Raw genomic sequence first — 144,179 nt, 5'->3', positions numbered from 1 at the left:
TTAAGTTTTTCTTCTTCAAATTCCCTGATTTTTCCCTGACAGGAAAAAAATAAAATAATTTTCCCCGATTTCCCTGATGGGCTGGAAACCCTGATTTTGTTATCCATAATGTATGATCTTCAAATAACATAGCTGAACTTTTTAACTTTCACATTTTTAATGCGAAATGTGCGAATATCGTGATGATGGGTCATATTTCGGGATGCCTCTATATACCCACCATCTTCTAAAGGGGGAGGGGGGGTAATATTCTTCCACCCCCTCCCTGCGCCTATGGATAGAGCCCATAGTAAAATGAACTGGGTGCATGGAATCCCTGAATTATACAGAAATCATAAAATGAACATTTATGAGCCTACATAGCGCAGGCCCTATCCAAAGAACTAAGATATGAATTCGAATTATGATATTTAAACTAAGACATTGTATATGGCCTTGTAACAATTATAGGCCGTGTAAATTTCGCATAACTTAAGGGTATATGGGCAGTCGTATACACAGCAAAAAATGTGGTGTTTACTGGTGTACACAGATAACCATACCAGTTATTTTACACCGGTGTCAAATTGAAAGTCAGTTTAACACCTATAGGTGTGATTACAACGCTCTTTGGTTGATTACATTTACGCTCTTTGGTGTAATATTCAATCTGGAATTAGTCCAAAACGAAACCGGTGTTGTTTCAACACTTCTCTGGTGTGTTCATTACCGGTTGCGGACTGGTGTTAAATTAACACCGCAGTTTTTGCAGTGTATCTGACTTTCTGCTGTACATGACAATCGATCGAGTCAAGGAAATAGGTCCATTGTTGAATAGATCGTGGGATGATCAAGCTGAAAAGATTATTCGTAGTCGAACTCAAGTCCACTTTCTCCAAGCCTCTCTTCCAATTCCTTGTCAAATTGTTCGTTTTGAGCTACCGTAAAATAATTCTTCCAATCACCGATTACACCTGGACGGAAGGGGGTGGGGGGCAAAAGTAATGATTAACAATAATAACAAGAAATTTAATTAGTTAGATGGTGTGGTGTCAACCCCCATCTTACATGCAATAATGTAATCAAATAATGATGTAAATATGCAATGAAGTATTGCGAAATGAGATATAATCATGATCACCAAATCTGCTCGTTCATCAATATAATAGCGCGAGTTAGAAAAAAATAATCTTCAATAATTTTATGAATTTAATGACAAAACATGGCCGAATACAAAACTCTCATATTATGTCCTGATAGAGTATATCCCATAGAGCAACTCTATACCATTTCTAAGTTGTATACTTATGTTTATAATTGGATAATTAGGATGCATTATTTGTTTGTAAAATTCAATTTGCGCCAATCAAATAATCCACATGTCCATGTAGTCATATTTCGAATAGAATTGCAGTAAATGTAAATTCCAAATAGCTTTTTTTCAATCATATTAACATTGGAATGAATACTAACAGGTTTTTATGAAACAATTATCATGTTAACTTTTCCAGGAAATTTTTTTTGGCAGTTTATTTTACCATGTAAACTGATACTCTTGTAGGATTATGACTTCAAGGATATGTGCGTTCACGTTTTACTTCAAGTTCATCAATCAAATCAACCACATGTAGTATATACATCATGCCCCAAACGTTTCTCGGTTCTACCAAGAAACAAAATCAAACTACCAAAAAAGTGAGGAGAGGGGAGAAAAGGAAAAGAAATCGGGTGACATAATGATATCTTTCCCTGGATGTTATGCCAAAATGTACATGTATCTCAAAATTCGTATTATTTTTTTTTATTAATAATGTCAACAAATTTGCCTTACCATCTCCCCCCTCAAATCTTTTGCCCTGATTGCCCGTGGAGCGTTGTGGCCCAGTGGATTAGTCTTCGGACTTTGAAACAGAGGGTCGTGGGTTCGAATCCCAGCCATGGCGTAATTTCCTTCAGCAAGAAACTGATCCACAATGTGCTGCACTCAACCCAGGTGAGGTAAATGGGTACCGGTAGGAAGTAATTCCTTTAAAAAGCTGTGTGCGCTATGAACGCCTAGCTTAGCCGGGTAATATAGGAGCGCCTTGAGCACCTAACAAGGTGGATATGTGCGCAATATAAATACCCTATATTATTATTATTATTACGCTGCTATATATTAATAGTTTGGAAAGTGAAAGGGGCACGAGTTCGTCACTCCTTCTCGAGCCCTTACCCCTTGAGAGGGTTTATTTTTTTATGGCACTGGCATGCCGAGGCGAACAGATTGGGAAACAGAGCCAACAACAACAACAACAACAAAGAGAAACATGAAATGAAATAAAAGGGAGAGGGTAAAATATGAAATTATTTCGGGAAATCATGTTGAATAATTATTATGTCATATTATTTTTTTTTGCCTACGATAACTTTACCGTATATAAATCCATACATGCCATGTCCACCTGCTCAATTTTCCCTCTTTTATTCATTTTTTTAAAATTTCGAATACCTTTCTGAAAATAGTTCAATGTCCCGTAGGCCTTGCTGAACATGTAACCATCTTCTAATGTTTCTTCCAGTCTCTTCATCTCTTTTTTAATCTGGTCCATGGTAGTTTTCTTGATAATCTCGTCTCGGACATCGTCTGAGATTGGGTGGTCGATGAACTCGGCAATTCGAGAGACAATCTTCGTGGGATTCTAATTGATCAAAGTTTGGCATATAAAATTAAACACCAAAATTATGCTTTGCAAACATTATTGTAATTTTCTTAAAATTTTGAAACGTACACCAAGTAACGTTTCATATTCATCTGTGGCAATGGGAAGTTAATTCGATTATTTCACTCAATTTATCTGACGCGCTTATTTAAAAAAGTCGTTATGCCCTTAATTACGCAGAACAGTGACGAAATGCATGATCATAAAGGTGTTTTTCATATCGCACAGACGCGTTACACAATATGTGTGGTAAACACAGAGGTATATAAGATATAAAAATGCATACATGGTCGTAAATGTAAGAGAGTGATGCTTGATGCATCCAAGTATTTTTTTTGCAAGTTCAAGTCAAGTCAATCCACCTCACAAATGCCGTACCAAGCCTCGAGAATAAAATTCCAAAAGATTAGGGATCATGCATTTTTCTCTTGTTCAATTTCGTAATGCATTCGTGGGTGTTTTATAAATATTCTTGTAAAATTATGGGATATGGAATGACAAATAAAGAGCACGATGTGTTTTCATGACACATCAAATTATTTCATTTTATTCGTATAATTTCGAATAAGATCCCTAATAAAAAAAGTCTTAACAAATCAAGTGAATAGATAAACAGAATAATGATGTCACCGTTGTTTTCATTGCAGTTAAAATAAACATGCTGTCATAAAACAAAAGTGTGAGGTAAATATAAGAAGCCTGATATTTATATTTCGTGGGTATTAGGGGCCCCATTAAAAAGGAAAAAAGGCGTACTTTGTCATGTTATGTTATGGGTTCTTATCGTCGACAAACTGAACTTATGTCATCATATCATTAAATTAATACGAAGGAAAAAAAATACTTTGCCCTTAGTTCCTTAGTAGAAACAAATATTATTGTTTACATTACATAGCTTACTCGATATCCACCTGCGCGCTCTTCCATTTTTTACGATTTTTTTTCTCTCTTGTAATGGCTTAAAATGCAAGTCATGCAATCTGGGTTTCTATTCAAGCGTGCTTTGTTGCTTAGATAAAAAAGATTCACTTTTGGACCCTGAAAATGGTCCACGGAACCGTGAAGGGGACGATTTAGTCATCTATTTTCTTTCAGTATCCTTGTACAAAAACATGAAAATGACCATCAAATCATCAAGCCAATCCCGTCACTGTTGGCTCAACCCCTCACCACCTTCATAATCACTCCATTAAAGTTGATTTGAATAAAAAGGAGAAAAGTCCAACAAGCTTAAACACTGAAAATTTCATCAAATTCGGCTGTAAAAATAAGAAAGTAATGATATTTAGAAGTTTCGCTTAATTTCGCAAAACAGTTGTATGCACATCCTGATGGAAATGAGGGGACTTACTCTTTCCTTGTAAATTTCTCCCAATTGTCGTGTAAAACAAAAATATATTCCTCATTGAACACGTGGAACTGCCATTTGGGGTTCAGTTAAGTTGGTCATTATTGTCAAATCTGTAAAAATTGTAAAGGTGAGTGAGGTGCTTTATCGACTCTCTCATTTGGCTATCAACCGAGTTGTTCATAACATTTGTGTGAAATATGAACTAAAGTTTAAAAATGTCATAACTTTTTTTAATGTTAAATCCACTTCGGATAACATTTTTCAACGTTATGCTTGTTCGCTTTTCCTCTGTTGATTTAAATCAACATTTTTTATGGGTTCGACTTGACCTTTAAATGTTAATAAAAAAATTCTTTGTGTGAAAAGTTGAACCCCAAATAGAGCTCCAAGGATTGCATTCGGAGGGTGCAAAATTGCACAACTTTTTCTCAGTGTACAGATGAACGAAAGTTCTGCAGAAGAATGAATCTCGATTTGTACTTACCCTTTTCATATCCTCATATTTCAAGAAGAGAACATTGTTGTCATTTCTCAGTTTCCAGTACGAGAGGACGTGCCGATCCCAAGCACCGTAAAAGACTGAAATGATATTGTACATAAGGAGAAATACAAAAGTGAATTATGATCAGGATTTGCCTGCGACAATCGATATTTTGAAGAAGAAATAAAAAAATAAAAAAAAATACTGAAAACATGCTTAGAATACAATGTAACGAGCTTGTATATCAAGAATGATTAACCGCCCTTTCACACGGTAACAAAAACGTAATTTGAATGATGATTCCAGTGAAAAATAACGCTAATGACGAATATTCAGCACGTGTGAAACCAAACTAGAACATGAATAGAATCACGACCGCTATAATCACACAATCGCAATCATTATTACAATGACGATTCAAGATTCACGTGTGAAAAGGCCCTTAGCCTTTCAGAATCAAGAAAATGTGTCATATCTAACAACTGTAAATCGAATGGGAGAAAAATGACGTCGCCTTGCCCCCCTATCAGAATATCCAAAATAATCCTGATGCCGTCCCTATAAAAATTTAAAGTTTCGCTTAATTCACAAAATAGTAATATTCACATCCTTGTCGGTATGCAAATGAGGATACTGATGACATCATTCACTCATTATTTCTTTTGTATTTTATTATGTAAAATATGAAATATTATTTTTTCCCTGTTGTCGTGTGAAACAACAGTTAATTCCTCCCTGAATATGTGCAATTAGCATTGATTGATACTATATGATTCAATCAAGTTGGTCCTTATTGTCAAATCTGTAAAAAATGAAATATTGTATAATTCAAACAATAAAAAACAAAAGAAATAGTTAGTGAGGGACATCATCGACTGTCTTATTTGCATGTCACTGAGTTGTGCATATCACTGTTTTGTGAAAAATAAGCGAAATTTAAACTGTCATAACTTTTTTTATTTTACATCCGACTTTGATGAAATTTTCAGCATAATGCTTGTTTGATTTTTCTCTTTTTATTCAAATCAAGCTTTTGTTGGGGTGGTTTGACCCTTAAGTGTGCTGCTTACATTGATCAGTGAAGATCGTAGAATACAGTGTTTCCCATGTAACAAACATGGCCTCTGGAGTCTTACCGATGAACCTATACAGAGATGCTAATACGTCCTTGGGGTTTCTAGCACTGTAGATAATCTAAAGTAGACATAATGATAATCACACTTTACAAAAGTCATTTTCGAACAACTTATAAGCCTTGACCAGAATTTTGTTCTTATTCAGGGCACGAAATTCGATTTGGAGCTATAAAAATCAATCGGTATCTTTTTTTTAGTTTAAGCATTCATTAATCTATTGATTGATTTATTTATAAATTTATTTTCATTTTTTTCATCAGATATTTTTAAATATTGATAATAATAATAATAACTGTAATAATACTACTACTAATCATAATATTGTTATATCAGAAGACAGAAATAGCTGAGAACAACTTCAAAAGTTATTTTTTGTGTAGATTATTTGCTTAATTTTGTTTTTGGAAAGTCACAATTAAAGTTAAGATTTTCTCCGGTTTATATCAGTTATCAATTCACATTTCCAAATGAATAATGCCGGGCTTACCGCCCTTGATTGTACGGCCTTGCCCTACTAATCTAAATGTCTGATATGGCATCAACCTTTCTATAATCATCGTCGCCAACACCAACACCACCAACATAATCATAAGCTTCCTCATTATCATAAGTAATCTTACTATATTAATCATTAAAATCATCGTCGTCGACATTATCATCGTTGTCGTCATTCATCATCACCATCATCATAATAATTATCACCACCATCTTCATCGTCGTTTTCATTATCGTGTTCTTCACCACAATCATGACCATCATGATCATCATTGTCATCATCATCGTCATCATATTCATCATCATCATCATCATCGTCATCATCGTCATCATCATCATCATCAACACCACCACCATCGTCACCATCATAATCATAATCATCATCATAATCATCACCATCATCATCATCATCACCACCATCATCATCATCATTATCATCATCATCATCGTTATCATCATCATCACCATCATAATCCTAATCATCATCATCACCATCATCAAGAATATTAAACCTAACCTTGGCATTGGCTTCAAAGACACCCGGTGGTAAGAGCTCAAGTGGAAGATGAGTAAACATGATCCTCGGGGAAGGCATCTTATCCAACTGCTTGTAGAACATGGTCATGGGTTTACTTTCATCAAACGCATCTTTGTTGAGGATAACAAACTCGAGATGATTCTTCAGCGTATCTCGTTTCACGTTCTCCCAAACTCCATCCGCCATGATGAGAGCTACGGTCTCAAAGACCCAATGTGTTCCTGGGTGCGTTTTTGGGGGTGTGAAATTAAATAGATGTTTTTTTTTTTTAATATAGTTTAGGATTCTTTCAAGGGGAAGCTCACCCTGACGAAAAGTATGTTGTAAAAATAGCAGTAAAATGGTAAAAATATATTGGTGGTAGTTTGGGGAAATTCCATTAAAGATTGAGAAAGGTATTGGAATTTTAGATTTAGCTGCCCCATATTTTATGTAATATTAAATGCATAAATATCAATTTTTACATGGTTCGTTATGACTTATTTTTGTTTTCGTTTTAGAAAAGGATGTGAACTGATTTCTCTATTGATATATACAGTCAAATCCATTTTCAATTTTCTGAGGAAATGACATTTCATTGATTTGTTTTACCATGTAGTAAATATGACGTCACAAATTAAATAATTAAAATTCTAAAACATTTTTTTTCTTTGATGGATTTTCCTTAAACCTTCGGCAATATTCATTTTATTATTTTTAGTGCAAATCTTACAATAAACTTTTCTGTCAGGGTGAACTTCCCTTTTTAATATATTAAGTATAGAAGCACAAACAACATTGCCACTTCCTCTCAAACCTATAAACAATTCAATTCATTGGAAACGGACGCGCTGCTCCTCCTTACGTTATAGATTTGAACAGTCGGTATCACCTGTGAGACCACAGGAGTTTTTGCACTGCGATGCAGAACGCATTCAACAACACATGAAATGTATTGAATATGCCCGTCATAATGACAATGAACATCTGGGAGGTCTTTGTCGAACGTAGGTGAACCGAGACATCGGTTTCGTCCCAAGTTTTCAGAGCTGTCGAAAATATGTCGTTTGTCTATAATCCAGGACGAAACTGCTGTTTTGATTCACAAATTTTCGACAAAGACTTCTTGTTTGCTCTTTGTCATGAAGGGCATTTAACAATACAACTGATACATTTTCTCTATTGTGCGTCGAGGTGCCATGGCTCCCTACTGTAAAAACTGTGGTGTTAAAACTGACACCAATTGGTGTTAATAGAGGACCACACCCTGAGGAGTTAAAATAACACCCTAAAGATTGAACATAACATCAAAGAGTGTAAATGTAACAACCATAGGTGTAAAACTAACACCACCAATTTAACACCGGTGTAAAATAACTGATGTGGTCCACTATGTACACCGGTTAACACCACAGTTTTTGCTGTGTAAGCATTTTGGGTTTTAGGATTACTCATACAGTGGTGATCAGAAGTTAGTGAACCCCACCAGAAAATGAACATATTTTTATTGAAGTTTTGTCATATTTTAGACATTTGATCAAGAAGTCAGGTGATAAAATATTATATTCAATAAAGTTTTGTTTCTCTTGGCTCGCCGAACATTGTAGTTCATTGTCTACATTCAACACCTGGCATAAAGAGGTGCATTTTGTGGTGGAGTTCAGGCGCGCCGGAACACTTTCATTTTTTTTGGGGGGGGGGCAAAATCCCGAAGGGGGCACAATATTTTTGACAGCGTGAGATACCGAAGCGATCGAGCGGGAGAGGGTGTGGGACCCCCACAAAAATTTGCGTTTCTAAGAGCATTCAAAAATAAATTTCTTGAGAATTAAACAGTCTTGGAATTCTTTTTGCTCCTTCTGGTTCCTCCCTTCTGACCCAGACTGGTGTTTCTTTATGATCAGGGTCAGAAATCCAGCAAATGACGAGTCTTATTGCAAACGAAATTGTTTCAAACCAATGTCATATAGGCCTTTTAAAGACTTTAAGATGACAAACATGACCGTACGCAGCAGGGGGCCGCCGATCGAGAGGGCAAAATTCACCAAAAGTGTGCACGAAATCCTTTTTTTATTCTAGAAAATGCAAAAGCCCCCCCCATCAGAAACCCCCTCGCTCTGAAGTTTCTTCGAAAATTTAGATCTTGCAGCCCCACCCCCGGATTTTTTTTTTTTTTTGCAAAGTCCATGAATAACAAAAGCTGGGATCAACCAGAGAACGTAGCTGCCATCTCGATATGATTAGTAACAGGTAATGGGAAGAAGTTTTGGAATCTAAAATACATAAGTGCTATATCATATGAGCTGAAATAGTATCAGACAAAACGCCTGCCAATGATGCCAATGAAAAGGAATAGAGGAAGATACGGGGCTGTGAAAATATCTTAAGATTTTTTTTATAGTAGAGCAATACTGTAACGCTTATTTTTCTTTTATATTCTTTATTTACATTTTTATTCATATCTCGGATAATATGAGTCGGGTCAGGGAGACACTTTCACAGATTATTTTATTTTTTTCATGTCATTGGTGGACCACTATCAATTTGACATTCGGTTTTAGTCTGAAATGTATTCATTAAACGCTTAAACGTTATCACACTGTAATAAGATAGAAAGGGGGCTTATCAAAGGTATGTTTCACAGAGGAACATGTTCGTCAAAAGACGCGAGGCTTACTATGATAAATGTAATTGCCCCTCAGGGGCGATTTTTTTTTTCATTTTTGACAATGGAAATGACAATTTTTAGGCAGAAAAGTGCCATCATCGTTTACTTTTGTCCTTCAATAATTTATAATTTTTCTACTTTCAGGGGGGCACATTGGGGGGGGGGGGCAAAATCTCGTTTTGCCCCCCCATTTTTTTTTTTTTGGGGGGGGGGCAAGTGCCCCCCCCCCCGCTTCCGGCGCCCGTGGTGGGATTTACTAACTTTTGAGTACATAGGTATACTCTTTTTTTAATATTGCATTCATCACTTCAAATGCAATGAAACCAGAATGAAACACAAAATTCACAATGATCGGTATTACGACGGTAACCCAAATAACAGTCTTTTTGTCAAAAATGATTCAACATTTTTTTCTATCTGATCACTGGCGTCGGCCTATTATGTAGTAAACTGCTTTTCGCCGAGTTTTTATTATTTCTTATAATCTGAATATCACAGAATAATTTGTCGGGAAAGCTCACGTAACATATTCATTTGAAAAATGTTAGTATTATCATAATCAAAATAGGGAAGTACTCATTTAGAGCTTAGTCGTTGGGTAACTCCGAACAGGCTCGTAAGGCCGAAATGAATTGAAATATACTTCAGCTGAGTGAATTCTTGGAGTGGCCTTGGTCACTTTGAATAGCCGTTTTGTATAAATTTTTTGTGAATGCAAGGCAGAAAATATTTGTTCCTTGCAGACCAGTTTCCATTCATCCACTTTACAAAAAAAAACATGGAAAAAATAAGGCTGTCTCTGATTTCTTCCAGCTTAATTCATTCAGTCTTGTTTGGTCTCAGTGGTGGGTACAAGTAATAAGGGTCAAGTGCAGTTACTCTTTCATATTCTGGATAATTCAAACTGTGATATTGAACAGTTTTTTTAAAATAAAAGCATGCATAATTTAGATGACCTTTTCGAATTCTCCTGTTCATATTAAAGGGGAATCTGAGAATATGCAATATAGAGTACAAGACTTAGAAACTTGTACGCTGTTATGAAACAAATATGATGATTACAATGAAGGGTTCTTGTAGAGCGCCGGTACTCCCCTCTGCTACACTCTTAAAACAAATCAGTCAAATTGACTAGGCTAGTAGTCAGCTGGGTGCAACTGATATGGCAATCACTTATATTCGAATTTCTGACATATATTCTAGTCAGAAATAATTCCGTATTAGTAAAATGTGACTAGAAAATAGTCAAATATGACTAGAATAACAGTTTCTCCAAGCTGACCCTATTAACTAGTCATTTTTGACTGATTTGTTTTTAGAGTGTAAGCGTTCATTAGTGTCTCACAAATTTCAATATCTTCAACAAGTGCTGAATCACTATTCAGTTGAAATACTGTCCTAGTATAGCTACAATTGTGTATTTCCCGCGATGATGTTGGACATGTTGGAGTGAATGTTAATGATTAATTCCACCTATAGAAAATTTAAGTTCAGTTCAGTTAATTTATTCATTTCTAAAAAAAAAACAATGAGTACATATATATTTATGCATAGTTGCATGCATATACACTTCGAATGTATGCATCAATAATTCAAAACGTAAACATGCAAAAAATCTAAATAAATACAAATGGTATTTGTGTATGATTAGGCCTGTGTACAGTAATATTATGAGAAATAGAAGGATTTAAAATCAAGCCAACAGTGGCACTGTGAAGTAAAGTCTCCTAAAATAATAAATGAAAATTTGGAGGCCACTTAGTATATAATCAAAGCAAATATTAGTCAACTCGTACCACATTAATATCATTTCCGGTATCATTTTATTACAAAATCGTAATGTTGATATTCCTCTCTATTATAAGTTGGGCCCTTTCGGCAATGTTGGGGGCAAACCCCATTCCCTGTTAAAATTGACCGGGGGTGTTTCATAAAGCTGTTCGTAAGTTAAGAGCGAATTTTAAGAACGACTGGTGATCCTTTCTTGTGGAAAATGGTATATTCATTGGCGCTCTTAACCTACGAACAGCTTTACGAAACGGCCCCAGGAACAAGGTCCGTTGTGACATGGAAAACTCAGATCTGGGCCCCCTTGCATAAAAGTAACAATTCAGGTAATTTTGGCATGCAATGGTAACTTGCATAGAGTCCAAAATTTTTTATTGGCCGTTGATCAGCGTTACCACGGTAGTTACCATTGGATGGCATGTACACTGTAAAAACTGCGGTGTTAAAACTGACACCAACTGGTGTTAATAGAGGACCACACCCTGAGGTGTTATAATTACACCCTATAGAGATTAAACATAACACCAAAGAGTGTAAATGTAACAACCATAGGTGTTGTAATAACACATATAGGTGTAAAAAAAAAAAAAACACCATTTAACACCGGTGTAAAATAACTGGTGTGGTCCTCTATGTACACCGGTTAACACCACAGTTTTTGCTGTGTACGATGATAATGAGTAACTTTTAAGCAACGGGGCCCAGACCCAGGGGGCCGTTTCATAAAGCTGTTCGTAAGTTAAGAGTGACTTTAAGAACGACTGGTGAACCTTTCTTACGCGCTAAACCATTTTGTCAATGAACATTTTGGTGCATAACACTTACCACAAGAACGGATCACCAGTCGTTCTTGAAGTCGCTCTTAACTTACGAACAGCTTTATGAAACACCCACCTGAAATATGGTCACATTTTATTCGAAACGGAGTGTGACAGCGACAGACCCGGTTTTCGGATTTTGATTCTGAACACAAATTGAGCATTAGCTATGATAAATCCCGGTGCACACTGTGCGATTTGTGGCGATCCGAAATTCAAAGAAATTGTAATAACATTTGACATCAACATTCTAACCAATACAATCTTAGCGTTCAGAGTTCAGGAATGGTGGTAAGACTACTAAAATCAAAATTCAACCTATCTTAGTTTCCCTGTGGAAATAAAACCAAATAAAAAATTAATCGTAATGACGTCATCACCGGCTGCGACTTCAAGCCGATTTGGACTTCACTCCGACCACAGGGCTTGCCGCAAAGCAAAATTATGCTTTTATTTTCCAAACATATTGGCGAGCTTCAAATGAAATAATTTTACTTCTTGGAACTTTCAAAATTCACTGCAAAATGCGATTTATAAAAAAAAGAAAGAAAAGAATCCCGTCTCATCGGACCGCATAGTGTGCGCTGGGTAAGGCCCCCTCACACCTAGCCGAATTGCCTGAAATATGCCTAGCGATGGCTGGCGAAAGGCTTAAAAATCGTTTTCAATGTTAACTGTTAGAGTATCCCCCTGTTTAGACGCAAATCACTTTATTCCAAAAACTCGATAAAGAAACGACGTATAAAGAATTATCGTATAACTGACTGACTGTTCAGACGTAAAATCTCGAACGTCTGCAAAACGTGGTATAGATGTGCAGTTTCCCACTGCGCATATTGTTATGGTCATGACGTCAGCGCTAGCCCCTGCCCTGCCTTCCTTTTCCACGGAGCGCGCGCAATTTGACATTCGACGAGCAATTGCAATTCAAGTAAAACGACAATCTTCGATCTAGTTACTAAATTTCCTCATTTTTCATCAATATCGTCTTCAAATTATTTTTAACAGTACTGTGTTTATCGTTTATCTTCCGTTATCACGCGCGCTCACGTTAAGCCCCGCCCAGTTATACCGTTTTATGGTCGCCATACGTTTTATGGTCGCCATACGTTCAGACGGACACATAATCATGATTCGTTATCGAGTTCTAGTTCGAAACGACGGTCTGACCCGTGTTTCGCTATACGACGTTTCGTTATACGTCGTATCGTTAGTCACTGTTCAGACGGACAAAAATGTCGTATAGCTATACCGTTCTAGTATAGCTATACCGTTCTAGTATAAATTTTTGTCGTCTGAACACCCTATAAATCACATTTACCCTTTGTGTTTGGGTTCGTACATCTCCTGAACTAACAGCTGCGATTATTCGAATTCGCGCGGAAATTTTGAACATGTTGAAAATTTCCCGACGAATTGAAAAATCGTTGGTCATCTGTTTGAATTCGCATCTCTTATTTAGTCTGCGGTACTCGTTGGTTTATCTTCCGTGTTTTTTTGTCGCGCAGTCCCTCTTCACACTTTTGCCAAAGTGGACCGATCTCGAAAGAACCCGCAACGAAGCAACACGATGACACAACGAACAAGATTGCCTGATCTATTCCCTCGTCCTCGTTTGTCATTGCACGCCGTATCAAACCATTGCTCATTGTTCGTTCGTCTTATTGGGTTACAAGGGCGCCGGAAGTGGAGGGGCAGGGGGGGGGCACTTGCCCCCCAAATACAATTTTGGGGGGGCAAAACGAGATTTTGCCCCCCCCCCAACATGCCCCCCTGAAAGATGAAAAATGATAAATTATTTTAGGACAAAAGTAAATGAAGGCACTTTTCTGCCTGAAAATTGTCATTTCCATTGTCAAAAATGAAAAAATTTTGCCCCTGACGGGGCAAATACATTATCATAGTAAGCCTCGCGTCTTTTGACGAACAGTTCCTCTGTGAAACATAGCTTTGATAAGCCCATTTTCCATCTTATTACAGTGTGATAACGTTTAACCTTTTAATGAATACATTTCAGACTAAAAGCGAATGGCAAAATTGATAGTGGTCCAACAATGATTAGGTTTATAATTCTATGATGCTGGCCAAGGGCGCCGGAAGCGGAGGGGGGGGGGGCAGGGGGCACTTGCCCCCCCAAAATAAAATTTTTTGGGGGCAAAACGAGATTTTGCCCCCCCCCAACATGCCCCCCTGAAAGATGAAAAATGATAAATTATTTTAGGACAAAAGTAAATGAAGGCACTTTTCTGCCTGAAAATTGTCATTTCCATTGTCAAAAATGAAAAAATTTTGCCCCTGACGGGGCAAATACATTATCATAGTAAGCCTCGCGTCTTTTGACGAACAGTTCCTCTGTGAAACATAGCTTTGATAAGCCCATTTTCCATCTTATTACAGTGTGATAACGTTTAACCTTTTAATGAATACATTTCAGACTAAAAGCGAATGGCAAATTGATAGTGGTCCACCAATGATTAGGTTTATAATTCTATGATGCTGGCTGTGTCGTCTAACAAACGCGCGGTCGCCCAGAAACGCTCAGACCGGACCCGATATAACTAACGCGCGTGAACACTAGTTACTCGAGTAAGATATGGAATCTATGTCATAGCTGTCAAGCCCAGAAACCATAACATCTCGAGAAACTTGTTTCAATTATTTCATTTTCAACTAAATATAAATTGAGTTAATACAGTGATAACAAGAGAGCGGTGTTGGCTCAGTCGGTAACGCGTCTGCCCGTCGAAGTCGAACCAAAGATCGTAGGTTCGAGTCCACCCTTGACGGATGACTGAAGTCAGTGCGTTGTGTGTAAACGTCTCTCCCATGTTTCATAGATGCAGGCTATGTTACAATGGAAAACACTCCGTCCCTCGGATAGGACGTTAAATGGAGGCCCCGTGTAGAGGAGAGTCACCACCTTGGCACGTTAAGAACCCACTGCACTATTCGTATAAGAGTAGGGGGAAACCCCGGTGTCGAGGTCCACCTGCATCCCCCCCCCCCATCAGTTATATCGGGAGGAGAGACCTGTGGATCATAGTGATTCAGTTCACTTTTCGCCTCCCAGGCACAGGTGACGCCAAACAAATAATAATAACAATTCAGTGCCCTAAAGAAAATACCAAGGTCATTTCAACTCAATATAGACATGTTATCAGAAAATTACACTCAGAATAATCATGTGTAGAGGATTATAATTTATAATTTGTAAAAATGGTGAATCCCACTCGAAAGCAACTTAGAGATAATGTTTAGACATGAAAAAAATAAAATCATCTGTGAAAGTGTCTTCTTGACCGGAAGATATTATCCGAGATATGAATAAAAATGTAAAGAATATAAAAGAAAAAAATAAGCGTTACAGTAGTGCTCTACTATAAAAAAAAAATCTTAAGATATTTTCACAGCCCCGTATTTCCTCTATTCCTTTTCATTGGCATGATTGGAAGGCGTTTTGTCTGATACTATTTCAGCTCATATATAGCACTTATGTATTTTAGATTCCAAAACTTCTTCCCATTACCTGTTACTAATCAGATCGAGATGGCAGCTATGTTCTCTGGTTCATCCAGCTTTTGTTATTCATGGACGTTTGCAAAAATAAAAAAACAACATCCCGGGAGTGGGTGGGGCTGCAAGACCTAAATTTTCGAAGAAACGTAAGAGCGAGGGGATTTGTGATGGGAGAGCTTTTGCATTTTCTAGAATGAAATTGAAGGATTTCGTGCACACTTTTGGTGAATTTTGCCCTCTCGATCGGCGGCTCCCGGCTGCGTACGGTCATCCTTACCGGGGGGGGGGGGTGCCATAGCCTCTCCCGCTCGATCGCTTCGGTATCTCACGCTGTCAAAAATATTGTGCCCCCTTCGGGATTTTGCCCCCCCAAAACTGAAAGTGTTCCGTCGCGCTTGTTGGGTTATACTAACCCTTCGCTCGCCTTTGGCCACAATTTTCTCAAGGAGGTGAACCGAAGACTCGATATCCTTCGCATGTCACATTTATCATTCGCTTACCGTTCGTTAGTAAAATTTGACAATAGTTACTGATCGCATAATTTGACGGAAATTTTATTTGAATTCGTTGAATTTGCGCGCATTTCGTGCATTTTCCCAATCGTCACCCTTCGTCCGCCTACATTCGGTCAGGTGTGAGGGGGCTTTAAACACGTCTTCACGAAACGATACCCTGGTACTTGAGATGGTGCCAAAATGAGACTCACCTGATTTTGGAGACGTCACGACCAAGATATCGTCTGGTCGAAACTTGAACGACTGGAGGTCTTCAATCGCCTCTGGTAGAGCATGAGCAGGCAAGGTAATGCCCTTGTGCTCATTAAACCTCGTTCTCGACTCTGACATAACTAAATCTTGACCTTTTTCTCTCGCCATTCCGTTTGTCTGTGCGTCTTCCATCGTATATAATTCTGATTCCAAAAACGAGCGACCGAGCTAGGTGTTGCTCTTTCTCCCTTTGCTGTATGGTATGACCTCGCTTGCAGTGAAAACACGAACCTCTAAACGTTGATTTTGGCGAAACATACGTGAGGTGATGCGTATATTTCAATGAAAGACGTATACTTTGTTTGAACTGTCGCATTCATTTGTTTGTAATTTGTTGTTTATTGTCATGTTTGTTCATCTAATCTTGAGCCCCTTTCACAATTGGTTTGTGAACATTTGCGACCTTTGGTCCCTCGACAGGCTCCAATAGGCATCAATCTCTGCCTCATGAGATCCTAAGGATGTATCGTTATCGGTAGAAATAACTACATAGGCTAGGTTAGGAACTAATATGGAAACTGATAAAGGGATTACAAAATAAGAATGGCCCTAGTCCAGGATTTTTTTTAGAAGGGGGAGGCACATTTTCCTAATGAAAATTTGACATGTAAAAAGAAAAAAGGTTTTCACCCAAACTTGAAGGTCAGTTTCTCTGCGGAAAATTTGAAAGCCCCCCTCCTTCAAAGAAAAAAGGTTTTCACCTAAAATTGAAGATCATTTTATTCGTTCAGAAGCCCACCCAAAAGGTCCTTACTTTCAAAGGAGGGGGGGGGGGCACATTTACATTACACATTTTCAGTGGCGGACCGTGACCCCGAGGAGACAAAGCATTGGGGGGGGCACGGCATTGTTCACAAACAATGCAGTGCCCCCCATGCTTTGTCTCCTCCGGGTCACGGTCCGCTACTGCACATTTTGATCATGGCTCTTAGGGGGGGGGGGGGGGGCACGAGCTGAATGTGCCCCCTAGATCCGCCAGTGGGTCTTACCTTAAATAAATGATAAAATTGCCTCCCGCTAGGACCGATGTGGAGAGCCCCGAGGTAATATATAGGCGTTACTACACCTGGTCGTACGTAGTAGAAGTCGATGGCTGGTAGCGACGCAAACCACGAATGGGAGCAATTTTGGGATTCACCTCGGGACCGTTTACTTTATATGATAATTTTTCTAACCATTACGTCATTTTAGTTGCGCTTAAAGGCAAGTCAAAAAATCAAGCGCAAGTCCCAAATGCGCGCTGTTGATTGGTTGAAAACCAAGTTGCGCATGATTTTTAGAGTTGCGATTGATTGCAACTCTTTCGTCTGCAACGGGACCCTTAACATATGGGCATATAGAGAGATTGCCACTGGATCTGTTTAGTCCCATGGGAGAGCATTAATTTGTCATTGCTCGATTTTGTGGGAACTTAATTAGTTGCCTGTAATACCCTGTGAGCCCCGTGACTGCAACCACGTTTGCCCGTAGTCTTGGTTCGAGCCCCTAGCTATAGCGCGGGAAAAATGTGAAAACCCCCTTTTCATAATTTTAGCGTTTGAAGGATTTTGGATGAATTACCGAATGATAAAGGTTTGTACGGTGTCATTATTGAGACTCATCTTTGGCGACGGTATGGGAAAATAGTTAGTGGTGTCTGGCCGTCGTAGGAAGGTACACCCTATCCTGAAGACGGGAGGTATCACAGGCCTACTTCATTCCCCATAGATTCGTGTGTTAAATTGGCACTTTAAAAAAAATCATAAAAAATAAGGATGAAATTCGGGGGTCGAATGTTTACTACCAGTGGATAGGATATATATCTGGCAATCCATATTTGACCAGAAAAGGGTCCCTCGACCGGCTCGTTTTAAAAATAAATTGGCGTGTTTGAAGACATCGTCGAGGGGAGCAGATTCATCACCTCAAACAGCAAAATAGCCCTAATCCTTCCGCCAGTCAAAATATAGTCCAAAACTGGTGATATTTCTTCCCAATTTTGGGAAAAGGAAGTTCAGTAATTTCCAAAAAATAGAATCAGTGTTCAGATGGACAATCACATGCATACACTTTGTCAATCAGCCATATCAAAATAAAAAAATAGCAATGGGTTGGCACGAATTAATATATCTGACTTTCCAAATGTTAATAGGCCCGTGCAGCCAGGAGACTGCTGGCTTGCTGGCAAGGGTCCCAGCAGGCAGGAATGTATTCTTTATACCGTTCCCGTTCGTTGCCACACATTTTCACTACGGCGGGCGTACGGCGAGTCGAAAACGGACGTTTTAACAAATGAATTCATATGAATAGAACGGCTGTTTTCGAATTTGTGAATTTCGGAATAACAAAATCTGAACCATCGTAACGCATACTGTATTTATATTAGGCCTACAGCGAAACTCTCTTCGCGTTTTACAACAACACGTCTCGTGGGCGCTAACCATGTTAGAGATCGTTTCATCATTTTCATCCTCATCATCCCCACTATCCAAACTATCAAAAATACCGTCGTCGTCATATCATCACCATCATCATCATCGTCGTCGTCATCATCAACAACATCATCGTCATATCATCACCACCATCATCATTATCACCGACACCATCCTCAACATCGCCCCAACATCATCGTCGTACTACCTTCCGAACCTCTGAATTGCCATCATCACACAGAGATACGATCTTACGTATACGTAAGCTCCCGAAGGGAGCTAGAGAGGCAACTCTTTTTGCGCGTTTTTGATTTTCCATAGGTTTTGTACATAACAAACATGGCTGCCATTTGTCCAATTTGAAGGTTGATTTTGGAAGGTCAATGTTTAATTCATGAGTAATGACGTCAAAATACGCACAATGCACTTGTATGATTGGATAAAACGCTAATGTTTTATTCATGTATCATGCATTAAACATTTTTTTTTTCCGTCCCACAACTCCCTACGATATCTGTGCGAAGTGTCGTTCTTTTTGATTCAGCGAAATTCAACTTTTTCAAATACAATAGCAAGTCTAATTATCTGTTTTTAGAATTGATGTTCGAAATCATGATTTCTGAGTGAACTTCAAAGGGGCAGAAAATCTTGGAGGAAACATTAATATCAATCTAATGACATTCCATAGGAATAAAAGTAAGTTAAGTTCAATTCCTTACTTTGATCCTAGTTGAAATTGTAGTGTGTTTGCTGGGGTTCGGCGTCGCATGCATGGCTTTACGTGCAGTTTACAACGCAAACCACAATTTCCATATTTCCATTTCTTTTTCCTGTCCTGATCCTAAATTAGTCTGAAATCTGACTGACATATTTTCTCAGAAAATAACATAGTTCTTCGTAGAACTAAGTTTGTTAATTGGGATGCTTCATGTCCGCCCTTATTAAATCTGTATTTCAGTTCTTATTGTCAAATATCAGGGGTAGATGTGGACTTGTTTAACGGCAAAGCTGCATCAAAATTAAGCCAAATACGGTACCGTACCATATAGCCAGAGCGGGATGCGGACTTTGATATCGCCGGTGCCAGCCGGCTGCGAAATTGCCGATGTAGGCTAGGTCATTAGGTGTTGGAAATTAATTGTCAAACAAGCTTGAGTTGAAATTTGAAGTTATAGGCCATGGGCCTAGTACTGATTTTTCGACACCGCTATTTCAATATAATTATCTGCATTTAAAATGAAATGAAATTAAATCTAAATAAACTGAATCTGTTTGGAATGATATTGGTAGATTTTGCCATGCCCATGCTCATGGAATGATTTGAGACAGATATTAACGTTTTTCTTTTTTTAAATAAAAGTAAGGCCCTAGGATAGGTCTAACTTGAACATAGATTTTAAAAAATAAAATTCTAGATCTGTCTGGTTTGACTTTTTTTCTACAAAGATTTAAGTTAACTTTATTTTAGTTCCTGGCTGGACCATTGGACTAAAATATAATTAGCCTAGCAACGGAGTTTAATGATTTTTTTTTTTGGGGGGGGGGGGGGCAACATTTATTTGTCAGGGTTCAAACTGCTCAATTGTTTTTTGGAAGGGTTGAGAAAATATATAGTGCCCTATTTTGAATTGTTTAAGTATAAGGCTAAGCAGAGAGAGCAGCTGATCCAATTGATTTATCTTTATTGTCCTCACTTGATATTTGTGGTGAAAGGCAAAGGGTCATTTAAACCTGCCAGCAAGTGAGCTAACCCTTTTTTAAAATAAAAATCAAACTTAAAGAGGAACTCACTTAATGTAGAGATTCAAATCAGACATGTTTATAGACGAGTGCAAAAAAATTAACGATTGTCTCGCACTGATGAATGAGCGAGAGCCATGTCATTACACAACCGATAATTATCCTACATCTGTCAAAGCTGGCTTGGTGTATATATATATTGAAGATTGACAAAAGACCTCACTATAGTAGGCCGCGTATGCTTGAACCATTTAGTTTTTGGTCAAGACCTGCTTTTTTGTGTTGGGAATTTTGAAAGCTGGAACTCTGAAAAAATTGTTTTAAGAGAGGAATTTTGTTTATCACTTTTGAAATGTTTAACTGTAAAGTATTGTATGTATATTGAATTGCAGATCCAATGGGTTCCAGTTCTTAGCAGTCCCAGCCTAGTCAGAAGTACAAAGTCAAATACCATTTGCACATCACCAAGAGGTACAATCTGATGAGTAACAGGATATCTGATCTAAAAACTTGCCAGGTATGCTTGTTTTCATAAAAATATAAAAAAACTATTTTTTTCTGAATCATGTTATCCCATAAAGTAAAGCTCCATGATGAGATAATGTTCTTTTGGATTCAAATTCACCAGTATTTCCATTATCATCAATGCATACTTCTTGTCCATGTCTCTTAGCTATATTAATCATACATAAATTCACTTTAAAACTCAGTTACTCTGAAGACAGAAATAAAAGGACAAAATATTGAGATTAATCTTTCGATATATATATTTGAATGGGTTTTCACACTTAATAAAAAAAAGTTATATGAATAATGATCTATAATAGTGATCTATGATTTTTATCTGGCAACATAAGTTACTACATGTGCATTTTCTAAATAATATTGCATGGAAGAGTAGGGGCTCATAAAAAGTTTAAAACTTCTAAATAAACTGGACTAGATGAGTAAGAATAATTTATATCAGCAGCTCATTTTGTTCCTTTCTCTTTTTGTTTACTATGCAGGTTTCACAAGCAGTTTGAGTATCACCAGGGCAGATCAAGAAGAAATATGAAGGCCAGGTTCATAACAAGCAGTTTCTTCATTGCAATTACAGATTTAAAAACTTGAATGAATTTAAATAAATGTGTCAATACATATTGAATGCTGCTTAAACTACACATCTGTTGAAAAAAAAATTAATTGGAGTATAGATATTTAGGTCCATAGGTTTCACACAAGATTAAAATATTTTTCCAAAGGGCACACTTATCCCCCCCCTTATCAATGTTCTAATCATCTACATGTAGTACTTATACTTGTAGTGAAAGCACTTTGAATAATATTAGTAGTTTGAAAGGGATAGGTTGTATTCTGGTTATCTAAACAATGCAGAATGGACCTTTACTGAGGTCTGGGCTATGTAACATACATGCCTACAGACATATAAAGGTGATAAGAAATAATGGATTTTCATTGAAAAAATGTGTGCATAATAAAACAATGTGACAGAACAAAGGGCGAAGAAATCACTCTCAGTCCAGGACCCAATTCATTAAAGGGGAAGTTCACCCTGAAGAAAACTTTGTTGTAAAAATAGCAGAAAAATTAGTAAAAAAAACATTGGTGAAGGTTTCAGGAAAATCCGTTAAAAAGTAAGAAAGTTATTAGAGTTCAAAGTTTTGGATTTGTGACGTCATAGTAGACGAGCAGCTGCCCCATGTGTTATGTAATATAAAATGTATGAATTTCAAATTTTGTATGGTTCCTGATGACCTAATTTTGTTTTCTATTCATGATCGGGTATGAAATGATTTGTCTATTGATACACAAAAGGTAGAGTGAAAACCATTTTCAATTTTCTGAGAAAATGACATTTATTGATTTTTTTACCATTCGCTATGTATGAATGCTGCTCGCATATGACGTCACAAATCAAATAATTGAAATTCTAATATCTTTTAATTATTTGATGAATTTTTCTCAAACCTTTGGCAATATTTTTTATTATTTTTTTCTACAGTTTTTACAATAAACTTTTTGTCAGGGTAAACCTCCCCTTTAAGACTAACTACTATTCTAACTTTGAAATTCTGGTAATTACTATGGAAACATTAAAGCAACAGATCAAAATTGGGGTTCCCATGCTAGTTGCTAGTTACATTTGGGGCCAATTTACCATAATTGAAGTCTTTATGAAACAAGAACCTCTATGTATTGCTGGACATTAAGCTTGAATTCATTTTCTGGGGAAGTGAAAAGTTGTACTATTTTTTTTTCGTTTTTAATCTCTTTGTTTTTGTAACACTGTATTGTCGATGTCCCATATAATGAACTAGATTAGCTCTGAAAATAAAATAATTTGTTGGAAATAGAACACAGCTCTAGCAGCACTTCCCAACAATAGACAATAGCAACTTTGTTACTGATTTTCTAATGTGCAGATTTGGGAAGGCACTCTTTAGAGAAATGTGGCAATGTGCTCCCCTTTTTTTATGAAGTGTCCCCGATTAGATTAGCAGGCTATTTCTTGTCAGCAAATGCTAAAATAATGATTTGATATTTGAGTAACTGACTTTGAGAGGTATATCGATAATCTTTTTATTAATGGCATCTTGATGCCCCCTTATATTGACTATGTAAGGCTTATCAATAACTATGTAAGTGAATATACATACTTATTTTTTTCAATTTTTTTTCTCTAGATTTACCAAAAAAATACATCCGTCTCTTGTAATATCCTTGCAATTTCTTTTGCACTCATTATAGGCATTTTGCTGATGTAATTTGATGCTTTGGTGAGAAAAATAAGAGAAAAAAATATTTTATCATGTATTCAAAAATTTATTAATTAATAAACATTTTAATTTGAAATATTACTTTCCAATCTTGATATTCGTGATTTAAATAATCCACCAGTTTATATTTCGTGAAAGATATGTGATGATGATGTTATTGCTACCAAACTGTGTTGTGATGAAATGGCACTGAAGATTACTTCTATATGACTGGAATATGATAGTGCTACTGATTGATTGATTGATTCTGTATGTCGGGTATCCATGGGTATAATACTAGTACAACAGGTATTTAGTATCAAAATAACATGCGTGGCAAGATAGCCCATAAAAGCCATTGCAACATGGCATACTGTGACATTCAGGTGCAGCCGAATTAAAGACATGAATGAGTTTGATTTAAAAGTGGGATAGGAATTAAAATGAAATGAGAATAATTGTTTGCTCACATGATTATGTGGAATGTGTGTGTGTGGAAGAGAGAGAGAGAGAGGGGGGGGGGGGGGTGGAATCGATAGAGAAATATAGGGGGTGGGCAGGTACAAAATTTTTATTTCATTTGGAAGTGACCTTTAAGATAGCCTTGATGAGAGCAAATACATTGGGGGGGGGGGTACTGGGCTCTCTTTTGCTCCCATCCCAAACTCAGACTTTAAAAAAAAAAATCTTCATAAGATTTGCACCAGATTGTTCATTTCAATTTCAAAATAAAGACAAAATGACCTGATTGCTCTCTTGCTCAGATTTTTCTCATCATTTTAAGTATTTACCCCACCCCCCCAAAAAAATAATAACCAAATATTTGTGGCTATTCATGATGTGTAATGAAAATAATGGGCAGTGATGAACACCAATAGAGCAAGCAGATCCCTAAGTTCAATCCTACTAATGAATCTCTTGTAAGCTTCCAAAATGTCTTCCAGGGAAATATCTAGCAAATAAATAAGGGAATTAATTGATGTAGTAATAATCGCGAAAGAATAAAAAATATGTAAACAAGAAAAGATGAATAAACAACTGAATACCTTGAGGGGGGGTGAACGGGGGAATGATCAATGACATGAATTTACCAAAGACGCAGCTCTATGAATACATTTCATATTCAATCACGTCGCGTATTATGCTAATTTGTGACAATTATTTCGCTGGTGTGCCATGAAGTTGCGGTGTCCATAGCCTTGTACGCGAAAAATGGGAGCAGTGTGCACTTTTGACCTTCCAAAATTTCCCCATGTCTGACCGGATGCAGAAGCGGAGTTTCCACCCCTGCATCATCATCATCATCAGGCGGTTTCAAACCGCCTCGATCACAAGAATCCCCGTTAAATTACGAGAACTTTTCAAGGCTAAAAAATACCCGTTAATTATTCCTGCATTCACACCGCCCCGAAACACATCCTTCGGGATAAGTTCCCGAAGTTACGAGCATGCGCAGTGTGGTCTGATAAGCAGGCAAGGCGGGAGATTCAAAATCTCTAGCCCAGCAGCCACCCACGCCGCCGCGCCCAACGACACGCTGGGATAAAAGTTCCCGTAATTTGCTTTCACATCGCCAAAATACCTGCGACCTTGGAAAAATCCCCACGAAAGTTCTCGTAATTTCGCCAAGTACCTACTATTTAGCGGGCATTTTCTTTCGGGGAGATTACGCGTAGTTTGCTTTCACATTACCAAAATACCTGGTATTTTCTGATCGGGGTAAATTTCCCGATCAGAGAATACCTGGAACTGGCGAACTTCGAGGCGGTCTGAAACCACCTAGTGCGACCTCTGCGACCGCTACAACTTCTTACACACTCTTAAAACAAATCAGTCAAATTGAATAGGCAGTCAGCTGGGAGCAACGGATACGGCAATCACTGAAAGTCACATTTCTGACATATATTCTAGTCAGAAATAACTCTGTTCTCGTAAAATATGACTAGAAAACAGTCAAATATGACTAGAATAACAGTTGCACCCAGCTGACCCTATTAACTAGTCATTTTTGACTGATTTGTTTTAGAGTGTACCTCTACCACCACCACCACCACAATCATCAGTATTCTTCACCATCTTCACCATCGTCATCATAACCAGCATTTGCAGCATATTTTACGTCATTGGTGCCGAAATTACTTTCACTCTATAAAATAAAACTTTCCAACCACAGACGTCACTGCCCAATGACAGAAAGTCAAGGTTTTATCTTTCGTCAGCGAAGTCAAATTTTTGTTCTGTTTTTAGATTATTGCATGTCAATTTATTTTTCATGTCATACTGAATTATCATAGGGAACGAGCACTGTTTGCTATAAAACGAACATGAAAATTAATCGACAAGTTCTAATTAACGTTGCAAGAAACACAAGCTTAACGGATTTCATCAAATTTATTATGCTAAAGAATTTCATAATAAAATGTGACAAATATAGAGTGGCGCTACAAAAATAGTGAACCCCACCCCAAAATGCACCCCTTCAAGCTGAGTGTTGAATATAGACAACGATGCTACAATGTCCATGATGTCCGGTGAGCCAAGAGAAGCAATCTATATTGAATGTAATATTTTATAACCTAATTTAATATCTAAAAGATGGCAGAATTTGAACACTTTTAGATATGTTCACTTTCTGATGGAGTACCACTGTATATATAATATCAATATATATATATTAGTTATATTTATATGAAAATATATAATCAACAAAAACAACAGCCAAACATAACCCCTGAGAAAAAGAAAAAAAGAAACTGGATATATATTAATGGCAACAGAAACACAAAGTCCGATTTAAATTCAATTTTCGGTAAGGTCCGGTTCCGCCCCTGTTATTGCTTTCAATTTCATGTCCCATTAGTAAATTCGATTCATGACAGCAGTGTCGATATATTTCATTTTCCTTCTCAATTCAATTCTTTTATTTGATACTTTCATTAAAAAACAAACATTTTGAAAAATATAATAACATAAACTTAAAAAAAGGAGTGCCAATTTAGCACTAAATGTCCTTACATAGTGACTGCACTTTGAGTGCTGATTTAGTCATTCAATTGTGATCTAGAAAATCAGCACTTAAAGTGCAGTCACTATACAAGGGCATTAAGTGATAAATTAGCACTTTAATTTTTTAAAGTGTAGACAATATATGATACAAATAATTATGACATTAGAAGTAAGCAAACCATAAAAATATAAGGAATGAAGAATTAGTTTACTCGGACAAAAATGAAAGTATGAGTGGCAGAAAGACTGAGCCTTATATATAAAAGCCAAGCTCCAATCATATAAACCAAATCATGTATCACCGATTTAAACAAAAGATACATGCATACATACACGCATCGACACCTATTAAAAAATTTGGACACACACACATCCCACATCTTATTTAGTAAGACTTATTGTACTTTGGAATAGTTTTGAAGTGAATAATATTTCATTTTCCTTTTTGGGGACTTTATTGTGTTCTCAAAATGAAATAAAGCACATTAGGACACTTACCTTTATTCTAGACTATGGCCCGTAACACAAAGGCGACTAATCGCTAATAGACCAGTTCGTAGTTACTTCATGGACAATTTTCGTCAAGTGACCTTTCATTTCTTTCATTATGATAGGCAGATTTCATAGCAAGATATTACGTAAGCTTGCCTTACATATCAGGATGAAGAAATTGAATAGATCAGGTGAGTAGAATAGCACACCAATGAACGCTTTTACGAAGGTATTTGTTGCGTTCCTACTTTGAATGCATATCGTAGCATGTTGCACAAAGCACTGTGAAATACCAGTCGTTCGCGGACGCATTGTTTTTTTTTATGTAAATGAAAAACACAGTTCAAAAGAATATATGAATAATCAAGACATCAAAGTTGGTGCCTATCTCATTAGTAGTCCAGGATAGAAGAGGCATGACCTTGTTTTTTTTTATATATACAATATTTTTTGATGGTTTCTTGTCAATTCGAGGGTGCTGATTACGAATCTGAATGATGCCACTCGTGTAACCTTGAGCATTTTCCGCAAATTGGCAAAATCCAATATGGCCGCCAAAATATGCAAATTGCCCATGAAAATCATTAAATTGTCCGCACATTGGCTGTGAAATGCATGAAATTGTGTGGAAGGAGTGAAATACAATCTGAAAAAAAATATTTTTTGACAAAAAAAATTATTTTCCTGATATTCAAAATGGCCGCCATAGGCCATTGTATACACTATCACGTACAATATGAATAGGGAAAACAAATTTTCACAAAAATGAGCACTAAACTGCAAAAAATCGCGATGTATGAACGAAGTAATATATGCAAATCACCATTACTAACGAGATATATCATTTGTAATGTCATATATGGGAAAATTGCAGTATTTTGATATCTAAAATAGCCGCCACTGGCCCAAACAGTATTGCGTACAATGGCAATGGGGGCCAAAAAATTCTCAAGAGTGATCACTAAAATGCTTATTATGAAGATTAAACAGTTGGAATACTGACTATAAACATAATTATTAACGAAATATATTATTAATATGCCATGTATGTGGTGAATGTTGTATTCTGATATTCAAAATGGCTGCCAAAGGCCCTGAAAGTATTATACACAATGAGAAATGGGAGAAAAGAAATCCGAAGAGTGAGCGCTAAAATGCATATATATGTGATAAATTAATTGGATAATGTCTAAAAACGTATTTTCTAACGAAATATATCATTCAGGTTTCAAGTTTGTGTTAAATACTGTATTTCGACTTTCAAAATGGCCGCCATCGACATTAACCGTATTATGTACAATGCAAAGTGGAAATCAATATTCACAGGAGTGAGCACCATAAATGCACGTAATAGTGATCTATGAGTAAAATATTGTCTGAAAGCATCATTTCTATTAAGATATATCATTTATTCTGCCAGTTAGGTGATAAATACGGCTATTTTTAAGTCAAAATGGCCGCTACAGTCCCTTACGGTATTATACACAATATGAATGGGAACAAATCATTTGAACAGAATTTGGCTTTGCTTGGTCAAATGGTGATGTATGAGTGGAATGTTGTCTGAAAACATGATTTATAACAAAATATATCATATCTTATGTAATTTAGGTGATAAATACTGTATTTCAACATTCAAAATGGCTGTCATATGCTCTTTTTGTGAACATCATTTGTCTCCACCCAAATTGTATATTATACGATAAGTGCCTATGGTGGCCATTTTCAATTTAAAAATGCAGCATTTATCACCTTAATTACACAACATTATGATATATCTAGTTAGAAACCATGGTTTTAGACAATAATTCACCTTTACATCACAATTCACAATTATATGCAATATTCAGAGTCAAGCAAAGCCAAATTCTGTCAAAATTATATGTCCCATGTTACAATGTACACAATACTTTTAGGACCTATGGCAGCCATTTTGGATTTCAAAGTACGGCATTTATTACCTCCACCATGTCCACGACCCATATGTGATGTATTTAGTTAGAAATAATGTTTAAGACAATATCTTTACCCGTACATCACAGTTATAGCCTATGCATTTTATGATTCTCACTCTTGTGAAAATTAGTTTCCCTGTTCGCATGTTACATAATTTAGTTAGGGCTTGTAGAGGTTATTTTTAATGTCAAAATACAGTATTTATCAGCTATTGAAAGAAGAAATGCGATGATTAAAAAACATGTTTTCAAACAACGTTTTACTCATACAACAGGATTATATGTATGTCATAGTCAAGCAAATCCAAATTCTTACAAATTATATGTCCCCATTCACATTGTAGATAATACTGTTAGGGCCTATAGGGGCCATTTTGAATTTCATAATACAGTATTTATCTCATGCATGACAAAAGAAATGATATGTCTTGCTATAAAACCTGTTGTCAGGCAATATTGTACTCATAGATCACAATTACATGCATTTTATGTTTCTTACTCGTGTGAAAATAAGTTTCTCTATTCGCACATATGGCGGCCATTTTGAATTTCAAAATACAGAATTTACCACATAAATGGCATATTTACAACTATGTTTTTAGTCAGTATTCCACTCGTTTATCTTAATAATATGCATTTTAATGCTCAATCTTCTCATTGTTTTGGCCCCGTCCATTGCCATTGTACGCAATACTGTTTGGGCCAGTGGCGGCTATTTTAGATATCAAAATACAGCAATGTTCCCATATTTGACATAATAAATAATATATTAGTAATGACGATTTGCATATATTACTTCGTTCATACATCGCGATTTTTGCAGTTTAGTGTTCATTTTTGTGAAAATTAGTTTCCCCTATTCATATTGTACATGATAGTGTATACAATGGCCTATGGCGGCCATTTTGAATATCAGGAAGATAAATATTTTGTCAAAAATTATTTTTTAAGATTGTATTTCACTCCTGCCACACAATTTCATGCATTTCACAGCCAATGTGCGGACAATTTTATGAGTTTCATGGGTAATTTGCATATTTTGGCGGCCATATTGGATTTTGCCAATTTGCGGAAAATGCTCAAGGTTACACGAGTGGCATCATTCAGATTCGTAATCAGCACCCTCGAATTGACAAGAAACCATCAAAAAATATTGTATATATAAAAAAACAAGGTTTGGTTAATTTTCTATGGGGCCTATCCTGGACTATCTCATTAGTGACAGGTTTGTCACTTTAGTACAAATGACCTTCCTCTGATCATGCGCAGAAAGGAACCATACGAACTGGCTTATTTGAAAGAGCAATTCTGATTGGTTCCTAGTCAGACTACTGAAAGAAAAGCGCGTACAACGATGATCTTGATAGGCCAATTCGTTAATCGATTGATCGCTAACCTTTGTGTTACGGGGCCCAGGTCGGCTATCGTGCACAAATGTATTGATAGACAGATATACATGTACATACTTCATTGTACTTATCATAAATTGAAACTAAAGGTGAAAATGTTTTGTGTCGTATACGGAAATCAAAAATGTCCCATACGATACATTTAATAGTATAATATTATGGGGCCATACAAAAAGTAAGAAAAATCAGGAGGAAAGTGTGGATCTTTGTGCATTTGACTTCTCGGAGAACTCTTAAGTGTTCCTGGTGGTGGCCTAAAAAGCTCTGCTCTATCCCTTAAAAAAATATCGATGAAAATTACTCGTAGTCGAACTCCAGCCCAGTTTCCCCTAGCCTCTCCTCAAGTTGTTTATCGAATTCTTCATTTTGGGCCACCGTGAAAAAGTTTTTCCAGTCTCCTATAACACCTGGAAGACAAGGTTAATAGAAGGGGAAAAGTATTTTGAACCAAAATATTAAGTATGGCGTACATTTCATTGGGTGTACCGGCCCTTTTTTTGGGGGGGAGATAAACGCTGTTTATTTCGAAGGTTAGGTTTCAAAGGTTCGTTTATAAACATGTCAATTAAATATTCCACGATGTTCGTTAGTCCGAAAACGAAAAAAATAATAATCCGGACATAAACCAGGGTCCCATCTTACAAAGAGTTACGATTGATCCAATCAAATCTCAAGTATATGGAAATCCATCGATGTCATAATTTTTGTCTTAGGAAATTTGCTCAATGTCCTTTGAAAACAAAGAGAAGCATACTAAATGGTCAAGAAAACAGTGAATGTATGAATATACATCATTTCCAGAAAAATATTTCAAACAAACATGTATTTTAGATGTTGACATTGCTGGCTTTCCATAGTTATTGATTGGATCTATCGTAACTCCTTGTAAGATGGGGCCCAGGACTTCTTAATCTGAAGGTAAATTATTGAGAAAAAAAATGAAGTAAGGTTCGTGACGTCATTAGGCCCCTCATTTGTATACAGACAAGGAAGTGTATATAAGTGTTTTGCGAATTTATGTGAAACTCTAACATTCATAACCTTTTAAAAGTTCGAAATACGATTTTGATGAAATTTTCAGTATTATCTTTGATTTTAACTGTCTATAAAAGAAACAACCTTCTTTTGTAGGAAAGGAGTTCCCATGCAAAGATTATATGTTGTTCATGTGTATTCCGTGTGTTTTGTTATCAGCTTATGGAATTTTCATGGAAGTATATAGTTCACCCTAACGATATGGGAGAGGTGCTTGTCTGTGACGTCACAAAACAAAACCGTTAAACATTTATAACTCCTTTATCGTTTAACGAATTTCAATCAAACCTTCTCCAATATATTTCTGTTTTGTCCTTTTTCAGAAAAAAATGTCGTCACAGCGAGTGTTTCCTTTTTATCATACTCTTAATATTATATTTGTACTTGGCTGGGAAATTACCTTTTTGGAAATAGCTGAGTTTGCCGAATGCCTTGCTGAAAATATAGCCATCTTCTAGTGTCTCTTCCAGTCTCTTCATCTCTTTCTTCATCTGGTCCATGGTAGTTTTCTTGACGATCTCATCGCGGACATCGTCTGAGATTGGGTGATCGATGAACTCGGCGATTTGAGTGACGATCTTAGAGGGATGCTGCAAGAGTAAAATTTGGTAATGAACTGATCAGTAAATAAAAGATAAGGAATATCGTTAAGCGTTCGTGCGGGGGGAATTTGTTAAATTTTTGGTCCCTCGGGGGGGGGGGGGCGTACAACCCTCTCCAATAGGCTGCTGCGGTGGTGGCACGTCGCTCCCCACCCCCGTCATCGCCGCACAGTATGGTGTAAAAAATAATATGAATGATGCTAATTTTGATGAAAAGAAGTAAAAGCAACTATAAAAGCACCTTCTGTGTTTATAATGTTAAAAAAATCGTTAAATATTAGTGCTTGAAATTAGGCCACAAACCCCCCTAAGACTGACAGTTCTGATATCATTTACTCGGACCTATGTTATAGGTGCAGCCTAGTTCGGTGTGCCAATTTCAAGTACGGTATATAAGCACTTAAAGCACGTGCGTGAATGTGGGCTTTGAAACTGTTGCTCAGGGGATAAACCTATTTGGTGACACGACATTTGCTCTTGCGACAATTGCTCGGGGTTTGATTTCGTCTAAGGTGTAGGGTTAGTGTTGCAATAGGGTTTTATGTTAGGTGTAGGGTAGGGTGTAGTGTTAAACTCAATGTTGAAGTTGGTAATTCTGTTAATGTGTGGAAATGTCGAGCGGAGCAATTGTCGCCGGAGCAAATGACATGGAACCCATTTATTGTTCACTCCCCTACTTGAATACCATGACGTCACGGATTAACGCCAATGGGTATAAGAATAGGAATCAAAACTCTCATTTCATATAATTTTTTACGAGCAGAATATGGAATAACTTATATATACATAAATATGTGAAAAAAAATCATATTACATGAACATCATAGTGATTAAAATATGTACATTTATTAGCTTAATCCGATGCTCGCAAAATGAAACATATAAGTCGCATATAAAATTTCAGCAATTGCTCCTGTTTCATAATCTGTTGCATCTAAGAAGTATTTGCTTTTAATGTTTATGGTAATACTTGAAATTTAGCACGAACATTTCAAATGCAGATATATACGAACAAGGCATTAATAAGCGAGCTGACATAAAGGTAACCATTCAAATAATGAAGACGAAATTACAAAGAGCCTGCACAGAGCAATTCTTGTTAAGTCTTAATTCCTTATTATTTCAGTTTAAAAATGATAAAAGATCTCAGAATACTGAATACTAGTAAGCTTTATAATATCAATTTAAAGTTTTACCTTTTTCATATCCTCGTATTTCAAGAAGAGAACATTTTTGTCATTCCGTAGTTTCCAGAACGACAGAACGTGCCGATGCCAGGGACCATACATGACTTCACAAGTTGGGGAAGTAAAAAAAAAAGAAAAGCAAAATCATTGATTTAGAAGTGGCATACAATATGACGTATTAGTTGTTTTCCTCGTATATGCAATATGTAAGGTGATGTCATTATAAATTTCATCATTATCATTGTCGTCGCAATCGTTGTCGTCGTCGTTGTCATCATTATTCTCATCATTATCACCGTCATTATTCTCACCACCATCATCATCATCGTCGTAATCAGTACCACATCATCATCAGTCCGACCTCTGCGACCGCTACGAAGTTATCATCATCATCATCATTATCATCATCGTAATCAACAACAACAACAACAACATCATCATCATCATCACCATCACCATCACCATCATCATCATCATCATCAACCTGTTCGTCCTTCTTACAATATTCAGTGAAGAATGAAGAATACAGCATTTCCCATGTAACAAACTTGGCATCAGGCGTCAGACCGATGAATTTATACAGCGATGCCAACACATCTTTTGGATTCCTTGCTGTGTAGATGATCTGCACAAACCAAAATCAAAACAATTTGTTCGGCCATCGGTAATTTAAGCAATCAATCTAAAGGTATTTGCAATAATTTCAACTTCAAAGCAATATGCTATTCTGGTATGTTTGGGACTAATGAAGGTCTAATTAGTTTGACCTTTGATCTTATTAGATAGTCCTCGTCCCCGCTTCGTCGTACTTCTCCAGCAACAACGCCAGTTACGACGAAGGTCTGACGAAGCTGGCAGCTTCGCGAGCGAAAGCTTACCAAACAACGAGTACATTTAAATGATTATGGATAAAAGAACGTCTTCTAATATGAAAAAAAAACACAATTTTATTATCATTTGACTGATGGTTCTGATCACTTGTACATTTTCATTTTTTGAAGCACTAAGTAGACTAATGAGTTCTAGTGCAACTTTTTAAGGTCTTCATTTTTTACAACATATCAAAGACAAAGATGGCCCTGTTGCAAACATCAGCAACAGCAGCATCATCACCACCACCATCATCATGACCACCATCACTATCGTCATCATCATCATCATCATCATCTTCTTCTTCACCATCGTCATCACCATCATCATCATCATCGTCATCATCGTCACCACCACCACCACCACCACCATCATCATCATCATCACCTTCATCACGTTAAATCTTACCTTAGCATTGACTTCAAAGACACCCGGCGGAAGAAGCTCGTGGGGAAGATGGGTGAACATGATCCTTGGGGAGGGCATTTTGTCCAGCTCTTTATAGAACATGATCAACGGCACACTCTTATCATACGACTCTTTGTTCAGGAGCGTGAACTCGAGATGATTCTTCAAGGTGTCCCGTTTCACATTTTCCCAAACTCCATCAGCCTTGATAAGTGCTGCAGTTTCAAACGCCCAGTGTGTCCCTGCATATTTTTTACATTATTTTTTAAAACGAAAATCGAAATATGAAAATCGGCAATAAAGTTTAGCTATTGTAAGTGCAATTTTCAGGGGCACGCGAGCAGTGAGCAAAGGATATATACGATTGCCGGAAAATGAAAGTCTAGCTGTCATAGTTGATGCGGTCAGAGATCGCCAAACCATCGCAGGAGTTCAGAAACCTTGTCAAGCGTTAATTTGCGCCGTTTTTAGTCCAATAAAATGACAGTCAAAAAGTCGTAGTTAATTCGGTCAGAGATCGCCAAACCATCGTAAAAGTTTAGAAGCCATCGTTAAGCGTTTGCGCGCTTCTTTTGTTTAAGTTCGGAGGGATTGAAAACGTTTCCTGCACCACGCTATATTTTTCATCTTGTTCTTGACTCAAATATATTCTAGAAGCTTCAATTAGACCAACTAAAAATATGCGCGGTGTTTGCAATTTCTTCACGAAATCTCCGTAAATCTCGAAACTTATCGCGACAGCTTGCCAAATGTCCTACGCGCAATCACGACTTTCTTGCAATTTCCACGCGGTTCTTGGAAACTCGCATTTTCAAAATTAAGTCACGTGTTCTTCATGTATGTTTTGTTGACTGGCCGTACACTAGTTCAACAATGGTAGATACGACATTCGCACAAGCGCGTATACCGTGACAATTTCGCACAATCACGCGTACGAATGGTTTTTCGCGAGTCATTTGGAGAAAAAAACTTCTCTCTGAATTTTTGAGAGAAAAAATTCTCTGTGAAATTTTGGACTTTGTAATTTTTCTATTTTGGCATCCTTCGCAAATCGTTCGACTGCCTCATGGCAGCATAGATGAATTCATTTTAGTGACAGTTAAGATCCCTGTACAATTTCTGGTGGGTGTTTCATAAAGCAGCTCGTAAGGTGACGCACAACTTTACGAACGACTGGAACTTGTTCTTATGTCCTAAATGAACGACATAGGGATGTATCATTTAGCATAAGACGGGGTCACCAGTCGTGCGTAAAGACATTCGTATATCTTTATGAAACACCCACCAGGTCAATTCTGAAGGCAAGTATGCATTTGTCTGTTAGTGTTGTTGTGTGTACATAATATGCATGTATTTCCTCCAACATGTTTAATGATACCTCAACTACAAAATATGATGCATGTACCTTGCTTCCTGGCCAATCAAGTTTTGAAATTAGGGGGGCAAAAAGTTCGGAGGGACCGGTGAATCAGCGCACTCTTTTAAGTAGTTGGGGTTTAAAAAATCGCATCAAATATTGATCCTAAATCCCGGGGGGGCCACTTCCATTCACGAGTGGATACCATGCGCGACCATGGGGTCTCGAAAAGCACCCTAAACACGTAATTTCCATATTCTGAAAATGCACCCCTTAACAAGTATTGGCGTGTGAAACCCTACCCTTAACAAGTATTGGAAACAAAACGATACTCTTGGCAAATATTCCCCGAAATGAACCCCTAAACAAGTACAGGAATGTTTTATTGTTACGGGTCCTTCGGTCGTCGGCTTAACCTTATACGACCCCAGCTTCTACACCTCGCGCAAATCGGACTCTAAACACGAAGTTTTGGGGCAAAAAGGACATCCTTTTTAAAACATTTTAATTTTGTTTTATCATCCCCGCAAATTCGACCCTAAACACGTAATTTTCCTAGCGAAATAGATACCCTTTTTTCATTATTTTCGTGTTTTAGACACCCTTATCACGTTACGTACGTAACGTGCCCTATCGTGAAAAAGACATCCTTTTTACGTGTTTTTTTGGTCGCGCATGGTATCCACTCGCCAATGTAAGTGGCCCCCCCGGGTCCTAAATGGGGCAAGTTGCAAAATAAACTAACAGCTTCCATCATTACACTCTAAAAAAATATTTGGTGCCACATCCGATACAGGGTCAAAATGACCCAGAATAAGACCCAAATGTTTTAAATTCTGTGTAAGATCTAACCCTTTCGTTATTATCAAGACCCTATTCAGGATAATTTTGACCCTGAATGGAGTGTAGTGCCCGGGTGTGGCATCAACTGACCCGGCTCCCGAGTCAATCTGACCCAAGGCATGATTAAGAGTCAGAGTAGACAACTCTAAATATTCAGCACGGGTTACCTGATTTCGGTGAGGTGACAATAAGGATATCATCTGGTCGAAACCTGAACGTTTGCAGGTCCTCCACCACTGCAGGTAATACATGGGGTGGGAGGTTAGGCGGCTTGTCAAAGGTGTGCGTGCGTCTTTACCTTTATATTCCACGGCGATCCCGCTCAACGTTCCATTGTCCATTTTTCTTTCCTACGGGTCAGTGCTCTTGCCATTCAAGACGCCACCGTTCCCTTTTGCAGCGAAAACGGAAGCGTGCGCTTTGATCTTTTCCTTTGACACCACCCGGTTGTCTCTCCGATAAGATGTTTCTGCATGAGCGCCCTCTATGTCCACGATATCGGCATTTTAGGCAAACTATTAAACGCCCGATCTCTAGTCACTGATCTGAATATTGTTGTGTCCTTGTATCGGTGTACGTAGTCCAGTGGGGTATATATTTTCAAAAGTTACGCTTTCACATTTTTTGGGGAGAATTTTTCGTTTCGGGTTTCAGTATATGACAAATTTCAATTAGATTTAGATTTCATTTCTTTAATAGAACAATTAAGCTTTAGCCCTTAATAGCACGAGCATGTTGTTTTATTTTGAAGAACATACCGTTAACATATTGAATTTCTGAAAGTAAGTGTTCAGGCGAGGGTAAGATTTTTTTTCATCACACTGAGCCCACACAGTCAGCATTGTCGGGTGAAGAGGAAAAATATGGAATTTTCCTTAACATCTTTGTAAACGAAATGCAAAAACCCACGCAAAAAATACAATATAAATCATACCTTGGTCCAAAAATAATGGCATTTAAAGATATACATTGAAACGCTACCGTGACAAAAATAACAATAAATACATAAAATGCAACCGGTTTTTTTTCTCGAAAAAAGGTTGAAAACTAAGGGCAGCGTTGAAATTCAAATTTGAGCTTAACATAGGCCTATGTTTAATTTAGCCCTCTTACATATATGTTCACTAGCGTACCTACAGGGGGCAGACTCCCCCCCCCCCCCTCCCGCTGACGAGTCACAACCCATGCAACGGACCTATCCCTGCCTCCCCCCCCCCCCCCGACGAGAAGTTGAAGACCTTTTTTTTTTTTTTGCTTGTCAATTTGTTTTAGCTGTGAAATGTCCTTTATATCCTGTTGAGGACTCTTTTAAGGCGATTTTGCCCCCCCCCCCCCCCATTGTGGAAAATCCGAGGTACGCCACTGCATTTGTTTAAACATTGGAATTCTAGAAACTTATATATTCGCACATAATACAGATGCCGTGCAAAACAAACGAATAAAATATCATTAATTTGAACTTTAAAAAATAAATTGGATGCTCAAGCTGTCATATCGGTAATTGTAGCTTAAATGCACAATTCTTGAATTTCATTACCCGAAATTCAGAACAAAAAGTACTTTCGTTACTTTTTAAGACCATTACAAAAATCTTTACCTTCGAACGAAATCAAAAGCACTTAAAAATAAATATTGAAATTATCAAAGTTGAGGTAGTCTTGACCATGAATAGAGTTGAGTGTTTATAAAGGAATTAAGCGTCTTCTATTAATCCCATTCTAAACTTTGAATGACCGATGAAAAATATCGCGTGAATTAAAATGAAACTTAACACATTGAAGTGACTCCGACATGAGACTGGACAGGAAAATCTATACTATATCTTTTTACCTGTGATCCGTCTTTATTCTCTTATATAAATTTCCCCTGTGATCTAGAGTGCTCTGTGACCTAGTGTTCTTGATTACCATCCAGGAGCCACAGAACCGAAGGGGATCTGGGGCTGAGGCCTCCACAAGTACCATCATTTTATGCATGGTGACCCAACCCTTCAAACCAGTCCGCTCGGGGGGAGGGGACTTAATTATTTCTTTCAATTTTCCTGTTCTACATACAATATTCAATTTTGTCAACTTAATTCTGATGGTTCCTTTTTTTTATCCAACTTCATTTCTTCCTTTGAATTTTTCTAAAACTTTTCTATACCTATTTTCTTTTAACCTTCACGTTTGACTTGAACAATACGTGTATATTGCCGTTGATTTCTTCTTCCTATCAAATATCTGAATTAATCTGCAATGTGTGTCTGTCAAATTATTGCAAATTAGATTCCCAGTGTCTAAGGTAAACATAATTTACCGACGTAACACGAAAGCCTCTTTGGCCTAGTTTCCCTTCCAACTTTGTACCTCACCTCTTAATTGTATAGCTGCATTCTGTATAGCTTGCATATTCAAATGCGCACCAAAAATAAATTAACGTACAGGAAATGGTAATACCTCGGTCATATTTGCTTTACGGCGGCCATACAGCGAGTCGAAAACAGCCGTTTTATTCATTTTATTCAAATTTCCTATATTTAGCTGGTACAAAAACTGTTAAAATGACTGTTTTCGACTTGCCTTAGAACAAATGTGACCGAGGTATTTAGCGTACTAGATCAACAAGGATGGAGTGCATGCTGGTGCAGATCCTGCCGGAGTAACACAATACAATCCAATAAGCGCCGTATTTATTTTGAACAATAGTTGGGCTCTCAAAAGTATTGTGGTCTATTTTGTGACCTCTACTAAAAGAAGTAGTGGGTCTATACGGGGGTCTATATTCTGCACATGGAGGGTACAGTTATGTAGTGAATCCAGGGGGGGGGATCCGGCCCGTGTGCCGGCCCCCCTTTGAGAGCCATTATCAATTTTGTTAATGTATATATGCCATTTTACACAAGTGTGCCCCCTTTGAAACTCACAACATGTATTTTAATGAGAATATGTCGTTCATACCCAAATGAGGACCTTCACTTTAGCCTGGTAAACACCCCTTTTCAAAATATATTTGGTTATTAAAATCCCGGGGGGGGGGGCACTTCCATTCACGAGTGGATACCATGCGCGACCATGGGGTCTCGAAAAGCACCCTAAACACGTAATTTCCATTTTCTGAAAATGCACCCCTTAACAAGTATTGGCGTTTGAAACCCTACCCTTTACAAGTATTGGAAACAAAACGATACTCTTGGAAAATGTTCCCTGAAATGAACCCCTAAACAAGTAAAGGAATGTTTTATTGTAACGGGTCCTTCGGTCGTCGGCTTGACCTTATTCGGTTTAGAACGACCCCACCTTCGATCTACACCTCGCGCAAATCGGACCCTAAACACGAAGTGTTGGGGCAAAAAAGACATCCTTTATAAAACATTCTATCTTTGTTTTATCATCCCCGCAAATTCGACCCTAAACACGTAATTTTCCTTGCGAAATAGATACCCTTTTTTCATTATTTTTGTGTTTTTGACACCCTTATCACGTTACGTACGTAAAGTGCCCTATCGTGAAAAAGACATCCTTTTTACGTGTTTTTTGGTCGCGCATGGTATCCACTCGTCAATGTAAGTGCCCCCCCCCCCCCCGGGATTAAAATGCACAGAGAGATGGTAGGCAATAAATATAACTCGAATGTTTACATTAAGAGTAGACCTATCATGCCTATAAAGAGGGAATTTACATGCTTAATTAAAAATGTGTTGATAAAATATCATTCGAACGTTATGTTATAATCTGCTTCGCCAAGCAGGTTTTATGTAATATTGCTCTTTATAAAGGCAAGCATTAAACTACATTAAATGTCGAAATGTTGAGAAATATATTGGAAACCATATCAAAATGCACATTACGAAAAGAAACAAAATCAAGGTTCTAGTATGGGGACAAAACGAGAACAAGAGAACTACCCATTTGATGCTAATTGTAATTCCCCGAAAGCCGGACGTTGAAAATGACATGGGCCAGTGCATTGCAAGCTGTATTTAACGGCTTACCCCATTGTCAAGGTAGATTTAAATTACCCCATTCTTGATTGCGGAGATTACCCTATATTCTTGAACATATAGAGGTGGTCTGCGTGGTGGCGGATTTCAATAGAAAGATGACCTCTTGATTGGTATATAGGGGTATGTCAAGGGGAGATTATCACTTTGTCAGCGCTGGTGACTGTCTTGTTACTTTGATGTTCCCCGATGTGCCTTCTATTCGAAAACCGTGTTTGCAACTAATCCCAATTATGAGACTATTTGGCATCAAAATGAAAGCCTAACTGCACCTTTTTCATAGACTTCGTTTGAAAATAAAATACTTACGTTTAAGGTAAAATTGGAATATAAGAAGGCGCTTTATAATATGTAAACCAAATATTGTCACTTTTAAGCTTTATTCTTTAAATCAAATGTAAAAATAAATGTAAAATAATCTCACAAGCCTAATCTAAATAGTGCGAGCGCGAAGCGTCCGCTTTTTTAAATTTTTTTATTTCATGTATTTTGTCCTAAAATAGCATTCTGGCAATGCTTCTGATCCTAAACGAGATGAATGAATTTAGTACGCATTGATCGTTCTGATAAAAAAAAAGGAATCTGTTAACGGCTGCTCGTAATTGTCCATTAATATCACTTCAAAGTTCTAATTATCACCATCATCATCACTGTTATCATCATTCATTCATTATCTATTTCCAATCGTTCTCCAGTATCAATTTTATAGTTTATACTCATTAAAAAATATGAAAGATAATAGTAATGATTATGGTGATGTTGGTAATCATGAACATTATATCCGTTCTGTGAGATAATTTATGCGATTTTACACGCTAATCGCTCCTCGATGATGGTGAAAGAAATCCTTTAAATAGCACAACAGAAGTCGGGATGGTAGTTACTGCATACACGTACTTTAATACACTACATTGTTACAAAAGATTCCCCATCGGGCGGGCCAACGGTCTTTTGAAGTAGGTTTATCTATTGAAATTACGACAATCACGACAGCGGATATGGGGAATTAAAGACTGTGAGCGTCTAGCTCTCTCATTGTTTTCTGTGGCGAACCCGTTGAGCATGCTATTGTCAATGATTCTCTACTATACGGGTGAGTGTGATCTTGCTCTTTCATGATCATAGGCCTGGGCAATGACTAAGAACAGTTCGATGAGTATCAATGCCAAGCAATCCTGAAAGGTCAATAATGTTCAATTCTCTTGATGGAGAAGTTTATATCATGGCCCTATTTGCTTTGGCTTTTAGGCCAGTAAGTGTACTAACTAATATTAGTTATAAATAAATAATCACGTTCCATCTATTTTAGAGTAATGATCTAATGCTAATATATCACTCTACATGTCTCCCTGCAGCTTACGGCCCCATATCTTCACCCGTAAGGTACAGAATTTTGAAGCTTAAATTATTGAACATAATGGCATCCTAGTATTGTAATGATGTAATCACTGCAATATAGATAAAAACATTAATTTAATTCTACTCACATTGATTTTACTTTAGAACAAACTCACCCCCCTCTTCTATTTCTTCTGTTTCTCCGTCGTTATTCTTCTTTTCCACCTTATTATTCTTCTTGTTCTCATCCTTCGCCCCCTTCTTCATCTACTCTTCTTACTCCTCCTTTTCTTTATCTTTTTTTCTTCTTCATATCCTTAGTCGTCTTTCATTATTCTTTTTTCTCCACCTCATTCTTTTCTGCTGCTTCTTTCTTTTCCCTCCTCCCCCTTTTCTACGTCTCCTCTCTTCTTGTTCTTCTGCCCACCTGCTCTTATACGTCTCCTACTGCTTTTCCTTCGTTCTTCTTCTTTTTCTTCTTGCATCTCCTTTTTTTCTCTATCTTTGTTTTTCCTCTCCGTATCCTTCCTCATCTCTCATTATTATTATCATCCCTTTTTACTGCTCCCCCATTCTACATGTACGTCTGCTTCTCCTTGGTAATTCTCAGTCTTCTCCTCCTTCTCCCACCCCATCGATTCATGAAGATGAAATTATAATGAAATAATAGAAATGTTAACGAAGATAATACTTATAATAGAGAAATGAAGATGATTGCGATAGTAACAGCGGTGATGACGATATCGATAACTATGGGAGGTTATAGACCATGAACAGCACAAGATATCAGGAGCAATTTTAAATATGATTACATGACGATTTCGATACGAAATATTTATCATAAATCTAGATCTAGTACATTAATGTGCACTTCAGGGGCGGATCCAGCTTTCGCCAATAGGGGGGCCGATAAATATTTTCAGCAAAATTTTTCTCTATTGGCCGCCATAATTCTATTTTTTGTTGGTTTTTCAGGGGGTAGTCCTAACTGAAGACTGAAGTTTTAAGTAAATGTTAGTTTTTATTGTTATAAACAAGATAAGGTATCTCATGTGGTCATAATATAAAATGCGAGCGCGAAGCGCGTGCAAAAAAATTCGAAGATTCTGAGCAGTTTTTATAATAATGAACAAAGATAAGTATCCAACTAAACAATGCGAGCGCGAAGCGCGAGCCGAAACGTGAAAATTAAGGGACTCAATTAGGACTGTTTTTAGTGATTAGTGAAGAGGATACAAGTATCACCAATTAAGTAATGAGTGATATTCCGACCTGAAAACTGGACGGTCTAAGTGCGTTTTTATTCAAAATTAAAGAACAAGCTTGTTTGCATGTCTCAAACAATTAAATGCAAGCGCGAAGCACGAGCTTAATTTTTTGATAAACTGACATGATACAGGAGCATTTTGACAAATTTTGGAAAGAATTTCCAAAGAGGATAGGTTACTCACAAATAAAACAATGCGAGCGCGCAGCGCGAGCTGAAAATTTTGATATAACAATTTGTGTAAATCAAACAAAAAAATGAAAGCTTGATGCGTGAGCTAAAATATTGTGTGCAAATTGATTTCAGAACTGGATATATAAAGTGCCATTTAATCCTCTTGAATGGGATTCATTACACAGTTAATGCGAGCGCGATGCGCGAGCGAATTTTTTTTATATAAAGTCTGTTTTCCAATTCTTCCCCTCATCTTTTTCTTGTTTCCTTTCGGGGTCGGGCCGGCCGTTACGAGGCTGTAAATTACACATCATGGGTATAATAGCTCTTTCTTACTTTTCTTCCTGCTTTTCGTAGTTTCTATCAAGAAACACTTTTTTCTGCAGGTTGTCAAAAAATAGGGGGGCCGGGGCCGGCTCGGCCCCCTCCTGGATCCGCGCCTGCACTTATCTTTGTAGAATAATGAAATCGCCGCTCAATATCGATAATTCTGATGATTGCTAAAACATGTGAGGGTGCCGTGGCCGAGTGGTCTAAGGCGCCTGGCTATACATGGAAAGTCCGGGGTTCGATCCCCGGCTACGACACCTGTGCTCTTTTATCCTGCATTCAAATAAATGGAAATGCTTCACGCATTATTTGTAACTAGGTGTGTACTTGTTTTTTTTTTTTTTTTTAAAAAAGCATACGTGGTACAGTGTGTTATAATATTGCCTCAAAAATACCTGACATTTGATGGAATTCTGTGCTTATATCGCTCATTTCTCAGCACTTTTACCATTTTCTTTCACAGGGCTATTTGGCAAATATTTTTCATTTATACAAACAAACACTTCGTTGGTAAAATTCATTGCATTCTGATCGAACTAATTTTCTGATCGTTACCACAATTGGTATTTATCTTTAATTCCGAACATTACGTTTAATACGTTAAACCAATTAAATGAAGTTATACTTTAGTCTGTTAAATGTTTTTATGTTGTACACTCATGCCCCGAGAGGGGATCGATAGTGTGAATAAAATGTGAATCTAAATCAGGGGTGGATCCAGCCTCCGCCAATAGGGGGAGGATGATTTCATTTTTCACCCATATTTTCCCAGATCGGCCGCCCAAGGTTGATATTTGTTTATTTCTTTGAATTGGTTGTCCCAGTAGCGTAATGATTATTAAAGTTATTTTCTAAGTCTTCGCCTCATCTTATTCACTCACCTTCCTCCTCTTATGTTTCCCCTTCTTTTTCTCCTCTTTTTTTCTTTCTTTCCCCCTTTTTTGCTCCGCCAATAGGGGGGGGGGGGCGGGCCCTATGTAAATGTAAATCCAACCAAGAATTGGGTCTATACAACATAATGTCTAAAGGTCGGGGGCGGATCCATGACAGGGGGGGAAATTAGGTTCGCTTTCAAGGGGGGGGGGCACTCTTCTGTTTTGGCTGCATTTTGCATTACAAAGTTTAATTGTGCCTCTCATAATGGGGGGGGGGGTAGAAAGGTAACGGAAATTTGAGGATGCTGATTCATTCATGGCATACAATATTCAAATAGACGACCACAATTTCGTAAATATCCAGTCCACGCGCATGCGTACTCTCATTCCGAAGACGCAAGTCATGAATTTTGGGGAAAATGTTTTTAACCCCCCCCCCCCCACCTGATCACGAATTCTGCGAGAACACAACTCTGCTTTCTCATGAATATTGATTTCGATGCAGAAGCAGCAATCGGGATGCGCACGCATTTGGTCAAACAACGAAAAAAAAAGATTAATATTAATCGATGACAGTCGTTTTTAACACAATCGGACATTGATGTCGAGGGACATGGAATCGCTTATCTGGAGAACCCCTCTCAAATTTCCGAGTTTTTTCCCACTCTTTCAACTGTATTTCCTCCATTTTTTTTTCTCACCCTTCCTCTTTTTCCATCCCAATATTATTTTCTTATTTCTCTCTATTTCCCCTTCCTTTCCTCTCCCTTTGACTTCTTAGTTTTCTTTTTCCTCTTTTCACAATCTCTTTTGGTCCCGCTTCTTTACAACATAGAGATAAAGAAAATTAAGAGACAATATGTTATCCTGGGGAAATTGTTGCCCGTCAAAAATTTTTTAGAAACTATTTAAAACAGTTTCTAATAAATCTTTGTAAATCTTTGATCTATCAATGCCTAATAGTTTCAAGCTGTTCCGGTCATATTTATTTTATCATTCTATTTCCTTCTGTTTTTTTTTGGAGGGGGGGGGGGGCTCTCGACACTTGTTTGAGATGCGAGTAATAATTAATATTCTAAGTCGACGTGAATTATACGAATGGCTTGGGCCTACGAAACGAAAATATGTGGAATCTTATTTTCCCACCTAAAACATCATGAATTGACTCTCTTCCAATTGCAAAAAAGAGGTTTTCATGTTTATTGCAGCAAATTCGTAAGATCAGTAACGATTTATGACATGTGCGTGATTTTTTTTATTAAGCTACCGTGGCTTTATGAATGCACCAGAACTTCCATTATAGATGCGAACCACCATGACCACAGTTCAGAACAGTGACGCGAAATCTCGATCCAACAGTCAATATGAACATGATGAAGGCACACATTTGTTTTGGTCGTAGAGGGAGCTATTTAGAATAAATTCTTCGGCCTTTCGACAGAAATTAAGACTTGCAGGAAAGACGAACAAAAGAACGGTGGCATCAAAGGGCCTTTGATGGCGACCGTTCCTTTGAAGAGAAGGGAACGTTGGGCGGGAAAGCCGAAGCGAAAACCCGGATGCGGGAAGAACGATGAAGAACGGTGCATGGACTTTTGACAAGCTACCTTAATTACCCCTGTATTGATTGAGCTCTATGGGCGGGGTCATATCCGGTCCCGTTTCACTTTCAGCCGCCATTTTGTTCACTTTCGCAAGCCTCCGAGTTCGATTCAAAGTGATCAACAGATTGTACCCCAAACGACTATACTATGACTTGGATCGCAGATCTCAAGCAAACAAGCACACTTTGATGGATGTGTGACAACGTACGTAGGCTATGAGAAGTCGTTTTCTTAACGCATTCATTTGATATCAAGAAGTGCCTTCTTTTTAAACAACTCAAATTATTCTCCGCATAAAGAATTTAATTCGCGATATTTCATATTGTCAAGAAATGCGATGCTTGATATAAAGAATGGAATGCTTGATAATAATGAGTGGGATTGAAGGAGAAAACGACTGGCCGCACGTATAAAGTGCGTCGGTGTGCGCTGGCTCAGACATTTGGATGTGACCGCCCGTTGGCCCCCTTTATATTGAATACGATTGTAACGTAAAAAGTGAGTTGTGTGCGTTTTAGATCATCGCATGCGAAGGTCGCCTTTTAATCCCTTTTGATCAATAAAGATACTGAATTTTATTCTCCACAGCGTCTATCCGCAGCGTGCTATTGACTTTCAAGGATGGACAAAGTCCACAGAAATCGTGCAATAAAAGTAACACACAATAAAGTACATATGTGATCCAGTGACACAAATGAAACATACTAAAACCGACTGATAAGTATCTTTATGAGTAAGTAATAACTGTGATCGGTTCGGAGTCATATTTCGTTGATGTGACTAAGGCAATCTATATTTCAATGGAACTCATAATTCGTCCACCAGGGTCCCGTCTTACAAAGAGTTACGATTGATCCGATCAATCACAACTATGGAAAGCCAGGAACGTCAACATCTAAAATGCATGTTTGTTCAAAATATGATTTTTTTTTGGGGAAATTCAATGTGTTTCTTTTCATTAACAAAGGACATTATGCAATCTTCCAGGAGATAACAAATGACATTGTTGGATTTCCGTATAATTGAGATTGATTTTATCAAGTTTGGATCAATCGTAAGTCTTTGTAAGACGGGGGCCTGGAGTAATTCATTTGACAATATATCACCTAAAGACATTTGTTAAAATTGTAAATATCTTATAAAACAAAGTCACATCCTCGATATCTGTGACATAAAAAATATCATTTAATGATGATTCTACGCAGTCTGGTTGTAATGTATATTGAATGAAATGGGGTTGGCAATGCCGGTCTCTCTATTTTCACTTTGATGACGTATTATTTTCAGGTGCAATTGGGGACCCCCAAAAAATCAACGAAATCGCTGCTAGAGTCATACCAATTAAACCCACTGCAAATTGACCGTTGATACAACAATCGAGATAAAAGTGTATTTTGTTCGATAGCAGTGCAATCGTCGAACTTTAAAATCATCCCTGTTTTCAACTATAATATTGTTGCAAACGGAAAGTGAAACCAGAAGAATGATTTCCTTCTTACTCCATTAAATCATAAATGTACACGATGTGAGACAATGTTTGATTGAATAAATCATTGCACTTTCGAAACAGGAAGCTGACATCCTAATAAACAACGTGCGTCCCTGATGAACCACGGGGAAAGTCACGGATGAAATGTACGAAGCTTCCGAATTGCACATCTTGCGTATAGTCTGCAGGCACAGACCCTGATTGGAAGTTTGATCAACAAGCGTGTCTCCACGCAAATAATAGCACGTACAAAAACTTGCGCTTTCGATTCGACGGCCTTCAATATACAAGGCATGAGTAGGCTCACATTCAGAACCTTAACACGAGTGGGGGGTTTGCACCGCAGACTACGTCTTGCGCACGGTTGGCTAAAAGTTTATAACTCCTCCGTGAAATGCGAATATTTGTTATTTATCGATACTCGTGTCTTTGGCATAGCAAAACGTTCGCAAGCTCCGTGACTCTCCCGCTAAATCGATGCTAAACATTCGAGAGAATTAGATGTCCCATCATTTTGTGAGCTCTATATTTGTTCATGAACGCCATGACAAACGGACTGATCAGATCATCAGGGGCTAGCATCACACTCGTCCAAATTGGACCTTGGTGATTGGAAGTTCTCGTTCCCAAATCAAACATAGAGGGTACATGACTGCCAGTACTCACTAATCAGCGCCAATCCACTCATCTTCCCTCCTCACCTTGGTTGGTGACGAGGAAAGACGATTCAGTGGATTGGAGCTGATTAGAGAGTGGCAGTTTGGGAAAGAGAACTTCCAAACATCAAGGTCCAATCTGGACTAGCTTCATGCACGTGTCGGATGGACACTGGACTAAATGCAGACGCATGAATTTGCATGCGGAAACGTTGGTCTGCTTGCAAAAGATTATTGTCTTGATTGGCTTTCCATCGATGTCGAGCTGAAGTACACGCTTTCATAAAACGTGTCCCGGTCTTCACCGTATACACCCGATATAACACCCAAAGATAATCAGACTTTTCGGGAAGCTTTAGGCTCCGCCCAATAACAGAACCTTCGGTCCTTGTGATTGGGCAGATCTCAATAGAATGTCACGTGACATCACGTGAAGCTTAGCCGATTGGATGCAGCGCGATCTTCTACTAATTTCTTTCCCCGATAGTCGGGGCGCGGTGTAAATTCACACAAGGCGAAAGACATAACTTCTTCTTGATTTCATTTTGCTTGTAATCTGAAACTTACGCAAAGGCTGTGATATTTTCGTTTCAAAATAACCAGATTTACATTTTGTCTAAAAAAATATATTAATTTTTGTAAAAAATGCAAATCTTATAAATTTTATCAAATAAGAAAAAGAAGATCTGTTGCGATTCATATCAGTCCTAAAAGAGAAATCTCTGGGGTACCAGATTGAATTTGATTAAGGTGTTACCGGTCTAATTTTTCATAACCTACTGATTGATTTTTATTTTGTCTTATTTAACTGAACATTTGGTTCATAAATGAACAGTTCATTAAACCATGTAAATGACGTAGACACCATGGTTATGGTGGTGTTAGACCAAATGGATAATAGACAAAATGGTAAATGAGCTAAATTACAGAATTTTGTTAGAATTTATAGACGAAATAGGATTAAACCATGAATCCCAACTGAAAGTAGACAAAGTGCCTGTATACCAACTTTCCTCCAATCAGGGGCCCGTCTTACAAAGAGTTGCAATTGATCCGATCAATCTCAACTATGGAAAGCCAGCAAAGTCAACATGCATGTTTGTTCATTTTTTTTTATAGATATGAATGTATATCCATGAATTCACTTATTTCTTAACAATTTGGTGTGTTCTTCTTTGTTTACAAAGGACATTTTGCAAACTTCCTGTAGAAAAAATATGACACACTGACCGATTTCCATTGAGTTACGATTGATTGGATCATCGTAACTCTTTGTAAGACTGGGAACTGTAGTACCATTCGAGGAACCCTTGATTTTGATTTACGAACAGGGTAAATGTATTGAAAATGTCCGTCAAATGACAAAGAACAGCTGAGCGGTCCTTGTCGAAAATTGTGCACCGGAACAGCAGTTTTGTCCCAATGAAGTTTCAAAGGTGACCAAACAAATTTCCAATATGTCGTTTGTCCAGCATCAAAGAGCGATTTGTTGTTTAGGTTAACCTAACCTATTTTCAACAAAGACTTATTTGCTGTTCTTTGTCATTTGACCTGCATTTTCAATACATTTCCTCTCTTTTGAATGCTCCGTATGTTGCTGAGCGGAAACTCCCTACCAACGCCGATGACAACATCATTGGTGGTAAGATTCTTGGAATGAGGCCCTGAGTCAATGAAAACAATTACCAACGACTTCGTCTTCCGCTCATGTTATGAGGAAGTTTTATTGATATTTTGATAACAAATTACGATTATTGCACTCAATAATTATGAACAGTAATATTTACATCAGAAGTACGGTAGAAAATATTTATACACTTCTATGTACAAAAGTCATAATACTTTAAAGTTGATAACTACAGGATACTGTGGCCAATTGTGAGTGGTAAGTCTCGTTGGAGTGTGTGCGATGACTTTCGCGTTTATGGCCGACACCATAATTTTAAACAATTTTGAAATATATATTTTAAAATTAGTATTCTACTATTGATTTAGAATGCACATAAGAGTATATAGTAATATAAAAATGATGGGTAAGCATTGTACACAATCAAGCAGTTATAGTGGGTTATGTTTCACTATACATAAAAGTTGAAATGAACTATCAAAATCACTTCGGGCAATAGTTTTTACTATTGCCCCCATGGACAGCCATTATTTGTTTTATAAACTAATTATTTTTTTAATGTTACATACATGCCCTTTCATTGGTCCCGCTGTATAGTCACCTGGGTATTGTAAAAAATACAAGCAATATGACCTGTATTCCGGCTAACTTAGACAATGGACCATGGTCTAACTATGTGCTAAAATTGTGAAAATCAAAAGATGACCAAAAACAAAAAACAAAAAAAATTATATGTACGTTTTTTTATGTTAACTGTGCTCTTCCTTTATTCTATAATGGTGAAAATTATTATCTTGTTAATCATTCCCAGACCGTTCAGCAGTTAAAGAAAAAAAATCAGCTGATAAATTGAACCTCTATACTGTTAAATATTTATGTCATGATTGGCTACCCATTTCTAAACCACAACTTCAAGCCATCCAGTTTTAATTAAAAAGGACTTCGGAATACGGGTCTGTATATTCAACGAAATTCATGAAGCAAAAATCTAGTCTAACATAAATCAGTCGGCAAACATCAATGATTATACGTATGAAATTTTAACAACTATAATAATCTACCAAAGTAGTCATGTTAAAAGAGGAGGTCATCAATTAAACAAGCAAAACATGAACTTTGACTACAATTCAAAAGAGAAGTAATATCGGAATAAGAAGGCCGATTTATGTAACATAAATGTGAGATATGCTAGTTACACCTCAAAGGGAATTGAAGGATGTATTTTTCCAATAAAATGATTTTTAAAAATTCTTCTGAGCTATTTCATGTAGTTACAAAATTTTGCGTGAAACGAGATAATATATAAAAAAAAAACTAGTATAAAGGAAAGAAAGAGCGAGATGTTTATACATTATTAATATTACTTAATATCGGAATCAATAAATGAATTTAAACGTGAGAAAAAATAAAATGTGACATAAAGCATTAACATTTAATTAATTCATTATTTTATTTTTTTAAGAGTTCGGTGGCTTTGCTGACTTAATTCTTTCACATAAATGCCTTTATAAGCAGTTGCTGACGTTCAGAAAAATCTCCACAAATTCGATGAATAATAATAACGATAAAAATGTTTACGCCCACTAAGTGAAAAATAAAACATGTCATCATAAATACGAATCAATATGGCAAGAAAAGAAATATTTGAGCAAAATTGCCAAAATCTTGTATTATTATAAGGATATAAAAATGTAATCTATATACAAGTTCTTTGAGAAAGGTTAGAAATCTAACAGTTCATTTCAGTTAAAATATAACATTTCGCTTTTATATCAAATTTTTAAAAGTATATCAGGAAGGAAGATTGATTTGACATTGATTCTCTTATAATCCAGTGTACTGATCATGTTGGAAGGATATTAGTTTTTTGTGAAAGGATATAAGTTGTACAACCAAGGATATTTTAATTGCGAAATACCAGATGGAAGTTTTCAATTGCAAAAGTATTGATTTTCTGAACGAAAATGTCCCCACCCCTTGCAAAATCTTGGATCCGCCCCTGAGCCTTGATAATATTTTGTATTTATGCAAAACCTCTTCATATAACATGGACACTTTTAAATTTTATTGTCTGCTATGATCCTGGACCTTCCTGCATATGAAGTAAGAATTATGGACTTTTTAGATCATGATTACAGAAAACCCGATTTAATCATTATTTTGGGTCATTTGTTCTACAACACAAATACAATGAAATAAATATTATTTCTACTCTAAATTTTGTAAGCAACGATTCATGCAGGAAGGCATGCCATGGATCAAAGAGAGAAAAAAAAAGAAAAAAGGGTGATGCAACACTTCCACAAGATGTTTTAGTCCATATTGGATACCATTTCTTCTGTTGTCCGGTCTTCAAAGTATCCGATATCCAAACCGATAACGACCCGTTCCCATGAAATGCACAAATCTGAATCAATCTGATTCCGGGTATTTGTATAGGCTGTTCTTTGTTTTCATTACCGAACGCATCTCTTTTACGCGTGCTAAGTAGGCAATATCCTATGAAATGCATATGTATCCTTTTCAAGTCTTTTCAAGACAATTATTTCTGTTCCCCGGATTTCCAATAACCCGTTTTCAGATTCGAATTTGACCCAATCCCAAAAAATTGCGTAAATCCAAATCAGTCAGATTTGGAATAGTATCAGCAGTCAGTAAATGTATCTTTATTGCGCCTTCAAAGTAGGATATAACTCTTTCAATATGTATGATTATGGACACCATATTCGAGCCGATTACATAATCTTATCTGGTGTTCAGAATACCTGAATTTCAAGCCAAAGTTGACCCAATCCCAGAAAATGTGCGAATCTGAATCAGTCTGATTTTGGATGATTTCGGTCCATGTTTTTGTATATTTATAAAAAAAAATCAATAAGGTTTATGAATTATACAATAACATATAAACTTCAGCCATGATTATTATTAACCTCAACGCCATCACCATACCATTCAAGTTATTAAGGAACAATAATGCGAATAGTATCATACATATGGCCAAAAATATCCACCTGATATTTTACAAGAGATTTCATTCAATTACATTACATTTGACACAATTATTTCACTTCCAGTATAGCAGTCATTCCATTTCATTATCATGAGCATTAATTTGGCAAGTAGAAACAAATTGGAAGCCATTTCGGAAAGACTCGAAAAGTTATTGCAGATTCCAATATATTTCAAATGCAATATATTACTATATCAATGTCACACAAAAAAAAACATTCAAAGGATTTCAAGCTATTCTATCTGTATGAATATCTACATCTCGAGAAATGGCACTCAAAGATGTAACGTTTTTGGTATCAGCCTTTTAAAGACAAAAATACAAAGAGTAACTTCGCAACACGACGGTGCGCAGAATTAATATCAATTTGGGATAGACCGACATGATGTGTATCTGTAGGGGTCGTACTTTTGTGATCTTGATGGTTCGGGGTGTCCTATTTTCTTCCGCTGTTCCGGGGTGATCTTTTTCCTCTTGAAGAACCCAATCTAGAGAGAGGGAGAGGGGTTAGAAAAGGTATAACAACTACCATTACTCTAAGGAACAGATAAAGAAACATGCAATATCGACTAATCGGTCTACCGAATTAGCAAAAAGTTGGTGAGAATTTTCAGGAAGGTTATGAAATGACTCTACAAAGCAATCTTCATCCTGTTAAATATTATAAATTTTGATCAAACGACTTTTGCAGATGATTTAAGGATTATACCTTTCATTTAGTCGCATTTGTATAAATTAAATTTTGATTTTATATAAATTTACCTAGAAAATGCATCAATGTTTAAATGTTCGCAACATTGATACAAGAACAAACGTTGCTACAAATTATAAAACAATGTTTTCAGAGCAACAAAATTTGGTCCATTGTCATTTATTGGTCTACAATTATCTCGAAAACGAGATGCTTATATCACAAGGTTCCCTCTCCAAATTATTGGTCTACTATTTTGGAGGGTTAGTTTGTTATTTTGTCACACACCATCAAGCATAATGTTAAAACTAGAAACGGTGCTCTGTGAGTCCAGGTAAAGTAATTCTATGCTCAAAAACTTGCAGGTGAAATCTACATGCAAGGCATTCCGATAAAAATCTACTAATATATACACGAGCATCTACTAGTCGCACTATTGATTCATGGCTAGTATGGACAATCTATAAACATGGACGAGTCCCTATTAAAGTTTAAAGCAATTAAAGGCTGAAGAGCAGCAAACCATGCTTTTATTTTCTCAAAGTACCTCAGCCACATCAACTATTTCGCTAGAGATGGATTTAGGTGCAACAAAAACCTGATGATAGCTAATCTATAATAAAAAGTATATGATATTGGTTAATATTTTGATGTTGATTTGTATAATGTTTAATATATATATCGTGTAATCTTCTGCGTGTATCATATAATATTCTAAATTATTTTGTGCGAACAAATTGAATTTCCATTTGTACTCGATTGCAATTGGACAATAAAAATATCTGAATCTGAATATTTGCAAGATTTAAAATCTCATTCAAATTTCAGATGGGTGGGGCAGATGCGTACTTGTGTGCATGTTCTTGTTATGTATGTATATGTGCTAAATAGAGTAATAATCAAAGAATCCAAGTGTTATTTTTCTTGTCAATCAATTAGATACATCCACCATATAATTATCTTCCCTCATTAAAATTTACATATTTGTCTATGTTTCATTTATCACAGGAAAAGTGCTGTTTAAGATTTTATACAACGCTGTTTATTATATGAAGCTTACAGTATTTGTTTAATCGTTTATACATTCATGTTTAATTTACTAAAAATTAGATATTGAAAATTAAACCTTGTAAACACTTGTTTAAACTGTTTAAACAATTACTGTAAGGTTCATATAGTAAACAGCGTTGTATAATTTTTTTTTACTGAGTAGTTTATGCAATTTTACCACCTCCTTCAAATCACAACAAATCATTTGATCCGATCGTCAAGACATGCTTATTCAAAAAACCAACAAAACGAACAAAATTTGTGCATTACTAAACTGAACTATAAATGAAACTGAAACTGAAACATTCCATATGAGTATTTCAGTTAATGTCACGACATTTCAACTTATAACCGGGCTTATAACCATTACATTCTCTGAATTTCTTTCTCTCTTTTTTCTTTTTGTTCATTTCCTGTCTCACCTTCCATAAAATAAGAATTAAAAGAACAACAATAAGGAGTCCCACAGATGCGGCTACTATGTAGATCCAAATGGGAATGTGAATCGTCCGGTCGTCCTCTTCCACATATTCCGATATTTCGGTTGTTATCTGGTGAAAAAAGGGGAAAATAAAAAGAAATGGGGAGAAAAATAGTATTGGTGATAATGGTGTTGTTTTATAGTACACGCCATGCACCCAAAGATGCTCATGGCGCTAGCCCAGCAACAGTTCTCTTGTACGGTCGTACACTGTAAAATCTGTGGTGTTAAAACTGACACCAATTGGTGTTTCTGTTTCTGTTTCTGGTAACTCCCGTAGGAATTCGGCAGGACAGCATTTTTTGCTGGTAAACGCCAAGCTGGTATATAACCAATTACCTTGGAAACATTTTACGTCTAGGTTAATCAGTCATCAGTCAGAGAATTACATTGGCTCCCTGTCCGTTCCCGGATTGTATTCAAACTTCTAGTTTTTGCACACAACTGTTTTTATAAAATTGCCCCGTCTTATTTACTCGATTTAGTTTCATATTACCAGCCATCCCGAAATCTTAGATCAAGCTCAAAAGCATTATTTGTTGTTCCCTCTGTCTTTACAAAGTCATATGGTGAGCGTGCTTTTACTCATGCCTCTGCTGTCCTCTGGAATGCTTTACCGAATTCAATGAGATATCAGAGTGATTTATGTACATTCAGGAGATCCCTCAAAACATATCTTTTCAATGCATAAAAAACTAACTTTGAACTAATGGTCCAATCTAAATATCTCGATTACTTTATTCTTATATACCTTTCACTATTTCTTCTTTAAGCGCATAGGGACATGCTATGCTATGTGTGATGCGCTATACAAGAATTGAGCATTATTATTATTATTATAGTGGCTGACGTAATAGACGACTCTTGGGCCTTTTTATCAAAGTGGAGACAATGGCAGAGTTGGGATTCAAACTCACAACCTTGCGATTATGAGTCCAATGCTCTAACCACTGGACCATGCACACGACCCTGTGTTAATAGAGGACCACACCCTGAGGTGTTAAAATTGCACGCTAGAGATTGAACATAACACCAAAGAGTGTAAATTTAAAAACCAAACGTGCTGTAATAACACCTATAGGTGTAAAACTAACACCACCAATTTAACACGGTGTAAAATAACTGGTGTGGTCCTCTATGTGCACCGGTTAACACCACAGTTTTTGCCGTGTATACATACAGGAGTGGGAGGGAAAGACAAAGAAAGTGCAATTTTTCATGCCACACTGATTTCCACATCTATTATGATGCTACACTCGACCTAGGTACCATCATAAATTTGTTCGTAAGATTTGTTAACAAAGATGAATGCTGATTGTGTTTGAGATGAAAAAAAATGTGTGTTTTTTATAATTACATAGGGCAAAATTAAAGAATAGGCCTACTGTTATTTTAACAAGACACATTAAATTATCAGTAATGCAGTAACATTTTCATTAAACTGCCATAAAATGGGGTTCATAATTTGACCAAATATTTTCCTCTTTATTACCTGTAAGGTCAGGTGGCACTTGTTAAATCCATTCACAATATAAGCCCTTGGTGAAGTCATTAACTGCTTTGGCGGTATTCCATAAAACAGTTCATAATTTGGAAGGACAAGTTAATTGAGAAGAATGTGATCTATTTCATAAAACACGTTAAATGGGTTTTTAACTCACTTGTTTGGCAACTCTGAAAACATCGATGTCTCAAAGTTTTTTCTCACTCTTTCGTCTTGTCTCCGTCTCTCTCCACATCTCTTTATTCACCACATACCCTTTATCATTCTGTCTTTCCCATGCTCTCTCCAAGTCTATCATCGTCTCTCTTTCTCCATAATAACCACAACTAATAGTTACATGAGACTTACCGTGTAATTAGAAACAGGATTATCATCAAATTGAATGGTGTAGTAACTACCCTTGGCTACAGCCGAGGCTCGAGATGATATCCTCAAATCTTTGATGTTTTCCTGATAAAATAATGACACAAAGTAGAAAGAACATTGAAGTTTCTTCAAGGTAAGCATGATACATGATTGCTCCCCAGGTAGTGTAGGGAGCGCATTCATAGGGAGCGCATAGGTGGAGCGTTGTGGCCCAGTGGATTAGTCTCCGGACTTTGAAACAGGGGGTTGTGGGTTCGAATCCCAGCCATGGCGTAAATTCCTTCAGCAAGAAATTTATCCACATTGTGCTGCACTCAACCCAGGTGAGGTGAATGGGTACCTGGCAGGAATTTATTCCTTGAAATGCGTGTGCGCTGTAATCATAGTAATTACGGCAGCCAAGCTACAGCTGGGGTAATAATATCCAAGTCCTTTGGAAGCGCATAGAGACATTATTCATAATTGTGATATGCGCTACACAAGAACTGTATATCATTATTATTATATGCGGGTAAGCCAGAATCTTGGAAACTACTTATCAACTATATTAATATTAATGAACCTCATTTCAGTTTTGGACTAACAAACTGTGGAATATTGCATCATACTATATTGACGGATTAACACACTTATGGAGTAATGCTACAAATGTTCGGATCAATATATATCGTTTCTCAATTTCAGACTACTGGACATCTTGGTATGTGCAACTTGCATGACTCAGAATATTGAACCTTTGGGGCACTGGCGTAACTAGGATTTTCCAAAAGGGGGGCTAACTTTTTTTGGAGGATATTTCGTCCGCGAAAAAAATTGACAAGCAAAAAAAAAAGGTCTTCAACCCCCCAATTAAAAAAGGATTTCTTACAAGAAAAAAATTTGATAAGCAAGCCAAAAAAAAGGTCTTCAGGTTCAAAATAGGGGGCACACTTCTTTTTTTAATTAATTTGGCTTCTCAAAGGGGGGGGGGGGCACGTCCCCTGGATCAGTTGTGACTCGTCAGGGGGGGGGGGGGGCGGCAGTCCGCCCCCTGCACCCCCGTTAGGTACGCTAGTTCTTTGGGGTAATGAACCCTCGGAATAACTGATATTCATAATAAGAAGTATATTTGAAATGAACTGCAATATCCCGGGAGGTTTAGGTTAAAAATAGCATTGCTGACATTGTATGTATTGGTCAATACAGTGGAGCATTTTATGAATAACTGATATTTTATCTGCCAGATAGTTTATCTGAAAAAGTCTCTTTCATCCGACAGTTGCCTTAGTATCAGTGCTTCTCAGCCAATCAAAATCATGGAAAGTTGTTGGATCCTTGTCAGACTAAAAATGTTGATGAAATTGTCCCCAGATCATAAAAAAATCCTTTAAATGGTAGTTCTTGATAGGCTATAATTTTCTAAGGAGTTAAGCAAACATAGCAGAAAATTACCTGGAGTAACGTATTCATCCATAACCTTGATTTGACAGTAATAACGACCTCCCCTTTCGCTGAGCTCGTGGCCAGAAGGCTGTCCAGTCTACACGTTATGGTCGCGCAGTTACCGAGGGAGCAGCATTGCAAATGGCGCGACATGAGCGACCGGGTGACATCCCTGCAATACGATTGGTCAGGATGAAAACCTGTGTCCTCGTACATTACACCCGTTCGCATCTGAATAAATATGTTGAAATAAAAACAATAAAAAATAAAATTAAATTTTGCAAAGGCAAATACTAACTGATAAAGCAAATACAAAAATAATTCAAACTTAAAAAAAAACAATAATAATAATAATTCAAACTGTGCTGGAGATAATTATGTAAAAACAACCCACAAAATTACATGAAATTAGAGATCTCCAAAAATGATGGAATGTAGCAAAAATAATGAGATAAGCCCACACACAAAAAAATTTTTTTTGAAGGTTATGATCTTATGCAATGTTCATGATTTACAGGTGTAGGCGTATCTTCCACATACAAGAGATTGTGAAAAATTCAAATCATTTTAACAACATAATCATAAAAGGGTAATTGTTAACATTTTTTTCTTAAGTGGTGCAAATGTGGACAAGGGGGCGTTTCATGAAAGGACTTGTTGGACGGTTTATCCGACAAGTCCCATTTTATCCGACAGTTACCATAGGAAGGGTGCCTCTAAGCCAATCAAAATCCTGGAAAGATGTGAGACCTGACAACTTGTCGGATGAAAATATTGATGAAACGCTCCCCAGGACTAGGCAATTATAAAACAACCATGCACCTGTGAAAATTCAATAACAATTTGCAATGGAATAAAATCTTGAATAAAATAAAATTCACCCCCATATACACCTCACTATAACATGATGTTAAGTCTCACATAACACCATCCATACATATTAACAAACCACACATAATTAATCTTACCGGTAATTTTGCTGGGCTCACGTATGCGTTGACAGTGCACATTTGACCATTGTTCATGGAAGCCTTTGTGAGGAGCAGCAAAATGCTGCCATTATTCGTGAATAGAGGCCATTCGATATGGACGGTAGCTGGACCAATATGAGATGGGCCTTTATTAATAAGCTGAATGCAAAAATAAAGACAAAATATACCATTTAGCATGCACAGTACATAGAAAAGTATGGTATCCAATTTAAATAATATTTTTGTTATAATAGAAAAAGATTATCTAAGTCGGTAAGAAGAAACTATCAATAGATCTTTAATGATTTAAACCCCCTAAGATAATAATGATATGAATATCTGTAATGCAAAAGTATGGCGAAGAAAAGAGAGGAAGAAAATAATAGAAATGGAAACCTAATGTACTGAATAATTGATCTTGAAATAATTGCAGTTCCTTTGTAACCTTTCTACTGATGCCCAATGCAGAGGTCATGGAATGGAGCTAATCATTAAAAAATACTTAGTTTTTACACGTTTGTACTTTTTCTTGGGGGGGGGGGGGGGCTGAAGGCTTGCCCCTTTGTTCTGCGGCCTCGGCAACATATAACGCCTGACTTCTAAATCCCAACAACTCGTTCCTACAAGATTTCTTGTGGGCAAGAAACGATGTGCAATATTGTGACACAATTCATGAATGGCAGATTTATGACAGATATTTTAGATTTGCTTGCATTATGTATTGTTTGATTGAACAATTCTACCTAAATATCCTTTAATTATCTCGGTGAAATGACAAATAGGAACTTAAAAGGACATTTCAGAAAGGATGCACAATGTCTTTCAAAGACATACACGTTTGTCACAATGATAAGCTGCAGCATTTGAGTTATAGAGTCACACCAACAAACCTGACTAATGGTATTTTTTTAAAAAACAAGTGCACACCTAGTTACCAATAATGCATATAGCATTTATATTTATTTGAAAGCAGGATAAAAGAGCATTACGGGCACAGAATGCCGCGGCCGGGATCGAACTCCGGACTTTCCATGTACAGCCACGCGCCTTAGACCACTCGGCCACGGCACCTCTACTCACCAACGGCACATCCACATCATTGGTAATCGATTTGGTCATTGGTAATCGATCTGGTCAATCAGGGGGCCCTGTCTTACAAAGAGTGGCGATTGATCGGATCGATCAAAATTATTCACAGCCAGCGACGTCAACATCTAAAATGCATGCTTGTTCAAAAATGTTTTCTAGATATGTTGTAAATTACATAAGTTCATTGTTTTCTTGACAATTTGGTGTGTTCACCATTGTTTGCAAATGACATTTTGAAAATTATATGTAGAAAAAAATCTCGAAAACGATGGATTTCCATAGAGTTACAAATGATTGGATAAATCTTAACTCTTTGTAAGACGGGCACTGGAGTGTTTAACTGTTTTGTCTGTGTTATTACTGAAACAGTGTGCAAATTCACAAGAGTTAGATAGTTACCGAGAAATAATGGCTGACTTCAGGCCCAATGTCATCGTAAGAGTTGATGCTCCGATCAAGGGGATATTTCTCAGGGTGGAAAATTACTTCTTGAGGATTAGATAACCTAGAAAAAAATTGCAAGATATAGTTTGCCTGAATAGAGAGAAGACATAGTACATAGAGAGAGAGAGGGGGGGGAGAGAGAAAGGGGGATGGGGGGATAAAAGTGGAATCGAAGAAGGCAAGGAAAAAAGGTTTTCTACATGTTCTATATAAACATGATATGACCCACTGTTTAAGCCTATTTTTAAAATTTATTTCATGGGTTGAATTTGAATTTAAATTTGAATACCCCTCCCTTCACCAAAAAATACCGTGCTCTCTCTAGAAATCTGCCCAGATCTGACAGTGGTCTCTCATTGGCAACCACCGCTTCAAAAAAGTTTTTGCTGTTTTTTCGTGTTTTATATGTATAGAAGAGTATTTACTCACCCAATCAGTTCCATAGAGGCATCTATCTCGACTGGTATAAGAATATCCATTTGGTTGTCTCTCCTTGTGTTTTCACGTTCCGCCTCAACACTATACAAATCAAAAACACAATAAAGTCTATGCTGTCAAATTCTTTCACATATTCCTTGGTTTCTTCCATAATACCACATTTCTCCATTCGATTTTTATACATATAGTTTGATGACTTATTCATTTATCTAGTAATTTATCCATATAAAGGATATGTTTGTGAATTTAATTATGTATTCAATTAAAGTATATATTTATCTGTTCATTTAATTATCTATTAATTTACTTACTGAACTATGTATGTCTTCATTCATCGTTCATTTGTTCCTTTGTTAAATTGTTTATCCATCCATCCATCCACTCATTCATTCATACATTCATTCATCCATCCATCCATTCATTTATCTACCATTCGCTTCGTTCTATAGGTCTGAAATCACAACAAAATAGCAAGTCCTATAGATCCAGTTCGCACAAAATTTAGCAACCTGACCTATAACATTAATTAACCAATAATGACCAATGCATTGAATAAAACATACATTACCTTAGAACCTGCATGGAAAAGGTCAAGAGGTCAACTTGTCCCGACAGGTTCACGTTCTCGAATTCAACGCGAAGTTTAAGCTACAAAAACACAAATTATAAATAACATTTGTTAGAAGAAAATAGGTGAAGTAACCATTCACTTGTAAGATATCTTCATTATCATCAACAAATAAAATCTGAGGATCGAGGGACATTTCAAGAAGTTTGTCGGTAATTTCCAGTGACAAATGCCATAAGCTCCTACAAATCCTTCACACCTGATTGGCTGATAGCAAACTGGTGATTAAAATCAGTGAAAATACTTTTCATGAAAACACCCCTGCTTGGCTCAACACTAAAAAAATGTCATAAAGAGTGACAATCAACGATGATAATGTTAACAATAAAAAAAAATAATTCATTATAAATAGCAAACCAAGCCCGGTAATAGTTTCATGCTTTATTTCTCTCTGAGATATTCTGATCTTTTTTTCCGAGGGATCCAGTGACTTACTTCTGAATCAGCTGGCAGGGGATTCCCCACAGAGCACGTGACTAAAGAAAGTTGTAGGTCATTGGAACAGGAAGAAATGAAATCGTGAGTCTGAAATAGAAATGGAGAGATAAACATAAACATGATTAAGTTTTGGAGGAGTCTGCGTCCGTGAATTATTTAGAAAGAAATGTAGTTTCTAACACATGCTGCAAAAACTTTCTCAACCTCATTTGCTGCAACACCAAGACCATTATCACCGACATCACCATCTTGATCACCACCAACTTCATCACCATCATCAACAACAACACCATCATCATCATTATCATCATCACCATTCCACCATCATCATTACCACTATCATCATCATCACCATCATGATCACTAAAAACACGACCACCACCACCATCATCGTCATCATCATCATGATCATAATCATCATCACCATGATCATAATCATCATCACCATCGCGATCAATAAAAACACCACCACCATCATCATCATAATTATCATCATCATCATCACCATCATGATCACTAAAAACACCACCACCACCACCACCATCATCATCATAATCATCATCACCATCGCGATCACTAAAAACACCACCACCATCATCATCATAATTAACATCATCATTATCATCATCATCATCATGATCACTAAAAACACCACCACCACCACCACCGCCATCATCATCATCATCATCATCCCACCACCACAATTATCATCATCATGAATCTAATTTCATTTATTCATTTCCCATTTCAAACACTTATCCAACATAAACAAAATCTAAATGCAAATGCAAACAAATTATATATATATATATATATATATATATATATATATATATATATATATATAGTTTTTTTTTTTTTGGGGGGGGAATAGTGACAACAATACGATTGTTGAATTTAAATTGTACGGATGTGCAAAATTGCAGCATCAGCGTGCAAAGGGTTAAATTGTAAATCAAATGTTGCCTTCAGTGCAATACATCCATTTATCATAAAATTAGATTTAGTTTGAATTAATCAAAAATGCAAAATGAAATATAGTTTACTTTATATATAGAAAAAAACTTTATATACAAAATTATACATAAACTAAACATAGTATATAAGGCTCACCAATCGCAGTTGTTCAGCCTTCTTAAAAACAAGCTCTGTAGGGGTATGAATCCTGAGTTTAGATTGGTACGCATCCTCGCCGTGGTTTGTGATGGTGATGATCATAATTATGTTCTTTCGGTCTCCAACGAATAACTTTTCAAGATTCCTACAAAGATATCAAAATGTAAGTTATCTTTTGTACCTGGGATCAGTGATGAATCCAACATGAGGGAGGGGCGAGTCACAGAATGGGGGGGGGTAGCAATCCTCTTGAATATAGAAAATAAGCCCCCACCCCTGGATCCATAATTGTAAGAGTTTTTTTTTGTGTGTGTGTGTCAGATTTTTTCAATGCATGGGAAAATACTAAATCACGTTGCACTCGTCCTAGGTGATGTGATTAGGTAAATTAGTTGGAAGAAATTCCTTGAATGCTTGAGTGTCTAGGCAGCCTAGCTAAAGCCGGCGTAATATTAATAGCAGAACCCGCATGGAGAACAATTTTTGGAACTGAAGTGGCTACCCTGGGTATACATGTTATTACACTAATTGTCATTTCTATTATCATTGATATTATTATATCTTCGTGTAATCAAAATACTCTCAACATCACAGATAGGCCCTTCACTCACTAACAAATGTGTTAGTAATTACATTACCAGACAGTCTGATAACTTTTATTTGCCTTATTTCAAATATAACTTCTCACGAACTAATAATCGAATATGTTGGTCCCTCTCTCTGGAATAGTTTACCCAATTATCTTGCCCTTCACTCAACTCTTTTAAACGAAAATACAAAAAGAAAAATCTTAAAAACTCGTGAATTGTTCCTTAAGCCGGTTTGCTTTTTGTGTGTTTTCCTAGCTTACTTCTATTTTTAATACTTTTTGTCTGTTTATAAACGTTTGGGATTTGCCTCTGAAAGGCCGCTGGCCTTTGTTAAATTCCACACATCTGTATTCTCTGTATTTTGTGTGATCTCATGTATATGTTTTTTACCCCTGTAATTGTATGCATTGTCTTTTTATACACATGTGAAATAAATTTGATTGAATTGAATTTTCTAGTAAGGGAAACAAAACAAGTGTACTTACTTTGTGACACTAAGTCTCAGGTCTGGCACACATGTAACATTTTGGCAATTTCTCAGGATTGGAACCTATGAAAATACATGGGAAATATGAAATAAGAGTGTATTTGAAATCTCAAGAGCCGTGGTATAGTGGTTCTGACTCTCTCCTTGTAAACAGAGGGTCGTGTATTCGAATCCCACCGCGGTCTAGCGTCCTTTGTCAGGGCGTTAATCCACACTTTGCCACTCTCGACCCAGGTGCTAAATGGGTACCCGGTAGGATGCGAAGGATATTGTATGTTTGAATTTGCCAACGCCATAATGAGGCAGCGATGAATGCAAGGAATGCTCACCAGGGAGCGGAAATCATCATTATCATTACTTTTATTATTATTACTAACATTCTAAAAAGAGATATGGCATTTCCATAATTATAAAAGTCTACCATCCTAAATGTGAGAACTCCCTGAAACGATTTCTCGCTGTTGTAAAGTGAAGTAAGAATGAAGGAATCTGGGGTTGAACATACGTTTGTTTATAATTACTTTACAGAATTGATTTTGAATAAGATATATGTCTAACTATCAATTCAAGAATGGAAGTCAAAGAGTGTTCAATGGCACCTGCCAGTCCCCGGAAACAGACTTCAGAAGGTCAAGCATATCTTCAATTGGAATGATAATCAATGCTATGATTGTGGGCATTAAGTGAAGACCAATATTTGGTACATAGTTAATATCTTGCTTTCTTTTGTTCAATAATCACATAAAAAAAGGTCTTACTGTCAGAGATGCCGAGGCAGGGATGTTGTTATTGAGTATAGGTTGTATATCAGCTGGTTCTAAGACAGTTCCGTTGAGCTGGTCTGTGATGAGGGTGTAGTTGGCCCGCATGGTGATGGGGGTGAGTTTGTCCTGGATGGAATTCTGATGAAAAAAGAAAAGAAAAGATATTTTATCGAATTCTTATGCAAACAATAACCATTGTATCAAAAGATTAACCTCTTGAGATTGAGTCACAAAGTTACGACGAATTACTTGGATTAATTAATTATTTATTTATTTATTCAATTATTTATTTATGTATTCATTTGATGTTTATTCATTTCTTTCTTTCTTTCTTTTATTCGTTTAATAATTCACTAAATTGTATATATTGATTCAGGTACAAAAGATCAGCAAAACCTCTGAAAAAAGATTTACAATTGTAACAAATAACAATGACATCATACATTTAAATAAATTCAGAATTTGAGTTATTGTCTAGGCAATGCTTAATAAAATATATTAACAAATATTTAGACATAAATGATAACATAAAAATGAATGTTTAAAGTTATCATAATGGACAAATAGATATAAACTACATTTTTTATGATTTATTTACTGATAAAAGCAATTGAAGTGAAAGTGATTAAATGAATAGGAACAGTATAGGAACTATGAATTTGAGTGAAACAATAAATAAAGTATAAAAGTAAATAAATATATAAAGTAAACAAATAAAGAAAGTAATAACGTGTGTAATTATTCACGGCTAACAAAACAACAAGAACAAGTGAATTGCGATTTGTCGTGGCTTTAATGAAAATAGAGATGAATGTGCATCTTTACCAATTCTGCTTTTTGTGTACAGTGTATGAATATCATCACATATACATATACCGATAATGTCTGTAACCAACCGATACCCTTGTTTAATAAGCTCCTCGGAGAGGGGTTAAACCCCCGGCTAGAAGGCCCCCCTCGTAAGTTCTTCAATGTTTAAAATTCATGGCTGTTTTCCCACTGGTTCCCTGCTAGCCGGACCGGAATCCCAGCACAGCTATTAATTATGAGCTATCGGTGGATTACAGATGACATAAATATAGCATATAGAGATATATGAATGCCCATGACTATAGACCAGCCTGCCCGCCTTTAAGATCAGGTCAGGCTAAGATTAAACTTTAAGCATGACACAATTATTTCAGTTTAACAGCGTTCTCAAACATTTGTATGTACAAATAGGTCCCCCTCACCTAGGTAACGAGTGGGGACCTGCAACTTACATAATAACATAACATAATTGATTAAAATCCACATGCCTGCCCTGGCATGGAAAGGAAAAAAGGAGGTACTTTAATAATGCGCCTCTTACTGAAATCATGCCCCCAGAACTTCAACTGCTTGTTTTTCAACAACACACAAGGCGTCAACACTCCTCCCAAAAACGAGTAAGGGCGAAAACCCGCCTGCCCACTGGCCAAAATAGGACAGGAGGATAAAATTCCCTTACGGCCCACTTATGCACGACGATCGTTGTTAGGATTGGTGTGCGACCAGGTCAAACACCCTCGAATTTGGATTCGTGTTACGCTCTTCTATCAGCCTAGGCTCTGCCTAGATTCTGAAATTAACCATGAAAAGTATACCATCACCCTCCAACTACTTCATACACCATTCATTATAGAGTATCATATAGATTCAACAAATACAACTTCCCTGGAAAATATAAATGCAAAAGTACTTGTACCCCCCCCCCCCCCTAATCACACTTTGCCAAGATCAACTACTGCTGGTATTCAAGCCAACTATAGGTATCCAATTTTCATCCCACTGAAAATATTGAGCCCCTTAAAGGAACTTTAATAAAGGAAATTGAATTCAGAAAGAAATTTGTTTCACCAAACGAAATTCACTAATATGGCCATACTCTGGCAAAGGGAAGCAAGGTACGAAAGTATCACTCGTTGTAAATGACCAATGCGTGTTCGTCATTAACATATACATCAATGCAATTAAACTAAATAATATTTTCTTCAATATCTTTCCCCAAAACGATCATTTCTTCACAATTTCTGCCTGAACGGGCAGCACACAACAGATATTTAAAAACCATAACTCAAATCTGACTGATGCGTGAGCTGCTTCCTATACCAAAGGTGGGCAGTATTAATAATAAATACACCATGACAAAATTACCATACAAATTCACATAAGTATACCAACATACTACGCCTAAAGACCTGAACATTCGGCTGAACTTGAAGAAGCCTAAAAATTGGGACAATACTTCCGTCTAATTCCTAAGGAGTCCGATGCAGACCCGAGAAATAACTTTATCTGAAATGAAGCCTATGCAATCTTATCAAACATTTCTTCATATATAATGCTCATGGTAGAGGAAAATAAAACATACATAGAAATTATGAATTCATAAACATTTCTTCTCAAATGACCTGAGAAAATTATAATTTCAATCCCCAGATTTTTTCTATAACCATCCATAACTTGGATTTTTATGACAACTCACATGAACGTTTGAGGCATAACCTGCTTCATAGTAATTTCGAATTGACTTCTTCCTTGCAAACAAAAACTAAATAAACAAAATAACATTAAGAATGCACAAGGACAATAAATACACAACCATATCCATAATATGCAAGAATCCCCCCACGATATATATGTCAACATCCCCCTTAATTATAACTAGAGGATGGTAATGGGGAGGAGGTGGGAATTTTGTAAGCACGCTTTACACATGCACCGTCATCTCTCTTCATTGAAAGCCAAACGAAAATGAAGCATTCCCCGCACTTTTATCCGCGCATAGCTCAACCGCGGCAAATGTCTGGCATTGTGCCCAAATTCTTTGGCGCGGGCGCCAAAAAGCGCTGCCCCGCCCTTTACGGGTCGGGTCACGAGCCCTTTCTCGGGCAACCACGCCCCCTTTCAAAATCAAAACAAACTAAAATGTGTATTTTGCTAGCCCGCTAATAAACCATTTTAAATCGTCAAGCCGTCTTTAAAATCCATTATTCACGGCTAACAAAACAACAAGAACAAGTGAATTGCGATTTGTCGTGGCTTTAATGAAAATAGAGATGAATGTGCATCTTTACCAATTCTGCTTTTTGTGTACAGTGTATGAATATCATCACATATACATATACCGATAATGTCTGTAACCAACCGATACCCTTGTTTAATAAGCTCCTCGGAGAGGGGTTAAACCCCCGGCTAGAAGGCCCCCCTCGTAAGTTCTTCAATGTTTAAAATTCATGGCTGTTTTCCCACTGGTTCCCTGCTAGCCGGACCGGAATCCCAGCACAGCTATTAATTATGAGCTATCGGTGGATTACAGATGACATAAATATAGCATATAGAGATATATGAATGCCCATGACTATAGACCAGCCTGCCCGCCTTTAAGATCAGGTCAGGCTAAGATTAAACTTTAAGCATGACACAATTATTTCAGTTTAACAGCGTTCTCAAACATTTGTATGTACAAATAGGTCCCCCTCACCTAGGTAACGAGTGGGGACCTGCAACTTACATAATAACATAACATAATTGATTAAAATCCACATGCCTGCCCTGGCATGACCAGAAATACCCAATTATTCTTGGAAAATACGTGTTTCAGGTGGCCTAATTGCCAAATTACCGCCAAACGAGAATATATAATTTATTTATATATGATCGACCGCCAACAAACACGTCAAAATTTTACTCGTATCTACCAAGATATTCAATAAATCTTAGCAACCATTACAGGATCATTCTACTAGTATTCACCAACGTTATCATCCTTAGTGCTTTTACCAGGGGGGGGGGGGGGGTACCAGGGAACATTGCTCATTCCTCCATTACAATGTATATCTAGGTTATCCATAACTGACCCCAACATGATTTAATGCATGCATACATTGAACGTAAATGCATGAGCAGCTAAATAACAACAAATGATACATTATGAAAGCATAGACACACTGGTGAAACCGGCTCCAGACCAGCCAAAACCCTTATTCATACTATCGGATCGGACGGTCTGGAGTCGGTCACGCCGGAGCGACTAAGGTAAAATGTATAAATACATACTCAACGAAGATATGAAAGACCAACTTTTAACTCACTGATAAATCTGTCCAACCCTTCATCGGCCAGATGTAGGCCATCAGTTCTGTACAGCGAAATGTCATTATGGGATATTGATGGATGCGGTATGGCTTTACCATGAAATCTTGCAGCTAAAGCCTTGGCGTACCTATTGGCCGCCCTTCTCTTTAAGTCCAATTTACCTTGATCTCCTGTACAGCCAGCGGGGTACCAAACCCTCTCCAAAATGTCCGACCACACTATTTGAAATTTGTCCTTATTGGCGTCAAAAAGTCTATACGTCAAACTAGCCAGCTTCTTCTTGGACAGTGCCTCAATGTCATTCGTTCCTACATGCAATACTACTACTGAAGGCTTTGGTTCACTCCGACCCATCTTATCTAACCAATCGCTTACCCCTTCAATTCGTAGCCCCCTTTTCCCCAACCAGCGGACCGACGTTCCAAGTCCAAGGTCAGCCTCGCCGGTGTTCTTCGCCCTGCGATGTGCCCAAAACACTATCGAGTCCCCTATGATCCACACCACAGGTCCTGTAATAGAAAACAAGAAAAGAGGGCTGGGCAGAATTTTGAAGTATGAAAATTTCCCCCTGAAAGGTCTGCTACCCTTCACCACCCCTTCATCACGGGGTTTTCCCCTCCAAGATACAATGTATGTAATCACATTTTTGACCCCTCCCCTTAATCCTGAAAGCATTGATATTAAACACGTCATTATACCGTTGTAACATTCTCTCTAAAAAGCAGAATGCTCGTAATTGTGTGATATCATTAAACCCGCACTTACTCATTCAATATTAAGCCCAGAGTTATTTTGATGATACATGTATATTGATATCAACATGTACAGGGGGGGGGGGGGGGGGGGGGGGTCGTTATGATCAATCTGATGTTCCAAACACCTTCCAATCAATATAGTACTATCCCTTTCTTCCTTTTGTATAATGTAATAATGTATAATGTATAAACACATTCCAACCAATATATAATAATGTATAATGTATAATGTCTGAGCACATTCCAATCAATTTATAATAATGTATAATGTATAATGTAAAATGTATAAGGTATAATGTATAATGTAAAATGTATAAGGTATAATGTATAATGTATAACGTATAAACACATTCCCATCAATATAGTACCATCTCTTTCTTCATTTTGTATAAAGAATGTAATAAAGTATAATGTATAATGTATAATATATGATGCATAATGTATAATGTATAATGTATACTGTAACAAGGGCTCCTTTGTAAACAAGCCTCTTGGCACTGAACATACCACCCTGCTTCTGAATAGGGCTGAATAAAATAAAACAATACCATGTAGGCAGATATATTGAGAATTATACACCCAAATATCCAACAACCCATCGGCCACGGCTTTGATTAAAGCACATGTCCTCGTGTAAAGTAAACGCGTTGTGACATTATTGGAAGATAACTTACACCTGATTTTGGTCAAAATGTCAAATAACCTAAAATCATCATTTCATATATATTTTCGTTCTTTTTTTTTTTTTTTTTTTTTTTTTTTTTTTTTTACTTAACCATGTCGAGTCTTATATATCTCCGATGTGCACTCGAAACCCAACGCCCCATGCGTTGGATTTCTTCATCCGAGCAACCGGCCATGGCAGCGGTCGTAGCCGCCCCAATACGAAAGGAATGCGATGAAAACATTGCCGCCGGCATATCCCCGTATGTCAAACATCGTTTTATCATGTTTCCAAATTCACGCCTAGTTAGCGGGAGAGCACCATATGAACAAAAGAAGGCTCCACCATTCTTTGGGCGGATTTCTAAATAACGAATAACCGCCATCACAGGGCAGCTAACTGTCCCCAACTCTGGTATCGAAATGGTGCACCCATTTCCCCGCTGGTCAGTCTTTGACTTCCTTAGGAATAATTCCACCCTGCGATGCGGTGCATCGCCAGTGACCCTAACATCTGTGTGCTGCAGAATAGACTCACATCTATGCCTGGACTCTACTGTCAACTCACTAACTCTCAACAAACCATAAAATGCCACTGAAAAAGCAGCAGAGTACATCAAAACATCGTAATGACTACCACAAACATGCCTCAAGTAGGCGAGCATTCTATTTAACACAGACAATGTGATTGGATGCCTAGCATCTCTTCTCAAAGTACTTCGCCTACACCCTTCAATTAACCTTGTAATCACAAAACTCTTGGTCACATCCTTTAGCCCAGATGAACTCATATAAAATGCCAACCCAGATATGTATGTTTGAATAGTAGACCCTGCATATCCCATAAAGGATAAATAAGAAATGAACTGCGCCACCCATTCTACATTAGGGGGTAGCTGGGGGTCGTATCCGTACACTTTACAAAATTTCACGTATGCCCCAAGGCAATAGAGTAAGTTGTGTGTGTTCGAGCTGCCCTAGAAGCCATCAGCAGTCGACTTCTCTCGATAGCCAGCTCTTCCAAAGACGGACTGGAACCTCCACGCCCTCCCGGGCGGCCCCCGGTGCTAACGCATGGAACCTCGGCATCTGAAATCGAGATAGTGCATCAGCTATACCATTATCACATCCATGTACATGCCTAGCCCTCAACACTATATTATTGCTTAAACATATAATCACCACCTTCCTCACCAAAACCATAATATCAGGGCATAGCGCCGACTGCTTGTTAAGTACTGCCACCACGGCCTGATTATCACAATTAAACAATATATTCTTGTCCTTTAGCTCCATGCCCCAAATCTCCAAGCCTACCCAAATAGGGAATAGCTCTAAAAAAGCTATAGACCTCCTACCGGCCTGGAAATCAGCAGGCCACCTGGATTGAGCCCACCTGCCTCCAAAGAAAATTCCAAAACCAATGCCAGCCGCCGCATCAGTGAAAAACTGAATTTCCTCGCTTCCAAACCAGCCTGGAGCCCGGAAGAAAACTTGACCATTAAAATGTGCCAAGAACTCCAACCAAACCCGCAAGTCAGCCTTAGCCCCTCTCGTCAACCTAACCATGTGAAAAGGACGCTTAACGCTCTTAGTTAAGTCAATGAGCCGTCTCATGAATGCTCGCCCTGGAGCAATTGCCTTACATACAAAGTTTAGGCTACCTACAATCGACTGAATGTCTCTTAGGGAAATTTTTTGTTTCTGTACCGCCCAATTTAATTTCCCTACTAATTTCTCAATTTTGTCCTCCGGTACCCGAACCTGCTGAGAAACGCTATCTATTACCAGCCCAAGATATGACAACTGTGTGGTCGGGCCTTCCGTTTTTTCTCGCGCTATGGGCACCCCAAATCGTTCGCAAATTGCTTCAAAACAATGCATTGCCCGCCTGCAATCCTCCGAGGCAGGGCCGCCTGCAAAAAAGAAATCATCCAAATAATGGACAATATTTTGCGACTTCGCAACTTTTCTCGCGCAAAACTCTAAAAAAGTACTAAAACATTCAAAAGTGGAACAAGAAACTGCGCAGCCCATCGGCAAACAACGATCAAAATAGTAACGACCATCTATATACATCCCAAGCAACTCAAAATCTTTTGGGTGAACAGGCAAGAGCCTGAAAGCTGACTTAATGTCAGTCTTTCCCATAAGGGCACCCCGCCCCAATTGCGTCACAATATCTACCGCCGAATCAAAGGACGAATATGTTACTGTACACTGCCCCTCCGGTATGCCATCATTAACTGAATTTCCCCTGGGTGCCGATAAATGTTGAATCATACGGAACTCCCCTGGGGCCTTTTTGGGCACCAACCCCACTGGTGAACACCTCATATTCTCGAAGGGAGGAACAACAAAAGGCCCAACTATCCTACCTAAGTCTATTTCATCCCTCAATTTCTTTTTCAACGTATCCATGTGTTCGAATGCTGATTTCAGGTTTTTAACAACCAATGGGACCCTGTCCCCTTCAAAATGTAATGAAAAACCAAACTTAAAACCATTATACAAGCACTGAGCATGCTCCTGATTAGGATAAGTAGCTAACATGGGCACCAAACGTGCTAACTTAATAGGGGTCGGAGCAATAGACGACACCGCACTAGCCGTAGACCTATTTACTGCCAGCGGGACTGGAACCGGCCCGCCCTTGGCTACACTGCTTAGCCCCATGACCTGTCGCCTGGCAGCGGGAACACTTGTGCTCATAGATGCAAGCTTTGCCTCGCATGCACTTGCCTCTATTAAAGGCAAAGCACACGCCTCGGCTGGGTGTGCCATTGGCTCCGGGTCCCTTTCCTCCGAAGGGAAAAGATTTTCTCGCGCCGTACTCCCCTCTGTAGAACTGATGGCGAGGGGCATGGGGTAAATTGTGGCGCTGCCGCGGACCATTAGAGGCCACCAGCATCAACCACAACTCGGCGTCGACGCTCGCCCAGGATCGCCCGGGTAAACGCGCCTGCTTGCTCCTAAACTGAGTGTCATAGTCACGCCAGCCATAACCTGCAAACGCACGGGCTGCATGCCTTATCAAATCCATATATTTCATGAGCTCCCTGCTCCTTTCAATGTGCTTCTCAGCGTAAATTGAGGCAAATACTAGAAACACCGAAGTCCACTGCTCTACCGACATGATTTTCTTAGCCTTTGATTGAGGTTGAAGTTGCAAACCAAGACCAGATCCCGATTGACACAAACTCAAAGTGGTGTCACCTACACTCAAGGCCCCAAACTCATCACGTGCATTATTATGCTTAAGGAGCACTCCCAAATCTATATATTCACTTGCCCAAATTTTTTCCTTCAGTGAGATAGCCACTTCCACACCTAGTGGGTCGCATGCGCTAATAAATGGTTCCGGTGCCCCCAACACGGCAGAAAGCCTAGGCGCCTGGGGCTCAGATCTCTCAACACCGACCTCCACTAGATCTAGGCCTAGATCTTCGGCTACCCCTGCCGACCGCGCCGGCACTGAAACTGCTGGCTGAGCCTGCCCCGAGCTACCGGTATCCGACTCCTGAGCTACTATCTCATGCCAAGCAATAGATCTGCCCACGGGCGCCTGGCCTTCCCGCCCCACTAGATCTAGATCTAGCTCTGCCATTTTATCACCAACTTTAGACCTAGGCCTACCACTTTTTTCATCAACATCGACAACTTGAGACTGAGAGGGATTTAACTCACCGCTCCTTCCTGGCCCGTTGTTGCCGCCTCCCAGCCCCAGATCCACACTTGCGGGGGTTGACGTCGCCCGTGGACCTCTCGGCCGACCCGGCCTCCTCTTCGGTGTGTCATCTCCCTTCCTCGCACCTGCGGTCGTTATTTTCTTGGCCTTAACCTTTGGCATGATCAACTCGCGAAACTAGAGTTAGACTCGAAGCTCCGTCACTCAGCCCAAGTCCAATGAATCCTGGATGCAATCACCTCCAAAGTTCAATCAAGCGAACCGCCAAGAAAAAATTCAATCCTGAAGTTGCAAACTGAATCTTTTAGGTCCACAAATCGGCACAGCTAACTTAGTCTTAGTTCTACGGCAACAATTCCTGAGGCTGAAGTCTGAAGACAGTAAAAAACTGAAATCAGCGTCTGTATAATCCAATAAAAGTATGAATCCTTTGTGTAGATATCCGGTATAGGTAGCTAGACAAATGTCGAAATATCTGCCACCTAGGCCTAGTTGCCAGTGCCGAAAGAAAATTTTCAAAAAATTTTGTAAGCACGCTTTACACATGCACCGTCATCTCTCTTCATTGAAAGCCAAAACGAAAATGAAGCATTCCCCGCACTTTTATCCGCGCATAGCTCAACCGCGGCAAATGTCTGGCATTGTGCCCAAATTCTTTGGCGCGGGCGCCAAAAAGCGCTGCCCGCCCTTTACGGGTCGGGTCACGAGCCCTTTCTCGGGCAACCACGCCCCCTTTCAAAATCAAAACAAACTAAAATGTGTATTTTGCTAGCCCGCTAATAAACCATTTTAAATCGTCAAGCCGTCTTTAAAATCCAATAATATCAACCTTGTAAGATTATACAGACATGTAATTTTGATGGATATCATATGCTCATATCCGGCAAATTTACTTTATTCAAGCAAAATTAATCATCAAAGTGTTTTCACATCTACTTGAGATATTAACATTTGCCTTATATATTGCATCAGTGATTTTTGGTAACGAGGTTATGTGTGCTTGTAGTTAAACAGCGCCAGCTGGCGGGTTTTGAAGATGAAAGTCGAAAAATGTACCATCCCGACAGTGGCGATAGATCACATGTCTGAATGGTCTCTTAGCTCGGCTAGTAATTGATTACCACGCGTGATATATCGCCATGACTGATGGGGGTGTTGCAAGAAACTTGCAATCAATGGCAAATCAATTTTAGATCCTAAAATTAATCATAATTCTTGCAAATAATTCAAACTTACTATCGATCAACGGTCTGCTTCTTACATCAACAAGAGTGAATTGATTTGTTTTAATCATAAATGATCACTCCCTTTCAAATTTGCAATAAAATTTTGCAATTGATTGCAAATATTTTCTTGCAAAACCCCCTTAGTCAGCTGGGTACTATTAAAATGTCTAGTCATATTTTTTAATATTCTCTGATACGAAACGAATGAATTTTAGTCAAATTCTATTGGAAAGTATTCAAATTTGATTGAAATATCAATTGCACTCAGCTGACCCTTTTTTAATTCTAGTCAAATTCTATTGGAAAGTATTCAATTTTCATTGAAATAACAATTGCACTCAGCTGACCCTTTCTCAATTCTCATCAATCTGTAGGAAAGTATTCAAAGTTGATTGAAATATCAATTGCACTCAGCTGACCCTTTTTTGAATTCTAGTCAAATTCTATTGGAAAGTATTCAAAGTTGACTGAAATATCAATTGCACTCAGCTGACCCTTTTAAAATATTAGTCAAATTCTTTTGATTGAAATAACAATTGCACTCAGCTGACCCTCTTTTAATTCTAGTCAAATTCTATTGGAAAGTATTCAATTTTGATTGAAATAACAATTGCACTCAGCTGACCCTTTTTTGAATTCTAGTCAAATTCTATTGGAAAGTATTCAAAGTTGACTGAAATATCAATTGCACTCAGCTGACCCTTTTTAAAATATTAGTCAAATTCTTAATTTGATTGAAATAGCAATTGCACTCAGCTGACCCTTTTTTAATTCTAGTCAAATTGTATTGGAAAGTATTCAAATTTTCCTGAAATATTAATTGTACTCAGCTGACCATTTTGCCTAGTCACTATTACTAGTTTGTGTTTATTACCGGAATGTAGGCAACGTGAGAGAGGCATATCTCTGTCCCGGTTGACAGCGTGACTCGATCCTGGATAGAAGCTGCGTCGGGCTGACCAAGCAGTTCAAAGTAGCATCGCTGACTGACTGGGAGTTTAGCATCTGCTATCAACTCATAGTCCAAAGCTAGAAGCAGAAACACAATAATAATAATAATAATAATGATATTAATGATAACAATACTAATCATAACAATAATAACGATAGTAGTAATAATGATAATAATGATAATACTAATCATAATAATAATAATGATAGTAGTAATAATGATAATACTAATCATAATAATGATAGTAGTAATAATAATAATGATAATAATGATAATACTAATCATAATAATAATAATGATAGTAGTAGTAATAATAATAGTACTACTAATAATAATGATAGTAGTAATAATAATAATACTAATCATAATAATAATAATGATAGTAGTAGTAATAATAATAATAATACTAATAATAATGATAGTAGTAGTAATAATAATAATGATAATACTAATCATAATAATAATAATATATTGGAACGTTGTTGTGAGATTAAAAGGGTTCTCAGTCAAAAACATCATAATTTTGTTTTATCATTATATTATAGTATGCTTCTACAGCTGTATACGTGTTTGCTCCTTGATTTTTCTGTAAACTGAATTGTTTTTGTGTTTGATTTTGAAAGAAAAAACATATTTGGCATTCCTGTTGCGCTTAATATACATTGAAAAATCTCTCAAGTGCTTTGTGTGTATATTAATCATGGTCATCGCACAGACTGTATGGACTTTCTCCACTCCCGGGAGTAAAAGTGATAAAGGAATGAGATTTACATGATTTAGGTGGGAGTTTGACCCACAGAATTTGTATATCCTATGGACAAATAATACTCACTAATTTCATCCGGTACATTTATCCCATCAAATGATAAGCAGAGAGTAACGTTGAACCTGTTAAAAGGGAATATAATTATACAAACACGAACAAAATTAGCAGTTTATTGTAAAATAAGATGAGGCTTTACTATAAACAGAAACCACTACAACACTACTACACTACTACTACTACTACTACTTCTACTATACAACAACAACAACAACTACTACTACTACTACTACTACTACTACTACTCCTACTACTTCTACTACTACTACTACTACTACTACTACTACTACTACTACTACTACTACACCTATACACTACTACTACTTCTACTATACAACAACTACTACTACTACTACTACTACTACTACTGCTACTACTACTACTACTACTACTACTACTACTGCTACTACTACTACTACTACTACTACTACTTCTACTATGGCTGGTATCTATATGCTACTTTTGATAATATTTCTAATGGGAATTCTACTACTACAATCAGGCATGGCAATTCTTTAGATTTAACGTCACAGCTCGTCCACTTCTTCCACTATTTCGATACTACTACACGCATGGCATGTACTTTCTCAATGGCATTTTTTCATTCCTCAGAATAGCTTCCATTAATGTAGTGTAAGCCTATTCATCTAACCCTTATTTAATACAATCTCTATATACCCATATGTAAATCCCCAAATATCAACAAGAACCTACCCTAGTACCAGGGCACCACTTAGAAGCCGGTAATTACGCTCCTTCAATCGGATCCCGGTTCCAAGATCGACAATGATATTTGAAGAGACGTTCACAACCGGTCGCGACCTAGGCATATATAGACAAGTGTATTGCGCATTTATTCATATATCTTTCCCACTTTTATAACTTTGTATAATTCTATCAAAAATACATACAGATATATCAATACATGCAAATATAATTAGTATTAATAAAAAATGATTAAAATAACTTTGCTCAATATGAATCGACAAAACTTAATTATTGATTAATGAAAGTTTTGCAGCACTTAGACTGTGCATTGTCATGATAATTCAAAAGCAAACTAAACATAAACAAAATCAATGTAGATTAAGCTAAAGCCGGGGTAATAATAAAAGTGTCCTTTAGAATAGATTAAATATAACTACATGGAGTTAAATAAATGGATATCACTATCATTAATATTACAATTATCATCATCCACAAGAGATTTCCTCTGTCATGAAACTAAATTGATATTCCATATTGTAAAGAAATATAAAAATGACAATAACATTATGTAATTGAGTGATTATACCATAAAAACTTATACATTGACATTAAATCATATTCTTTCACATGCAAAATGGATGTGTATACTTCAAATACCATTAAAAAAGCTTTTGTGCAAACCGTTGCTTTAAATGGTAGTCACTATAACAATATTTCTTCGAATTGCAGGTGGTACTTACATGTGTAACAAGTGACACAGTGTTTTTTGTTAAGTGGGCGAGAATTGGCTAAAAATGCATTTCAAAGGGTAAATCCATCTTCTAAATCCATGATATTAATCACAACATCAAGAAAAGTGTGTCACCAAGCGAGGGTTATTCATAGCGTGCACTGTAAAACCATGCAAAATCCAGTATTGGATAAGATATATTCACTTTGGATATGTTTTGTATAATCAAAATCAACTGTTTTATTTGATTTAGGTTCGGTTCAACATAATAACAACTTATATCGATGGAATGCTTTTCAGTCTTATGATAACACAGTCTTTATGAGTGTTGCGGATGCAATGTCCGAGAAATCTATAGTTTTATTCAACATACATAAAACCTTTAATATCATAAGAATTACATGAGAAATTGTAAATTGTGAGAAAAAATTATCCTTCATTTCTTTTTATCCTATTTCCAAGAATAAAATCTCATTCATTAAAGTTTTGAAAAACATTACATACATCAACATTCTTACAAGTTTCAAACATCCTATTTCAATGGGGCAATCCTAATAACTGTAAATTTCCCTTAAAAATCTAACAGATAGGATAGTATAGAATCCTACTAATTGGTATCTCTGCAATTATTGATAGAATTTCGTCAATTTAATATTTTGAGAACACACTGAGGGATAATTCAATCACATATAACCAATAATTTAATAATTTATTCAATAGATAATCTAATTATTCGAATCCTCACAGCATTCCTAGACAAATATATTAAAAAATATATATATTTACATACCTAAACAGAGCCACTGTTGACGCCTTGTACATCCCAACAGCGAGATCTGTATGGTGTAGAAAAGACAATATCAAATGTGAATTATACTCGAGCATAATCTATCTTTCCAATCACAGATAAGCATATTGGTCATTCAATCTCTTTCTTTAAAATTTGAAAATATGATTTTGTTGACAACAAGAATTAGTACGTTTGAGAAGTTGAAACTTGGGACATACCCGGATACTGATTATTATCCATGTCCATTCCAGAAGATAGAGAGAAGCCAAAGGTCGGCAGGGTCAAACCTAAGGTCAAAGGGTCAAGCACCTGAAATTAGAGACAAGTTATTATGGTATTAATGTGAATGTTTCAAGTTGAACGAAACCTAGAAAATGATGAAAATATCATGTAGTAGCTCCATAAAAATATCATGAGAAAAGTTGGAAATAAACATAAACGAAGGGCTTACTAAAGCTTGTCATGCACCCATCAGAATAGAATTGCATTTTGCAACATCAAACACCATTCATTTACAAGAAAATTGGTCACATGAACCTAGAATCCCATTTGTATGCCCTGATGAGGGAAAGTGTCGTCATGTAGCGGTCCTGATATTTGTCTTGTAATCAGAGGGTCGTGTGGTCCAGTGGTTAGAGCATTGGACTCATAATCGCAAGGTTGTGAGTTCGAATCCCCACTCTGCCATTGTCTCCACTTTCATAAAAAGCCCCGAGAGTGATATCTGTCGTCTATAATGTCAGCCACTATGACTGATTAACCTAGACGTAAAATGTCTCCTAAGTAATTGGTTATATACCAGCTTGGCGTTTACCAGCAAAATGCTGTCCTGCTGAGTTCCTACGGGAGTTACCATAAACAGAAGAGAAACCGAAACGGGCTGTTGTCTTCGAATCCCACCGAGGCAATTTGCATAAATCTACACTTAGCTACTCTCCGCTCAGGTTTGAAGGTGGAATCCAGTAAGTATGTACATGATGGTGTGCCTATTAGCCTAGCAATTAAGGCATCCTGACAAGTCATTATTATTAGCAAAGAGTAAAGATAGTTCAGACAATGTGGATGGAGTATAAACAGAATCTTATCAGTATTATTGTTACTGCTATCATAACTACCATTATTAGTATTATACTATTATAACAACAGCAACAATAATAATAATAGGAAGAAGAATAAGAATAATAATAATGATAATAATATAATAATAAGAAGAATAATGATAATAATAATAATAACAATAATAATAAGAAAAATAATAATGATAATAATATTAATTAATTAATAGAAATAAGAATATAGAAGTAATATTATAGAAATAATCAATAGAAATGATAATTATAAATTATAATAATATTACTATTATATCATTAATGTATATACCTGTGTTGCTGATTGGTATAGTCCTTCCCTTCCAGAGCTGTGGAAGATATACACCCGACCAAGTCCGGTATCACCATCATGAGGGGCTCCTATGGCTAAATCTGAAGAGAAATGTCCAATACAAATATGAATTTGAAGGTGATCATTCAAACAATGACAAATAAAGCGCACATTAATAAAGATGGTTACAACAATGATGGTGACGGTTATGATGACTGAGTTTATTTAAGAACAATGCTAAGCATAAATTCAACGTGGAAAATAGGGAGTTAAGTACTAACCCCAAGGGTACAACAGTTTCACTAAGAGTTGCCCCTATGTGCCTTTCATGGTGCAGTTAGCTACATCATGCAACCCAAAGGTTACAGAGATGTACCCTTTAAAGGTGCATATATCTGCACTCTTTTAACACACACTATTTTTGCACCCCACATGGGCGACATTGCATCTTTTAAGGTGGAAGATTGCACCCCCGAAATGTCATTTTCAATGTTACTAGTTATTGTTCCTAGTACTTCGCTAGTGGCTAGTAATATATTCACTTTTAGGAAGATTTATATCAAGTATCCCTGTGATAAGGAATCACTTCAAATTGAAACATTCTTTAAAGTGAGCATATTATCCAAATATCCAATCTCTTTAAAATGGGTGGGGAGTGACACATTTAATGAAGAAAAGGAGAAAACTTAACAAAAGATTTGAAGACTACGTTCTACCTTTGAAACCATCTCTGTTAGCGTCGCCGAGTGGGGCGATAGAGAAGCCAAATCTACCTCCAGCTTGCTTTCCCTCAAGGATCTGCGGTGACTCAAAGGAACCCTGTGGGACACCAAGATAATCAACTGGTTTAATGCACTGCATAAATAGTGGTGTTGAAAACTACTCGCCGCCAGAGTGGACAGAGGAATACATTACACATTTTCCACCAGTGCACCAGTGTTGAATTCATGGTGTTAGTTCAACACTTCTCAGTGTTATTAGGACACATTCTGCACATCATTTTAATACCATTTTGGTGTATTGACAGAACTTTTACAGTTTTCTTACTTTTCTCGGAAGAAAAATAATTGGTCCCATGGTCAAAAGGTAAAACAATGAGGTCACGAAGACTTGCATTATATGAGCATCATTATCATATATTTAAACAGAAGGGTTCAAGTACATCCTTTTGCAAATCTGGCTAATCACCTACGAGTAAAAGGCTATAGACCAGTTCGGAGTTAGCCCATGTCAAAATAACCTCAAATACCTACAGATATTTTTAAACATAGTTTATTTTTGTGCAATTAGATTTGGCTCTCGATAGAAACGTCTCATGAATGACTTTTAATCCACTTTTGAAAAAGTGAATACTTCCTCCTCTAAATTTCGGAATGCAACATGAGTGAAACATAGACTCCTTCTGTAGGGCATTCCTATCTTTGCATGCACCTTTCGGCTACGAGAGACAATCTATTCTATTCACCCAATTATTATCTGCAGTGAGGTTTGGTTTGGAATTAAGCTGTAGTGTTGGAGCAATTAATGAGTGTTTTAATTGTTATGTACCTCTAGATTGCACCCCCCACTTTTATAAATTTGAAATAAATACTCACGTCTCTGTTATTTGTGTAGACGTAGACACGACCAACTTCATGTCGTTTATCTTGCATATTACTGTACATAGGCGCAGAGACGATCATGTCATCATAGCTGTGAAAAAAAAGAGAAAAGTAACCTTGTGAATTCAAGCCACTATGCCGCTTTTACATTGAACAGCGCCATCTCAAGACCTTGGACTCCCCCACATGGACCCTGCATCCTCATCCAAGATGCAAAATTTGATATCTAGTTCGATATAAGCTACAATGATGATTGGTTTCTTTCTAATCTTTACAGCTTTCATACCACGATAGCTTCCAGGAAGTTAAATGTTTTAAATTTCTGCAATGACTATCATATATTTTAAAATAAAATTGTTTGATGACACGGTATGTGTATAAGCAACCCTTAATTTAGGCTTATGACAAGATATTCAATATCTTGTGCGTTCAGTGCCCTTTTAAAAAGCAATTATAATTTTAGTGAGACCCAGAAAGGACTGACTTAACTTTTTACTTTTAGCCGGTGATTAGCATGAAAATGTCAATAAGATTGTACCAAATTTCTAAAATATCGCTGATAAAAGTTACACCTGGATAAAGCAAATGATAGAAAAGAGAAATACACTCAAAACAAATACCCCACGAAAATACGATAAGAAGGGTAAAAAATATTTAAATAATAAATTTACCCGTCGCCATTTAGGTCTGATCCGAGGACTGAGTGTCCAAAATACTCCCCCATCTCAAAACCTTCCATCACTTTCATTGCGTCCAATGCCAAATCTAAAATAGAAACCTTTTAAAAAAGAAAAGAAGCATTCAATTGTTTTAATCACTTATTTTAACAAAAATCAGTAATAATAATAGTTCTTGTAATGAATAACATCTCGATGCGCTTACTAAAGGACTGATATATTATTATCCCGGCTGTAGCTCAAGCAGCCTTCCGGCGCTCACTGCATTTCAAGAAATAAATTCCTGCCAGGTACCCATTCACCTCACCTGGGTTGAGTGCAGCACAATGTGGATAAATTTCTCGCTGAAGGAAACTACGCCATGGCTAGGATTTGAACCCACGACCCTCTGTTGTAAAACCAATGAATGTCTATTGTCTTTTGGCTAGCATATCAGTACGCATAAAAAATTGCCAGGCCCAGATTTTTAGCAAGTACTAGGATAAATATCGTCAAAACGTATACACCGGGCCGCTTTTCACAAACCTTAATGAGCGGTGGTAGAGTTTGTTTCTACGACTGATCGCAGGAAATAAAACCCTTTTTATCAATAATTGCTAGGCTTTCTGCTATTGCTTACATAATTTCAATATGGGTAGGTAAAACACACTTACAATTAACTTGGTTGCTTTGTGCTATTGTTAGAGCTTTCTACTTATCTTTGCCTCTATGAAATATCCTTAGTGCAACAAGTTTTCTTTCGTACATATCAGAAATGAAAACCCCGCTTCCATGCCCTCAGAAAATTAGGAAAAGATCAGCAGACTTTGAAACAAACTGTGTTCTTACCGCCCTTTCACACGGTAAAAAAATTGTAACTTGAATGATGATACAAGTGAAAAATAAGGCTGATGACGGATATTTAACACGTGTGAAACAAAACTAGTACATGATTAAATAATTTAATAATAGCAGGGCCCGCTGGGAGAACAGTTTTCGGAACTGAAGCGGCTTCCCTGGGTAAATATACCTATATTATTATTATTATTATTAAATCAAGAACGCTAACCACAGTCACGATTACAATAGTAATCATCATTACAATGATGATTCGAGATTCACTTTTGAAAAGGCCCTTAGACAAGCGAGGAATGTAGTTACTTAAAGTGATTGGTTAACATTGGATTGTCTTTTAAAAAATCTGAGCTAGGAGGTCACACTAGTCACCTGTGTCCCTGATATGTTTCCAAAATGAAGCCCAGAAAAACTTGCATTCAAAAATAATTATTTAGTGCTTCAAAAATTGAAATATAAAGTGACCGGTAACACCATCTTAATTTCATCCCATACACTTATGTTAACTATTTAGGCGTCTATAACACGCCTATTTACAAAATCGGGGTTTGCCTTGTAGTTATAGCTTTTCATTCTCAATAATTGTTATTTTCAGGGTTTTATTAGTTCTAATACATGCTCTTGTACACAATCATGTTTCATCTTGGTTTGAGAATTTTTTTAATCGGCTGGTCACAAAGTAAAACAATACCTTTAAGTTCCTATATAGCAAACAAAAATGAAATGAATAGTCAAACGTCCATATATAGATCTCGTGAAGTCAGATCACCCTTCAACATGTATTGAACATCAGCTGCTGAATAATGCATTATGTAATCTAGTCTTCAGGCGCTCACGGCAGCCTCATTCTATCTGAAATAAAAGAAATATTTGATAGATCCTATGTAGTCCGGGCACCTGTTTTGATGTCAGTGACCCCCAGATAGCTCAAGAAAGAACATTTGAAGTAACTTGCAGATTCTTGAAATTGATTTCACTTTCAACATTTATTGAATTTGTCTCAAACTGACAGCTGTATACACCAATTTCACATATAATCCAAAAACGTTTGCAAAAAAAAATCTGTTCAAAGTATACATACTTGATTTGTATGTTACTGTGAATTTTATATATTTCTTTCTTAAACGAGATCAATATCCAGTGGTGATTAGGCTTCGGACAGAGTTGTGGTAGGCACTGGATAAAGGAGGGGAGCGGAGGTTGGTAAAAACATCACATGGTGGATTATAGAAAATTGAAAATGTCCTTTCTTATACATCAAGCATGTCCCAATTCGATGTGCTAATTGCAATGGTATTTCTTTGGGCCATAAAATGTGACAATATTCTTGTATAAATTTATAAAATTTATATAATATATTACTATAATTGGTAGAGATACTAGAGAATGGCTGTACAAGGCCTCATACAGATGGTTATTGACGCCAAAATATTGGTTCGAATCGACACCACCCCCTTTGAAGACCCAAAACTCATCTTAAGGTATGTCTCTTCTTGAAAGATCACAGTCAATAATGTACACAACTCTTATGTGGTTGGTCACAGTGTGTTCAAATGGTATGTTTATCTAGGCCTATATGAGATTCACATGTTAAATACAACAGTTGTACAGTCAGTGTGAAGCTGTACTTTTCCAAATTCACATTGTGCTCCACACTGTGAATACACATTGGGACACACAATGCAAGACATTGTGGGACACACTGTGAGTAGTGTGATTACACTGTGAATTAACACACTATAACACACTATGATAACACTGTGAATTAACACACTGAAAACACACCATAACACACTATGAACACACTATGAGCACAGTGTGGTTACACTGTTAATTAGCACACCGAAAATAAATTATGACACAATGTGACCACAGAGTGATAACACCAAGAAATAACACATTGAAAACACACTATGACACACTGTGAATACACTTTGAACAGTGTGATTTCCATGTGAAAATGGTGAATTAACACACTGAAACACAGTATGACACACTTTGAATGTAGTGTGATTACACTGTAAAATAACACACTGAAAACACAATATGACACACTTTGAACATGGTGTGATTAATACACTGAAAAGACATTATGGCACACTGTGCATAACACACTGAAAACGCACAATGACACAGTGTGATTACACTAAGAATTAACACACTGTGAGCACAGTGTGATTACAGTGGGAATTAGCACACGGAAAACACAATATGACACACTGTGAACAAACTGATTACACTGTAAATTACCAAACTGGAAACACACTATGAACACATTGTGAACACACTGTGAATTAACACACTGAAAACAAACTATCAACACCATGTGAAGTGTGAACACACTGTGAGCACAGTGTGATTACACTGCGATTCTACACACTGGAAACACACTGTGAGAGACACTGTGAACACACTGTTATATACACTGTGAACACAGTGTGGAGCACTTTGTTCTTTCCAGCAAGATAGTGGAAGGAAGAGACCACTAAGTGAGTCCATAGATTGGATTATTCTCACTATCCGCAGGGACTGTAATGAATAAGGATAAGGAGCACTGTGCATAAAGTAAGAATATGGTACTCTACGAATCGTGGCCTTTTCAGTGAGTTTTAAAATAAAACCAGGGACAGTTTTACCTCGATAAAGTTGCTATTCATACAGACTGTGGTCCACACGAATCAATAAATACATCAAAATCAACATTTTTATTTGGGTTTTCTCAACATACATATATCAAATAGTAGAGATAATTAAGTTCATGCGTTGCAATACTGTCTCACATTATTTTCAAACAATTTGGGCATTATTTATATCCTCCGACCAACTGGACAATCCAGTTCAAATTTTCATGAGCAACAGTCCCTCATTATCAAGTGAATAAGCTTTCTGAAGAGACCCCCTCCCTAAGTGTGGGTGTGGCCAGTTGAATCATATTTCCAGTTTGATGATAAAACTCCATTATTTACTCGCCATTTACTCACCGTGCCACGGTTCTGAGCTGCGCGGGGCGTCCCGACTACGTACTCGTTATAAGTATCACCATCAAAGTCAGCGAATGCCACAGAGTACCCTGGTTTGAGGTTCAAACATGATAGAGGATTAGAAAGATGAAGGAATGATGAATATGAACACATACAGGTATGATGTTGAAGTCTGATCTATCTGGAAAGTTGTTATATGAAAAACACAACCTAAGTTCATTAAAACCAAACTGACAGATCTAAAACTTTGGCAGTAAATGGAAGCAGTGAACGTATGTAAGAGAGAGGGGGAGAAGAGGAGGGAGAGACAATCTTAACCTCAGGTTAAGATATTGATGTTCATTCCCCCAATATGGTCTAAGTTCATTGACCCTAAATGACCTTTGACCTTGGTCATGTGACCTGAAACTATGGCAGGATGTTCAGTAATACTTGAATAAACTTATGACCAAGTTTCATGAACTAGGTCCATATACTTCCTAAGTTATGCTGTCATTTAAAAAAACTTAACCTCCGTTAAGATTTGGTGTTGACGCCGCCGCCGTCGCCGTTGGAAAAGCGGCGCCTATAGTCTCATTCTCTTTCGCAGGTGAGACAAAAATGGGGGGGGGGGGGGGGTCGGTCGGATCTAGGCAATGTGTGTACTAATCAACCTAGATAATTGATCTTTGATTCAGAATAAGTGATGACTATTTTTCCGTTTACCTAAATTTCATTCTTGGGATACAATTAACATAGGTTATAGTTATTGATTATATGAAGTTTGTTTATATACCTTTGTAATCACTGTCCTTTAGTAACTTTGGCTCTCCGGAAGAATGTGAACCTAGCTGTCCATCATACAAAGATACAAGTTGAACTTGTCCTACATTCAAGAGATAAAAAAACACTCAACACATAAATATATGTACACCACACTGTAGAACTGCAGGGTGCTAAAACCCACACCAGTTGGTGTCTATAGAGGAGCACACACCGATGTGTTAAAATCACATCCTAGAATGCACAACACCACTGTGTGTTAAAGAAACAATCAAATATTTTGTAACAGTACCATAAGGTGTTGAACGAACACTGTAAGTCTAACACCAGAGCGAAATGACACATGTGCGGTCCTTTATATACACCGGTTAACACCGCAGTTTGTGCAATGTAGGGTCCCACATTACTAGACTTTTAACTTTGGCCATGGTCTCACTCTGTACTCAAAATATTGGAAGCCGAAATGTTAAAGATTTAGTTTACACTGTATGTAATATAGTAACCATGTTTAAGATTTTACTCAAGTTTATTTTTATGGTACAGAAAACTATTCTGATTGTCATTTCCAAAGAGACATCAAGGATTCGAGCATCAAATGGGCTGATAAATTGGCAACCCAAAGGTAAACCACAACCAGAGTTTAAATTAATCCCGAGTTAGGTATTTGGGCTTCTGTTATACAGATTTCGGTACCGGTACAAAATAAATATATACCTCCTGGCTCCAGTGCCCAATCTGAGTTTACAAATATATTTTAAATCACATTATTTGTTATTGATAGCTGTCTAGATCTACCTAGTGAGATTTATAGCATGCAAGATTAACTTGATTTAAATGTGATACTTTCGTATACGGTTCCACAGGCTTGTGCCATCACATCGAGTTATCGCATCGGGTTGGGCAAACGCGAAACCCGACCATTCGAGAAATGGGCCCTCTAAAGTCCTGAAACATCGGGTCCAATGTACCTGATGTTTTGTGAAAATTATATCAAAATTCTTGTGAATGGTCGGGTAAACTGGATCCGATCCTTTTCTCGAATGGTCAGGTATACGCAACAACCCGATGTGATGGCACAAGCCGTTTCGCAGGCGTCAGCGTGGTATTAGATGGGACATTGAACCCTTACCCTTTGCTTCGAAGTTTCCTGCAGCTCCTACTAGTATCTCACCATCTGCTACTGCTGCGCTGAGACCCGCCTGACACCCCAGTGATTTCTCTGAGTCTTAAATGAGACAGAATAAAAATAAAGATGATTATTTCTTCTTCTTCATAACATTCTATGAAACAAGACGTGTGTTCGAGTACTTATAAACGCATTTCAGTAAGAATGCACATTTACGGCTGGATCTTGTACAGACATCAACGCCCTATAAACTCAAACAGTATTGATTTTGCTTGAATCTACGTCGGCATAAACTGGACAAACTAAATAAAGATAATCGAGGATATTTCTCTTTCATTTTTTTAATGATAACAAAGTGTTGACGACTATTGCTGGCCATACAAATACCTTAATATCATACAATGTTTCTCAGAGAACACTGAACAATCGGGTTTAACTTTATAATAATTTACTTTGATCGAGCTGAAATCAAAGAAAGAGGAAACTTGAGAAAGTGGTACATAGTACACGAATATTTAGATTCATATTTTGTAGTCTGCGTATATTGTTCACATTAATTCCATTAAAAGGTTCACGATTTTTTTTTCATTTCAAATGTACTTGGATCCCGACCAAATCACCAAACGATGACATTTGGAGAAGAGGAAACGGCAAAGCATGATCCCGGACAGTAATCATTTCCTCCCTCGTTGCACTGACATTTCTCCTCGATATTCTTAATGTATTTTTCACAAAAAGTTTTTGAAGCACTTAAAAACAATATCTAAGTGCATTTTTTTTAAAAGACTTCATTTACACAGCTCGTGTTTTTAAAAGGCTAGTCATTGTTTTAACCAGTACCTTAAAGAGATATTGGGAAAATCTCAATCCGCGACATACGGAGGATTCAATAACGGAGGAAATGTCTTGCCTAATACCCTTCATGACAAAAAACAACCAAGAAGTCTTTGTCGAAAATTATAAGGAATCAAAACTGCTTTTTCGTCCTGGACTCTGGATAGCAAAAACTCTGGTGTTGATTTATCACCAGCCCGGAATAAATATATGTCCACACCAGAGAAGTGTGAAAAAACACCAGTTTAGTTTTGGTCTAACACCAGATAGGTGTTTATAAAACACCAATTAGTATTAAAACAGCATCGGTTTGATTCCAAACTAGTGTTGTTTCTATACTCTCCCCGGGGTGGACATATATGGATTCGGGTCTGGTGTTAAATCAACACCTGAGTTTTTGCAGTGTAGGGGGAAGCCGCTGTTCCGGTTCAGCACCTTTCGACAAAGACCTCCCAGACGAGAATGTTCAATACATTTACTAAGTCAATGGACCTTCCGTACAGTGGGGAGCGAAAACATCAGCAAGTCACATGAAAGTTCATTCTGAGGTGAATAGCCTTATAATATATCAGGATGACTAGCAAGTTTACCTCGATAATTGGGTCGACACATGGCCCCGACAGGCGTCTAATGATTGTTACGTAACGAGAGACACGGTCCATTCAACATTTGGACACGCAGTTTTAAACGTCTAGAGGATATAGCTGATAAAAATACCTTCCTTAATCCCATTGTATTGTATATTAATAGTGATATCTGGTTCAATCTGTAACTCCCTTTAGAAGCTTCGATTCGGATGTCCGAAACTCTTTCGGATATCCAGAAGATGCCTATTACAGCTCGGGAAGGCCAGGGAGCCGACTTTGAGGTTCCTACGCGTCCTTCGCTCATTTCTTGTGATCAGCAAAAGGGTTTGAAAAGAACAAACGTGCATTAGATAGCTTATTGGTTGATAAGAAAGTTGCATATCCAGTTGCATATCCATGTACTCTACTGCGCTTGGTACTTGGTATCATATTATTACCCCGGCTGTAGCTGAGCCGCCAAATAGGCGCTAAAAGCATTCAAGGAATAAATCCTATACCGGGTACCTATTCACCTAAATGCCTCACCCGGGTCGAGTGCAGCACAATGTGGGTAAATTTCTTGCTGAAGGAAAACACGCCATGGCTGGGATTGGAACCCACGTCCCTCTGATTGAAAAACGAGAGTCGGAACCACTAGACCACGGCGCCCCCACGTTGCAGATGAATTAGGATTGTAACAGAGACTGTATTAAAAAAAAACTAAACTTTGGTTGAAGTTTTTGTTTGAAATTATATTCTACCTACACAGGCGAAAGCTCATGATATGATTAGATCGTTAGACCATGTGGGGGTGAGACCAAATGGCAAGTAGACCAACTGGTAATTTACCCTAAAACTTCTTGCTTTTAATATACATGCGTGATGAAAGACAATCGCAAAATTTCACTTCCAGATGGGACTTTATATGTTGGTGCTTCCTCGGAGTTTGTAGAGTTCATTAGTCAATGACCGTTGCCATTGGCAGGGTTCTTGAAGCATGAAGGACAGTGACCCCTATGTAATTATTGTCCAGACTGTGGACAGTCATCCATATCACCTATTTTTGAAGGGGAAGGTATAGCAAGGGCAGGACAGAATATTATGTCAAAGGGGGATCTAGGCTTGACGTAGTTATTAAGGAGTATTGAGGAGATTTTATTTGGAATTAAAATCAAACATCATCTGTTATTTAATCATTGTATTATTGTAGCAAAAAACTTTATATATTTGTAGACATATTAATTATTTTGCCATGTTTGACTTATTTATCAGTAAATTAAAACCAAATACTAGTATACCGAACAGACAAAATCTGTATTGCTCATAAATACATCACTATGCATATAGATTTGTTAAAAAGTGGAATCCTTTAGAGTTTGGGTATTGCTTTGTAGTAGTGCTTTGTAATGTTTCTTATCTGGTTTTCCTTTTTTGTTTTTAAAGTAATTTGTATAAAAAAAGTAACTTATCCATACACTCTTAAAAATGTTGGGTAACACGCTGTCCACACAACGATTGGTTAAACATTTATTAAATTCTCGGTAGTTTTAAACCAATAATGTGTCCTTTGGATGAAAACTACACAGTATTGGCTGAAAACTACCCAGAGTTGGATAAATATTTAACCAATTGTTGTGTGGACAGTATGCTGCCTACCATTTTAAGAGAGTATTTTACACTGTTATTCTATATTGATGCTGGACTTGATTATGGAATAATGTGTTACTCTGATAACTCTGTAGGCCTATATGTATGAGATGGTTATACCAAATAACACCCAGACCTCATTCTCCCTCGTTTATCTTTTACTTTCCGTTTTCCCGCCTTTTTATCATCTGTAAAATCATGGGGGATGGTCACTCTCTGTTCTTATGTTGCCCTATGCCTGAGGTAGAGATAGGATACCCTTAATAATTTCGAGTAATAAATTCAAGCCCTTTTATCATCTCGTGGTAAACATATCATAACATTGGTTCGGCGTTGGTTTTGGAAATGATTATTAGATTCTTTGGCAATCGGTATAGGCAAAATAGGAAGGAGTTATCCATAATCAACTTTAAAGGCGACATAAGGTTCTGGGATATTGATATAGCGTACAGTTCTTGTCAATCTGAGCTTTTTCCCGACTTATTTTGAGTTGCCTTTCCAATACATTGGATTGGCATTGGTCTTAAGTATTACACTATTCGGGAACTGATCTAAAGAAAACGGGGAACGTTCCAGCCGCAAAAAAGTCCTTATTGGTTCAGCAAATTCGCAAGCAATAGATCAACACATGACGCAGCAATACCTTATATAACATAGTAAGAGTGTTCTCATAAGGGTGTATCATGAAAAAAATTAGCGTTACTTGCAATCTAATACTTTTCAAGCAAATGGAATACAATACAACAGATCACCAACCCGGTGTAAAGTTGGTTTTGCCAGTGTGGTTGTGGCACTACTCTTTGTAGGTTACCCTTGATAAAGACAAAGTCGATTCGCACTTGAAAATGAAAATGAATGACAATTCACTTTGTGTTGTTCGAACAGACATCACAAATGATATCATTAAAAAATTATTTTTGCCCAATTACAATTAATCTTGGGTCAGGCAGCCACTGAGCAGCTCCTGATCGATGTTGCCAAGTTCCTTTAATCATTGATTGAACACCAAAAAGGGTAGCCGCAACCGCATACATTCGTAATTCTGAAGCTTCGTTATTCCGAAGGTTCGTTATTCCGAAGGTTCGTTATTCCGAAGGTTCATATTTCCGAAGGTTCGTAATTCCGAAGGTTCGTAAGTCCGAAAACAAAATGAGGTTCGTAATGCCGAAGGTTCGTAAGTCCGAAAGCAAAATGAGGTTCGTTATTCCGAAGGTTCGTTAATCCGAAAACGGAATGAGGCTCGTAATTCCGAAAGTTCGTTAGTCCAAAATTGTAATGATTATCGAACGTTATTTCGTTTTCGGACAAACGAACCTTCGGAATTACGAACCTCATTTCGTTTTCGGATTAACGAACCTTCGGAACAACGAACCTTTTTTCGTTTTCGGACAAACGAGCTTTCGGAACATCGATCCTTATTTCGTTTTCGGATTATCGGACCTTTGGAATAACGCCACAAATGTTCGGATTAACGAACATCGAGGTATAGGCAATTAACGTGTTTCGGAATTACGAAGTGTAACCAGCAGCAACTCCCATCTTTTAACGTCTTTTGGTTTGACGATGAAATGAATAGGGCCATGGTCTGACGCGGACGGGGCTTGAACCTCCGTCCTCCCGGATAGGATGAAGACGGACGCTCTACTAACTGAGCTAATACATAGGTGTGCATTAATATCAGATTGCCTAAGACTTTCAAATTAATTTAAATCAATATCTTAAATAGAAATGGATATAAAAAAGGAGAAATACCGATAGATATTTCCACAATCTACTTTCCACTATTATCAGTACTGAACGATATCTTTGATATTACTTCATCTTTTTAAGGATGTAGTCTTGGCTACCCGTAGCCAGCATGCCTGTGCGTGACGGAAAATAATTAACTAAGGATGCCCCCTTTAATAGGTTAACGAGGCAATTATTAATTAAAACTACATCATCATAAAGCTCATCTCAGTTGGGTAAGCTCGGGTAATGGCAAGGTATTTTGAGATCTTATGACGCAATTGCAGTACAGCCAGGTTTTACCTTCTTCAAAGGACGGGTCGTGTGGTCCAGTGGTTAGAGCATTGGACTCATAATCGCAAGGTTGTGAGTTCGAATCCCAACTCTGCCATTGTCTCCACTTTAATAAAAAGGCCCGAGAGTGATATCTGTCGTCTATAACGTCAGCCATTATGACTGATTAACCTAGACGTAAAATGTTTCATAGGTAATTGGTTATATACCAGCTTGGCGTTTACCAGCAAAATGCTGTCCTGCCGAGTTCCTACGGGAGTTACCACAAACAGAAACAGAAACAGAACAGACATTGGTGTTGACTAGTTCGCCCAACAAGATGAGAAAATGTCTAACCAATCATTACAATAATAGAAGTTTTCGAAAAGCATGGTTTTAAAGTGACCCCGGAATCATGATGAGACGAACATTATGGAAAACTCCAAAACAATAAATTTTGGTTTTATTTCAGTATAGTCATTTGCCTTGTGTTTTTCTCCCACCTAGTACGTATATGAGTGTGTGCGTTCAAGCGCGTGTAGGAGGGCGTGTGTGGGTGAACGTTTGTGTGAGCGGGATGAACAAGAACATTATATTCATTTTTTGATCCGTGGGTCGTTGTGGCACAGACGCAAACAGAGACTGTGGCATGTTTCTGGCTACTTAAAGACAAAGTTTGGCTTGTTGTATAGATATTTGGCGTATTTTACTCACCAGTGTTATTGCAGGGCATGAATTCATGAATCTCTGTGAAGTTTCGTTTGGTGATTAAACAAGCACCTATTGGGTCCCTCGTCGTACTCTCCGAAGAGGTTGGATGGATGAACCGGGTGAAGAGTGGACTGCACACCTAATAAAGAGAGAGGATTTATTTTAACCCGAATAGATGGAACTTTGCGCCAACATTATGGTTGACACAAATGGAGCTACAGCCAAGTTACCTTGCAGTCAGCATTGGTACAGATGGTTGAAAGTTAAAGGTAGATGGCCTAAATTTATCCCTTACACTTGGAACCGTCTAGCGACTCACACTTCGTCAGTAAACGGACCCTATACATCTTACGGGATGACAGTCTGTACTGCTGAGCGGGGTGGAGTTGGCAACAAGTAAATGATCTATAATGATCATCACCATTAAGGAGGAAATTATGTTCATCATGAGCAATGTTATTGCTTGCTTTTTTTCTGCAATGTGATGCAGCCTCACAAGTGAAGCGCACATGACACCAATCAAACGTGAAGTCGAATGCCAACCGTCAGTAGGTTATGTAATTTTTTTCTTGGTGTGACTGCGACATTGATGAAAGTAATGAAGGTCATACCATCAAACGTAGAGGGCGTCAACGCAGAAGGCTGAGTGTTGACGCCCCCTGTGTTCGTTCGGTAATACTTACTACTACAGGTTCATCAGCTCCTCCACTGTGGACGGACGCTCCGAACATTTGACCGGATTTGTTCGTTATTTCTTCCCCATTTTGCATCAAGTTACCTACATGAAAATGAGATTTACATTGAGCATATTGCGTGAATAATAATGTAACAGACGCTCCCACTTAACCGACATAGAACATCATTATTAGTGACATAATCAGTGGTGGGTCTGAAGTTGGTATCATCGATCTGACCAAGCTTAAGGTCTCTAATCTAAACGACTTATTCGTGTATTTGTTACAATGGATCTTAATTCATTTAACAAAAATATCAATTCAATTGCAATGAAAGAATCATTAAACCTTATACACATATGGATACGTACGTCATCTTGCAGAACGAATCCATCAACATCGAGTCGTTGACAGTGGAGAAAGGTTAGAAAGAGAGACAAAAGAGAGAGAGAGGGGGGGGGGGAGGGGGTCTTATTTCTTAATGATTAGAAAGAAGAGGTTATTCATTATTCAGGACCGACCCGTAATACCAGGTCTGATCTTTCATTGTAAAACATCTATGTGATAAGACTTACCTTCAGGGTCTAAGGATACTTGATGGCAATCTTCGTAGGTTGATAAGGACCTCAATGGACACTTGTAGAGGGCGCCCCCAGCGACTACACCAGGTTGATTTGTCTGAGCTCTTGGTGCACCAACTAGTAACCTGAACGACAAAGCGGGAACAAATGAAAAAGACATAAGATTTGGGAAGGAAGACTCTTTTCTTGAATGAAGTTCATCTATTCACTCTACAACCTGGCAGAATCCATATCGTGAACGTCGAGAGGCTCATTTGCTCTATAATATTTTTATATGAACATGTTGTGAGTAGTTTGCTGTGCAAACCCTTCACTCAAATTAAGGGTCTGAATGTGCAGCCTACTCAGGCCCTGTTTACTAGTCTTTGCATGGAGACACACTTGTTGATCGAAGTTTCAATCAGGGTCTATGCCTGCAGACTATGTTAGAGCAGCAAACATAGGACCCGTCTTGTAGAAAGTTGAGAAAGAAGATAAACTTTGGAATATAGAAAGTTGAGATAGATTGAAATGAATACCAACTATGGATAGCCAACGAAGAACGGTTAAACTATTACGCATCTGTAAACACAACATGTTATATGCCTTAAGTATGTAAGAAACGATAACTTTCATTTTATGTTGAAATATAACACGGAGAATGATTGTATTGTGCTTCTATTTAGGGCTTCATGTAGTTTTTTAAATTTCAGAAGAAAAGAGAAAGTAAGAAATCAAAGTTATTCTTCTAAAACATTTGCTATTGTATCCTGTTTCGTGGAAGAATAGTCATGTCTTATTCCCTCCGACCAGGCAATGCCAGGAGCATGACTCTCACAAAGTTTGAACTTCCTTTCGTTTCAGAAATGTTGCAGCTGTTTATATTTCGAGTGAAACATAAAAGTGATCTCATTTCAAGTGCATATCCTTGTGTCAATTTCTCTGAATGAATGATTAACCCTGGCACTTGCACATTTTGTTTCGTCAAGGCGATGAAATAGGACGTCACAAGAGGTACTAGCTGAAATGCACCGCAAGCCATGCTTGGGAGATTGTCTCAACAACTTGTTTGTCCGACAAGATGTCAGATCTGAAAAAAAGTTTCTTGATTCTGATTGGCTAAGAAGCACTGTTGCTATGGTAACAGTCGAATAAAACATCACCTGTCGGATGAAAATGTCCGACAAGTACTTTCATGAAGCGATCTCCTGGGCTTGTAGCACAGACTCCTGTTTTATAAATGGAACTCTAGAAATCACATGTAACTTCTATGTTTTCTATCAACGACTAATTATTCTTGACCTCCATTTGACTGCACCGTTAATTTAGATGATATTACTGATAGTGTTCTTTTACAATTATTTATATATATAAAATACATATCGGCATACGTCTACCATAGGCCTACCACAACGTGGAAAAGGGCCAGCAAATACCCTAGTTGATGACACTACCGCGGTTAGAGGTTGTCCGATATACAGGGAAATAAAGTTAAAGTGTTATGAATAATAACTAATCACTGGCTATTATTGGAGAAATGGATCATGATTGTGTCAAGTATTTTATGAACACAGAACATTTGCATCGCAGTGCAACTTCTACTTTATATCCACAAGTATCGCGACAGGCGACCGTTCCTCTGTCATGATTGTATTCGGATATGCCACAGTCGCACCGGCAGTCCGATTCTTAACCGACACGAACCAATACGTTAAGACCAATGACATTTGGTTGGTCGGTTTGGAGTCGGTTTCGTTGGTGTGACTGTCGCATCTGAAGGCAAGGCACCCTCGCGATGACACTTGTTGGTTCAAAATAAAGCAAATCCTTTGTTAATCACACGTTTCCCTTCACGGCTTTGATATCATTACTAGAGGAAGTGACTATTTGTAGTTCGATGAACCGAGCTATTGTCAGCAGTATTTGTGTTTCACGGTTCCTTTGTAGTTGGATGTTTAAGCACTGAGTAATTATTATGACATCATTAATTATTCTATTCAATCAGAGCTGAACGTTAACGTTTCACTGGCTGTTATAATTGTGGAAGGATTGTTATTTGTCCTCTCTGTCATTTAAGCACCGATATTCATTTAAACAAATATTAAACAAGAATTTGGAATCCGATTGGTGTATTGTATTTTCTTTGTTCATAAAATATACGAATGTTTCGTAAGTTTTTCCCTTTTTTACAAATTGGCCTCTGCAACCCTTTAATCAATATCAAAGAAAAGCCTGATTCAAAATTGGAATTTGAGTTGACGCTTCGCAATGTTTTTTTCAGCTGTATACAATTTCGGAAGGATTTTAGAAAATCATTGTACATCCTTAACCAGCAAAACTAAGGTTGTGATTGAATGGTGTTGATGTAGCGTCTAATTTATTATGTTTGAAGACATTTCACAGGTATTAAAAAAGTCCAGAAAATAGTCAAGATAAGATAAATATACAAGGTTTAAAATCTAATGGGGAGGGGGAGAGGGGGTAGAAAATTCCGATTGTTGGAATAACAACAAAATTATGGAATGTAAGTACATCGGAGTTAAAATTATGTACGCACATATCCACACTTTGCAGCATAGTTTTGAGTTCACCTGATTTGCGTTCTAAAGAAACAACTCTTAGTTTTTTAGAGACAAAACATATGCAAAAACAATAATAAACGCATATTCTACGTCCTTGCAAATCCAAATGTGTTATTAATGATAATTTAATGCCATAAATTGAAAGCCTGTCATATCCAATAAGCAAAGAAAGACATAGTCATTACCATTATTTTTCTTTCTCTTAATTCCCCTCGCTCTGATTATCTTTTTCCTTCTCTCTCTTACTCTGTCTCTCACCCACTCTCTTTCTCTCTCCCTTTTCTCTCTATCTTTAGCACTTCGGCAACGAATCAATTAAATACGAGGGAAACGTACACGACCTAATTATCAAGTCGGTAATGATTTCGTCACCGGCACGGTGGTGTGCTAATGCCATTTTGATAGGAGATATTAATTTGTAAAATGGGCTATAATGATTGATGCTGAATGAAGTACAATATTCTTTCGATGATTCAACCCGTTTATATATTTTTTTTTATAAAAGAACCTTGAGTTCAGGAAAAGTTGAAAAACTTTGCACTAGTTCTTGTGATGAACATATTCGGATGGAATTATCACACAAAAGTTCAACCAACTCGTGTAGTTATCTGCCTAACTCTTCGGCTATATTCTTCTGGGGAAAAAGCAAATACTTAACGTTAGAGTTCAAATAAACCTGTGGAATTCTCTGCAAAGACTTTGAAAACTCAGACTCCAGTGAACACCTTCAAGGGCAACCTGAAAACATACCTCTTTAACAGTGCTTTTTGTTAGACATTGACTTACATGTATTGTTCAGACAAGTATTATATGTAAAAAGTTTTTGTTGTTCTGCTCTGAAGCGCCTTGAGCATCTAATGAAGATGGAAAGTGCGCTATTCAAATCTCATGTAGCATTGTTAATATTAATTCATGAATGTACACAAACAAAAGCAAAATATTAATTCAAAAAATCTAAATCGTAGATGAACACATATTTTGAAGTATATATCATTATAAGCATTGTATATAACACTTTCATTAACAACCACGACAATAATATATAGGAGTTATAATGCTTTCTTAAATTTGTTCTGATTATCTAACATTGGTAAAGCAGTCTAGTTTCTTGTAATTGTCGAATATTTAAGGACTTCAGACTACACAGTACGGTCTGATACACAATCGCGTAGTCCCTGAACTCCAATAAACAATCTTATGGAGATGCATGCCTATGTCCAGTTTACAACTATTCAAGGAATCTATAAGATTTCCATTACGTCTGGCGTGAAAATCAGGGCAGTGACATCATAAAATGCTATCAGCATACCATCGTGTCTAACAAATATTTTTAAGTGCAGGACACTTTAATGTTCCGATACTTGATAAGCACAACTTATAGGATTTCACATTTCAAACCCCCTTTTTTGCAAACTCGCACATAAACATGATAAACGTCACGTACTACAATTCCTTTCAAACTCTCAAAAAATGACCTCCCATCTTTTTCTTATTTGATAAATAAAACCACCACCACTACTTCTACTTATTATGCATCTGATTCTCCTCTTCCTCCTGCTCCTCCTCCTACTACTACTGCTACTGCTAGTTCCATGCTTTTAGTGCTAATATTACTAACATGCTACTGGAGCTACTAACAATAGTAGCTCCAGGCCATAGTACTGCTAATACTACTACTACTACTACTACTACTACTACTACTACTACTACTACTACTACTACTACTACTACTACTACTACTACTACTACTACTACTACTACTACTACTACTACTACTACTACTACCCCTACTACTACTACTACTACTACTACTACTACTACCACTACTACCACTCCCACTACTTCTTCTTCTACTACTACTACTACTACTACTACTACTACTACTACTACTACCACTACTACCAATCCCACTACTACTTCTACTACTACTACTACTACTACTACTACTTCTACTACTACTACCACTGCATATACATTACAGTCACACACCCACACTAACACCCATATTCTTTATGAAATTACTTCCACGTTTGTTTACTTTAAGAGTATTATATTATCAGTTTGGTATATATCCTCCGACAAGATATGAAATCCTCCCGACCTTCTGTCCCCCTACATGTATACGGGTAATGCTGGTAGGCGGCATTAAGGTCGGTTTGGACACATTGTCCACAGTACTATCTCGTAACAAGTAATAGGTTACTCTTACGGAAATCGCTTTAGATACACGTAAAAATAGTTAAGAATATATAGATCATAATTTATGGCTACCATGCAAAAAGTGTATAATGAACCTGGAAGTGCACGAATAGAATTATAATAAGAGGTTTGTTCAATCTTTCATAACCCAATTATATCATGAGTTCAACCCTTTCTCAAGTATTTCATTGTAAGACTAAAATAACTATCAAATTCTTATTCATTGTGAAAGAAACGTCCAATACAGTCTTCCTTTTATTTGAACGGGTAGATTCATTCTTACTGTAACTTACTACGAGGCAACTGATATAGTCGCTTGAAATGATAGATACTGTTTACGAGCCCAAGATACATTGATAAGTATAAGTATATATATAATATATATACTTAGACTTATCAATGTATATTGGGCTCGTTAACAGTAACAAGATATATTATTTTCTTGAGATATACGACTTCTCGTTATCTGACTAACCCAAATCGTTACTTTACTATATAAATAATGTATATTATAGTTTTAATTTTTTCACAAGCAAATTGTAGGTTTTATGCTGCGAAGAACAGCCAGGATTTCTAAAAGCAGACTGCCAAAACTTAATAATAACACGTTTTTTCAATAGATCCTTTTAAAGGAAGGCCATAATTGTCATTCTTTTTATCATTTCAGATAATAATTAGTTAATTCAGGCTTTGAATAATGATGACATCGTTTGTAATCAAAACGTAAATTTAGACACATGATGGAAAAAGTTATAAAACAGATTTGAGATCAACCAGCTAAATCACGTGAAGTTCTTTGTCGAGATTGCGTGTAACATGAGAAATGGGGGTCAATTTGAAGTTGAAGGCAAAGTGAAACAAAAACTCTCTTCAGAGCCAATTCTTTTTCTCTTCCAAATCCAAGATGGCGGCGCTCGAATTATCTGCATAAGATGCGAACGCATTGAATCAATGGATTTAACATACGTCTTACATGACGTCACAATTACTCATCCGCTTATCGAATCCCCAGTTTTCCACTTGTTTCTCGAGCATGCTTATTATCCACTGCGCCTTTGATACCCATTTTGTATTGATTTGATATCTAGTTCATTATCAATCGTAACTCGTTATCTGATAATGCAATGTATATAATAACCTAAATCTTGGCGCCCCAGAGAGAAGATTTATTGGCCTCCTCCAACTTCCAATTTTTTTTAGAGAGAGAATGTATTAATACTACAGAACTTTTATTGCAATAAAATATATTTATATGATATGAATGCTACAAAAAATATTGTTTGTAGATAATTCACGACAATATTAGTTTGGGTTGATTGATTGATGACACTTTTAACAAAGTTATCATCTCAAAATACGTTAAAATACTAATAATAGGGTATACTCATTTCATAAATAATCATCTTACAATATGTTTAATGATTTGATGAACCTTGTGAAATAATGTAGACATTGGATTTTAAGTAACCTTTCGACAGCATGTCAATTTGATCATCGCATTTTTTTTATAGAATTATATTCAAAGGAACTTATAGTCTAATATCGTCAATGTTCTAGCATAATATAGAACTGGGATTTCCGTGTAGATATTCCATATGAAATGACGTCACTAAAGTACCAAATAAAATCGATTTATTTAAAAACATAAAAAGGCTTGGAATCATTTTTGTTTAGCGGTTCATTGCTGGGTTTGTTTACGGGATTAAAAAAAACACTTAAGATTCTTGATTAAAAAGTTGTGTTACAAATGAATTTGTGCTCATAACTCTGATCTGTAATGATGAGATTAAAACAACATTTAAACAAATTTTACGACAGCATTTTTCTTCAATGATTATCATTTAAAAGAATAATTTTTATGTATCATTTCAAAAAAAATTTCTTCAGATTTTGACAGTGCGATGAGTAATGACCTGCTTCTATTGGCCAAAGGGCCAAAGAACTCTTTGAAGTGCCCTTCAGGTCGAAGGAGTGAACAATTGGCGTTGAATTTTGGGACATTCTTGGATAAAATCCATTTTCTCATCATTCAGCTGACTTGACATCTGCGATTGGCATCAGTTTCAAATAATTCCCCCTATAATTCCATGTATCCCCTAGCCGTTTCCTCATTGAAATATGATCTATTCGAAGTGTCTTCCATTAATGGAATTCCCTTGCAAATGAGACAGGTGTTTAAATGGGAATATGACTCATTTGAGGGATACTTCAGATTTTAATCGAATAAAAATATTCTTTCACTCCCCGCTGTCCATCCTCAGCGAATGCATGAATCACTGGAGAGTCGAATGCATGCAGGGCCAGCCCTTAGCATCCCAGATGCAGTATTTACTTTTGGTGCATGTCATATTTGGTTTACAAAGAGCTGAAATACAAGCCAAATATATAACTAAGCCAATGAAAGAACAACAGATTGCAATTGATCAAGTGGCCACCTTAAATACAATATTAGATATTTTAAATATTTAACATTCATAATTTCTTCATCGAGACTTGTAGACTTATAAGCATTAAACGCCATTGTGAATAATCTTGGTTGTAACACAGGGATCTATTTAGGTTCTGTATTATTCATCACACTATACTCTTTGATTACAAAATCGTTTGAAGTTATTGCCGATTACATGAATGTCCACCGTTTTTCTATTGTGTTTTCAATTCAAGCATTTCCAATGATTGGTTACAAGTTAAATCGCTATATACAATCTGTTTTGATATGTGAACTGATCAAGTATTATTCAACTTTTAAACAAAAGTTCTAATATTTAACTAGAAATATTAAATTGCTCATAAATGTTGCTTAAAAGTGGAAATTGCTCCTGAAACTTCCTTTAAACTTTTCAAAAGCAACCAACGAATCATATTATAAACCAGATCGTAAAAATTTTATATCGATTCATTTAAATTTATGTTTATTTTGTATGAAGATATAAATATTCTTAATGAATAAAAGTCAAATTACGTTAATGAATCAAATTACTACAAGTGATCATTATCATAAAATCAGGAAAGGACGGTATATCCCATCAGTTCTGTATGGCAAAGTGTCTCAAGCATTGAATAATTTCGACTTAAAACGGGTTATTCTATTCGGAACGAATTGAATTTCGGTTTGCCGATGTGGCTTCAGCAATACAAACCCACCAAAACCACTATAGACTTTTAAACACACACAGGTGAAAAGCATGACTCAATGTTTGTTGTGCAGTTTTCGGGAGAGTTGAAAGCGACAAGTAGCTTCCTGAGGAGCCCTGGGGGTGTGAATTTGGGAATTCTCCGAAGATGAACAAGAAAGATAACAAGGACAAAGGGTAAAATAATCCTTTCACAGAATCCTTTATTAGCCCTGTTTGGCTTCAACAATGCCCGTACACGTTCATTCCAAGGAAATCTCTGAAATCATTTTATCTGAAAAGCTAATGATTTTCCTCTTTGAAAATGATGATGATGACACACAAAGCTGATATCTATAATTCTAACCGGATTTAAAGACGGGAAAGTCCCAAAAGAGTTTGGAAATTTTGTACATAATATGAAGCTGGGTGAATAATTAATAATGCACTGGAAAAAGTACCCATCTACACCGCCATTAGAGCGAAACTTAATCTCCTAATAAAAGCTTTCAATAAAACAGATTGAATATTGTGTGTCAAAAGAAAAGAGCACAGGTCTCCATCAATGTTCATTCCCATTGCTATAATAACAGTAAATCCCAACAATGGATGTATTCATGTAAATTTCGTAAAATCTGATTTTCACGTTATTGGGAGAAAAATTGTGTTAAAAGGACTATGCATGTCAATCAAAGAGTTTGGGTTTCGAGTAGCTTTTACTAGATAACGAAGCTTGTAATGCTATTTTCTAAATGCAAAAGAACTAATCTAGTCCCTAATCACACTCATCTTGGAGTGATACTAGGGACCAATCCCTTTGGAGTGAATGTACCTCCTTTTAGAGTGCATTATGACTCCTTTTGGAGTGAACTGCATGTGCCTCTTCTTGCAGTCCACTCCAAAAGGAGTCAAAATGCACTCTAAAAGGAGTAAACTGCATGTGCCTCTTCTTGCAGTCCACTCCAAAAAGAGTCATAACGCACTCTAAAAGGACGTACGGTTCACTCTATATTGATTGGTCCCTTGTATCACACCAAGGATGAGCTTTTTTTTGCATTTAGAGATACTGTCACACCGATTAAAAAAACAAATTATCAAGTTATATTCCAAGGACATACCTTGTTTTTTACTGGAAACATTGGCATGGTGGTAAATGGTATCAAACAAATAGAGAGTTTTCGTTCTACAACGCACGACAGATTCAAGGACATAGAATATGTTCAGGCAAATGCCCTTCATGACAAATAACAGCCAAAGAGTCTTTGTCGAAAAGTGGTGAATCAAAACGGCAGCCTCGTGTGTTTCATGGGCTCTGGATAAACGACATACTTGCAAGTTTTTGTCACCTCCGAAATTTTGGATGAAACTGCTGCTTCGGTTCATCAATATTTGACTAATTTTGGTTGTTATTGTCAAGAAGGGAGTTTAATGATTTATTTTCTATGTTCTTCACTCTCAAAACAAATCAGTCAAATTGACTAGACCAGTAGTCAGCTGGGTGCAACTGATATGACAATCACTAATAATCACATTTCTGACGTATATTCTAGTCAGAGATAACTATGTTCTAGTAAAATACGACTAGAAAATAGTCAAATATGATTAGAATAACATATTCTCCCAGCTGACCCTATTAACTAGTCATTTTGACTGATTTGTTTTTAGAGTGTCGAATCCGTAGCGGGTCGTCAAGCAATAACTCTTTCTTACAGACACGACCTCACACACGTTCCATGAAACACATTCCTTGAATGGAGCCTTGTCGGCCCTCGAATCTCGATAATCCAGGCACCTCCTCGTCTTACAGGATGGGATTCTAATCCCCGACTTTCATCTCTCGCTTTGTTTTCCCCAGTCTAAAATTAACTCACGCCAACCTCGACACTTTGCTCGAGGAACCGACATATCATCATCCATCTTTTCAAGCCTACAGGCCGACTAGCAGCAATAGTTTGACCCCGATGACAATTTCTTACGGGGGTGGGGTGGCACATGCCCTGGTCACTTCAGCACGAGTTTGCACCAGTTCTTACCTGATATAGACGGGGGGGGGGGGGGGGTAAATTGTACATACCCTGACCATCTAAGTCTACATTAAGTATACAGATTACACCTTAGTAGACAATTTAAGACTTAAAACCCGTTACATTAATTTTTTTTTTAATTCTTCGATGAAAAGAAATGCAAGACGTACAAAAATGTTGCTGTTACAAGTAGGCCTACAAATGAAATGTCTCTAATTGTAACTCGAACAAGACTGTACTGCTCATCCTTAAAACTGGAATGATCACAACTAAACGATCTTTAAAATCTAATCTAAATCTTTGCCAGCCTCTATCTTTTTGAAGATTTAGTTTGTCTAAGCAGCAGTTCAAAACCATTGTTAGCCAGGAAATGACTCTTGGGTTGACCGTGATTTATTATTATTCTAAGAGTAAAATATTTTGAGCATGGAGAATCATCTTGTGAGTTATTGCGTGTCAGAAAATTTCAAGACCCCCCCTGTCTCCCTGAAAGAATAGAATACTGACACTGCCATTGATCAGGTCATCAGCCCGGCCGGAAGACTGAAAATTGGGATAATTCGGCCATCGACCTATTAAGCTCATTCTCGATTCCCCCGGTTAGGAAGCTCTCTACTAATCACTGTTGTCTCTAAAACTGACCACATCAGAAAGCAGTTACCATGGTTACTGAAATTTAGTCCGGGTATGAATTTTCTAAATTATGAACTCCTTCCTGCGTTGAGTTTGTCCCTCATTGTCCCCAACAACCAGATCTTAATTGGAATTTGAAAATAATTTTATGTTGGAGACCTTCGGTATATTTGTGTTTTTTTCCATAAACGATTGTAGATGGTCTGGTTGATGCGAATTACCAATTTTGTCAAATGAATGTTTTGTCAGTATTATACCTATATTTATGTAATGAAAATATGTAAAGTTATCCATAAGCATCTTATCAGAAATTGTATTACTCGTTCGAGTATTAATTACCTGATGATATTGCTGTATATTGGTTTGTGTAATTATCTTGTACACTAAATTCTGCAAATTAAGCTTCAGACAAAAAAGATCTTTGATTAATTTGATTGAAAAATAAATCACAATTACCATCACCATGTCTATAACAGTGGAACTTGATTTAAACACATATTAATTTCTTTCAGTACGTAAATAGGTTTTCATCGCAAGGTTTTTTTTATTGTCATTAATGATCCATCAATATTCCATTTCCTTTATGGACATGTTTGCATGTAACAAGCGCCATATAAGGGAATGTATGTAAGACAAAAAAGGGCCGAACGGGAAATGAAAAATAGACGTTTAGCCTAGATCCAATAAAAACAACATCTGTCATCATAATGTTGTTTACTTAATAACACAGTATTTAGGGTAAAGAAATAAATCTATTCTCATTACACAAGGTTTGAGCTCCAGCAAACACTTCCTTGTTTCTCAGCGAAATTTCCTTTGTGGATCTGGTCTACTGCGTTTATGTAAGTTTTAAGTAAGTTGTTGGAGAGAACATTACCCTATGCAGCACCACTGAAGACCTTTCTGAAAATTAACACCAGAAGCTCATAGGATTAAAAGGTACTCTACGATCCTTTAATCGTATCGCATAATATCCCCCAACTTTACGAAGAAACGGTTGTAGTGTTAACTTAAACCTTCCATGTAAATGAAAGCTTTCAGGGATACGTTGTTACGAGAATTTGAATAAAACTGTATTTGATTATTACTTTGCTTTTGATATTAAGTAAATGAAAACGTATTCATCATCCCTTTACAATACACCTCATTTGCTCTGTCAATTTTTTAACAAGTATACTTAAAATTAATCTATGTTTTGTACATCTTTGAGCTCTCTCTGACATTGCATGCCGGGGCCGGTTGGATTAACTAATCCCGCATATGGATTAAACATTGATGCAGATGGTAATCCTTTGTGGGCTTTTGTAATGCTAACAGTTGCAAAGGTCAATTCCAATATGATCATCAATGACAGATCATTTGACAAATCAGGCGTGGTATTAGAGTAACATGCGTTTAAAGGCTACTTTGCTAAGTTCCAAGAGAGATAGAGAAAAAAAATAGACCAGGGAAGGGGTGTTTAATAAAGCTGTTCGTAAAGTTACGAACAACTTTACGCACGACTGGAACATGTTCTTAGGTCATATTTCAATTATACAGGGATACCTTTAAGCACAAGAAGGGATCACCAGTCGTGCGTAAAGTCATTCGCATCTTAAGAACAGCTTTATGAAACACCCACCAGGAGCTACAGAATCCCACAATGATCTTCAAAAGACGATGCTACCTCTGCTCGTATAACAGGTCAATTCCAATGAGACTATAACACGATTTACCTGAACTGGTGTATACAGAGAAATTTTTAATTCTAGTGTTAGAATTGATATTTTTCTAAACCAGTCGCAAGGCTTGTGATGATATCAAGTTTCCATGGCAGTCTCTAAACCGATACGAAGAATCCATGAAATCTGTCCTGTTTTAACTTGTCATTTGTTTTCAATTTATTAAAGTCCAAAGAAGGAAATATATCTTTCCTGGAAAGTTAAGATTAACCATTTTCACAAGTTCTCTATAAAAAATGAAAACAAGAAATCTGTAATAGTCCAATATCCAAGAACATAAGTATCTTTCATTTATTTATATGGATTCGAAACTTGTATTATTTTGTACTTTTGCTTTTCGTTCACATGTGTTACAGTTTCAATTTCTTAAATATAAAGATAGCATAACAAGTGCAAGTTCAATAACTTAAAAAAGAAATTTCCTCTGAGTTTTTTCCTCTATATTTTCTTTTTATTTCTGTGATTTAGTCTTCTGCTAATTTCAGTATCGCGTTTGTTTTTTGGGAAGAAGAAGTCGAAAAGCTTTAAGCATGTTTTCATTCAGCGCCATTTTAAAAGTATGCATGAGAAAACTTATGGAAAATGCAGAAGGAGAAGGCCTGGGTCCCATATTAAAGAGACTTGCTATACTAGCAAATTAACAACGTCTATGAGGAATTTATTATCAGCCAATCAAATTGATGGATTTAAGTAGCTTTAAACTGTTATCGCAAATTTGTTATTATCACAAGTTTATGAAACGGGGCCCAGATATTTTTGTTCCAAATGACTAATCATCAGTTATGCCTTTCTTGGAGGACGACTCTCGTCTTCAGATGTTATCATTTTTCCAATGGTGATTGCTCTCTGATCGTAATTAATGATACATAAACAGGAAAACGGCATTTCCACTCTACTGCAAAATATCATCCGTTAATCGTCCATAACTAATAGCATATGTTAGAGCAATTTCTACACTCATCGTTCATTTATAAGAGCATCAATTTTGATGTACAAGTGACGGTAATCAAGACAAGAACTGAAGATACAAAAAGTAAAAGGAAAATACTTTTAATTATTAATTTGAAGTTTAAAGCAACACAAAACGACTTAAGCTTATTTTAAAAATGGGACGTCTTTTTTTTTAGCCATGCATGCGCTCGGTATAATGAAGAAGGGTAATAGGAAATTTCCTGGGGCTCATAATAAAGAGTACTGTACAGTTAATAAGAACTAAAGTGGCTACCCTGAGTAGATAAGGCATTTCCATTGGTATCATTATTGTTATTATCATTATAACATTATTGTTATCATCATGATCATTATTAAATGTCAAGTCCACCCCAGAAAAATGTTGATTTGAATAAATAAGAGAAAAGTCAAACTAGCAAAACGCTGAAAATTTCATCAAAATCTGATGTAAGATAAGAAAGTTATGACATTTTAAAGTTTTGCTTATTTTCACAAAACAAGATATGCACAACTCAAATGAGATAGTCGATGATGTCCCTCTCTATTTCTTATGTTTTTTATTGTTTGAATTAAATAAGATTTCATTTTCTCTATATATATGACAATAAGGACTAACTTGACGGAATCGTACAGTATTAAACATTGCTCATTCCACATGTTCAGGGAGGAATTACTCGTTGTTTCAATTGACAATGAGGGGAAAAACAGAATATTCCATATTTCATACAGTAAAATACAAAAGAAATAGTGAGTGGATGACGTCAACAGTCTACTCATTTCAATACCCACTAAGATGTGCATAATGTCTATTTTGAGAAATGAAGCAAAACTCTAAAATGTCTTAAATTTCTTATTTTACATCCGATATTGATGACATTTTCAGTGTTATGCTTGTTGGATTTTTCTCTTTTTATTCAAATCAACTTTTTGTTGGGGTGGACTTGTCCTTTAATGTCATTATTACTATCATTATCATTATTAGAAAAATATTGTAGTCTAAAATAATAGAAATGGTGACTTGCACTTTTCTACACAATGTCCAGTTATATTTACCTCTTCAATACTTCAATAAAGTCAACATCTTCACCTAATTAAATTATAAATTTAATAAACTTCGAGCGGTCACTCTGTGTGTTCCGCGTTGCATTTGCAACAAGGACAAAAATTAACGATGAATTTCATCAAAGCTGTTGGTTAAATTATTTCAGAAAACAACCTGTTGTGAACTCTTTAGATAAATTAGATAAAGTTAACCTGTCTTGAATGTAAATTATGAATATCACAATTAACTTTTTCGAGTGACCTCAAAGAAAATTGCACTTATATCCGGATGATGTGATTAGCTCATCCTAAATCCTTGAAATTTCTTCTGCAAAACTATAGGAGTAAACATTGGTAAAATGTTTAACAGAAATACAATTGTTTGACCCTTTCAGTCTCTCCCCTCTTCCCCCATTACCAAACTTATATATATATATTATATATTTGTTTATACATGTATAATCCGCTTTTATTTCGAATAGCGTATCATTTGTCGAAATAATTAATTTGAGCAAATAAATGCGTGAGTATATAATAAAAGAAACGTATATATATATATATATATATATATAATGTGTGTGTGTGTGTGTAATATCCAAACATTAACGAAAGCATTGACGTCAATGGTGAGGCATCATATACTACTCTACATAAATGATATAGGAAATTGAATAACAATTACAAGAGCTATTTCGGCAATGACAAATTTCATAAGTTTATAAACAATTATAAAGTAATTCGATTACCAGACGTTGATGAAGTTATTGCATTACAATTTATAGGAGATTATTACCTGTGATCAAATTTGTGCACATAATTGTGTGCTCTAATTGGGTTAAAATATTCATGTGACGTAGACAGTTAATGCAAACTAAATAGATACCCTTAGAATGCTTTGCAATACTTCGCCATGAATTCTCAAATGTAAAACAATTACATACTTCAACCTTTCATTGATATTAAACATTTTCATGGTTTATTGTATTTAAAAACTCAATTTTATTTCAAAGACCACAACTCTGGAATTCTGTTTCTGTAGATATCAAGCAATCAGTTTCATTAAATGTTTTTAAGTCAAAATCAAGGCAAATTATTTTAAATAGTTATTCATAAAGTTTGTTTGTATAAATTTAATTCAGGCATCTTAGGCAACCCCCCCCTTTATGTTGCAGTTTAGTAATTTTTTTCTTTGTTATTAAAGTCTTTGTATGATTATTATGTTATAGGGTCAGCTAATCACAAGGCTTGTTCCTTTCTTGCTGTCCCTCTCATATTCAATCCAATGTTTATTTCTATTTGTTGTTGTTGTTTTTCTATTTTGTTAATACGATGCTTGTATATGTAGTGTTTTTGTATGGATTTTTATGAGAAAATAAATTGAAATTTACAAAAAATTGAAATTGATTTTTTTTACAAAAAACGTAATAAAGACACAAAAGACAAAAACAGTAGTAAAATAATCAATGTAAAAGTCAATACTGCTAATCCTAATATTGGCCTCCTGTTTGCAGTGTTAGTTTCATGATTTGTATCAGGTTTGTTGAATAGGAAAGTACCCAACATACTTCCTTGCGGTACTCCACGATTGATATTTTTTTCACGTATTTTACTATACATGTATGATTTATTATTTTCTTCAATCATACATTATTTTAATGTAAAACCTCACTATACAAGAACATATTTTCTGCTAATATTTTTAAATACTGTATTGCAAAATAATTCAATTTGCTTATAACCTTGTTGATATTTGCTGGGTTTCTATATTTCATTAAACAATATTATCTTTACCTGGAGAACTTGTCGGTAGTATAATTCTCAATTCAATATTTACTTGATAGTTGGACAATGTGCATTCTGCATTTGTCACACTAGTCTCGACAAAGGAATGAATTGAATGGATTTGATCATTTCTTAACCCTTAACAGTCACTATTACGAATGCCTTTCACATGGATTTCTTTGCAAACTGCAAGCCTCGCAAAGCCTAATGCATACATCGTTGACAGGTATCATGACCGCATGCACCTCGGCGTAATTACGACCATCATCATCATATCCTCGCTTGTCTTCACATTATGAGTGAAGTTCAGTAGATATCGCTCAGATAATGTCGGAGACAGATGGTTCGCTCATCCTCAGTATTGCAAGTGGTTTTCTGATTGCGACTACACAACATTAATAGCAAATGTGCTCTTTCTGCAGATGTTAGGGAGCAACAGAGAAGCGAAGATCTAGGTTGGAGATTCGACTTGAACTTCCAGATTTGTTTTTGCCCTTTTTGTTCTCTTATTTTTTACTCTACCAACGGCAGAGCTATGGGTAGTGGCTGCCCCATAATTCTTTTCAGCAGTTGAAAAGTAAGAAAAAAAGGAACGAAGGAGAAAGAAAACTATCCATATTAATCAATTATTATATCATATTAATCAAAATTATATCGACAACAGTATCCGTGATACTATTTGAAAACGAAGCGTATGATAAAAATATTCCCAATTTTTAGAAGGGGGGGGGAATAGGGGCACGATCGAAAAAAATAATATTTTTTAGGACCGTCCAGTAAGGGGGGTAGGGATGTTAAGAATACGTTGATAATCAATACTACATTTTATACCAAAGAGGGACGAAGTGACCGAGCTCGTTAACGAGAGTGTCTTTTCGGGGGCATTTTTTGCGACATTAAAGCATCTGGTGTACAAATTGGGATGGATTTCGTAGGTTTCCAGAACTCCTGGAGCATTGAGGGTAGACTGTCTGTATATTAAACATTATACAGCTTGATGGCGCAGCGTACCCTAGTAAGCTGAATTGGAACAGAATGTCACTATCTGCTAGGAAGATTATGTGCGATGTTCATTATCTCAGGAGGGGACATTGCCGAGATTAAGAACATTCTCTTCAGGGGCTGTTTGGAAAATCAGCTGACATTTTCAGCTCATTATATGATGACATCCATAACAAAGATCCGCTCTACTAAGTTCCCATATGTGTGTTAGGGTGTGGGTGAGAGACGGGAGAGGATTGGAAATAGGAGATCGTGACAAGCAATATTGAAGAAAGAACGACAGACATTCAGGCAAATTAGAACGCAAATTAAGAATTAAAGTGATGTAGCTTTGTCCAAATCGTAGACGGTAAAACCAGTGTTGTATCTTATCGACTTGCTGATTATTATTTCATCTGAGACGGAGCTCGAAACCTGACCGGCCGAGACCGAGGTGTCACTGCCAGTGACACAAAGGAAAATGCAAGACCGAGCCAAGATATACGGGGATGGTGTTATCATCTTCAGATTTTACGGAGAGTGAAAATGACTGATTGGTTTGGTTTTATTTACGACTAAAATACAGACGATCAACAATACAAAGACATACATAACCGTAATTAATATACGAATATTGTACAGAAATAAACATTGAAGTCAGTTATGCCTAAGGATGAGTTTCAACAACCCTCAAACATCCTCTTGGTCCATTAACTGACAGATCATATCATGACAACTTTGCTATCCAGTGGTAACTTCTAAGATATCTTTGATTTTGATTGGCTGTTGAGCACCGCTACTTTAGTAGTTACCATTTGATGGTAAAATTACCATACAAGTGACATTTACATTATATAAAAATATCTGATCATTCTTACCCTGGAAATAGGATTGCTCCTTTGAAAAATTCACCATTTAAAAAAAATACACATATTGTTCTTTATGATAATACTAAACATGAATGATATCCTGGATTACATAACGGGTTTTGCAGAATGATGTTCGAAGTATTAAAGTTAGAATATTTTGATACGCATTTTGAAAGAAACAATCTAGAGGGATGCAAAACTATGCTCCGGAGCCTGTAAAGAATATTCAGCCAATATTTATCAACGAACTGGCAATATTACATTCTTAATTGATAGTTACAATGCAAGAATGAGTCGATAGTGCTAAAACAATATCATCAGACTACAAACAGATTTATGAAATAATGTTAGGTAGAGCGTGTGCACTACTAATGATGATTTTCTGTTTCAGTTCTTTCATCTCGTGGAGACAGTTTTTTCTTTCTATTTAAGAATGTTTGATACTCTCTGGAATTTTGAAGAGGTTGCCGGTTCCTCGTTGTTTAAACAGAGAACTTTAAGGTCTGTTTTTATACTTCGGGATTCTGTTTATTCAAAATGCTTCAGCAAAATAGAATAAATAGACAAACCATATTGCTTGCAAAGAGCTAGAAAAGAAATACGAACATGAAGAAGATATGATTCGATTGACTGATTTGATAATAGGTATAGTTATTTGTTTCACCATGAAATTAGTATTGCAAAAGTGAACGGGATGAATAGAACTTCATCAAGTACAAGTGCATGTATACATAAGTGCATAGATCTGCAGGACTATTACAAATTCAGGTTTGTTTTTGTAAAGAGCAGCACAGCGTTTCCTTGAATGGATTGCAATGTGACTGTTTTTAATATTGACCTTATAGCCCTTTTGTCTATTTGATGACCTTTGAAATTTAATTTAGTGATACAATTGACAAGATTTCTCAACTTGGTTTACCAATCGGTTTCGATATACTTTCAAATCCTATGTTGGTAAAGTTTCCATCATTATCTTTAGTTTCCGTCTGGGCATAAACGTTTTTGTTGTTATCTCGTGAAGAATTACGTTGTAAAAGACCTACACCTCTCTTATTAAAGTTATTATCTCTTATTTGCTTGCTCTTGTTCTCCTATATCCTTTCATTCTATATCATCTGTGGCCCCGCCACTAATTTTACACAGTATCCTACAATATATGAACGGTCACATGCTTAGAAAAGATTATTGTCCTATGTATGGCATGTACTAACACAATGCACCTTAACGATAAACGTAAACCAAACACTTGTAGACATATCCGGGCATCTCCAGACATCAAAAGATATTGTTTCAGTCCCGCCTGAAACCTTATACGTAAGTGTGATATTACTAAGGTAAGAATAGTAGCTGATAACTTTTCACATTTCTTTCTTACTTTGAGACAAAAAGGGCGACTTCTTCAATGTTCTGTCGAGGAAAATTGAATCCGGATTTGAGAGTAGCATTTCAGCGCATAATATTAGCCTTCGAAAGTAAAGTAACACGATCCCTAAACTTGAAACTTTGAAGTTCTTAATATTTGATTATTTCCTAATGATAATGATAGTAATAATAATAATGATAAAATGATGATTGTTATTATTATCATATTATATTCATCCAATTATTATTAATATTTGGTATCTATTTTTATTTAATTTCTCTATCTATTATTTGTTTAATTCTATTTATTAAATTATCTTGTAGGTGGGGGGGGGGTGGTGGGGCTTTATTCCATTACCCCACCACTGTCAACATCAGTCAATGTTAGCGTACATTGTACTCCAACGTACTTTTACAAAGTTGAGACGTTGCCAAATGACTGTGACGTCACGATAACATCTGTGGCTATAAAATTTGAACTAAAACTTTCGAACCTCGTCTATCTCGACCAGCAAAACAAAAACATGAATTACTCTTTTCTACGAAGTATTACTCGTATTAGTTTATCACTAGGCATAAAATAATCCATTTGAAAGAAAGAAATTAGATATCAACTACTTCAACTACTTTATTCATGCTTATGGTGAAAACATCGTATGATATAACATGAAGCGGAAGCACATAAGGCTAGACTGATATCTTAGTAGGAAGAAAAATATGTTTTAAGTAATATTTCTTTGTAACTCTGTAAAACACTAAATTTTCCCAACATGAAAATATATGGCAGATACATGAAAGATATATACATGTACTAATCGACGAATGAAAATGAATTGGTCATGGTAAAAAGGGCAGTGTGGCTCACTGGCAGAGGGCCCGCCTCATGAACAGGAGGTGGTGGAAGGGGGGGGGGGGTCGATCCCCCAAACAATTTTGGCATTTGGAGAAGCGTAATATAACATGTCATGTTATGGTAGGCCCGTTTAAAAATAAGCTAGGAGTTGAAGGACCTACCTTGTGTAAATAAGATTTATTGTCATATATCATTATCATGAATAGTTACCCCAAAAAGATAAATAACCTACGACAAGAATGCTGGTATATGCTTAACAAATTGAAGACCAACCCATAAAACTGTTGAAATGCAATAAAATTAATAAAAATAACTAATGAGGTATAAAACCTCACAGATACCAAACAAGCAATCGTAAAAACTTGGTTGGAATTTACCAATCACACATACAGCATTCTGACAAGACTTGCAACAATATATTATTTGCCTACTTGAAGATACTGGCGATGCATTTTCCCGTGAAACATTCAATAATACTGTTTATTTTCGTCTTCGCATCAAACAACTAAAACAAAATATATCAAACGCATGCTTCTGGTAGGGAAGCTTTCAAATCTGTTATATTGTAAATCCTGTTTACCTATAAAATGTCCCTTATCATTTGTCATGTTTGTTTATGTTCCAGGTTTGCTCACATGAACAACTAGAAATGCACTTTATTTTTTTTTCAACTTCAAGGCTAGATTGAATAACGCCACTTGAGCAATTATATTTTGTTTTCACTTACAGATCTGTAAGGTTTATCTATCTGCAAGACAACTCCGCGAATCAAGGCGTATTTATGGTTAACTTAATTACCTCCAATTAACCTCGTGTGGCTTTAGGGGATCACACCCTTAGCATGCGGAGCGAATGCAAAATATGAAGACTTAACCGTCTAAATGCTTATAATTTATACAATAATTAGCATATCTTGACCTCTTCTAATATTAATTATTGTACATTGTATTCGCACTAATTAAGACTAGCCAATAGAAAAAACATACATCCATTATTTCCTTGTTTTTTAAAGGGGCTGTCAAGCCTAAACGTTTTTCTGCCAGCTAACACCGATTTACATATGGCAAGCCGTCTTGAACATTCAAACATATTTCTTGACGTCAACAATCGACTCCTGCAAGTAATATCGAGAATTCATTTCTTGAAGGCGAGATTACTATTTCATGCTGTTAACAACCCAATGTTCAAACGGACAACGTAACCATGGTAACAGAAGATGGCAAATATAATGTACTAGACTTTAATTATTTTTTTTGTCTTTCTGACGTTTTTCTTACCTGGATGAACCTCACCATTATATGCGATAGCCACTCAACTTTTTGACTGTAATAATAATAATAAAGTGTAGAGAAATATTCCAAGAACAGATTCCTTCTTTGTGTCAGGCCAAAAATTATATCACTTTTAATGTTTTGTCTTAATAGAACACACATTTATCGACAATAACGAGTGATTAAACATGAAACACACACACACAATTTTGTAGGTTAAGTACTCGGTGCTCAAATATAAGAGTACTTAAAATTACAGGCGGTCATTAACCCAACTCCACTTACAAGATGCAATTAACATGATTAATGCTGACAAGTTTTGCAGGATTGAGCTATCCATATACACACTGTACCTAGGCAGAGCGTATACCCTGAAGCAGTGGCGTAACAAGTCCAAAACTTCTTTAAAAACTCGTAGCTAGATTTCGACACAATATTCAACAAATCACCTTTTCTTGTCTTTGTTCTAATTCCTGAAACTCTTTGGGTCCGGGGCCCGTTTCATAAAGCTGTTCGTAAGTTAAGAACGACTGGTGATCCTTTCTTATGAGCTAAACCATCGCCAATTGACATTTTTATGTATACCATTCACCACAAGAAAGGATCACCAGTCGTTCGTAAAGTCGCTCTTAACTTAAGAACAGCTTTATGAAACACCCAACGGGAAGACAAAAGTCCCCAGTGAAAAACCTAAGAACTATGAAAAAAAGTGGTTTAGAGATACAAAAAATCTTACAAAAGAAATTAAGAATTCCTTCTCATATTCGTCTCACCCAAAATCAAGTCACCTATGGAAAGGAATCAACTTTGCCTCCCTGGCAGCCCCTAAATTTTGAAATGTACAACTTTCAATCCAGAAAGGAGCAACGTTGCACCTGAAAAGATAATACCAGTGTTGCCTTCATAATGGTGTTAACTTAAACCTCTTTTCAGATTGTTTGTAATGCTTCAAACCATCCAAAAAATCTGTTTTGAAGTAATTCGTTGTCATTTAAAAAATAAAAAAAAATTAAATGCTTCATGCATCCAAAGATGTATCCGAAGGAATATACCTTTTTTTATGTAATCTACAATGTCTCTACGTTAAATGTAAAGGATGAGGGTGTTAAGAGAAAACATTTGGAGTGCGAGTGTGTTTACCAAACGAGACCAAACAAGCTCTCACATCGGTAATGAAAATGACATTGAACTGATCATATGAAAAAGTGAGATGAAGGTAAATCGATTTGTCACACTATACTGTGATTAAAATCCAGTTGAAAACAGGGGAGCGTTTCATCAATATTTTCATCCGACAAGTTATCAGATATGACATCTTTCCATGATTTTGATTGGCTGAGAGGCACTGTTCCTATGGTAACTGTCGGATAAAATGGGACATGTCGGATAAAACGTCCGACAAGTCCTTTCATGAAACGCCCCCCTGGTCCCAATCAAATTGAAATGCTTTCCTAGTGACATAGGTTGATATATGGATAAACACTTTCAGCATTATTCTGTAAAACAGCGACGACCCAAAACGAAATGAGTAGGATATAGAAAATTTTAAAATATAATGTACATGTAATCTAGTTGGAAGAGACCTAATTACAATAACGGAAGGTCACCAGAACGAATGTGGTACTCTTCAAGAAAGTAAATATTTGCACAATATTGGGTACAAAAGGAACTTGTATTATGAAATGTCGGGAAAAATATTGACCAAAAAGCTGGTTTTGGGATGGATTGGTGTCTGTGTGAATGTAGCATAAGATGAGCCTATACTATGCGATAGCCTCGACAACCTCACTGACTCTCAAGGGCCCATTGCAGAAAGAATTGCAATCAAACGCAACTCTAAGAAATAATTAGCAAATAATTTTCAACCATTCAAAAGCGCATACAGTGGTGATCAAAAGTTAGCGAACCTCACAAGAAAATGAGCATATCATGATGTTTTTTTTTTGTTTTTTTTTTAATTCATGTTTTATTGATCCTTTTCATCAAAATATACATAACAAAACATTCATGGTATAATGGATCACATATTAAGGTTCAGATGACGTTGGAATATAAAATAACATGTTCTGCCATGTTTTAGATATTTCATTGTGAAGTTAGGTGATCAAATATTACATTCTATATAGTTTGTTTCGATGGGTGCGCCCCCTTCATTGTGGTGTTGTTGCCGGGTTGTTGCCTCCATTGGACACTCAGCATTTAGGAGTTCATTTTGTGATGGGGTTCGCTACTTTTTCAGCACAACTGTATTATGGACTTGCGCATAATTTTCTGAGTTGTGTTCAAACGTAACTCTTTCTAAAATGTGGTCAAGACAGGGACATGGGAACGATTTTTTGGGGTGGGGGTTCTGAAGTTAATTTGACAAGAAAAAAAAAGGTTTTCAGTCCAAATTGAAGGTCGCTTGGGTCCCAAAAAATTTGTCAAGCAAAAAAAGAATGTTTTCACTCCAAATTGAAATCGTTTTCATCCTAACATTTTGTATCTCTTAATACATTTCTGAAATTTTACACATCTACCAGAATTCCAGGGGGCGCTGCCTATGAAAAATAACTCACGCAGCACTCCCAAGGAAATTTTTTTTTTTTTTTGGGGGGGGTGCTCTAGCATCCCCAACACCCCCGCTTGCTAGGGCCATGGGCAGAAAAATCAAAGTAAAAAAAAAACATACAACGCTGTTTACTATATGAACCTTACAGCAACTGTTTAAACAGTTTAAAAATTGTTTAAATCTTAAACAACAAAGTTTAACTTTCAATATCTAATCTTCAAAAAATGAAATATGATTGTTTAAAATGTTAAAAAACTACTGTAAGGTTCATATAGTAAAAAGCGTTGTATAAAATCTTAAACAGCGTTTTTACTGTGTAATACGACAGCCACACCAACGAAACTTACTACAGGTAAGCTTGGAGTGGGTTCTCTCGGTATGACTGTAGCATAAAGCAGAAGTGCTTACAAATACAAACATAGGTTTCATGCCAATTAACGCCCAAGTGTTTGGAGTTCCGTTTCTATCTTTCCTCATCTTGATGTCGTTAAAGACTCATCGCCCAGTAGCGGAAACAGGATCGTGTCGAATGGGAAGTTGGTGACAAATATTACCCGTTGTCCCTGTCATTCAGACAACATACAGGCCGACGCCGAACGATGAATGTTTAAAGCGACTTATTCACATATGACAAAATATAAACTCCACAACCACACAAAATGAAACTCCTCATCAAAAGATTGACCTTGGGCTTCAAACAATGTAAAAACTAAGACAAATTAAGAAGTGGCTGAAAACTCATGATCCCTTTCCCTCATTAAATGCAGGGGTACGAAAGAGCGTCGGTATTCCTTTAAAACAAATGATCTGTTCAAGTGTATGGGCCTATTTCCTATGAAGCTTTGAGCAACAGTAGAAAGATGTTTCGTGTGGCTTTACTTGGAACCGTCACGTTACATAACGATAACAGTTTAGTTCTTCCTAAGAAACCTATTGTTCTATTGCTCTTTGGTGAATAATTGCTATGCGATATCATTCTATTCTAGTTTTAGCCGAAGCATACATGTATATGCACTCAACGGTAGAAATGTATAATAATACTTTCTTTATAATGCAAGGATATCATCGATAAGAGTCTCATGAAATACAAAATCATCATTTATTAAAACATATTTTCACGTCGGATATGTCAGGACTGACTCCCGTTTAAGTGAAGGAATATTAGCAGACCACATTGGACATTTCCGGAAACCATTATACGATAAAACACTAATCAGTGATATTGTAATGTTATCTGGACGATGGATCATTATTTGGTCGCCTTAAGTCGAGTTTAAACAATTTTCAGTCCATTTCGGTTAATCTATAAAAATGCATTCATAAATTAGAACATTGTTTGTCAACGACTGTCATTGAGACAAAGTTATTAGGAAACAAAATTGATCAATAAAGCTCTAAAGACGTGAATGAATAGTCTTTGAAAGATTAATATAGTTCTTGTCACAGCACTATCCCTTCCAAGATCCAAGTGCCACACTTTGATGAGGGTGTACTACAGCAAATGAGTCAGCATTTGCTCATTATCATGCCAGGTGGACGACCGTTTTAAGCATAAAATAAGTGAAGGGTTCCACCATTGCATAAGTCCAACAGTAACAGCTTACATGTCGTTGATTGAAATTCGATCTTACTCGACTTACATGTACATACCTTTGTATATGACTACATGTACATCTTAAAGAGACATCAGCGGTGCTTGGCATGAATAAAACTCGCATCATTCATGTTTGGAATACTGCCCAAAATCTACCTTGACACAAGGGAGGTAGGTCCAACTGTCACCTCCCTGCATCCATCAACGAAAATGTTCTATTTCTTAATTTGTATTGCAGTATATCTTTACCGGTAGATAAGATTGTGATTTCAAATGAAATGAAATGATCCATACAATGTGTAATTTAAATAAATCCTATGTGGTATGGAAAGAAAAAAATGGTAAAACTTGGTGGAAAGTGTAATAGTCCGTTAATGAAGACACGATGTCCATTGCGGACTGATCCGGACTAAAGGTTTTGATGGAAATATTCACAGTTCGGCGACTTTTCGCAATGACAATCTGAATTGGACCATAAACCGACAAGTTATGCAACAAAGAACATACTCATTATATGACCGACATGCTTCTCATAATCGGTAGCTTAAAGGTCAAGTCCACCTCAGAAGAATGCTGATTTGAATATATAGAGAAAAGTCAAACTTGCATAATGCTGCAAATTTCATCAAAATGGGATGAAAAAAGAGAAATTATAACATTTTAAATTTCGCTTATTTTTCACAAAACAATAATATGCACAACTCAGTGACATGCAAATGAGACAGTCGATGATGTCTCTCATTATTTCTTTTGTGTTTTTATCGTTTGCAATTGTTATTCCACATGTTCAGGGAAGAATTATTTTTTTTTTTCAATTTGACAATGAGGAGAAAATTAGAATATTTCACATAATAAAATACAAAAGAAATAGTGAGTGGATGATGCCATCAGTCTGCTTATTTGCATACCGACCGGAATAAAGGTAGTATGTGAAAGGAAGGGGAGGTGTGGAGAAACCCATAGTAAAATCCAAAAAGAAAAGGGTTTTTATTCACTTGTTATGCAATTATTTTCTACAATCATGGTCTACTCACACTATATAAAAAAGATAAAAAGATGAGTAAATATTAACCCAAATACTGGGTAGAAAGGGAACATGCATGTATGCTGTACCTCCCCTCCCCCACTATATTGGGCAAAATGTATGTTTTGAGGGTAAACTTCAACACAATATTGCGTTAAATTTACAAAGTATTTGGTATAATTTTACCCAGAAAACATACATGTTCCCATTTTATCAAGTATTGGGTAAACTTTTGTTTAGAGTGCAGATAATCCAATACCACAATGACTAAACCAATTTGGTGAACTATCTTTCTGGTCTAGATCTACACAGCAAAAACTGTGGTGTTAACTGGTGTACATAGAGGACCACACCAGTTATTTTACACCGGTGTTAATTTGGTGGTGTTAGTTTCACACCTTTTTGTTACATTTACACTCTTTAGTGTTATGTTTAATCTCTATGGTGTAATTTTAACACCTCAGGGTGTGGTCCTTTATTAACACCAATAGGTGTCAGTTTTAGCACCGCAGTTTTTACAGTGTACACTACACTTTGTCTAATACTGAGTCTACTTCTCATTAAAACTAAATGCCCTTTACACCTAATCATCCATCATTTCTTAAAACTATGTCAAAGGAAAATTAGCTTCATAAACAGTTCGTCTAACCAAGGAGTCACGGAAACGTCTTGCTTGGTCTAACCATGTACACTAAGTGGTGCCGGTAGACCAAGTGAAAAATGAGACAGCCTTACTGGAAATTAGACAAAAATGGTAAATGGGCTGAATGACAATTAGACCAACATGGTTAGTAGACGAACTGGTTTTATACGAATTAGGATTAGACCATGTGGAATAGGACAAATAGTGGAAAATAGACGAAGTGGGTGTAGACCAATTGGCAATTCAACAATCAAAATACATTGATACTTACATGTTCTCACCCATCTCCCTATGCATGGTAAGTGAATATCCAAAATAGCTCCCATCAGGTCCGTGTCGAATAATCGGAGAGGACACATCCGTATTGAATGCAGCACTAGAAACAATACACCATCCCAAAACCAACAAAACCAATGGAGTTCTCCAACTCTTGACCGTTTCAAGAAACGATCGCTTTGTTCTCCAGAAACACCGGTGAGATTTGTGAGAAATGTGCGTATTGGATTCCATATTGACTAGTTTCTGCTCGCTAAAATTTTCGAAAAAAGATTGGGGATGCTGTAATGTTTTATAAATATTTATAAAAAAAACCTGGTCAACTTCCCTTCTGACCGAAGTGTCGCCGCAAACAAAAGTATAACTGCCTGCGATATGGTTTGAAGTCAGGGTCCAACGCCCAATTAGTTGATCAGACTTTCTGATAAAAGGTGTACCCTGTTTGCTATGGATAGCCTTGTCATATGTAAAAATCTGCAAAACCCGTCATATTTGTATCGGGATGGTATTTCCAGACACCTTTGTTGCGAATACTCGGGATTCCAAGCACACAAGAAAATTGACCTCGGAGATGATTTGGTTATTTTCGCGATATGACCGAAACTACGGTCGTGCCATTTGCAGAAACCTTCACCCAAGTTTTCACTCCTCGCATTTTCCTGCACTGTTGATTATTTATTGAACCGCGGATTAAATGTTTCCCTATGTTGCCTAGATGACATCCGCCCTTATATTCATCTGAACTTTAAGGACAGAAGGTTAGGCCTATATACGTTATTCCCGGTGGATATGAATATGTGTAGTGCATGACATCGTTTAGTCATGTTAAATCCATTGATGAGCGAGCTGTCCTTCGTGAAATCCCTGTTCGCACCGACGACAGATAAAGAAGTTATCTTCACGAGGAATAGCCTCAGATTGTATTCTCTGCCAAAAAGGAAGAAACAGCGCACCATCCACGACAAAGGAGATCACAAGAATTAAACATATAAAATACTAAGATCCCACAATTGTCTTGACTTGGATAAGCGGAAACAAGTGCTTGTAACAACTGACAATAAGACAAATGCCAAGCCTGCTTATTGAATTAATGATAAAGGGAGCTATAACATCTATTTCCTCTTTGCTAATGCGTGAAATCCTGCATTGTCCATGTTACATTAGAGAAGTGGTAGGTATGCTGGTAGTAGTCCTGGTCCTGTCTGTCCTCGGTGCTGTCCTTAAAACCTTTGTTTACAGAACGCTTTATCTCTATAGAAGAACGGGCGATTCACCTACTCCCTTGGCTGGTCCATCTTTGATGCTAAACTATAATATTTTCAAAAACTTGAAACAGGATGCTGTCAATTCTTCGTCTTTCCTTGATCTTTGCAAGCTCAGGTCTGCCAAGATCAAGAGCTAGATGAGCTCGGTGAAGACTCGACGAACAATCAATCGACAGAGCGAAGGCGGCTGAGTGAGCTTTCTCACTTTAGACCCGGTTTCCGTGCTACACAACTACAACATTAATTGATTGCCGTGCGCGTGCGTGCGTGAGGGGTCGGTGTGGGTGTGAAACGGGCTGTGTGCGTCCGCTTGAGTTCTCCACCAATTGTGTGTTCCCAAGAGAATATTACATGAACGTCCGAAGTTTGTTATGAAGAGTTGCGTGTAATTTGCACAGCACTCTCTGTGTTTGTTCCTGTTGTTTTATTAGCACATGCGTACTCATCGAAAAACTTTACAAAGAGAAATACATACATGCCTTAATACGCCTTAAAAATAGGTACAGTGATATATAGCAAGAGTTAACCTACCAGTAAAACTTTTATCAAAACAATGTAAACTTGCAAAATTCAGGTGTTGCATGAATGATATAAACAATGTTTCAGTGACTTGGGTATAATAGCACTGTCATCTTATATTTCACACGGAGAAGGTTAGAGTAACCGTATCCAATCATGAAGGTCGGGAAAGTGTTATATAAATAATCTTGTGATTGCTTTTCACCGGACAAATTCAATCTAAGCCAATCAGATCCAAAGATTTCAGTAGCTTGCAACACAAGCCAGTGAAAACCACTATTTGTTTCATGCAGAAGCCAGTGCTCCATAGGTGTGACAGTAGTACTTAAATACTATAATAGGAAAACATTAAACAACTAGAATCAGATACTCTTACTAGGCTCTTAAAGGTCAAGTCCACCTCAGAAAAATGTTGATTTTAATCAATAGAGAAAAATCAGACAAGCACAATGCTGAAAATTTCATCAAAATCGGATGTAAAATAAGAAAGTTATGACATTTCAAAGTTTCGCTTATTTTCAACAAAATAGTTATATGAACGAGCCAGTTACATCCAAATGAGAGAGTCGATGATGTCACTCACTCACTAGTTCTTTTGTTTTTTTAATTGTTTGAATTATACAATATTTCAATTTTTACGAATTTGACGATTAGGACCTCCTTGCCTGAAGCACAAAATGATAAAATAATGGAATTCCACGTGTTCAGGAAGGAATGAAACTTAATTTCACATGACAATGACGAGAAAATAAAAATATTTCATATAATAATATACAAAAGAAATAGTGAGTGAGTGATGTCATCAACTCTCTCATTTGGATGTAACTGGCTCGTTCATATAACTGTTTTGTTGAAAATAAGCGAAATTTTAAAATGTCATAACTTTCTTATTTTACACCCGATTTTGATGAAATTTTCAGTGTTATGCTTGTTGATTTTTTCTTTTTTTATTCAAATCAAGTTTTTGTTGGGGTGGAATTGTCCTTTAAGTATGCCGGAGTCAATCACCGGTAGAAATGGAGCTGGATTGTGGCATTATCTGCTCATTAATTTTATTTGCATGTACATAAATTAAATCAAGCAGTTTTAAAGAGATGTATAAACCAGGAGAGTGTCACACATAATACTTGTCGAGATTTTCTTTCCAGATTGGTCGAAAGAAGTTTTCTGCCTGAATGCAGAAATCCAGGTCCTTAGTAAAATGAAATATTATTTGTAATAATGATTGCTTCTGAGGAACTTACTCCCCAAAAGTTTTCACGATCAAGAAAAATATTTTTAAAAAACAGAAAAGGAAAAAAGGGAAGGGTGAAATATGATACTATTTTCTGAATACGTCATAATCTATTACAAAACTGGATTATTGTAACAATAAGTTTGATATTTTTACTCGCTCGCTCGCAAATACCCCAAATCTGACCCCGTCATTTCGTTTGGTTCATTACGTCACAGATAACAGAGGAAAACGAAGTGAGGCATTTTCAGGGGTACAAAAGCATGAATAATCTTCATATTTCCCATAATTGAAAACCATGTACAATACTAAGCTATTAATATAAACGTCTGAATAAAGGATCTATTTCTAAGGGGCATAAAAGGGTATTACAATAGGGTTCTTCAAAGAATTAGTTTTTATGAGGACATTTTTTTTCTCCAGTAAACCTATTTCAGATTTTCTTAGTCATCTTTCAAAGAGTCACGTATCGCACTCTTTAGCTTCTCACTTTATCCCATTGTGACGAGAGAAATCATTATAGTTAGAGCTTCTACACATTTAAAGATAAAATGAGGTTTCGTCTTGCAATTGTATTGTGAATTAAAATAAATCATTAAGAAGTGTGATACCTGCTATTACAGGGTATCACATCTTCTTTAAACAAACCTATATTCATATTATTTTATGACAAGTGTATCTGTATAATATTGGTTGGAAAATGATATTTTGTGAAAATGGAAGAGTAAATGGATGAATCATTCTTTTGATTTAACGAATTGACCCATTTTTTATGTCCTTGTCCATTTTCTTTAATATTTCACGTGTTTTTCCCCTTCGAACCATTCTTTTTTCAATGTCGCCCTTTTTTTTCAGAGAGGATGAGAATGATACCAGAAAAGATATTTAAAAAAGACAGAGGGGTGCATACTAATAGAGATAGAGAGAGAGATGGAGAGATAAAATGAGGAGGGGTGAGAATGAGAAAGAAAGAATATAATATAAGGACTGCTACAGGTCTGCAAGCATTTATTATATTTGAGAAGATGTATGCAGAGAAAGCTCTATAGTCCTGGCAATATCCTTAAGTTACTCGGTTACTCGGCAAAACTTTTTGCCATTTTCCAGAATTGGTATTCCTCCTTTAACGACAAGGACCCGGAGGGGGGTTTTAAAACGGCATTGGGGGTAATTGAATTAACAATATTCTAGAATGAGCACCGATTTGCCTTTTTTGAGGACACCGCACTGCATGTAATACACACCCGGATGAATATGGTAAAATTCGCTTGCATGTGACAGAGATTTCAATTGTCAAGTTTAAGTGAGAAAACAGATGAAGTGCTACCAAGAATATCACGATCGGTGATGATTGGTAGCGTGTTTGAGACGATGTAGAGCAGATCCTACTAATCCTTTCGGGTTGGGGGGGGGCTCACAAAAATTAAAGTTTAACTAACATCGAACTTAAATATATAGTTGTGTGTGGTATATCAACCGCGATGAAACTAATCATCGCATTGGTCAGATCTTGCCCCGAGGACGCCCGCTTCTGTGAGATCACCCGTTAAAATATGTTTGCAAGTCCGAATTAAGCATGACTCTGGATCACACTTAACTATTTTTGAAACACCTCCAGGATTGATAATGACCTTGCTTAACCTCCTTTTGTTTAATGTAAATCTTGTCAATGCACTCGTGTCGCCAAAGAGTAAAAGGACAATGCCACAGTGTCGGTATAAACTATTCATTTCTTTACAGAAAATTCCGCGCACGAAAACCCTCGCCCTCGTTTGCAACTTAGCGACACATTACATGAATAAGCATAACCCACACTTCTATCCGCGCACCCACCTGGCCCCTTTCACATACATTCGCATACATTTCAATGTCTCACAAAAATATACACAAGTTCAGCATACAAGACCCTCGCGCGCACCCTCACCCACTCGTACGCGTACAACGTCACGCATACCGCACCCTCTTTCTTTCTCCCACTGTACTCTCAACACGCACTTACATATCCACGTCATCCCAATGTTCATATCACAATCTTCACATAACTTTATCATGATTATCAAAATGTGCAACAACGTGAGACATTAATTCCATAACTATCGGTTAAACGATTGGAATCTTTCAAAGGTATAGTCACCAGTATATGGCCATTTCTGAAAGAAAACAAGATCCTTTAATTGTGATTTTCTCTAACAGTTTGCAACATTTTGCTAAACTAGCTTATTAGGCCTATAACCCCTTTTCTTCGTTTTCTTCAAGGTTTTTCGATTTTTTAAAATATTCCCTTACCCTACCCTTTGGCCTATATCTGATATACCCCCTTCGGGCATGGCATATCAATTCTTTTATGATAAGTGCATTGTGTGATTCAGTACGTCAGGTTGACATTGACTTTCAGAAAGATTAGTTTCGGTACGTTTATGGAGCATCACTTTGCTGTAACGGCTCGTTAGTTATATGGCGAAAGACACATAAAAGATGTAAAATGCCACGAATTCCCATCGAAGGACACTCGCTCGTGGTCAGACATATCGGCAAACCGATTCCAGACCGATAGAGGCTTTTACGTTATTACCAATGGTAGAATATCGATCGGTTTCTATCGGTTACGGTTGTGTGGCGGTTGCACTAAGAATCAGTGATGTACGTGAAATTTTCAGCAAAATGGCATGGAGTGAGAATCTCTCGAATACCTACGCTCGGTGATATGTGAACCTGGAACCTGGTGTAGTAGAACAAAAACCTTTGAAAGGCTTGTTCACTCAACGTCCTTTTTATTGAATTTTTAAAAAGGTACTTTGTATTTCAAGCATTGTAAGACTACTGCAGTTTCACTGTATGGTATTGGTATAATCATGAGGCCTGCAAAACATGGCAATATATCTGCAGGATTACAAGTTCAGTCGAAATTTTAAATTATTTTCAAGGAGCTTTCGTCAACTTCTGCGCAGATTGTTTAAACATATCTTAAATCTCAGAATCAAATACAGAATCGATTTATAGAGATGTGTTTTAACGCAGTCGGCATGGTAGGGGTATATAAAAAAATCGAGAACCACTAATATATGATACATACTGACTTATATACATATATTTCCATAGAATGAAAATATGAATCGAATCACTAAATCAAGAGAAGTATACTACAAATTTCTGTGCAGTATGCCAAACTATTTTGGTTCAAGATCCGGAAATGAAATTGATCTGAAAATTGAATCTAATCACTCGTCCCTGATCATGCAACTACCCACATTTATCATGAAAAGGGGTTGGTATAGAAAGGGAATAAACATGATATCACAACAAATCAGGGAAAAGACAATCTGCCCATCTGTGTGATAATTTAGACTATTGACCGGCTGTCAGCATGCATGTTGCCTGTGTAGGTGGGTTATAATGTGACGTATGTCTTTCGTCACAGCTTATTGGTAAATTCGTTCATATTACAGTGTATTACTTTGTGGTCGAGAGGTAAATGCCTATAACTCACCATGGATATGAGGCTTATTTCCGGGGAAGCTACCAGCTCAAAACTGATCAGCGATGGTTCAATTTATGACGAAAATTTATTCATCGAAAGTATATACATGTACAAAAATGTATAACGATACATACTGGCCCGTATTCTGAAATTTGGTTTAACTTAAAATCGGGTTTAAAGTTGTGGTTCATGTATGGATAGCCAATTGTAACATAAATCACTAGCACTAGAGATATCATACTTCAGCTCATTTGGCTCTCAAATCATTCATAATTGTTTAGGAAGTATAAATGGATGATTGTATTCACCATTGATAAATAGGGAAAAAGCACAGTAAACATTAGAAACATTACAACTTTATTAGAATTGTGACACTTTGGGCTTCCAATACTTAAACCACAACTTTAATCCTGAGTTTAAGTTATCCCGACTTCAGAATACGGGCCAAGTAATTTCAAGATATGTGGGTATAAATCATGCTAATGCAATTCCGAATTCACAATCGCAAAATGATGGCAGCAACCCCCCCCCCCAATGAAATTATTCGTGTCCATTAAAACAATTAATAATTCAAATATAATCAGCAATAAGATAGTTCCCTTAGTTTGATGTCATATCGGTGAACAGCAGCCGGGGAGGGAATGCTTGATTCTTGATGAGAAGATTTGAAGTGAAGATTCCAGCTATGCACATACCTTCATCTTCTGTAACACTGTGATATAGGGATATATGTCTTCAGTTGAAGAAAAGGGCTTAAAATAATACTAAAAATCAAAATAAATATTACTCTAAAGATCTTGTATGTTGTTAATAAAATTTACATAATAAATTGAACACAATTTTTTTTACAATGATAATTTCATCCGAGGAATCCTATCCGTGAAATCGTTGTTCTTCTAGGATATCCTTATATTTTCTAAAAGAGAATGCACTATATACACTTCTTTGATTATTGACTTTGCCCATGTCTTTTAATAGTTTATATAAGCCTTTTGTATAAGAATATTTTTTTCGAGAAATTTGTCATTTGTTTGGGTTTGGCTTTTGTTGAAAAGAAAATTGGCACTTAAATCGTGAAATATTGGGGACTAAACCCGCTGCAACCCCCCTTCCCCCCACAAGAAAAAAAAATCTGCACAATCTTTCGTAAATTAATCGGGAGGAGGTATATAAGATACTGATATTCTTCCAGTATGATGCAAGGATTTGGTTTCAAAAATGTGTTTCTCTTATGATTTTGAAAAGAAAATTTTGATTCAAAGAATTTGCAATTACATTTTCGTTTGCTACATTTTTTATACATTTTTTTTATTGTTGCCAGAATGCACATTCTTTTAAAATAAATGCATGTATGTCCTTGCTTTTTATGTTATGCAGGTCTTCAGAGTAAAAGAGTATTTCAATTACGGATGGGGCTACGCTGCTGAGATAAAACGAAATGAACAAAAAATGGAATCTACACTGTAAAAACTGTGGTGTTAAAACTGACACCAATTGGTGTTAATAGAGGACCACACCCTGAGGTGTTAAAATAACACCCTAGAAATTGAAAATAACTACAAAGAGTGTAAATGTAACAACCTTAGTTGTTGTAATCACACCTATAGGTGTAAAACTAACACCACCAATTTAACACCGGTGTAAAATAAACTGGTGTGGTCCTCTATGCACACCGGTTAACACCACAGTTTTTGTTGTGTACATTGAGTTCTATGGATTACTTTTTACGGTCCCTGATCCTATGTTATGAACGATTTCCAGATTCTAACTCCATGGTCAAAGTGTGACATCTTCTACATGAAAATACATCCATGATAAAGATTCAACTAGCGTGTCTTTTCATTTTACAATTAAGGAAACCGGGATGTCTATCAATGCAAATTCTGTTCGTTCCTATTTTTGAGTCCAGTCTCTATATTGTTCCTTGTCTGGTAAGAGAAGAAGCATAAAAGCCCTGAGGACCTCACATCTGCTTCTAATTTTTTTTTTACAAAAAATTATTTTTCAACCATATTGTCAATACCAAATGATCGGGGTTCTCAAAAGAATATCGAGGAAATGTCAGCAAGTTTTCTTTTAAAAGGAGGATCATGGTGATAGCGATGTGGGTTTATGTACCATTTTTTCATGATATGTTCAGATGATATATCAATTTATTTATTTCTCATTTATGATCTTTTTGATGTGATATAAGTAATAAATGTAATTGAAATTACAATGATATATGACTTTGCTCACCGATATAAAACTTGACCTATATGCTTACTTAATTATTTCAAATCGTACTTATTTTCTCCCGTTCTTCCTTTTTTTTTACTCTAGACTTTATCTAATCTGAACGGGAAACAGGATATTGCTCCCAATACAATGGAGGATGATATAATGGACACTATTGCATTTATCATTGATCTATGAACCTTTTAAATTGCTTCCTCTGGAAATACAAAACTACCGTTTCAATTCCTTATTATCTTTTAAGGTCACGGAATAAAGGCGTGCAAGTGCATTAACATGATGGGATGGAATTGGAGCGCAATGCAATTTACCGTTAACATTTGCTTGAAAGAAAACAAGACCTAACTGCTAAGATTATTCAAATTTCCCAGTTTTGCTTGGGTGCTGCAACGCCATATGTCAGAGCATGAGCACTGCGTCATGGATCATAATCCTACAAATATTGATGGAAAAGGGTCATAATTGTAGCAACGCAAAAAGTAACACAAACTAAAAAATAAAAAAGTAAAAGTAAGCGTCTCATAATTGTAACAAAACATTTACACAACCGGGATTGAAAGCAATACCAATCACCATATTTGGATGTGACTCTGACTTTGGTTTAAGATGAAATGGAATTTCTTTGATTTATCACCCTAGAAGGAGCCTCACACACAAGTACATGCACACCCCTTTAACACCCACCCATCTTCACATTACATTAGCGCATATACACGCACCTTAATTCTCACATACACATCACACCCACGAATTAAAAAAAGATATTCTTCTGCAAAATAATGATTTAAAAAGTGGGACTCACAAAATTGTCAATGTATACTGTGAAATCAACAATCGCTTTTAAGATGAAAATAACTTTTTTTCACAGTTTCTCCATGTCTATAGGTTACTGACCCCCATTGCAATGACTGATACACTTGGGGCTAATGGACACATACCTCAGTTGGACTTAATTACTAAATTCCTTCCTGAATTCCTAATACAAACTCTGCTGGATCTAAGCCTTCGTGAACGAATTACACATCTGACATTGAGATTAAACCCAATTTGATATCATTTTAATGACACCCGTACAGCGATGTAGACATTCCGTTGCATATTTCAGGTTATTGAATTCTCTTTAATAGAATGTCCATTATGAAGGCCTCTTCACTAAAAAAACCCCCGAAGAGCTAGCATTTAGTGGGCTTGTATAGTGACTGCACTTTGAGTGTTTATTTAGTCACTAAAATTTAAACTAAAAAATCAGCACTAAACATATTCAAAGTGGAGTCACTATACACGTCCATTAAGTGCTAAATTAGCACCTCATTTTAGAGTGTTGTAAATAATGCAAACATAGATCTGTAGTATCAAAGACCCAATAGAAACTAAAGGTTTGATAAAGACATGAAATAAAAATAGGAAAACGTGATGATAATCATAATAATCAAAATTACATTTTACTGATTTAAATTGGAACATTTTAGTTTGATTCAAGGAATCTGGGACAAGTGGTAGAAATTCAATAATTCGCAGTAGGTAAAGGTTGGTCACACCGCCCGAGCGTTGTTGGAGCGGTCGTGGAGCGGTAGGGAGACAGGGTCGAATTTCGTTCACAAAATTGGGGAAAAAATCGAAAACAAAAAAATAACAATCGAAATCGAAAATGGTGAACCTTAGCGAGCGGTGATGATTTTTTTCTCTCCGCTCCACGACGCTCCACGACGGCTCCAACAACGCTCGGGCGGTGTGACCAGGCCTTATGATCGAACGAGAGAAAGAGAGAGTGCAGAAGAGAGAAAGGGAAAGGGAGGAAGGAGCACAGAGAGTGGACAAGAGAAGCAGGGAAAGGGAGGTGGGGAAGGAGAGAGTGCATTAGAGTGAGAGAAAAAGCAAAAAGCAAGAGAGAGAGAGAGAGGGAGGTTGGGAGAGAGAAATCGTTGAAATCAGAACCAAACGTGATCATGCACGATGAAATCTTAAAAGAGTATTAATAAATGATACGATAGAACTGATTAAATACATACACTCTCTAGTGAAATGGAATCTGGCAATATGTACCTGTTAAACTCATCAAGGGTGTTGGTAGATAGCAACATGATCTGTGCCATGAGCATCTTTTAATGATGGATACTGGCGCATTGCAAATGACCATATTATTATCATATCTTAAGATACGAAACAAAATTTCACTTTATTGGCATTTTTAATCCTAGCTTAAAAGAAAAGTTTACCCTGAAGAAAAGTTTGTTGTAAAAATATCAGAAAAATATTTGAAAATATTGGTGAAGGTTTGAGGAAATCCCACTCAAGATTAAGACAGTTATTAGACTTCTAAGTTTTTGATTAGTGACGTCATAAACGAACAGCTGTCCCCGATATTTTTTTAAAATGGTTCGTGATGACTTATTCCTTTTTCTCATGAGGAACTGGTTTGAAATGTTTTTCAATTGATACGGTAAAAACCTTTGTCAAGTTTGAGAGACAATGACATTTCTTTGAATTTTTTTTACCATACGATATGTAGGAAAGCTGCTCGCATATGACGCCACAAATCAAATAATTAAAATTGTAATATTTTTAAAAAGTTTTTTGATGGATTTTCCCTTTTGTGTGAATTCAAGTATGTGATATTTTCATGAGGATCCAAGATCGAAATAACAAGCATACGAATATAGGACATTTTACTCATTTGTTTCGTATTTAAATTTTCACAAACATGATAATTATCAGCAGTAATTGCACAGCTTAAAGTCAATCTGGATTGTGTCTGCTATGAACTAACGTGGATACTAGTCAGTGGCGTACCTGGGATTTTCCACGGGGGGGGGGAACCGGTCGAAAATTTTTACAAGCAAAAAAAAAAAGGTCTTCAATCAAAAAGCTCTTCAATCGTAGCCGGAAAAAATGTTGACAAGCAAAAAAAAAAGGAAAGGTCTTCAAGCTCGTCAGGGGGGGGGGGCAAAATAGGTATTCAAGCACGTCAGGGGGCAGTGATATGTCTTTTTTATGGGTTTTGACTCATCAGGGGGGGTAGACTGCCCAACGTAGGTACGCTAGTGAACTAGTCTACTAGTAGTCTACTTCAACTTACACGGAATATATTCATATTATTTTTGTTTTATTACATCTGTTATTTTACCCGGCAGGTATACTACAGGCCAATTGATTTCGAAGGTCAAATTTTTCCATTTCCAGCATTTAATACAATTACTGTCCTCTCTTTATAAACGATAAAAAATGATAATGCGATACTTCAAATTTTATCTCCTTGAGCAGGTGCGTGTCTATAAGCAAGTTACCATGACGTCATAATAGGAAATCATATCATTTAGCACAGGTGGTTTTATTCTTATGCACCAAATAAAAAAACAATATAAGGGAAGTCTTAGAATAAACACAACAACAGAACTTGATAACCATATTTCCTGCGATTTGAGATCGTGCTCATATATTGCAATCAGGGAGGAAAATGGTGTTCGACACAAGCCATAAATCATAATAAATCATAATTTGGTTATAAAAAGAGACTTTGAACAGAGTGATTCTTGAGAGATAAGAACATTGGAGTTCAGGGTTTTGCCAAATATTATCTGGACAGCTCATATTAATCTCTTAGTATTTTAGATACTCATATCATTTGCATTTTTCTCGCACTCGACAGACACAGAGCTGATGATATGATATCTATAACACCATGTTGCATAATGTCTTGCGTTGACAATTAGAGAAGGGCTGCATGTTTTAAACTTCTGTCTGGGTGAACCATTTGATTTGGCGGATGCTCAATTTCATTTGATTCATTTGTGTTTTAACCGTGTGATGTTCACATTGTTTCTTGTTTTGTTTGTTATCACATAGTCTGGAATTAGAATAAAAACAGATAAAAGATGAACAGTTAAATAAAATCTGTCGGAGGATTAAAACCAGACACAGAACGATGCTCACTCCTCTTAGATATCAAATACAAGAAGATGAATGAAGCTGGTACTAATATATATATATATATATATATTAAAATTTTGCGTTACAACGTACTGCCTTTTTAAAATGTTGCATGTCTTCAGAAATATATTTGTCCTATTCTTGACTTTCACCATTGGACATTGAAGCTTTGAAGGAAACCCCCTTTTAGCTCTATACACATGGGATTTTGTTGTTTTTCACAAGGCCAAGATGAACCAATTATTAGTTTCCGAGTAGAATCTCAAAAGTCGAGACAATTTGTCTGGGAAATTAACCTAAAAAAATATTGTCTGCTTCTGATAATATGTTATTTTATCATATTTCATTGCGAAATTCAATAGTGTAATTAGCAGGATAAAAATATTAGAACCATTGGCAATCGTTGCAAAAGTATACACAGCAAAAACTGTGGTGTTAACCGGTGTACATAATGGACCACACCAGTTATTTTACACCGGTGTTAAATTGGTGGTGTTAGTTTTACACCTATATACGTGTAATTACAACAATTTTTTTTAAATTTACACTCTTTGGTGTTATGTTTTAAGTCTCTAGGGTGTAATGTTAACACCTCAGGGTGTGGTCCTCTATTAACACCAATTGTCTCAGTTTTGACACCGCAGTTTTTACAGTGTAGGCCTACCCAAATCCTTAATTTTGAGGCATTACACACACACACCATATCTAAGGGTGTTTATCTTAAGTCTCTTCTTTGAATGAACCTTTTTGATAGCCTGCATTTATTGCAGTTATTCATACAATGTCGAAATGAATTACACGTTTTGTATTTAGTCAATTTATGGAGAGTATACGGAAAAATATTAAATGCTAGTTTTCAACCATGCTCGAGTGTTTCAGCTGCGATGTTGTCAAAATGACCTTGATCGTGAACTTGCAATTGTTTATCTCTATCGTTGTGGTTTAAAAAAATACCCCATTCATTCAATCAGAGGATGTCAATGAACAAAGCATGGCCAAAATGAGTCTGTTTACGGAAGAGTGTGGTCAAAATTTCATCATTTCATCAACCTGCACCTTAATGACGACTAGACATCCGGGCTACCACAGATGTACATCCGGGCTACCGCAGATATACACCCGGGCTTCACCCATCCCCCACAATCGATTGATTTTAATGTACAATCAGTACAGAAAATTTATATTCTGTTTGCAATCGAAAGAAAGATGTAAGATCATGCCAGATGTCGAGAACACCGGATTAAAATAAAACGACAAGAAACATACTAATCACCAGTATGCAAGGGGTACAAGGTTTCCAATAGCGGGCAACCAGAAGATTCTTTGCAAATTTGGAAACTTCAATTGGAAAGAATTAAGGGTAAAACATGAAAGTTAAGGGTAAAACGTGAAAGTTTGGTTCTTTCTGAATATCGTTTTTCATACTTAGTGCGTGATGCCCAAATAATACCTAAGTGAACGAGGGCCCACTTGCAATAAAATTGTTATTATGGTAAACATGGCATCCAGTGTTAATTACCATGGTAGCGCTGATCAACAGACACTTAAAATCAAGGATTCCATGCAAGTTACCATTGGGTGACAGAGTATCCATAATAGTAACGTTTATGGAACGTGGTCCAGAAGGAGTTACATTATTTGTGAAAATATTTTATTAGACCATCTGACTGATGGGAAAGTGTTCTCTCTAAAAAAAACCCTACTGACCCACAGTAGATTGATTGGAGGAGGTACAGTGTTTTCAATAGCAAACAACGGAAAGGTTCTTTGCAATTTGAAAAATATTGTTGAATGGGAAAAATTAAGGATAATCCGAGGAAATTAGATACACTTTGACTCTCGGATTTCCTGCGTCGCGCGTGATGCTCGCACGTTGCCACATTGGGCTAGACTAACCGCAATCACAGTAGGGTGTGTGTGTGTGTGTGAGGGTGTGTGCGTTGGGGAAGTGTGGGTGCGTGCACGAGTGTGTTATGCTAGGTCTTGGAGTTAGTATAATTTTTTTTATAGCAGATGGTCTACTGATATCGCTGCTAATAGAATGCTTATATCGTCAAACACCACCATGGCTAAACACACTTTGTCTTCTTAGTTTCCATTAGCCATCCAGTCAGGAATATTTCCATTTCAATGTCAACTTGGTATAAGCCCACTTCTTCTATTCATGATTGGATGAACTGCTTGTGAACCAAATTTTCATATGGAGTACAGAATAAAACAATAAAACATAGTAGATGTGGGGGGATTAGCCATTTGGGCATAAGACTAAATGGAAGTGATATTAAGTGAGTACTAGACCAAGTGATGTTGGGACCAAATGGTTATCAGCTCAAACAGATTGTAGACCAAGTGGGTCCAGCAATGATAGTGACAGATGATGTGAGAATTAGACCATCTACACGTAATAGATGACTGAGTGGATACAAGCTGAGTAACCAAGCCCCTATAGCATTGCGAACGGGCCAGACTGCTTCCCAACACCGGTGGCAGAAGTCTAGCGCCATTAATTAAACCAGATAAAGCAATAATAATAATAATGTTGTCGGTTGCTATGGTTCATGGTCTACAGTACCTTAATTTTAACATGGTTTATTATCTCCATCGTTTGCCTGTCCCAGGAACTGTTAACAGCCCTGATTTGTAAAAATAAATGAATAAATAACATTATTTCAAAAAGAGTAAAGAAAGATAGCAGAAGAGTAAGGTGATTAGTAGAACAAAAGAAAATCATAAACTCTAACGCGCTTGTAGGCCTTTCTCGGATAATTTCGATTTGGTTCCCATTTGCATTTTGCGTACGTGCACGGGGCAAAATTTCTATAATGCCTCGGGCGACCGAAGCAAGTGAGCAACAATTTTGACCTTTTTGATACAAACATTTAATTCTGTGAAAGGTTTACCATAATATTAAAAGAATAACATAACATTTCACCCTTTCCCTCTCTTTTTTTTTCTTCTTAGAGCAATTCCCCATCTACACGCTAGAGAATTGCCTGCACCTCGCAATTTTAAATATCAGCTTCGCAGGATGGCGCTATTTATTTTATGTCTTTGGAAGAAATTAACTCGACTGCAGTTATTCTAACTGATCGATTAAAAAAATGCAAGGCAGGCATGGAAGGAAAGAATACCTGTTCGGTTTAAAGACATTCACAGTACTACGTGAATAGGACTCCATGATCAAGTAATATTTATCGCCTTTTTGAGTGGAATGGAATGGAACAAACTCCCTCTCACATTAAGGCAATCCCAACAGTTGAATCATTTAAGAAGCCCCTGATTTTTTTTAGGCAACTGCCTTCATAATATAATACATATAATATATGTATGTCATTCTGTATATGTTTTTGTATGAACTAGGTTAACTGAAATTGTAAGCACTTTGGGCCATTTGAGAAAAGCGCATTATAAATATTGGGTATTAATATCATTATTTGTGTACTGTTTTGAATTTTGTAATAAAGTCCTAAAGGAGGGAGAAAGGGTTCTATGAACATCTTTAAAATGTATGAATTAAAATCATTTTGATATTAAGCGGGAACGATGTCTTCATCGCCAATATAATCTAGACAATTGATGAGGAACCCACCTCGTGAACGAAATGTCATAACGTCGATCTCCTTATACGCAATACACAAGTCTTCTAAAATGGGAGCCTTCAGCCTTCTATTCGAGCTTTGATATTCAGAGTAGAGAAAGGTACCATTTATGTCATGTTATGCAGGGCCTGCATGGAGAAACGTTCACGAGAGATGAAGAGGCCATCTTGAGGAAACTGTTCATTGGGGACATGTGGTTATTGGACTCATAATACCAAGGTTGTGAGTTCGAATCCCCACTCTGCAATTGTCTCCACTTTGTTAGATAGACCCCAGAGTAACATCTGTCGTCTATAAGGTCGGCCACTAAGCCGAATTAACAGTAGACGCAAAATTTTCCTACGTAATTGGTTATATACCAGCTTGCCATTTACCAGCAAAAAGCTGCCCTGCTTAGTTCTTGGGGAGATACCAATTATCATTATCATATTATGTATGATGATACGTTTTATTTCAATGAAATAACGACATTTTGAATCATAGAACCCTATAATTACTAATAGTTCTACCAGGGGCGTCGATCCATTTTTCAGATTGGGGGGGGGGCAAAATCATCAGTGAATCATTTTTCCAAAGGCGCTCGATCACACAAACACACACATATGCCTATATATGTATATATACACACACACACACACACACACACACATATATATATATATATATATATATATATCTCACCAGCAGATTAATGCGAGCGCGAAGCGCGAGCTGAAAATTTTGATATTTTGATCTGAAAAAAATTGAGTTTAATGGACGTTTTTAATAAAGAACAAGATATATATATCCAACAAAAGTTTATTGCAAATCGAAGTGGGAGTTCTTTTGAGATTTAGAACTGAAAACGGGACCATATTAACCTATTTAATCATGGAAAGTATGGGTTTTTGTTACAAAAATGATGCGAGCGCGAAGCGCGAGCTGAAATTTTTTGATATTCCAATCTGAAAAGTGGACATTTTGAGCACGATTATAGACGAAGAACGAGTTGTGTATCTCAATCTCGCTTGCTGATTTCTGGGTAACATTACAAGCTTATTTTATTTTTAGCACATGCGGAATTATTGGGGGGGCAAAATGATATGTTTGCCCCCCCAATATTTTCATTGGTGGGGCGATCGCCCCCCCTGCCCCCCCATAATCGACACCTCTGAGTTCTACCATTTAATCACACACACGAACACCCGCGCACAGTAAAATAACGTACGGTACTACAACAAAATCGATATGATCAAAACCACAACAGACAGACTTTTCCGCTGACAATTTTATCTTTAAAAAATCCTCTATTTTCTGAAAGTTTGGTCTGGAAAACTCTCACCAGTCATTTAGTGTTAACGTTCTGTGAAAGCTTAAATCGCACACAGCGATGTAATGTATTTACGAAACTTCTAAATGGTGTTAGGGTAACGGTGGTGCATTGTTGCTTTGTTGACAAAATTGATATATCGCGTTTGCTAAAGATGTTTGCAAGTCCTTAGGAAAGTGATGAAACATCAATTGATATAAAGTGAGTCATTCCCGTCCGATATCCCAACTTGTTACGGCTCGAAGATTAAACAGCGCGTTTTATGGATAGGTAAAATTAGCCAAGCCAGGCTAAAGTCACCCGATGTATCTCAAAGGGGGCACTGCATCAAGTACAAGATCCAGTACATATTGATGTTAGGACACCTGCTAATGGAAATTTTGTTCAATATTTCTGACATATGAAAGAGAACCACTAACTTTGGAATTTCTGGGATTGGATGTACAGAAGAAAAAGGAGTGTAGTGTGAGTGAAAACTTTCTCATGGATGTGCAGACATGTCAGACATGTGCTCAGAGAATGGGCTCATGATTAGCACATTACTTCTCTTTACCTCTGGTAAGTAACTTTTTCACTCTTATTAAGTCATCTCCTTCACATAAAAACAAGTAGAATGCCTCTGTAACCGACTCCTTGGGGTGTTGCGTGTATTATTATCCATAGGCAGCACCCTTTGGAATTCTGATTGGTGTTTAAAACATGGAGCAATGTAACGAAAATGACCTGTATTTTGTGATGAATCCCATTTTTCTTGCCAAATTTCTCGGGGATCTAAATAACCTTCATTTTGTAAAACAAAAACCCTCCTGAACCCCCTCTTCTTTCTTGTCAAATTTCTCGGAGCAAAACAACCTTCATTATGTAGTGAAACCTTCTTTTTGCTTGCCAAATATACATCAGCACCCTAGTTGAAAAAATTGTTCCCAGGGCCCCATACGTTATTATTCAATGACATAACATCGGTCAGTTTCAAGTTAGTTTCGTTGGTGTGGCATCGTCGACATGCAACGTTATAGAATTAATACAACGCTATTGGGTTTAATCGTTATAATGATAGGTAAAATGCCAAAAATGATATCTGCTTATACTTATGTATTTTGTTAAAATTGATATGCATCATTTATTTTCTAACTTTTAGTCAGTCGACGAGAAAATGAAGTTTCATTAGAACTCTTTTCTGGGTCATTTATATTGTTTCAAATGATTTGATATTTACATTTTGATTGGTTATATTATATACTGATGCTCGTAATTTCACGGTGGTCGGGTCTTGCTGAATTTTCTGTCTATTGACCTGAGAGTACTCATATTCTTGCCAAAGTATAATTCTTAGTTTATTTACCTGAAATTATATTCTTCCGGATTATTATCAACTGATAAGTTATTAAAAATTATCGGTATGCCTTGAATAATGAACGACGCATGGTATCATTTAATGCGTACGCATTCGGTTTGATGTTTACAAGAAAACTTGAAATCCAATCGTCAAATATTCAAAATTTGTAAAATGAAATAAGTAAATGAGTATTTCACGAAGGGAAGGCTTTTACAAATCATAAGAAATAAAAATTTCTTGGGACCGCCAAAAAGTTATTTTACAAAAATAACCATAATCTAGTCATTTTGGTGCAGCTGACTATTCTATTCGTACACTCTAAAAAATGAAGTGCTAATTCAGCTCTTAAAGAGCGTGTATAGTGACTGCACTCCGGAGTGCTGTTTTGTCTAGTTCAAATTTGAACGAAGAAAATCAGCACTCCGAAGTACAGTCACTACACACGCTCTTTAAGAGCTGAATTATCACTTCATTTTTTAGAGTGTATATCGTTCTTAATGTGTAGTAAAATGACTGAAAGTGTGAGGAAATACACATAATTCTTTCTGTTAAACACGACTATTTCAATTATCAATATCTAAAGCTTATCTATTCACACGTTTTATTACACATATCCGTTTCTCTTAATGTACTGTGTGTTATTTTTCTCTATTCTCAATCTACACAGGGTTATCGTGTCATAAATTTTGTTGTCAAATCGCAGCTTTGTTAATATTTACATACACCCATTGTATAAAGTGTGTAAGGTTTGTGTGTATGTGTCTGTTAGATGTTATATGTGATAGTACGAGATGATGTAAATACAAACAGGGGACGAGAGAGAGGGAGAGAAAGTAGAGGGGCACATGCACACGAGGGAGAGTGCGAGAAAGGGAGGAGAAAAACAATATTTTTGCGAGTCAAAATCTTACAGCATTTATTCACTGATGACATAAACCCATTCAATCGTGGTTCTTCTACTACAATCACCTTAATTTTGTAATAATACACATTTTTTACAATTCTCCCCCTCACTTTCTAGCTTCACAAGCATATTGACAGCAACATGGACGTTTATGAGAAAAGGATGACGACTACTTTGGAACTTCTAACCAACGCAACAGGTGATATTGGGTTTGCTACTACCATTCCCTCGGCGCGTGATATCATACCGATCGATGATTGGCTGTGGGCTCCAGTCACGTGGTCATGGTGGGAGATCCTGCAGGCGGTGTTTGCTGCGATCGGATTAGCCGGGAACCTCCTTGTCATGGCTGTTCTCTTTCAGAGGAGGACCACGAGAAAGTCGGCTGACGCCCTCATCGGTGCGTTGGCAGCCGCTGATTTCATGACATCACTTTTTATGATACCCCACCGTGAACCCCAGACAGTCCCCGATACCCTGATTGGTCATCTTGCCTGCAAGGTTCTTCTCTCATCCGTCTTTATGTGGGTTTCCGTCATGGCCTCGGTGTTCACACTGACTGCTATATCAGTGGAAAGGTTTATTGCAGTAGTTTATCCTCTCTACGCGAAGCGCTACCTGACCACGCGTCGAACCATAACCACCGTCATTATCATATGGGTATGCTGTGCCATCATTAACTGTCAATCTTTCGTTGTGACGTCCGTTGACCCTTCAACCCGGAACTGCATTGTGAGGTACAAATCCATGGTATCGCAGAAAATCTTCGGGATCTGCGTTTTCTTGCTCCTGTTCATCATCCCTACTTCAATCATGCTCTTATCACAAATCCTCATCGCTCGAGAACTACAGAGACAATCAGTACGCTTCGCAGACGATCAAAGAACCGACCCATCGAGTCCTGCTTACAACATCCTCCGCGCCAAAAAGCGCGTCGTCAGACTCCTTCTCATAGTTGTGTCCATGTACATC

At 36.8% G+C, this 144,179-nt stretch overlaps 4 protein-coding genes across 4 annotated transcripts in view; 1 reads left to right on the top strand and 3 right to left on the bottom strand.

The window, feature by feature from the left end:
* Positions 1 to 255: 255 nt before the first annotated feature.
* LOC121426772 (sulfotransferase family cytosolic 1B member 1-like) lies at positions 256 to 16,639 on the bottom strand. The gene is made up of 6 exons (XM_041623169.1): positions 16,158 to 16,639; positions 6,662 to 6,903; positions 5,584 to 5,707; positions 4,517 to 4,611; positions 2,471 to 2,660; positions 256 to 953 (listed from the first exon to the last, which is right to left on the bottom strand). Exons 1-6 carry the CDS (start codon positions 16,348 to 16,350, stop codon positions 844 to 846), a joined length of 954 nt encoding a protein of 317 aa, XP_041479103.1. The 5' UTR covers positions 16,351 to 16,639; the 3' UTR covers positions 256 to 843.
* Positions 16,640 to 29,919: 13,280 nt separating this feature from the next.
* On the bottom strand, positions 29,920 to 38,268 carry LOC121426617 (sulfotransferase family cytosolic 1B member 1-like). Its single transcript, XM_041622975.1, has 7 exons — positions 38,200 to 38,268; positions 36,460 to 36,562; positions 34,093 to 34,334; positions 33,316 to 33,439; positions 32,824 to 32,918; positions 31,426 to 31,615; positions 29,920 to 30,397 (listed from the first exon to the last, which is right to left on the bottom strand). Exons 1-7 carry the CDS (start codon positions 38,266 to 38,268, stop codon positions 30,288 to 30,290), a joined length of 933 nt encoding a protein of 310 aa, XP_041478909.1. The 3' UTR covers positions 29,920 to 30,287.
* A 13,244-nt stretch (positions 38,269 to 51,512) lies between these two features.
* LOC121425848 (integrin alpha-8-like) lies at positions 51,513 to 125,000 on the bottom strand. Its single transcript, XM_041621929.1, has 28 exons — positions 123,397 to 125,000; positions 95,947 to 96,077; positions 95,381 to 95,475; positions 94,701 to 94,836; positions 88,942 to 89,037; positions 87,826 to 87,915; positions 87,051 to 87,139; positions 83,230 to 83,336; positions 82,553 to 82,649; positions 81,674 to 81,776; positions 80,958 to 81,058; positions 79,796 to 79,886; positions 79,578 to 79,623; positions 78,064 to 78,171; positions 77,359 to 77,414; positions 76,449 to 76,603; positions 65,118 to 65,261; positions 64,358 to 64,422; positions 63,280 to 63,427; positions 62,164 to 62,253; positions 61,669 to 61,748; positions 61,092 to 61,181; positions 60,618 to 60,723; positions 59,127 to 59,288; positions 58,168 to 58,389; positions 56,719 to 56,820; positions 54,808 to 54,936; positions 51,513 to 53,132 (listed from the first exon to the last, which is right to left on the bottom strand). The coding sequence occupies exons 1-28, from the start codon at positions 123,633 to 123,635 to the stop codon at positions 53,007 to 53,009; spliced, it is 3,204 nt and encodes a 1,067-aa protein (XP_041477863.1). The 5' UTR covers positions 123,636 to 125,000; the 3' UTR covers positions 51,513 to 53,006.
* Positions 125,001 to 143,329: 18,329 nt separating this feature from the next.
* Positions 143,330 to 144,179, top strand: part of LOC121426536 (gastrin/cholecystokinin type B receptor-like) — a 1,395-nt gene continuing 545 nt past the window's right edge. The window contains exon 1 of the mRNA XM_041622881.1: positions 143,330 to 144,179. This exon is cut by the window's right edge and continues 545 nt beyond it. Within this exon, the coding sequence (XP_041478815.1) occupies positions 143,349 to 144,179 (831 nt within the window). The 5' untranslated portion in view covers positions 143,330 to 143,348.

This window comes from Lytechinus variegatus, chromosome 13 (genome assembly GCF_018143015.1).
Source record: "Lytechinus variegatus isolate NC3 chromosome 13, Lvar_3.0, whole genome shotgun sequence".
Taxonomy (NCBI): domain Eukaryota; kingdom Metazoa; phylum Echinodermata; class Echinoidea; order Temnopleuroida; family Toxopneustidae; genus Lytechinus; species Lytechinus variegatus.
The sequence above is the reverse complement of the archived record's forward strand: the minus strand, read 5'-3'. Positions and strand labels throughout refer to the sequence as shown.

Excerpts from the sequence above, each read along its gene's own strand:
- LOC121426772 (XM_041623169.1), bottom strand. The coding sequence starts at position 16,350 with ATGGAAGACGCACAGACAAACGGAATGGCGAGAGAAAAAGGTCAAGAT. Across the intron at positions 6,904-16,157 it reads CGTGACGTCTCCAAAATCAG|GAACACATTGGGTCTTTGAG; the intron begins GTGAGTCTCATT and ends AAACGCACCCAG. Across the intron at positions 2,661-4,516 it reads AATATGAGGATATGAAAAGG|AATCCCACGAAGATTGTCTC; the intron begins GTAAGTACAAAT and ends TTGATCAATTAG.
- LOC121426617 (XM_041622975.1), bottom strand. The coding sequence starts at position 38,268 with ATGCATAAAATGATGGTACTTGTGGAGGCCTCAGCCCCAGATCCCCTT. Across the intron at positions 36,563-38,199 it reads GGTTCTGTGGCTCCTGGATG|CCGCCTAACCTCCCACCCCA; the intron begins GTAATCAAGAAC and ends ACCTTTGACAAG. Across the intron at positions 30,398-31,425 it reads ACTCAGCTATTTCCAAAAAG|GTGTTATAGGAGACTGGAAA; the intron begins GTAATTTCCCAG and ends CTTGTCTTCCAG.
- LOC121425848 (XM_041621929.1), bottom strand. The coding sequence starts at position 123,635 with ATGGAATCCAATACGCACATTTCTCACAAATCTCACCGGTGTTTCTGG. Across the intron at positions 58,390-59,126 it reads TGAGCCCAGCAAAATTACCG|ATGCGAACGGGTGTAATGTA; the intron begins GTAAGATTAATT and ends ATATTTATTCAG. Across the intron at positions 56,821-58,167 it reads GGATGAATACGTTACTCCAG|GAAAACATCAAAGATTTGAG; the intron begins GTAATTTTCTGC and ends TTATTTTATCAG.